We start from the raw sequence: 132,458 nt of genomic DNA on the forward strand, positions 1-132,458 counted from the left end.
GGAGAATCAATTTAAGGCTGTTTTTAAGAAAAGTGTCATTTGTAATTTGTAATGCAAAGTGTAATTTAACATAAACCAGAGGCTATTTGGTTTTCTAAATAGATCTTTACAAACCTTTTAGACAATATCATAGATTAAATTCTCCAGTGAGCACCTTTTTTTTTAAATCATTTTATTTAATTGAACAATTTTATATTTAGCAATTATAGTGAATTGTAAATAATAACCTAATATAAAAATTATATAATTAAATATTATTTAATTAAAAAACATTTTGGTGCAGACTCTTTAATTAATGCCTTTTATGTTTTAAAAACATAAAAGATAAAAAAGATATTTTATTAAAATAAAAAATAGTTTAGTTTGTTTTTACCTCCTTAATCAGCTGCGTCATGCAACAGTCTCGGGCCATATATATTTTTAACATCAACAATATCACTTCATGTGTTTCTTAGTCTAACATTACAGGAAAATATCATTTCTGCAATTTGAACAAGTAAAATAAACTGCGTGAAAAGGTTAATGTAACTTCTCAGGAGCAGGTTATTCTGTACATTCTGAAAAGTGGGTTAAATATTGGGGATTAGTGAAAGATTACCATTATGTTTAATGTAAATGAACATGGTTTAAGCATGTAAAACTTTGCTGATAAATGCTGCTTTTTCGTGTCTGTCTGTAGAGCGATGAAGATTGGGACAAGGTGAGGGAATCAAAAGAAGTGAAGGAGAAGATGAAGGAACACCAGGAAATGCTGGAGAGTATGAAGGTCTCCTATCTCAGCAACCTGGACAGAATCATGGGGAGAGAGCAAGAAGTGGTGAGAAATACAGAGTGGTGTTTACTGAGCTGTCTCTATCGCTATCTGAGATATAAATAATTACAGGCCAGAGTACAGCTAATAAATCTTTATTCAGCGTATTTCATGAATATTTTACAGCACAGAGTGCTTAACAACGGACCATGGAAATAACCATTTCAATTATTTCTTGTAAATTTATAAAATTAAATTTGATATTTTATTGCTGTATAATCCCATGAGATCAGCGTGTTTATTAGGGCATATACAACAATCATAGTCATGGATCAAAGTGTAGCCGGTTAAAAAGATTAAACTATTGAACTGGAAGAACCCAAATTTCTATAAAACACTGGTTTAACCTCCTGGAAACCGCTCTACCCTGGAAATAATCTAAATTTAATCTGTAGCAATAAATAATTTCAGGACATGTGGTCATGATTCTTACAGAACATTGAGAAATAGTTCCTTTCTACACCTCTCTTTGGATCAAATATTTATTCATCTAACTTGTTAGAAATCTTCATCCTTAATTCTCTCTATAGCAGGAAAAAAAGTGTTATTTAGAGTGTGTAGTGTAATGATATAAAATATCCTATGACACTTTTTGTAATAAAATAATATCTGTAAGAAAACATACGTAGGCTACACTTGTCACCAACCTTGAGACGGTACGGAAGCAGGAGCGGGAGGCGGGTGAACAGAGTAGGATCGGGAAGTTCAGGAAGCGTAGTCGTAGAGTCAGCAAGGGTCAAGCGATCGGGCGAACAATACAAATGGGGATATCCAGAAAGCGTAGTCGAGACAGGAAGCGAGGGTCGAGGATTATAAGAAACAACGAACTAGATCGGCTTGGTAACGCAGCAAACTAGGCTACTGAGCGTATACTTCGCGCCGCTTCTCGGTGGCTGTCTTCTCTAAGTACTAGTGTGTGATTGGTACCAGGTGTGTCTGATCAGAACTCCGGGGATGGGGAGCGCATGCGTGCCTGGGAAGTGAGTATTGCATCCTGGGAATTTGAGTTATGATCAGACCGAGCTGTGACAACACTAAGTAAAGAACGGCGCCGCTTCCTCGCTTCCGGCGCCGCAGAGAGTGGCAGCACGACATAGCAGCTACCTCTCCCCTTTCCTAGTTGTTAACCTTTTTTTATATTTTATATACTTTTATTTTTCTTTTTACTAACGCACTAACTTATACCTTATTTATTGGCACATTTTAGCCTTTTTCTTTTGTAAATTACTATTCTTGTGAAGGCTAATTTACCGAACTACGGTTAACTTTACAGGATAACGTTACACAATGAACACCACGACCACCAGTCAACGAAACACCGGAGTCTACTCACGTGAGGAGCTCTTGCAGTTCCGGGATCAACCTGTTGCATGTCCGAAGGGGATCCCGGTGGAGTTAAGGATTAGAAGGCGAGGATGTCGTGCTGGCGTGATGGTGAGGAATAAGAAGACGGGGAGTCGGTGGAGATACAAGCCCTGTCTTCCCACGGTCGTCATGGGGAACGTCCGCTCACTGACAAACAAGATGGATGAACTCTCGGCCCTGGTCAGCGGGCAGCGCGAGTATCGGGAGTGCAGCATGTTATGTCTGACTGAAACTTGGTTGAATGGGAAAACACCAGACTGCTCAGTGGAACTAGCTGGCTTCGAGCTTATATAATCCTTATAATCCTTATAATATTCTGCATTCCTTGTGTGTGTGGCTGCATAGGCCTCTATGTGTGTGTGTCTCTTAGTTGACCTTCTGCCTGCGTGCAGACGTACTCCACCTACGCTCTGAGGCCTGCCGCACTTAATCAAATACATGTATTGTTATCCCCCTGCACCTTGCTTATCTGTGTGTTGTGTCTTAGGTGGACATCCGTTCATACAGTCCACCAGCCCAGTGAATTCTCAATAAGATTACATATTACTCATACTAGGTCTCCCTCGTGTTTATTTCTTGTGTTTTTCATATACAACAAGGTGGTGACTGAGAGGAGGATGAGAAGGAAGCTGAAAACCATCATGGACGACCCCTCTCATCCTCTCTATGCTGAGCTGAGGCAGCTCAGGAGCTCCTTCAACCACAGACTCATCCAGCCCTGAGCCTCAAAGCGCTTTGGAGGCTCATTTGTGCCATCAGCCATCAGGCTCCACAACACCACAGCACCAAACTGACAGATTTAAGCCTGATTATATCTGAGACATTATTTGGTTGTAAATAATTGTTATTGATTATATAGTGTAAATAGTGTGTGAATACTTCTACAATACAGCATGTGTTCTGTTCTTTTATATTCCTTCGTGCTGCTATGTTGACCTAAATTTCCCCTACAGGGGATTAATAAAGTTATATCTTATCTTATCTTATCTTAACATTATTAGCATTTCATTTAAAATGTCATGGCGTCAAAACTTATAGCAGCGGTCATCAGTGCAGAATTTATTTCTGGTGTAAAATGGATAAATGTTTTAAAAGGTTACTTAAAGTGGACAAGTTTAATTACTTTCCTCACCAAAAAGCTGGAAAGGTAATGTTTATCTGTATAAACATACATCTATCTCTCTATCTATAAAGCTATTAAACAAATAAATAAATAAATATACAGCCATTATTAACTATTTCATCATCAATATTTAATTATTTTAATGTAGAATTAATTCCATTTGGGAAATTCACCCTGGGAGGTGGGTTTTTTCCAGGAAAATAAATGGTTCTTTAAGCTGGACGTGTGCATTTTGGACATGCGCAGGATTTAACCCACTGACCATGTAAGGCCGTAAAACTGGCTTGCCTGTCTTTGACCTATTCCCATATGGACGATATACCGGCTTGGTCATCTATGCCAAATACCCATAAGGCCGATATAGCGGCTTTACAGTGTAAACGTTATCCCCGTAAGGCTGGTATACCGGCATTACTCTGCTATGATTCCTTACTTATTTAATTATTATTTTTTGACCCGGAAGCTTGATGACGTCATGACGTCATTACGCCGTCATTACGATGAAGCTGATCCGAGCGTGAATGTTGTTGAAACTAAAAATGCCAAAAGCGAATAGCTAATCGTGTTCCAGCTAAAGTTACACCTACAGTGAACACAGGTACATCTAAAACAGTGAAAAAAAAGAAAACATACACAGTTTCACAAGTGAGAGCAAGGATTCTAGATAGTGACAGCAGTGAAAGTTCAGGCGATGTTGAAACCGAAACTGATAGTGAGAAGGCTAGACACTTCAAAAAGAAAAATCCTTCTGTTGAAAAGAAGAACAACCCCCACAAGGAATCAAAAACTGTTTTTCGTTGTCGGGAATGCGACCAATTTCTGTGCATTCATGAAAACAGTACCTGCTGGTCTGATTATCACCAGAAAGTTGACTTTTGGCACTAAAATGCATTTATTCAAAGGCATTGACCACGCTGATGCTCGTATGGTACTTCTAAATGAGTATAAGGATTTTAGCGAGTGTTTTTCGTAATTTCTCTAGTTAACAATTGTGCTCTAAGTGGAGTAAAAACACTGAAATGCTTCATTTTCAAAGTAATATTACACAAATACATTATTATGAGTTTTTTCAAGGCCTAAAAATGTTATAATTAAAATGTTGATTTTGGGCCAATTTTGGCCCGGGAACTCAGGGTTGGCATGCTGTTTCTATGGGGAATATAGCTTTGTGGGACATAATACTGTGGGAACTAAGGGGTAAGAGGGTTAAAGCTGTTTTTAAAGCATTTCACAGAGACTGATCCTGAACTGCAGGTTTCTGTCAGGTTCACTGCATCTTGTATGTATCCGTGGTTACAGAATTAGAATTGGAACCATGGAATCCTGAGCTGTTATTATTCTGAAATCCGGAATCGGAACATTCCGAGTTGAAAAGCTGATCGGCATCAACACAATCCACATTCAGATGAAAGCTGTACATTCAGTAGATCTGACCTGCATAGAAATACTGAACAGAACATGATTAAACAGAAAGAAGAGAAGGGAATGGAGAGGAAGGTGGACGCGATGTCCTGCAACATCGTCAATGAGCTGCGGTTAGAGAAGCAGCTCTGTGACATAGTCATCATGGTGGACGGCGCCGAGTTCCACGTGCACAAGATCATCCTGTGCGGCTGCAGCCCGTACTTCATGGCTCTCTTCACCAACGGCTGGTACCCTCCTGATAAGATCAGGTACAGCATCCCTAACGTTTCCGCCGAGATAATGGAGCTGATCGTGGAGTACGCGTATAACAGACGTGTTAACATCACGGAGAAAAACGTGTGTAAGCTGCTGATTGCTGCTGATTTTCTGTTGGTGAGCAGCCTGGTGAACGAGTGCTGCGCATTCCTGAAGACTCAGCTGTGTCCTGAGAACTGTGTTAACATCTGGCGTTTTGCTCACTCCCACTTCTGCGAGAAGTTGAAGCAGCAGGCCTTCCGGTTTATCTTGCACAACTTTGAGAAGATGGTGAGCCTCTCTGAGGAGTACCTAGACCTGACGGTTGAGCAGCTGAGCAAGATCATTGAGAAGGACGAACTGAACGTGAAACAGGAGAGCGTGGTGTTCGAGGCCGTCTTACAGTGGATCAAACATGCACCATGGAAACGGAAAGCGCACATAGGAGTGTTACTGCCCAAGGTGCGTCTGGGGCTACTGACGCACGATTACCTTATGAACAATGTGAGCAACAACGTTTTAGTGATGGACGACATGACATGTAAGCCGATCGTCACCAGCGTTCTGATGGGCATCGATGACCTCAACCCGAGCCTTTCTCTCAGCTCTGCTCTCACGAGATTCCGCCTGCCCAGCGCCATTCTGCTGGCCATCGGTGGCTGGGGCCGCAGGAATCAAACCAATGCCATAGAAGCGTATGATACGCGAGCAGCACGCTGGGTCAACGTCACGTGCAACTACGAGAGTCCACGAGCATATCACGGGACAGTGTACCTGAATGGCTTTGTGTACTGCATCGGAGGACTCGACACTGAGGATTACAGACAGGATTACTTCAGCAGTGTGAGAAGGTTTGACCCCATCACCAGAACCTGGGCTCAGGTGAGCCCCATGCACTCTCGCCGGTGTTACTTGAGCGTGTGTGGGCTGGATGGTCATATCTATGCGATGGGAGGATTTGATGGCATTGAATATCTGAACACGGTCGAGCGATATGAACCTGAGAATGATCGGTGGAGCATGATCGCGCCGATGCACAAACGAAGGAGCAACTCTAGCGCTACAGTACTGAACGGCAAAGTGTACGTATGCGGAGGGTTTGACGGGAACGAGTATTTATTCACGGGGGAGTATTATAGTCCTCAAATGGGAGTCTGGACCCTCATCCCCCCCATGATGATCAGAAGGAGTGGACTGGGTGTGGTCGCGTACGGAGGACAGGTTTATGCTGTCGGGGGATTTGGCGGTAATAATGAGCTAAGCGATGTAGAGGTGTATAATCCTCAGACCAACATGTGGAGAAAAGGTCCAGCCATGAACAACCAGCGCAGCAACTTCGGCATTGAGGTGCTGGATGATCTCCTGTTCGTTGCTGGAGGATTTAACAGTACTACCATCATGGATGAAGTGGAGTGTTATGATGAGCAGACTTCTGAATGGCATTCAGTCGAAAACATGGGGTATTCCCGCCGTGCTCTGAGCTGCTGTGTGCTGTCTGGTTTACCCAACATGGCCGAGTACGCCGCACCCCGAGACGATCCCTACGGAGTCCCTCAGAGCTCACGGAGCACCAGGGGGTACCTCACACCTCCTGCCAACGTCTGAGTACAAATAAACCTCTCCCTTCATCAGCATCCTTTTGTTCTCGAGAATCAAATTAAACATTCTGAAGCAGTCAAACTACTGAATTTGCCTTTTGTTTACTCTCTTATGCTGCAAGCCGTTGTATTGAAACTCGTAAAACCACAACGTCCCTCAGGACGACGTGCAATGGAACAGTTAACGTCCACCGTCATGAGTTCTCTCACACACACACACACACACACACACACACACACACACACACACACACACACCTGACATCACAACGACACGGCGGCGCTCACGTGCTCAACGCTAAACAGAATTCCCTTCACGTTTTTTTCTACGTGATGAAACTGGACTTTGTTGATTTATAACTTTTGTGTCGTAAGTTTAAGTTCGTAAAGCAATTCCACTGATTTTAGCCCAAATTCACTAACGTGATAAAATCACTGTAACGGATAATTTTTATGAGCAAAGATGAAGACACGGGACGAAGATTATACATCATTTCTCTCTGTACATCACAGAAATAATTCATGTAGATCTTATTAATATGTTTATCAAACTCAAATATGACCTTGCTCCGGGTATCCACCATTATTTCAGAGCCGAGTGGGAACGCCTTTAGATCAGAACGCCGGAAACTGGTTGTGTACTTTCAGAGCTCGAGTACAACGGAGTGCAGCATAAATACCAGCAGATCCACAGCGAGAGACTATCGGATAATACTGTAAACACACCAGGTTCAATTACACTACACTCAAACAAGAGAAAAAAACATGGATTAGGAAAAAAGGACATAAAATAATGACAAAGAGTAAAGGAAAAGGAGAGAGAGAGAATGATAGAGAATGAGAAAGAGAGAGATATGAATGAGAATTAAATCGAAATAATGAAAAGCAGAAATCAAGAGGGGAAAAAAGAAAAAAGTGAGAGACAAACACACTACACAAGGGACTGACAAAAAAAAGTTCGAAACAAAAAAAGAAGTAAAGAAATGTAAAAAATAATGAAAGAAAGAGCAAAAAAAGGAACAATAAAAATGATAAATATGAAAGAGAAAGAAATCGTGGTAGAGGAATAAAAAAGGTAGGACACAATTGATCAAGAGCAGCAGAAACCATGGAAAAGAAGAGGAAGAGAGACAGATAAAGAAAAAAGGAAAGAGACGAAGGAGAAAAGAGTGAGAGAGGGATGAAAGAAATGAAGAAAGAGATTAACGTGTCACCTTGAAGAAGTCGGTTTTGTCGGCAATGTGCTTTAACATCCCTGTGTGAGTGGCGGCCTGATCACCACTGCAACACAACCCTGGCTCGGGCTCATCGGTCGGGCGGAGTCGGCCACGCCCACCCGTTCTGCTGTCACCATGGTGACGGACTGAGTCAGACCCAGCAGGTCCATGAGGAGAGAGATGGTGACGGCGCGGATGCTGAAGTCCAGCTCAGAGAAAAAGGCGTTCATCAGAGACTCGAGCCACTGAGGAGGTGGAGTCACACGGCTGCTGTCTGACATCATCACCATCATCACCACACACGTCATTAATAATCATATTATTAATATTATCTATTATCATTGTTGATGTTGATATTCATTTATAAATAATTGTACACCATAATTAGTAATAATAAACAGCAAATAATAAATAAATCAGTATTATTTCATAAAAAGTGAATCCCGAATAATTATCAGAAAACTTTCAAATTAACAATAATATGCAAATCTGAGACTATGTTCTGTTTAATATGCGCTGGTTAAATAAAATCATTTTGGTTTATGACCTTTCTGCTCATCTCTGGAGGGAGATTTGAGGTTTCCCTCAGCGATGTACACAGGGAAACTGGAAGTGTGTTATGTAGTGGCAACCTCAGGGCTGCAGTGCTCAAAATGCAGTACCGCCTACAAACATGGCGGACGAGAACTACACTTCCCAGCCATGTCCACACTCAAGTATGCTGGAGTACTGAGTGCGAACACCTGTGATTCACCCTAAGTTATAAAAGGCCTTGTTAACGTCAGCGTGGCACAAAGTAAACGCTCAGTTATCGCAACTCAGCCGTTTGACCAAGCCTTTATATTCATTCTGGAATTTCCTGGTTTTCGGATATCTCTGCCTGTTTAATTTGCCTTGCCCTGTTTGTATTGTTTGCCTGATCGCCTGACTTCCACCTGTCTTCCTTGTTTACTCATCTGACGATTCTACACACGCTACCCTGTCCATCCACACTCGTCACCAATAGGTATTGTTACAGATTACTTCGCCAGCTATGGAGGCAGCAAACGCGCCAGAGTGGCAACACCACATCTTGGAGCAAGACCGCGCGATAGTTGAACAACAGGATCAAATATCGCTTTTGAGTGAGAGACTGGCGTGTTTAAGCGCTTCCGGGGTGCAAATCGCGATTCCCTCCGCCACTGACATACCTCCTCCGTCGTTTCCCCACGTGTATTCCCCACCAGCACCAGCGGCGCTCACTCTAGTTATGCCGATTGTGCACTATCCGCCACTGTCTACACCGGAGCAATATGATGGAGAGCTGGAGCGATGCAAGGGCTTCATGCTTCAGTGAATGCTGTTTTTTGAGAGCCACCCGGAGATGCCGGAGGCCCGAAAACTTACTCACTTCATGGAGTTACTCACCGGACACACCCTGGCATGGGCTATGGCGGAGTGGGAGCAAGGAGGCGGTGTTAGACCCTCTTTAGTGGATCTCCTTTCACGATTCCAACGCACTTTCGATCATTCCCCTGATGGCTGGGAGACCGGTCAGGAACTCCTGAAGATCACGCAGGGCTCACATGACGTGGTAGAATACGCTCTGAAGTTCCACACCATCGCTACAAGGAGCGGGTGTAATGAGCCAGCATTGAAGACCGCGTTCCATCAGGGGCTAAGCCAAGCTCACGCCCCGCCAAGCTCGCTGGTCCCTGTTCTACTCCAGGCTCCAGTTTATCCTGTCATATAGGCCAGGACCAATGAACATGAAGGCCAATGCTCTATCTTGAATCCACTCCCCTGAAAGTCGGGAGAACCACGAAGATCATATCTTGTCCCCTCCTGTATTGTTGGCACCATACAGTGGTCCCTAGATCAAGCCTTAGTTCGCTTCCCCAGGTCACGAGTCCCGACAGCATGTCCTCCAAGTAAACAATTCATACCGAGACGGTACTGTCTGGAACTCATCATTGGGCCCATACGATACTAGTGACGGGTCAGCCGGGAGCTCATCACACCAACTGCTGGCCGAGAAATATTGGTGGCCCCACATGCCTAGGGAGGTGCAGCGTGTCGTATCCTCATGCTCCACCTGTGCTCAGTCAAAAGTGTCACGTGCCCTACCAGCCGGAAAATTGGTACCTCTCCCTACACCTGTACGTCCATGGTCCCACCTGGCACTAGACTTCATAACGGACCTGCCGGAGTCACAAGGTAACACTGTGATACTGGTGGTCGTCGATCGGTTTTCGAAATCCCTGCGCCTAATTCCACTACCGGCCATTCCATCTGCCTTTGCCACAGCCGAACTACTTTTCCAACACGTGTTTAGATACTTTGGCATCCCGGAGGAGATTGTGAGTGACAGGGGTCCGCAATTCACGTCTGGCATCTGGGCCAGTTTCATGGAGAAGATAGGGGTCACCACCCCCAGGCCAACGGACTGGCAGAACGGGCCAATCAAGAAGTCATACGATTCCTCCGAACCTTTTGCGCCACCAGTCTGGAGGACTGGGGCCACTTCCTCCCGTGGGTGGAATACGCACAAAACTCTCTACGACATTCCGCCACCCAGCTCACCCCCTTTCAGTGTGTCTTGGGCTATCACCCGTCATTGTTTCCCTGGAACGCCTTCCCCACTGACTCACCACCGGTAGATGAGTGGTTCCGCCAGAGTGAACAGGTCTGGGAACGCGCCCATCAACAGTTGGTGCAGGCTTCCCGCACTGCCAAATAGAAGGTGGACTGGCGCTGGAGGAATCACCCCAACTATCAACCTGGGGACAGGGTGTGGCTATCCACAAGAGATCTAAAGTCGCCACTCCCATGCAGAAAACTTAAACCCAAGTATATTGGCCCCTTCCGGATCCTGAAGCAGATTAATGAAGTTACATACCACCTGGACCTATCCAAGCACAGCTACATCGCCCCGTCATTCCATGTCTCTCTCCTCAAGCCAGTAATACCGAGTCCCATGGCCACAGCGGTGCCAGATGACTCCCCACTGGAACCGCTGGAGATTGAAGGCCGCCCAACCTACTGCGTCCACGACATCCTGGACTCCAGACATAGGAGAGGAAGACTCGAAAATCTGGTGGACTGGGAGGGATATGCTCCAGAGTGAGCCCTTTTGGGGGGGCTCTGTTATGTCGTGGCGAACTCGCGGCTTCAGTGCTCAGTATGCAGTACCACCTACAAACATGGCGGACGAGAACTACACTTCCCAGAAAGAGTACTGAGTGTGAACACCTGTGATTCAAGTTATAAAAGGCCTTGTTAATGTCAGCGTGGCGTGAAGTCAACGCTCAGTTATCGCAACTCATCCATTTGACCAAGCCTTTATCTTCATTCTGGAATTTCTTGGTTTTCGGATATCTCTGCCTGTTTATTGTTTACGATTCCCTGCCTTGCTCTGTTTGGATTGTTTGCCTGATCGCCTGACTTGCGTCTGTCTTCCGTGTTTACTCATCTGACGATTCTACGCACGCTACCCTACCCGTCCGCGCTTGTCTCCAACAGGTCTCTTTACAAAGAGAGAGATGGAGAGAGAGATTGAGACTGAGAGTGAGAGAGATGGAGAGAGAGAGAGAGAGAGAGAGAGAGAGAGAGAGAGAGAGAGAGAGAGAGGGAGACGGAATACAATCCTTTATTTAGCAGAAGTCACATTATACACATTAAAGTCAGGGTGACTCAATATATAAATAAATAAATATTTAAAGGAGCATTAAAAAACATACATACTTAAATAAATAAATAAATAAATAAATAAATAAATAGAGCTGCAACAACTAATCGATAAAATGGATAATAATCAATTATGAAAATCACTGTAACGAATCTCATTATGGATTAGTCGGGCTGCGCGCAGTGTGGGGGAAATTCACTCATTACATTACTTCAGTTCTGAAAACATGCTTCAGAGAGTAAATACTAAAATTGTGTCCCAAATGAAAAACAATACACTTACACTGTGCATGAACTAGTCTAGTGTGTGGATTTTAGAAAGGTAATATCATCTCAAATGGAACACTAGCGGGTTTTTACTAACCGGAAGTATAAGCCACTTCCTAGCTGACGTCACTTGACATCCCACGCACGTAATGCGACACCGCTAGCTTTAGCCTCAGAGTCACCGACACTGACTTTCTTCAGTTTACTTTCTGTCAGCGTTACCTTTTATTCCCAACATGAAAATAATCATTAGTTGCAGCCCTAAAATAAATAAATAAGTCAACACATCAATGAACAGTTGTAATGAACATTATCAGTCTAATGCTGGTGCAAAACACTACAGAGCACAGAGCCTCCTCACAACACCACACTGCCTTGAACATCTCCAAGTCCCCCATACTCCTGTAAAAGTTAAATCAATCAGAATTTGTGATTTGATCAGCTTGGAGAGAACTTTTATGGCATCGCAGTCTGTGTTTTTTGCCACTTTTTTTCCCTGCTCAGGTAGATCGCCATTTTGGCCTGACCGAAGATCAAATTGATCAGCTGACATGTGAATCTGTTTTTTCTAACATACTTAAAAACAATGATAAAAATCTAAAAAGTAAAATCCACATAAAATGGCCTCAAGTTGTTTTTTAAAACCACAAGCAATGACTGCAACCTGGAGCAATGTATAAAAGCATGAAAAACAGTCTCTCTGTGAAAAAATGGACATTCATGTGTGACCTCGGGGTTTAAAATGGGGATAAAGGAATTCAGAGACAATTCCATGTAAAATCCTCCATTGGAGGTCAGCAATTTTTTTGGTTAACGGTGGTTTGTATAGTGCCCTCCACTCTGGTTTAATATCATCATTAAAACCCAGTACACTTCGCCATGGGGTGTCCATTCTCCCATTCAGTTTTTTCTTACTTAAAACTTTCACACAGGCTTTGTGCAGAAGCTTACCAGACACTGTCTCAATCTACATGTCACCTCTGAACTCCAGGAAGGGGCCCCCACACCCATCTAGGTCTGGAGTGATGCCCAGCTGGGGAAAAGGTTCTTCCTCTGTAGGACCAGTCTCGCTTGTTTTGTTGTTCATCAGCTGAGCATGCTCCTCTGACGTTAGGGTGGACCTCCAGTGATGTAGGAGCTTATTCACAACATGTAGGGACCGTAGTCCCAGGCGCGCTGCTAAGTCCTCTGCATGTGACAGGTCCGTCACTGTGATGTTCACCAGCAGCCGGAGTGTCACAATCCCTGAGGAGACCAGAACCCTGGATAGTGAAGGAATGGTCACACCAGAGATGTCCAATCACCCACCATGAACCAGGGGTTCCTCCAGCATTCAGTGTGGTGTTCTGCACCCCTTGCTTTGTTTTTTAAAAAGGTTCCATATTTTAAAAAGCCCACGATACAAAACTGGTAATCCAGCAACGTCTAGTGTTCTTGTGTTCATTAAAAGCAAAGTTCTGTCCAACCCCAGTCCTCCTACTGTGTGTAAAAGCATACAGGCTGGGTCCAGTGAGGAGTCTCTGGATGAACTGGAATCTAAATGTTACAGTTCTGCTGGCTACGTGGACAAGTCCCTAACCCCCCCTTCCTTGGACAGATGAAGGACACTTTGAGGGACAAAGTGTACTTTGACCCAGAAGAAGTCCACTAGCAGGGCCTGGATTTTTGAGAGCAGGTTTGGCATCCACACATGCCAGCTTGTGCCACAGGGTTGATGCTGCTAAGTTGTTGATGACTAGCGTTTGATCCCTGTAAGACATTTTTGGGAATAGCCACTTCCACCTGCTCAGTCTGCCCTTCACCTGTTAAACAACACCTTCCCAATTTTTATTTAAAAACTCAGTGCTGCCCAGATAAACACCCAGGTACTTAAAACCACCCTTTTTCCACACCAAACCAGCTGGTAATGTGTGCCCACCACCCCACTCTCCAACTAAAATGGCTTCGCTTTTGGCCCAGTTGACCTTTACAGATGATAAAATCTCAAAATCTTTTGAAACATCAATTAAAATATTCACATCAGTCTGTGCTCCCAGCATTACAACTAAGTCATCTGCATATGCTGAGAGACAGAGAGAAGCACTGGAGTGAGATATTTTAAAACCAGAAAGTTGATCTCTCAGTTTACATAAAAGAGGTTCAAATGCTAGGGTGTACAGCATGTCTTACAGAGAACAGCCTTGTCTAATACCTCTGTAGACTCTAAAAGGGGCACACAAACCACCATTAACCTTCAGTACACTCTCAATTTCACTCTACAAAGTCCTGATCATGGCTATGAAACTTGATTTGAAAACAAAGTTTTCCAGCACCTTCCACAAGTAGGAAGCCCAAGTTCAACCCGGTCAAAAGCCTTTTCCTGATCTAGAAAAATAAGATCAGTCTTTAATCTCAATAGCCTGGAGACGTCCACAATGTCACGAATTAAGTATACGTTATCAAATATAGACCTGCCAGGCACACAGTACCTCTGGTCATGGTGAGTGATTTGCTCCATTACCTTAGTCAGTCCTGAAGTTAATGCTTTTGAGAGCAGCTTGTAGTCAGTGCACAACAGTGAGACTGGGCGCCAGTTCTTCAAGTGCGTCAGGTCTCCCTTTTTCGGCAGGAGGGTCAGGACGGCTCTCCTGCAGCTCAAAATGCTTTAATTTGAGCTTTAGCCATATCCCACCACTGTTGTACAGAACTAAAAGCAACGTTCTCTGATTTAAAAACATTCCAGAAATAAATAAAATATTCTCTAAAATTAGTATCCTCGAAAAGTGCAGTGTTAAAATGCCTGTAAGCACACTTTGGTTTAATTTTTTTTTTTTTTTTTTTTTTTTTTTTTTAATGACGATACACTGCACCATGCTGTGATCAGAGAGGCCTACTGGAACAATAAAATTTTTTGTAAAAAGTGTCAGCTGATGTTTAAAACCATAAAAGCGATCCAGTCTTGCTAGGGAGAGGGTGTTATCTATAGAGTGGGCCCACGTGTACTGTCTCTGTTTTTTATTTAAAGTTGTCCATATGTCATTTAGTTCGTGAGCCTCCATCATCTCCCACAGGCACTTACGGGAGGCCACATGAGGTTCTGTATAGTTCCTGTCCAAGTTATCTGTTGTGCAGTTAAAATCCCCACCCAAAATTAAAATATTGGCAGTGTTGCAGTCAGCAATGACATTGTCTAGTTTATTTAAGAAACTCATTCTCTCCACTGCACTGGTGGGAGCATACACACAGGGAGCATACACACAAATAAAAACAAAAGTCTCATTCTCATAAAAGCTCTTACTTTTAAAAGCCTCCCATTTAAAACCTCATCTACTGTATAAGAACTAGGAATGAAATTTCGAGCAAACAGTAAGGCAACCCCACCACTAATTGATGTATTATGACTTACAATTGACAGCCCAGCCCACTCCTTCATCCAGTTAGTAGCACTGTTGACATTACTATGTGTTTCTTACAACATAGCTACATCAATACACTTCTGCTTTAATAGCTCATATAACTTTACATGCTTTTTGTGTTTCTAGAACTCAATTAATAGATCTTGTATGGTAGCACTACTTGTACTGTTCTCTGCTTGATATATCACTTTGTTTGTATTTTCTCATTTGTAAGTTGCTTTGGAAAAAAGCATCTGCTAAATGAATAAATGTAAAGTAAATGTATTAGAAGCAAATATTAGAAACAATTTCAGACAGTTGTAAAGGTGGCACAAGTTCAAACTTGAGTCTGATACGACAGTGTCTCTAAGAGAACAGCTATAGGGTGGTGTGTTAGAACTTATATCCTCAACTTTATGAATAAAATGATTTGCAATTTGGTCACACTGGACAGTAGAAGTCTCTAAAGAGCCACTTGAAGTAGGATTTAAAAATGCATTAAATGTGCTAAAGAGTACCTATGGCCTTTGTGCATTTTATGCAATTAAATCTGACATATATTTGAAATGTGCTTCTTTAACAGCGCTCTGATACTGCCTAAGACACTCCCTAAGAATTTCATATCTGTAGTCTATGTTTTTTTCCCTATACTCCTGTCTAAGGGCACCTTGGGTCTTTGAGACCTAAGGGAGGTGACTGAGTCCAAGGCAGCAATGCAGGTACTGTCAAGGGCGTAACCATGGTATGGAAATGGGGGGGGGGGGGGGGGGGGGGTCCAAGCCCCCCCTACCAACATCCAAAGTTTGGCACTGAAAATTTGCATATTTAGAACATAGTTTTAGGATTACAGTTACTGTTTGAATTCACGTGATTTCTGAGTGATAGAAGCTCCCACAGCATGGGGAAATTGTAGGGTGCTGTGGACGTCCTGTGGGCGTCTGTGATGTATTCTCTGCTCCATAACCTCCCATGAAACCCAGAGACCTGGAGTCTGATGGTAGTCAGTCATTAGCCTATATCTAGCTGTCAATGCCTTATTCAGTGAAATTTACTTAGCAGCTTAGTTGCTTTTTAGCATGATATGGCAGAGACTACTAATTTTGTTGACCTGATTTTGGAAAAGCCTTTGGATGCTCTTACTTATTAGGAGAGACTGGGATGAGGCCAGACCAACAACAACAACAAAACAAACAAACAAAAAAAAAACAGAACACAAACAGATATATAGATGTATAGTTTTCTAATGGACATGGCTTAAAAACTACCAGCCCCCACTGGTGGTAAGATATATAAGTTAAAATGATTAAAGAAAAGGAACCAGCAGGCTTGGGAAAGGGACCAGCAGGTATGGGTTCAGTCTCTTAGCACCCCTCAAGAACTTAAAATTTTTGTCGTCGATTAATGCTATAAAAAAAAAGGGTGAGTGACCCTCCAGCCAGAGTTTTCATTACTCGAAGGCCAGCTTTATTGCAAGCAGTTCTTAATTCCCAATGTCATAATTAGCAGGGGATAGTTGTGTGAGAAATATGTGACTGGAAACATCCTTTCCAGGTTTTCACACCTTTGTAAAATGACAGCTTCTACTTCTAGTAGACCACTCACAGAAACATCCACTTCCATTACAAAGGGATGTGTGGGGTCTAGTTGTCCCCAGTCCATCTTAATGTGTGCACACCCCTCTTTAATAGAGGAATTGGGGTGCCGCAATACTACTGAAGTGCCAAATGAAACAAAGGGAGAAACTTGCGAAGCTCGGAAAGTGCTGTAGCTCCTTGATACTAACAGGGTTGGACCACATATAAACCACTTCCACCCTGTGATCATCCTTTGTGTCCTTCTCAGGACTGATGAGGTAGCCAATTAAAGTCATACTTTAAACTGACATCTTTCACCTTTCTAAAAGAATCTATTCTCCTAAATTTGGAACTCCTTGCAAGCCCAGACCATTTTACACCAGAGCACAGCAGTGCCATCCTTCTTATGTTAATCAAAATGTCCTTTACACCGGACAATGGCAGCGTGCAGAGCACTGGTTAGTTTCTTATCACAGCATGTCCACATCATGTTTTATTCTTTACATAAAATACTCTTATGGAAAGTCCCACACATGACCTCTGAGTCATAACTGCTAAAATAGGCACCACAAAATACAGGAAGTGGAACTTTGACTAGTAATAACCTTAGTGATGCCTAGCTTGTTAAATTAAATAATTACTCTAATAACATTATTCTTCTAAAGGAATATATTGTTTGTGGTTATAAAAACGATTAAAATTTTAATATTTGCTTGGTTGCTTTTCCTAGCATTTCCTAATAGTTTGGTGCTCTACTGTTTGGCCCATTTACAATTAACAAAATGCTATGGGTATTACATTAACACATTTAACATATTTTGTACTTAAAAACTTTAAAAAGGTTTCTTAAACAGAACAATTTGTCTAATGTAAAAAGGCGACATACTAAAATTCTAATGCACTGAACATTCTACCCTTATTATTGAATGGCATGGATACAGAAGTGAAAAAAAAAGTTTATGTAAAAAAAAAATAAAATAAAAAACAAACCATATAGTTTTGGTGGTGTGTACACTAATTGTCATACCGTCGAGTTGCATAGTTGCAACTGAGGCAGGGTAAGTGGTTTGGTTATCCTATTAGTCTGCCGAACCCATATCCCAAGCAGAGCCAATAGGATAACCAAACCACTTACCCTGCCACAGTTGCAATTATGCAACTCGATGGTATGACAGTTAATGTACACACCACCAAAACTATATGAGAACTACTATTATTTAAGGACCCTTATTTTGGTAAGCAGATAGGTATGTTGGTGATTCCGAGTAACTCGCTCCCCTGGCATTTCCGGTTCCCACTTCCGTTCAGGTAAGTTCAGGCACGTTCAGGCTTTGTCACGGCGTAATGAGGTGATCACCTCAAGGCTAATTTGTTGTTTTTATAGTTTTAGAGCGGCGCTGGTGGCGCGTGCATTGAGGCCAATTGGCGCCGGAGATCGCGTAAAGTGATCGCAGTATTTAGCTGGTGGCTGAATGTGTATGTATGTTGAGCCCCGGTACCTGTGAGTAATCATACAACTTCGCATCTGGTGTTTGTTCAATCTAATGGTAAGTGCACCCCTCCCTTTTTCACATTGGGAATTGGTAGATTTAGGTTGATACTCTGATCTTTGTGTTAAGGTGAGAGTGGGAAGTTGAGCTTGTCTTCTTAAAGACAAACCCCTAGCCGAAGACGCTACATGTGACGCCGCTGCTTTATTGCTTCAATAATGGCTTTGTTTCAATAATTGTTTTGCTTTTACTTATTGTTTTGGATGTATGTCTGATTTGCTTTGTAACCACATATATTAAGAGTGAGTAGTCCGAGAATGGTAAAATTAGTGTTTCCTAGCCTCAAACCTGTTTCAGATTTGTTGTTCCACCTAACCACTTTACTACTGAGAGGGTGTATGTTAAGCCTTACTGTCTCCATGCTATAGTGGCCATAATTGTCATTTGTACTGTTTACCATAATTCTAGTTCTGCTTGGGTGTTGTCAACTGCCACTATTGCTTGTGGTGGTGTCAGTGGACTGGGTGTTATAGCAGTCATACCACAGTGTCTGTAATATTTGTCTTTCTGTGTCTTGTTGTTTAGTGTCTGTGTAATTTTGGGTTAACTGGTGTCTTCTTTCTCTCCAGGAGCCAGTGAGTCTTGGTGGGACAGGGGAGGCTAGCTGCATTTATACGGTGGTGTGCTTCACAGCGTGCTCAGTGTGCCAACACAACAACTTCCTTATGGTGTAGGTAGTATGTGATTTTTTGGTGTGATTTGCAGTGGGTTTGGATGATCTCCTGAGTTGTAGCTGGCCTGCCTTGTCCCTGCCAAGCCTGGGCCTGGAGAAGTTCTTAGTTATTAAAATACTTGCTGTGCTTCAGGGGAAAGTGATTTTATATTTTCATGTCAAGTTTTAAATGATGCTTAAGTGTCATAATAAAATACAAATTTTTATATTAGTACTCATGTCTCCCTCATGTTCCTTGCCCCGATTGGTGAAACTTCTGTGTGCCTTTTATTTGGGAGTGTTTCCCTGGTTCTCCCCCAGGGTGGCGCAGTTGGATTTACTGAATTTTTGATGACTGTTTTCCCTTCACATTGAAAATGCCACACAACAATATATTGGTTATGGTAGGTGTGAATATGGAAAAGATGTACTGTATGGGCAACCCTTTGTTTTGTTTTTCAGTTGTTTTCCAGAAAATAGAAAAGCAAATACATGGTGTGATCACTTATTAATGATTAGAAGCTTCTCTATTTTGAGCTCAACCAAAGAGATCACAGTCCTTTTCTACTGGCTCACAAGTCCAAGGTTCATGTATTCACAAATTAAAATTCACCTAGATAAAGCTGAAATGAAACTAATATACCTGCTACTAGGTGCCTGCAAAATTAAGGTGCCTTAGTAAGGTGTTGTGGACCATTAGCCACCAGAACTTTCTAAAACTACTGGAGGTATGAATACTCTGAATAATACCAAGTAATAAATAAATATAGGTACTGCATGTTGTTAAGAAATACAGTGTTTGTTATAAATGTTGCCATTTTAATGCTAAATGCATGACTAATAAACATCCTGTTGAATTCTGTCGTTATATGGAGTTGATATAACCACAAGCGTAACTTCCTTAGTCTAAGGAGAAAGTTACATGATGGCGGCAGCAATGCAGCTTGTCGTCTTTCTCTTCATGCTGGCTCCAATCACAGGTAAACTAATCTTCTAAAGTCTTTCTAACTGAAGAAGGTAAAGTATTTGATACAGTATACTATAACCTACACTGAGCTTTACATAGCAGACTGTGTTAAAAAAAACAAACAAAAAAAAAAAACAATAATATGATCCATTATGTGATGCACTGTTCAAAGTTAGTGTTTTAAAATGTTGAAAGTCATCTGGATGACTGAGATTTTTGATTATAGTCAATGTCAACTAATTACTACTTGTTGTTGTTTTTATGCTGTAATCCAATTTTCCACACCAAATTACACCATTACCACACAAAGTAATACCATTGCACACACCATACAGGGTATGAACTTGTTCCTTTCAGACAGAGTGGTATTGTTAGAAGTGTTGGAAAAGACAGATCTTTTGAGATCCCGTTGAGAATCAATTGATGGGTCATGACAGTCTATAAATGATTTTCAGTGTCTAAATCTGATCTGAGAGTCAATTTTCATTTCAAGTTATCATTAAGGGTTGTAGTGACTTTCTATTTGAAAGAGGCATTTAAAGAGGCTAGATATAAATTTATACATTCAAGATTGTGTAAGATTTTGTAGTAGTGTAAAATATGATTTAATAAATTGTGTTATTTACTTTCAAAAGAAACTTATCGGTTTACTCTGGTTCTTTCCGCAGAGGTTACACACACACACACACACACACACACAAAAAAAAAAACACACTTCCGTTTGTATTTAGTTTCACAATTCATTTTGGGTGGGGTGTTTGTGTTGTTTCTGTTCAGTGCAGTAGGGCAACTGTCCCCTGTATAGTTAATACTTTGATAATAGTTTGGGATAGATTTAGTACTGCAGAGGTATGAAAATATTAAAGATGTATGACTAATAACTCAAATGTACAGTATATTAACAATGAATAATATAAATACTCAAAATAACAATGCCTTTTACATACTAGCCAGATAGCTACACTATAAACATGGACAGAAAAGCAGATCAAAATTGATAAGATGAGGCATAATGTCCTCTTATTGACATGTTATGTTAAAATTAAAAAGTTTTAATCATTTCACTGGAACTGTAATAAAGGTAATTTATGGCAAAGTTATTAATATGGCAAGGTTGTATATTGGAAGATTGTGCCCTAAAATAATCATCATTTTATTTTGTATATCCTTATCACACCAAAAGTAATTCTTATTTATGCCACTGCCCGCCAGCAATGTGTTTCCGAATTGTTTTAGAGTGTAACATTTGACATAGCCAACAGGTGTTACAATTGTTCTGCAGGTTACACACATGCTTTCTCACAGTCTTGCAAATAGAAGTTGCAGGTGCTGAACAAATGCTTCTTGGCGTCATTACTATTTAGGCATACTATTTAATGTGCAGTTTGGTATACAGCCATACTGTAGATTCTTTGCTGAATGAAGCAAAAGAAAATTAAGCTCTTCTACAATTTCATCAACAGTATCTTTATGTTGTTTATGCTGAGACACGCTAAAATAGTGCAGTGCCAGTTCATTGCTTGTTTTACCTGTTGCCCGAATATTTATGTTGGTCATTTATAAAATATTGTAACATAAAATAAATATCACCAGTCACCCAGTTATACTGCAAAAATTTAAATATCAATGGGAATATACTTCAAACATATTTTCCTCATATGAATTCATAGGGGTGCCAATAATTTTGCACACTTATATTTACAAAGATTTATTGTATAAACCTGTGTTTTGTTTGCAATTCTTTGATATCCATGAGAGCAGAGTATTTTTGTGATTTTTTACAAAAGAACAAAAGGTTAAACAATAAAGACAATTTTTCACAGCCTTATTTGCTCATGTTTACCGAGGGTGCCAATATTAGTGGAGGGCACAGTATAATACATCAAATGGAAAAAAAAAATACTTTAACTCACAACAGAACTAAATATTTTATCTTTGATCTTTCCCCACAGTGTCGAAAGAATATTTGAAGTATTGGAAGTTGGTTAACAGTTTTGTTCAGCTGGATGTACAAAAAAATTATTATAAATTCGATGATGTCTTCTGGTTGTTTAATAAAAAAAAATAACATTGTGAAATACAGCAACGAGTCTGGAAAAATTAAAGATTACCCTGGTTATAATGGCAGAGTGGAGTTAGATAAGAAAACCCACAGTCTAATACTGATGAACCTGTAGAAGCATGATAGTGGACTCTATGATGCAGTAGCAGATCATAACATGAAAGCTACTTTTTCTAAGTACCAGTTATGTGTTAGGTAAGTCTTATAGTAAAAAAAAAAACATTAATGATACAATAATGTTATATGTTAATTATATATTTTTTATTAGCTGTTAAGCCTTTTTTGTAATTGTGATTTTATTGTGTAAATTTTGATTATTTAATTAGTGTCCCCACTTTAGTCATGTTTGAGGTCAGTAAACTTTGCCTATACTGAGATATATGCACTGAGATATATATATAAACTGTGTGCAAGTGTGTGCATTTACTAGCAGTACAGTAATACATGTGTATGTGTGTATCCCAGATCCAGTGGAGGATCCAGTTCTCAATGTCTCACTCAATCAAAGCAATGACACCTGTAATGTGACTCTCACCTGTAAAGCTCAGAATCTCTCAATCACCCATCTCTGCTACAATGATAATTGTGATATGAAGAACATAGAAACACGTGGAAACGGCTTCCTTTCCATCTCGTTGTACGTCAGTAACAGCTTCATCATTTGTAATCATAGCAACCCAGTCAGCTGGAAACATACAGAGAAGTTGGAAAAGGTGAAACACCTCTGCCCTTCTAAAGGTGTGAACATGCACACATTCACATCACCTTACATTTACCCACACATGCACATAAATCCCATTCTTATAGCATGTTATTCTTATTGGATCGGATTGTATATAAATTGCAGTATAATTAACAATTTCTTTTCCTAGAAGATGAAGAAACGCTCATGGATTCTGAGACAAATTGGACAGTCAAAATCATAATCATAATCAGTGTAGTATTGGTAGTATTGGTTTGTCTCACTGGCTTTGCCATTTTCAAGAAGAGGACACAAAGGACAACCTTTTTTAAAAAAATCATATTTATTGTAGTTAATGTGGGTAAATAGTGGGCAGCACTTTATTTAGGTGGTTCATTTTTTATTGCTTTGTTATGCACTAACTGTCAATTTTATTGTCAGTGAACTATCCCACTTATGTCACCTAAAAAGTACCCTTAGAGGTATCAAGTAGTATTATGATTGTTTTAATGACAAACAAACTAGTAATAACTGTTAATTTTCTATAAAAGCACAGCTCCGTAGTCCTGGCAGCTGGGAAAATCACATTTATATAGAATAAAAAAGATAACAGATAGTGTTTTTCTTTTAATAGTAGCAGCAAACATGCCATTGTAATTAAGAATGAAAAACATGTATTAATTGTTCTGACTGTTTATGTATGGAATAAAAAAGGATATGGGTAGAGGTGATGCAGTTACCTGTCTTGTAACGGTAGGTGAATTGGATGCAAGTGCAGATTTAAAGCTTAATGAAACAAACAAAACATATAACAAGTACTATGAACACATGGCAGAGATATAAGGACTAAAGAACATAACCATGAGCAATAACAAAAGACAAGAAATCATAACGTGACACAAAGATAAACGCAAGACAAACAGTGCTGTGCGGAATGTGACTTAAATACCAGTGCTAATTAACCAAAATGTGATGGGTATTATAGTCCAGTGCTAGTTCCAGCATATCCATGACATTACCACCCTGTATTTGATTATTTTCATATAACAGCACATCCCAAATTGTGTTATTTAACATATGTCAATGTAATTTTCCAGTAATTATTATTTATATTTTTAAGGTACTATATTCCTTATAATTCCTAATAATGCACATACGTATATAGGTGTGTGGTGTAGCCCACTAGAAAATGAGTATAAATAAATATTTTAAACCGAATTTAGAACAATATAGATTCATTAAAAATAAAGCAGAATGTAAACCACTATACTTTCAAATACGTTATTTGAACCAGTTAAAATGTTTCATGTAGATAATTTCGACCAATTTACATCATTCTACACGTAGATCCCGCCTTGATTGACAGGTGACAACGGGAGAGTTTTCTTTTTACTGCGCAGACGGCACACACAGCCAAACCGAGGAGAGAAAAGGAGACAGAAAAAAAAAAAAATATATATATATATATATATATATATATATATATATATATATATATATATATATATATATATATATATATATTTTTTTTTATCTTAGGCTTAACTTAGAGGGTGCACCCTAGGGTATTGTATCTGTATTATACATGTTTAATTTCACTCACTCTAGATTGTATATAAATCATTCTTTATTTACCTTGTCAGTTGTGTCATCACTGTTATTGTTTCAATCCACTACTTTCTACGTAACCTTTAGTCTTCTGATATCTGGTCTACAAATCATCTATATAGTACATATTTAATATACGCTACAGTAGCACATGTATATAGTTTAAGAAATTGTACATACTAATTAGGGGCCAAAGACTGAAGGTGCATAGGCACTCTATTGTTATTCTACCTTTTCTTATAACTCATCCCCTTCCATTTCTTCTTCTTTTTCTTCTGGCTAAGGTGTATATGGCAGCTCATAGAACCGTGTGGTAAATAGTCATGAAATTTGGCACACTGATTGGAGAGGGTCTAAGGAACATTCTGACCAAATTTGGGCAACGTGCTGCCAATGCTCTAGCACCACCATCACCACCATCAAATTTGGGCCTAATTTGGAAGTACTTTTATGGTCATTCCCTGGGTCGAGATGAGTTAAATGCACCCTATGACATAAATATTTTTTTTAAAATTCAATCTTCTCTAAATTTGACTCACATTTTCTTGAGACATGTATGAACAAAAGTATCAAAGGAATTTTGATATTCAAAACCATATGTAACATGCTGGCAAATGCTAAAAACCAGATGTGAGGGTGTATCTCACCAATGCATCTATGTAATATCATACCCTGAATGTATCCAAGAAGTTCCATGACTGCACTTCTGCACTGCAACTGTCTTCTTTTTCGTATAATTGCCTGGAACATGCTAAAGTGAACACAGACCAACATCTGAAATTCAAATGTACTTCCTGTCAACCATCTTGGATTTTGTCAAAAACGTTCTGTTTTTTTTTCTCTACTCCTGCTACAAATTATGTCCAATCAACACCAAATTTTGTATAGGGTTGCATCTCAAAAAATTTGAATATCATGGAAAAGTATTTTTTATTTTTTTTTCATAATTCAAAAAGTGGAACTTTCATATATTCTAGATTCATTACACATAAAGTGAAATATTTAAAGGTTTTTTGTTTTTTTTATCTTGATGATTATGGCTTACAGCTCATGGAAATCAAAAATCCAGTATCTCAAAATGTATTTATACTACAGAAATGTCGACCTTCTGAAAAGTATATTAATTTACATTTATTAATTTAGCAGACGTTTCTTATCCAAAGTAAAAATGTGTAAGGTTTTTTTTTTTTTTAAGGGGTTAGTTACATCTTCATGGAAGAAGTGGGTCTTTAGCTGTTTTTTGAAAATATTGACAGATTCTGCTGTCCAGATTGAGGTTGGAAGTTCATTCCATCACTGAGGTCTGAAGTTATAGTGAAGGATAGTCTGAAGGTTCTGGATAGGGACCTTGAGCCATGCTGAGTAGGCACTACTAAGCATCGGTCATTGATCTATCGCATATTGCATGAGGGAACGTAAGCCTTCAGGATAGTGCTGAGGTAGGAGGTTGCTGTTTCAGACAAGGTCTTGTACAAAAGCATCAAGGCCTTGAATTTGATATGGGCAGCTACAGGAAGCCAGTGGATGGAGATGAAAAGGGGTGTGACATGTGTTCTCTTGGGCTGGTTGAAGAGGAGGCATGCTGCTGCATAGTGAATCATTTGAAGGGGTTTGATGGAGCTGGCTGGGAGGCCCAAGAGTAGTGCTTTGCAGTAGTCCAGTTTTGATATGACAAGAACCCGGACTAGTAGCTTTGTAGCCTGTTCTGTGAGATAGGGTCTGATTTATGCACTCAATACTTGGTCGGGGCTCCATTTGCACAAATTACTGCATCAGTGTGGCATGGCATGGAGGCAATCAGGCTGTGGCACTGCTGAAACCAGGAAACCTGGAAACCCAGGTTGCTTTGATAGCGGCCTTCAGCTTGTCTGTATTGTTGGGTCTTGTGTCTCTCATAGATTCTCCATGGGGTTCAGGTCAGGCGAGTTGACTGACCAATCAAGCACAGTAATACCATGGTCAGCAAACCAGTTAGTAGTTTTGGCACTGTGGACAGGTGCCAAGTCCTGCAGGAAAAGGAAATCAGCATCTCCATAAAGCTTGTCAGCAGATGGAAGCATTAAGTTCTCTAAAATCTCCTGGTAGACAGCTGCATTGACTCGAGTTGAGAAAACACAGTGGGCCAACACCAGCAGATGACATGGCACCCCAAATCATCACTGACTGTGGAAACTTCACGCTGAACTTCAAGCAACTTGGATTCTGTGCCTCTCCACTCTTAATCCAGACTCTGGGACCTTGATTTCCTAATAAAATGCCAAATTTACTTTCATCTGAAAATTGATTATGGTTGTTTCTATTTGAACCAGGATGAGAGCTTAAAGACTCAGGAAACCTTTTCAGGTGTTCTGAGTTAATTAGCTGATTAGAGCTCTTCTCAGTTCGACATTTCTGTATTATAAATTCTTTAATCGAATATTTTGAGAAACTGTATTTTTGATTTCCATGAGCTGTAAGCCGTAATCATCTAAATTAAAACAAAAAAAAAAGCCTTGAAATATTTCACTTTATGTGTAATGAATCTAGAATATATGAAAGTTTCACTATTTTAATTAAATTACAGAAAAAAAATTAAACTTTTCCATGATATTCAATTTTTTTGAGACACACCTGTACATCATCTGCAGACCTACCTGGACAAAGGTTATCAGAAAAATGTTGATATTCCAAATGGTTTGCTCATAATGTGCCAACAAATCTGACAAAAATGCTTCCATCTAAGTGCCATATTTGTCCAATTGTCACCAAATTTGGCTCACATCATCTTGAGACCTGTTTAAACAACTGTCTATTGCCATTCTAGCTGTTCAATGTGCTACTATACAGACAACATATGACTGACAAGGTTTTATATCAAATAACATTTTCACAATTTTCAATAAAACAATTTTCAATAAAAAAAAAGACCGATATAAGTTTGGTGCAGATACTTGCACAAAGTGAGTAAAAAGGCCCAGACTTATAGGAAAAAAACATAAATACCTTAGATATTTTTAAATTGCAAGAAGGAAAACATTTTCAGGTCAAAGCAGTAGCAATCATGACCACAGGTCATTAGCAACAAACAACAGTCACAGCAGTGGTGGCAGCTGCAGCAGCAATGCCACCCTGCTGCACAACTTTCCTCCTACATTCAGAGGATTCCACCACTGTCCGTGGTCATAACATACACATCATGAATGAAACTACAAAACTACCCTTTGCCTAAATTCATGACTTTGCTTTCCTGTAATTGCTTAGTCAACAATTGTAGCATGTCTGTGAATGTGTCAAAGAGTCAAAGCACCGAATCTGGGTGCTTGGCCCCCGAAAATGCTGCTTGCAGCTTTAATTCCTTTTATAATCTTTTCCACCTAAAGATGTCACTTTTTATAAATAAAAATTGCTCTGCTCGCAACACTGTCTCATGCTTTTCCTGGTGATAAACTTAACTAGCCTTGCAAGCTGTTAATTAATAGTACATTAATAAATTATTGTGTGACAGTCACGCACACCCCATCCAGGGTGTCCCCACCTTGTGCCCCAAATGGTCAGTTTCACCTTGTCTACATAAACCACACTGCTGTAAAAAAATAAAAAATACAAGCATTAATAATAATAATAATAATAATAATAATAATAATAACTAGATTAGACAACATTGTTATCTCTCTTAGATATGTAGCTTCAAGAAACTAATGTCACCTGACAATCTTAACATAATCTTGTCCTTTACTAATAGTACACACATGTGTTTTATACATAATGTAAGTGAAATGTCATATTAGTGTTATAAATCTAAAGTACATTGTACTTTATTGGATTGGATTGTTATTTAGACACAGATATGTGTAGTTCATGAGGGATCAGTCAATGACTTTGATATCATCAGGTGTTGGGTGGTAAACTGAATTGTGTAATATTTCATATTGAATTTTGTTTGAAAATATAAACCATTTCATTTCCAAACCTCCTAGATTCTGGCAACACAGTCTATGAAGAACTTAAGGTGACCTTTTGATAATAGAAATCTCTTTTGCATATTAGTTACATATTATTGGTAAAAAGAACACAGTATATGGTTTATTTAACAGTTTGGTTAAACCATGTCTACAGGGGGACAAAAAAGCAGCATCAATCAAGATGTCACAGAACCTTGAAACTCCTGGTACTCTTTACTGTACTGTCAGGAAGCCAGCCCAGGCTCATAGTAATGATGTGAGCACTGTAAGCACTGAAAATCCTGGCAGCATGGTAAATGCCAGCAAATAAACATTCTTAGTTTAACAAAATTGTCATTTTCTATTAATCTTGTATAAAATATAAACATGTATTTATACAATGCTATTGAAATTGCTACCGTGCATTCCTCATGCATAATGATTTATAATTTATGGTTAACTAAGAAAGCGCTTAGTTAACCATAGTTGCAGATGGCGCTGTGGCTGCAACGTGCACAAAGATCCGGCGGGCACGCGCTTCCACGAGATTACATAATAAGGACTGTTTCCTATGGACACGTGCCTTTGTTTTGGTTTTGTTCTCTTCCTGTTCAGGTATTGGTTGATGTTCAAGGGTGTGTCATTATTGGTTCCAGCTGTCTGTACTCAAGCGTGATTATTTTTGTTATTTAAACCCCTTGTGTTGCTGTGCACTCTGCACAGTATTATATGAAGGTATAGGTGAATACTTTTACGTATGCCATGTCTGTGTTAGCTACCTTGAGGCTAAGCGGTCTTGCTCACGTGTTCTGTGCTAGTATTATGTTTCAAGCCTCGAATCTTGTTTATGCTCGTGACCGTGGTTCTCGTTTCACATTTAGACCTCGTTTCCTGTTTCATGCTTATTGAATTTGAAGACTTAAAGACTTGAACCTGCAATTGCTTCCGTACGAGTCTCGTTTCGTAACAAGTATGTTAATAATAATGCTGCAGAGAATATTTGTGATATGCTGCCATACTAGGATGGTGATGATTATTATAAAAAGTAGAAAGCAATTTCGTTCTAAATTTTTGCCAATCCATTATTTCAGTTAGTTGCTCAGGGGCATATCAATGACTCTCTGGCAGGCTCTGTTACAAATTGATGTGTCAGTCACTGAGCTTTAAGACTTCAGATGGAGCTGAACTGTTAAAATGGTTTTGTAGAATGCATCACCAAATGAAGAAAAACTAAATCAGTTCCTCTGGTAGCCATACATATCCATGTATTCATTCTTTATATCAGAGATGGTTTTCTTTAGTTCATGAACAATTCCTTTTGTCCTCTACATTTGCTTCTTTCCATCATTCTGGTTTAATTCAAAATTTCTACATCACAATTTTCATATTCTATGAACATTTTTACAGTATGGGGGATGTCCATGTGTGGCATTTTACTTTTTTTTTATCTCAAATCGAGTTTATTTCTGTTGTCAGCTGGAATATTTAAGAAATGATTTATTCCGGATTAGAGCAAAGAACTCTCTGTGCATCAATGCTTTGTTGTATCTTTTTAATGCATTGTTGATATGCACATAGATGCATGTGAAACAAGTACAGTATATGAGTGTGTTGTGCTGCCAGTGAATTTTTCCAGCAATTAAACATATAACCTGTTACTCACACTGTAATGATGAAATATTTGTAGTGCAACAACAATCAGGACAACTGCAGATAAGGTATACAGTAGCAAAACCAGGAGTGCCAGTAATTTTGTGGCCTCTTATCATACATCATATAATAGATTGCTTTTGTAATCTATCATGGCGCCCACCGTGGCTGACGTATTTGATTCGCTCTCCCGACACCAATGTAAACCAATGCATAAACTGTGTGTAAACTATGGGGTTAGAATTGTTTCATAATTCTAAATAAATAGATTACGAGCCACAAATATATGTTTGTTTCAGAAAAATTTATTAAATTCCCAAATAAATAAAATGAGATTTGCAAATAAAATTTTTTCTCACAAATATGTTTTTATGTCACAAACATGTCACAACTCTGCCATTGCATTCATTTGTGAATCATGTCCTGTGCATTTGTGGATTGCTGCACGCATGTGTGAGTTTTGAAACATTTCTAGCGTCAAGAGTGCACACAAATCCACAAATAGGTGGACTCCACCCACCGTCTACTCAAGCCAATTGGATAGCGGCCACATTGCACTGACCAATCGTAGCACGTTCTTGCTCCAATCAATTACATTTTGGTTTACAATCAGGGTGGGAACAGAGTAGGCAGCCAAGCGCGAATTATGAGAAACAGAAATGATTAATGAATTGCTTAGCTGGGTCTTCAGGCTATGCAGTCTGATAAGCCTAGTTCACACTACAGTATTTCAAGCTCGATTTGCAAGTCGCCGAGCTCACCGACAAAAACTCTTTGATCAGAGGCAATCAGCAGTCGATCATTTTGTCAACTTCTCAATGATGCATCGCAGAGGCATTGGCGACGGCAGACAGATATTTGGCATGCTAAATATTTGTAGCTGTTAGGCGACTCCACATACTGTGGTGTGGAAAGTTTCATCACTAGCAGTGACTGCAGTGACAAGCTACCGCCAATGAGAGAGCAAGGCATGGAGTCAGGTCACCGTAAGGAAGGGAAACCCGTGAAGCTGTACAAACATTTTTTACTCGACTCCAACTCTCTCTGTAGCACACACAATCCCTGCTGCCCACGTGTGCTAATCCATTCTTTCAGCCACTTTCATCACAAATCATCGTGCAAACAGCTTGCACCACGTGTTTCTGTCCTATGTTCATTTTCAGATAAACTCCTGTTTCACCCGTGGTTTTCGTGTCACATATCCATGTCACTTCTCATGTGTGTTTTCATGACAAAACATAGTTTGGACACCAAATAGAGTCATCAGGTGACAGAGTCATTGTCAGATCGTGTAGTGTGTGTGACCCCCTGTCAACCAGCAATCACGTAGTGTGAATATCACAACGACTTCATGACTCCCAGATTACAAGATAGAAAGTCATGTAGTGTGAACAGCACAGCGATCTGCTGACGTTGAAAGTCATGCAGTGTGAACTTAGCCTTAGTTCACCTCACCTCCCGATCCAAGTCGTTCTTTTGTCACGTCACATTTGTCACGTCTGTTCCCCGGAAACAGAAATGGTTAGTTCACCTCTTTCTCAGTCTTCGGGTTTGAGTCGTTCGTTCATCACATCACAGCTCCATAGGCTGAATGCAGTGTATCTGTGATGTGATCAACGAATGATTCAAGCCCAGAGACTTGAGAGGTGAACTAATTATTTCTGTTTCCTGTAAGGAACCTATGGTGATGTTGCAGTGCATACGTGGTCAACACAAAATGAACTAATCACTCTCTGAGACAACAAGTTGTTCCCAATTCATATTAAAGATTTGTTCGAAATTAATTAATTGTTCATGAATGACACATCACTAGTCATCAGCAGGCAAAAGACTGTACATCCAGATGCTGTGTTCACTGTGGCTGGTGATTTTAACCATTGTAACTTCAGGAATGCCCTCCCTATGTACCATCAAAACGTATGCTTTCCAACAAGGGAAAATAACATTCTTGACCAAGTGTAGAGCAAAGTGAAAGATGCATACAAGGCTTTGCCCTGGCCACACTTGGGACAGTTCACATTTCAGTGTTTCTCTATCCAGCCTACAGACAACTCCTTAAGCGAGCCTCTCCAGTAAGTAAAACTGTTAAAGTGTGGAATGAAGAATCAGGGTTAGTGCTTCAGGACTGTTTTGAGAGTACAAATTGGGATGTGTTTAAAATTGCTGCTCTGAGAGGGGATTCCACTTTGAACTTGGAGGAGTATGCTGCAGCTGTAACTGGTTCATCATTCCCACAAAATTCAGCAAGATCTAGCCCAATGATAAACCTTGCATCAACTGTGAGGTGCGGGCCATGCTACGCATGAGGAATATAAAAAGGCCAGATACAACCTACACAAATCAATCAGAGAGGCCAAGAGACATTACAGCCCGAGACTGGAGGGATATTACATTACTGCAGAGGCGCATGTGGCAAGGCACAATACAAAGTACCGGCAGAGGAGCCAGGGAGCTGTGATTATCCAGACTACACTCCCAGATGAGCTGAATGAGTTCTATGCTCGCTTTGAGGCCCGAAACATCAGCCAAGAGCATAGGATTCTGGACTTAGAGGGCACAATGGACATGCCACTCACCATGTCATCAGCGGAGGTGTGCATGGTTCTGAAGAGAACGACCCCACAGAAGGCAGCCGGACCAGATAACATCCCCGGGCAGGCACAAACAGGGTTTGCTCATTGGAGCTGGCTGATGTGTTCACACACATCTACAATCTGTTATTGATCCTAGGTGGAGGAGGAATGAGCAGCATACCCCAATTTACATTGGTGAGACAGAGGTGGAGAGGGTGAAAACCTTTAAATTCCTCGGAACCTACATCAGAGAGGATCTCACCTGGTCTACCAACACTCAGCAACTCCTGAGGAAATGCCAACAGCAACTGTACTTCTTAATAAGGCTGAGAAAATTTGGCATGGCAACCGGAATCCTCAGCAACTTTTACAGATGTTCAGTTGAAAGTGTGATCACCAGTTCAATCACAGTGTGGTATGGAACCTACACTGTTCAGGATATGAAAGCTCTCCAGCGTGTGATAAAAAACTGCGCAGTTTATTTGTGGAGTAGCCTTCCAATCACTTCAACATATTTACAGCACCAAGGTCATCAAGAGGGCTCACAGCATCATCAGGGACAATACACATCCAGAACACAACCTCTTGAAACTTCTGCCATCTGGGAGACGGTACAGAAGTGTGAAATCAAGTACAAAAAGATTCACAAACGGTTTTTATCCACAAGGCATTACACTTCTGAGTGTAATGGCTTGTACAATACAATACAATCCAATACATTAAACACTAACTACCTCACTGCCCATTACCCTGACTGTTGCCCTGATTGTTGCACAACATATATTTGCACATTTTGTACATATTTGCAGATTTTTTTTTGTATATTTAGCCTGTATATATTCACTATATTGCATATTTTTGTAAGGGAGGCTTGCAAAGTAAGAATTTCATTGTGTGGTCTAAACCGTGGTGTTTTTACTGTGCACATGACAATAAATCTCTTGAATCTTGAATTTGCTTTTCAACGCTTTTAATTCCATGGTATTAATGCACGGCTCACTTTTTGTTAGTGCAAGATGTTTATGTTGCAAGAAGCTTTGAAAATCTTGTTTATTTTGTTTTATAATTTATTCTGTTTATAAATAATTTGATAAACATGTTTTTTATACCATGCGTTTTATTATCAGAGAGCACATCTATACATTACTTAAGCCACATTTTTGCAGAAAGGGATCTTTAGTTTATTTCCTATTTCTATTCCACAGAGACTTCCTAGTTCTTTCTATTTTTATAGTGTTTCTTTTTTGTGACCTCTATATTATTTCCCCAAGAGAACGTACATACACACTATTTAATCATATACCATCAGGTGAAAAACAAAGGTTCGGCTAAGAAAAAAGTCTTAATTTTTAGTACATTGATTTTATAGTTTGATACTTAGAATTTTTTTTCTTCTGCAGTTTGTAAACCTTAAGTTTTGGTGTCATTTTTCTTTTGGTGTTAAAGAGGGCTAATTGTTGACATAAAGTGTGGCATTTGACTGGAAACCATGTTTTACTCCTCTGTGCACTTCCTTTTGTTAAGGAGCCATTCAGATTTATTTGAACGTTTGATTTCTTGTACAATCGTTTCAACAATGCAGTGAAATTTGCGAAAACATTCCATTATATGCCACAGTTGTACTCTAGAAATAAAATTGAAGGCTTTCTTTTGGTCCAAACCTACTATGAAATAATCTGTTTCTATCAACAGAGTGGCTAATAGAAGGGGTAAGAAGGGTAAAATAGTTGCTCATATTATTTACTGAATGTGAGTATATCTAGCACAAATAATGCTTCTGTCCATTTAGACAAAGTTTAATAACACAGAACATTACTCACTTATACATAAATCTGTGCCCGATAAAGTTCACTTTCATTTGCTCCAATTTGTCAACTACTTTTTGACTTAGTATTCCAAAATCACAAATATTTCAAAAATCACCATATTTAGGCTACCTAACCCCTGTAGAATCATAAACAAAAGATTATTATTGAATTCAGATTGCCAAACAGTATGTTTCACCCAGTCTATGTATGTGTGTATGTGTATATGTATGTATGTATGTATTATGTATTCATTTAATTTTATTATGTGTCATATGTGGATGTTCAAGTTTTATTTCCTTTGTCCTGAAAATCTTTAGGAAATGGACCCCAGTGAAGTGAACCCTGATGACAGCACCCTCTATGATACTCCAGATAAAGTATGATTAACAGAAACTTTCATATTTATTGAGTTATTGTAATTAGATTGTTTGGAGCTGTTTTTTTATTTTGTTAATTTTTTGCTATTTGTTTTTTTTTTTTAAACTGCAAACTGCAAACCATTAATGATGTGCTGACAATTTTATTATGTAAAATCTAAGTTTTGAAATATACAGTAATTACAGTTTTTTTGTTTGTTTTTTAATCTAGAATCAAGGAGCAAGAAGTAACTATAATGCAGTGGAATTCCCAATACCTTAAACCATTTATGCTACAGTGAACAAGGCTGGTAAAGTTATGTAAGAAGCCCAGCTGGATGGAAACACATTTTATGAGAAATTAAAACAAAAATGTATTACTACTTTATTGGCATTTTAAGTACTGTTTTACTTACCTGTGATCAAATTCAGACTTGTTCCATTAGATTTGGTTGGCATGAACACATCTTGTGCCTTTATGATTGAGTTGGAAAGCAGAGGAGCTTCACATGGAGAAAAGAAACTTTGCTAAAAGTTCAGTATGAAAACAAAAATGTCAGAATGCCACATGCCAAGTTTTTATTCATTTTAAAAAGAGCAACTGGTTTAATCAAGTTCTGTTTTGTTTCTGTACAAGAATCTGTGTATATCTATGGGATCTAGATTAGAAATACTAAAATGGACAATTTCTTTTCCTTTCACATGCCATATTACAAGCTATCCTGACATTTTAAAGCTATGCATTAAAAAACCAAATATGGTTATTTATAAGCATTTGTATAATTGAATGTACACAATATTCAATTTACTCCAAATGTAGTCAATCATCCTTTATTTATGTATAGTATCTGGCATTTGCTTCTTTAGTTCTTTAGTAGGCATTCACTGGAACTATGGGGCTAATGCAAGAACAAAGAGAAAAAGAGATTAACAATGTCATTTTAAATAAATATTATGATTTGGTGATGCATGCATTTAATATTTTACTGAAAATGAAAAACTAGTTAGCTACGTGAGCCACACAGCTTCAACACAAATCATCTAGAGACCATCTAGGCTAACTGAATACATTTCATTAGTCAAGATGTTAGTACCAGTTGACAAACAGTGCTCGGACATTTTTATTGTCTAAAAATTGTATGGGGGTACAGCTGTAATATTAAAAAAAAGAGTAAGGCTGTAGTTTAAGTACTTTCCTAGGAAAATTAGATAAGTTAACTAATTAACAACTATAAAATGCAAGAATAGCTCAAAAAATTACAAATAGTTTCATGTTACTGACACAGCATCACCTGCCAATGATGAAATGCAGTGCTCACAGCCACTGAAGAGAAAAATGTAAGCTGTTGTAAACAATACAAAAGTCTGTGCTGTTAAGAATAAAGGCAACAGTGATATCTCTTCTTTTGAAATACATCATTATCAATACATCAACTTAGTTGAATCACTAAATGTAACATTACACAGAAAAGAGGATGAACTAAATAAGAACACAACCTGAAAAGTATATTAGAATAAAAGCTAAAGGCTTTAGAAGACAATCTTTAGTAATTAATATTACCTAGGCATGGTCCCCACACTGTTACAAGAGATGTGTGTGTGTGTGAGTAAGACCTTAATTAGGCCTTTTTTAAGAGAAAGTGTAAGTGGAAATTCAGAACAAAACCCTGACTGATATAATCCCTAAGGTACCTTATACTGTAGGTAAGAACTGGTGATTGTACAGTGTTACCTGTACCTATTACTTTAGTAATTAGTATTACCCAGGCGTGGTTCCCACAGTGCACATTTTGGGTAACGGCCACCAGATAGTTACATTATGAAATACAATCCAACCTCTGGTCCTCACAAATCACATTTACCGAGATAAATACATACATACACAAGATTCACATAAACTCACCATCCACGTTAATAGGAACACTTGTATACTTGCTCATTTATTCAGTTGTCCATTCAGCCACTCATGTGGCAGCAACACAATACATAAAATCATGCAGATACAGTTCAAGATCTTCAGTTAATGTTCACATCAGACGTCAGAATCTGGAAAAAGTGTGATGTCCATGACGTTAAGCATGACATGGATGTTGGTACCAGTTGGGCTGGTCGGAGTATTACAGAAACTACTGATCTCCTGGGATTTTCACACACACACACAAGTATGTAGAGTTTACACAGAATCGTGTGAAAAACAAAGACAAAAAAACAGTTATGTAGGTGGAAAAGCCTTGTTGATAAGAGAGTTCAGAGGAAAATGGCCAGATTGGTTTGAGCTGCCAGGAAGGATATAGTACCTCAAATCACTTTTTACAACCATGATGAGCAGAAAAATATCTCAGTATGCACAAAACATCCTTCAGGTGGATGGGCTACAACAGTAGAAGACCAAATAAGGTTTCAATCCTGTCAGCCAATAAAAAGAATCTGAGGCTATCACAGACACAAGCTCATCCAAACTGGACCATATGTTTGTTTGTTTTTTTTGCACCATTCTGAGAAAACTATACAGACTGTTGTTTATGTAATATATTGTTGATGAGTAAATATCATAAAAAAATGAACGAAACTTTTTTTCCTTGCGTTTATTTAAATTTATTTTTTAAATTTAAAGTTTGAAATATAAAACCGGTGGCTTTTAGAGCTTATCTGGGTTTTCTTTTTTGTAATTTTGACAGGCTTTCTCCTGTCTGCCCTGAATAATTTAATTTAATTAATTTAATCGATTGAATTTTTTTCCTGGAAGCCACCACCATTACAGTTGTGTGGTTGTTTCTGACTGAATAATAAGGGATGCATAGTAGATTTGCCAGAAAAAAGCCATTTTTATGCCACTACCATAAATCTTCCTGCCAAACAACATAGAAACAACAAGAATTCTGGAATAATGTAATCTTCAATGATGAGTCAAAAATTGAGCTTTATGGTCACAAACATAAATGTTATGTTTGGAGAGGAGTCAACAAGTCATATGAAGAGAAATACTTAAGTGAAAACTACAGTGGCACAGGAAATTTGGTCAAAAGTGATGGCTGTTCCTCAGAACCTGTCACTATTTTCAAATAGCAGCTAAAGACCCACCTCTTCCATGAGCACTTAACTAACTCCTAAAATGCTAACCCCCACATTGTTTAAAAAAAATGAATAAATAAATAAATAAAAACGCTGGCTTTTACACCTCTACTCTGTGCACTTTGCTTCGCTAGAACTCAATTATAAATCTTGCATGGTAGCACTACTTGTATTGTTCTCCGCTTGATATATCGTTTTGCTTGTATTTCCTCATTTGTAAGTCGCTTTGGATAAAAGCATCTGCTAAATAAATAAATGTGAATGTAAATGGCTGGAGGAATTTACATTTACAGCATTTGGCAGATGTCCTCATCCAGAGCAACTTACAGAAGCAAGTCAAATGAATTGAAGAGGAATGCATCACATTATCAGAAAATCTTGGAGAAAATTTTCATATATCAGCCTGGAAGCTGCATCTGGTGCGCACATGGACTGTCCATCATGACAACGATCAGCTCGATCCTTCAGTAGCTGCAGAGGACGAAAGGATGATCCTCATTACTCCTCTCTTTATGTTGGCACTATGTCTTTTTCTTTCTTTCTTTACTACAGGCTCTTCTCCTCTCTTCTCTTATTGTTGTCTGTCTTGCTGCTTGTGTCTTGTCTACTGCCTGCTCTTAATGACTATTCTATAATTCTTTATGATTCTACCTAAATGTTTTCTGTTCAATTATATCATATATAATCTTCTGTTTATATTTATCATCAGAGAGTATCTCTGAGACTTGACTTGAGCAAAATGGTCAGTTCCCATGCTAGTGTTTATACTGTTGAGAATCTCTTTTTCAATTGACAAAACAGCCAAATGATTGAGTCATTACTCAGTGATTGAGAATGTTAAAATCATTCCGTCATCAACCGGCCATGCACAGAAGCTCCTCACCAGATTTCTAACCAGGGAGTCAGAAGAAGAGTCAGAAGAGTAGCCCAAGAGCCAAGGACCACTCAGAAAGAGCTCCAGAAACACTTGGAAGCAGCAGGTGCTACAAGTTTGCTACAACTAATATAGACAAGCCTATGAAATACTGGGAGAGTGTAGTCTGGTCAGACGAGAGCGAAATTGAACTTTTTGGCCTTCATACTACACACCATGTTTGGAGAAGAAATGGCACTGCACATCACCCTAAAAACATTACACCAACAGTGAAGTTTGGAGGTGAAAGCATCATGGTGTGGGGTTTTTTTTCATCGCGTGGTACTGGCAGACTTCATATAATTTAAGGAACGATGAATGGAGCCCTTTACCAGAAGATTCTTGAGAAGAATCTGCTGCCATCCACCAGTATGATGAAGATGAGACGTGGGTGGACCTTCTACCATGACAATGATCCAAAGCATACAGTAAAGGAAACTCTCAATTGGTTTCAGAGGGAAAAAAATCAAGGTGTTAGAATGGCCCAGTCAATCACCTGACTTGAATCCAATTGAACAAGGTCTAAAGACAATATATTTAGAAGAATGGGCCAAAATCACACCTGAATACTGCGGCCCATTAATTTCTTCATACAGGAAGCGTCTTGAAGCGGTCATTACAAACAAAGGCTTCTCTACTAAGTATTAAATAAATTTCAGTTAGCATGTTCAATACCTTTTTCCTGTGTCATTCCTCTTTATTACACATAACGTTATTTATGGACTTTAATTTTTGGAATTCTTTATATTTCCCGATTTCTTGAGTTAATACCAAAGTCTGGTGGAAATTTCATGTGAATAGCCTCATTGGAAATATATTTACTGAAAATGTTGACTGTTAAATGTAGAAACTGATATTTACTACTGACGCACTAAAGCAAAAGATAGAAATAACCATCTTATAAAAAAAACATTTGGGGTGAATTATCTAACATGCCTAAGACTTTTGGACAGTAGTGTATATTAAGACAAATAACCCAGTAATCAATCTGTGAAATAAAAGATCAGCTGAAGTCCCAAACACTGGACTATAATTTGCAATGGCTGCAATTATATTCTATTGGAAGCTTGTTGGAAAATTATATTAAATTGAAATAGAAAATATAGAAATGAAAAAGAAAGACCCTCCTTCACAATAAATGAAAAAAAACTTAGTGTCGAAAGGACCCGAGCAAAGTGAGCCTGCAGGGGTAGATAAGAAAATACATGCGTATGGAAAATAGACAAGCCCACTCACACGCACACAGAAAAAGAGTTTTGAAAACTTTGTGTAGTTTAAACACATAAAAGAATTACTTTTTAACAATCATGGGTTTTACATAAGATCTTGGGGGAAACAGTTTTTCTGTTCACTGTCCAGGGGATCTGGGTAGCTTGGAGTGTATTTAGAAGCAGAGGGTTATTGGGGGTTTGTGCACCATATGATATATGCATATTTTTTCTTTATGAAAGGAACAGTAAAGTATGCTTGGGAAAAAAATATTTATCTTTTTCTTCTTAGTGGGGGGTCCAGGGTTCTGCCTAGAAGAACCAGGGTAGATGGTTTTGGATCGTACATTTAGATGCAAGGATAACATTAAATGCCATTAAACAAATTAAACAAATGAAACATTTAAAGCACCTACCCAGAACACAGTAGAGGAAAAAAAAAGAGAGAGGCCATTGCATAGGAATAGATAAGGACCGCATGCACTCATGACGTCCGCGTGAAAGAGAAGGCAAATACATGACAGCTGCAGTAATGAAAAAAACTTGAGGCCGGTTAGAAAGACATAAAGTGAAAAATGTGTGCAGAATTGTGATAAGGGCACACCCTAATGTACATGGATGCTTTAATTGTATATAAGACATTGTAAACGATTGTATTTTGGTGCATGTTACACTTGGAGTGAAGTGTGTACCCCTGGGCACAGCTGGGTTCATTTTGCTGTCTTCCTGACTGCTGAATAAGCATGCTTCTTCTGAATCCACTCTCCGTGAGTTCTGCTAGGTTATTTCTCTAAAAATACAAGTCAGATTGCTTAATTAAGTTCATAGTTTAAGTTTGTGAGCTAGCAGGGCCAGTGCAGGCTGAAGAAGCCAAAAATTTCCTGCATTGAATTGGCGAGCCCCAGCCAGGAGGTTCAACGGGAAATCCGAACCCTGACGAGGGGACGAGCTCCGCCATCCAGACATTATCGGACTGATCAGTTCCGTGACTCTCTTAAAAGAACCTAGTAAATTAGAAATTTGAAAGTTAAAAAAAGTTAAGTTTTGCATTTTTCACATGATATAAAGACTGGAGTGAGATGAAGACATAAACGTTTGCAAACGTGTCCGTGTAAAACATATATTTGTAAATAGTAATGAAATTTGTGTGCACATCTATGTTTAATAACAGATTATTGCTTTCACTCGTGGTTATTGCCTTCTTTCCTTTTGAGGAAGGGAGAATTAGCTAATAAAAATATTTTGGGAAATCCCGCGGCTACCGCTGGATTAATATTAATTAATTCAGGACTGAACGTGCGGGTCACCGGTGTTATGAATATTGTGTTATGAATATTGTGCTTTGAGCTGTTACGACATGGCGAAATCGGCGCGGCAGCTCACAAAGTGTAGTGCCGCCCAGGGACGTGGCGGAGGAGGACTACACTTCCCAGTCATACCCGCGCTCGAGTTCGTCAGAGTTCTAATCACGAACACCTGCAAACACCTGAGGTTATATAAGGGCCTCCCTAGCATTAGCCGCTTGTCAAGTAACCGCTCAGCAGCCTCGTCTCTGTTTGTTTACCAAGCCGATTTCATTATAAGTGTTTTCCCTGGTGCTCGACTTCACGCTCGTCTCTCACTACGCTTTTGCCTACGTCCCTGATATACAGCTTACCTGCCCTGTCCTGATTCGATTCTCGTTTTGTGTTCAGTCACACGCCATCTCTCCGCTCGCCCGCGCTTGTCTCCGTCTACGCTTCGTAACACGAGCATTGTGTTTTGAGCATGGTGTTATGAACGTTGTGGTTTTTAATATTGTGTTTTGAGTATTGTGTTTTGAATATGGTGTTTTGAGTATGGTGTTGTGATGGTTTAATATTGGTTTTGAAGATATTAAAAGTATGGAATTAGTTCTTCCTGAGATATCGCCGTGGTGTGTAAAAGGGGCCAGGCGCAAGTTTGCTCTGGTCAGGAAAAGTTTGGGTTTAGGAAAAAAAGATACAGAAATGTTGGTCCAGCAAAAGTGTGTGTGGAATTGCATGAAAAAAGAGTGAATGTGTATGAATGTTACTGCAGTGTTGTACAAAGTGTGTAATTATCACCGTATAAAATCCATAGACCATGTTGTATGAATAATGTTGTATAAAAGCTGAAGGTTATGCTCTGCAAAATTCATAAATAATATTGTATAGATCTGTAGATGTATAAGTCTGTAGATAATATATCGTATAAATCTGTAAATAAAATTGCCTAGATCCACTGTGGTCAAACTAAGGTGGTAGGAACACTTATAGGCTTTGTTCAAACAAACAAACAAATAATTTAACAAAGTAAAATGAAAAACGAAGTGAAATAAATACATATATTTGGGATAAACAAACAAACAAAAACTCTCTCTCTCTCTCTCTCTCTCTCTCTCTCTCTCTCTCTATATATATATATATATATATATATGTGTGTGTGTGTGTGTGTATATGTATATATATGTATATATATATATATATATATATATATATATATATATATATATATATATATGTGTGTGTGTGTGTATATGTATTTATATATATATATATATATATATATATACATATATATATATATATATGTGTGTGTGTGTGTGTATATGTATATATATATATATATATATATATATATATATATATATATATATATATGTGTGTGTGTGTGTGTATATGTATGTATATATGTATATATATGTATGTGTGTGTGTATATGTATTTATATATATATATATATATATATATATATATATATATATATATATATATATATATATATATATATATGTGTGTGTGTGTATATTTAGTATATTTCATATATTTTGTAAAATCTTATTTTGACAGGTCTAGGTCAAAGGTCATCATGAATCATATTTATGTTGACAGGTCTTGACAGGAGTAGGTCATAGGTCATCACCAACCATCATTGATCTTGACAGGCATAGTTAAAGATATATATCGGTAGTAAACTTTAAATCAGGTTCTGGTGCATTCCCGCACACACACACACACACACACACACACACACACACACACACACACACACACAGAAATGTGTGTGTTTACTTAAAAAACTTTAAATCCGGTTCTGGTACGTTCCCACACACACACACACACACACACACACACACACACATACACACACACCCTGACCAATCAGAACAAAAGACATCTGTTTAAATATTTAGGCCATAGGTAATTGATTATTATCAGTAGTAAACTTTAAATCCGGTTCTGGGGCATTCCCGCAACACAAACACACACATTTTTTCACATACAATGTATTCATACATAGTATGGTCATGTACATTCCACACACACACAGACACACAAACAGACATGCATGCAGAAGATACCCCTGACCAATCAGAACAAAAGACACCTGTTTAATTATTTAGGCCATAGCTAATTGATTATTATCAGTTGTAAACTATAAATCCGGTTCCGGTGCATTCCTGCACACACACACACACACACACACACACACACACACACACACACACACGCATACGACCCTGTCTATAAAAGCACACACATATCCAACCAAAATTATGACACACACATACACACACACATACATAAGGCTGGTGAAAAAATAAGTAAATGATTAATAATGAATTTCTGTACACATCCAACCAAAAATATCACACAGACATTGCAAATCATTAGTCTTAAGGTTAAGGGTTGTTTAGATTTTTGCTTGGTTGGAATGAAAACCTCCACCCACACCGGCCCTTTCCGGATACTTTCTGTATCTGCATGTGAGTGTTTATGGAAACTAGCACTTAATGGCATATACTGTAGAAAGGTCATATATAACATGGAGAAATCTCATTGGGAATTAAGTCACTTTTCATGTTGCCTTTTATTCTTATCACAACCAGCCAGTTATATTGTTTCTAAGTTTAATCTATGTTTAGACTTTTTTTGATGCTGACGAAGCAAAAATCTAAAGAACCCTTAACCTTCAGACTAATTATTTGCAATGTCTGAACACAGTGCTTGAAAAGAAACATGTATAACAAACTTGAAAAGGTAGAAAGGGGTTCTATGAATTAGTTAATGGGTATCTATCTCTCTCTCTCTCTCTCTCTCTCTCTCTCTCTCTCTCTCTCTCTCTCTCTCTTTATATGGCTATTACAGTAGTGCTTAAACAGATACATAGCACATAAATATACATATAGACAGTTTTATTTTGTACACGCATGCCAACTTAATCTTCACTTAAAGTTCACTACATTCTTGTTACACCTGGAATGTCAGGTATCTCTTCCATGTTTGATCAGTTTTAAGTACAACATTCTTTTGTAAATGAACATCTGCTATGTTTTAAATACTTTTAAATATTCTTTTGATTTTTTCTAACAATTATTCTTACATGCAGTAGTCTTTTTACTATTGATTATCATAGCAACATAATGATGCGCATGCTGTGTCTCTTTATTTTTTTCCTTAGCAAATCACCATATCTTGTATCTTGTATGCTTTTGTCATTTTTTAATGCATTATCATTTATAATGAAATTACTTTATGTCTTGGCTAATATTAATCATTTTTGTTTATAATTGCTCCACATACAAAGGAAAAGGGCCAAAATCAAAATAATATATTTATATATAATTGATGTATCTAAATAGTTCAATTAAATTGGTCTGATACTGTGAAAGTGCTGCTCCAACTATAAGCTCTTTTCCAACTCACTTCAAAATAACATGAATAAAACTAACACTTTGTGAATCCCCTAAACATCTCTGAATAAAATGCTATTTGTGACAGGATTTGTCAGTGCCAGTGGTTAGAAACACTTTGGCATGCTTGTCATTCCAGACTCCTGGCCCAGACTTCTTTATTTCAATGTCTACAGTCTTGCAGGCGGATTAGGCTTTGTGTCATTGCCCTGTGCCTGTCAGCTGTCACAGAGTCTGAGTCCACAGTTAAAAGAGGTAATATAAGCAAACAATGCTGATATAAGAAAGAATAAGGGCTAGCCAGTTACTGCCCATTATGGTGGCATTATGATGCGTTATGGTTATCATTCATTCTTTAATCTTCACTAACTGCTTCCAGCTACAGGAACACTGTTCACTAAGTGAGAATACACCATGGATGGGATGCCAGTCCATCTCAGGGAACCATGCACACACATGTTCACACACTTATTCACACCCAGAGGCATTTCAGCATAGCCAATCCATCTACATGCATGTTTGTGGGAGGAGGAAACTGGATTATCCAAATGAAGCCCACATGGAGGCATGGGGAGAACATTTGAAACTCCTCACAGACATAAATACTATAAATTTAGTGTAAATGTTTATTCTAGGCATTCTAGGGCATGAAATTTAAATGCAAAAATCAAGGGCGCTCAAGTACCTTCTAATTTATCATGGAGACAAAAAGATGACTCATGACTGATGCACTGAATATATGCAAGTTATATACAGTGGATATAAAAAGTCTGCATACCCGTGTTAAAACTGCAGGTTTTTGTGATGTAAAAAAATTAAGACAACATTTTAGATCTTTTTCCACATTTAATGTGAGTTAACAAACAACCAAATAAAAACATTTTATGGGGCATGTGTGTGTACTCAGAATTAAACAATCACATTCAAACTCAGGGCCAAAAAGAATTATCATATACTTGTCATAAATGAAGTGATATTGATTAACCCCAAATAAAGATCAGCTGTTTCTGAAGGATTTTCTTGACATGTTTTTGGTTTCATCCTACTGCCGAAGTCAGCAATGAAATTGGTGAAGCTTACAACGATCTCATTGTTGAAAGGTATTGATCATAAGAGGGGTACAAATACATTAGATGTACTATGGAATACCATGAAGCCAACATCAACAAGAGAAAATGGCAAACCAAAGTGACATTACCAATAACAGGATGTTCCTTCCAAAAACTGGTGAAAGGAAAAAAAAAAACTTTTCAGGGAGGCTACCAAGAGGCCAAAAATACCAACATTACCAACATTGATGGAGCTGCAGGTATAGCAGGCTGGTACTGGCACTGGTCACTCTGTGTATGTGACATGTATTCTTCACATGTCTGTGCTATGGGTTAGGGTGGCTAGAGCAGAAGGCCTTTCTCTCTCACATACACAAAAATAAACAATCCAATCTTGCATAGATTTTGCTAACACATATATACAATCACCCCAAACCTTGTGGCAATATATGTTATGGTCTGATGAGAACAGGGAAGAACTTTGGGCATAATTCACAATTCTACTTTTCACCTAAAGAACATCATACTCATGGTGAAGCATGGTGTTGGCAGCATCATGCTAAGGGACTGCTTCTCTTCAGCTGGGATTGGAGCTGTAGTAAAGATGGAGGGAATCATGGATATATCCAATACCAATCTATTTTGGCACAAAGCCTGCAGGCCTCTGTTAGATAGCTGAAGATGGAGAAAATGTTCATCTTCAAGCATGATAACAACCCAAAGCACAAATATAAGTCAAGATAGAAATGTCTTTAAAAGAAGAAGGTCAACATTTTTGGAATGGCCCAGTCTGAGCCCAGATCTAAATCCTATTGAAAACCTGTAGAATGGCTTGAAGAGAGTTGTGCACAGGAGAGCCCCTGTATGAGCCACCACCGGAGAGCCCCCTCTACTTTGATAGATCTGGAAACTCTTTACAAGGAAAGTGAAATAAAATTGTCAAATCGAGATGTGGTACATTGGTAGACTCTTACCCAAAAAGACTGAGTGCTGCATTTAGATTTAAAACCAAAATGTGCATGGCCTAAACTGGTAGTTACCTTTGTTTATACCTGCCCATGACCTTTTCTAGTGAGTTTAGATAGATCTAGTTCTGTCTTTTTCCTCTGAGAGTTTCATTGTGTTCATTTCAGTGTAGTTCCAGGCAAGTTTTAAAGGTATTTCAGTGAATTGACACATCCTTTCTCAACCCATGCATCATCAGCCCTTTACAGGAAAACAAATCCTCTGCCACTTTTCTTTGTGCACAATAATGCATAGGCATTTAATTAAGGAAATACCCTTTCAAATTTAAACATAAATTTTGACATACCACCATGTTAAACTGCTAATATGTGAGTATAATGCCATTTGATGCAGTATTTGATTTTAATTAGGGGTGGGGAATTCACAGCAAAAAATTAATTAAGATTAAAATATTATATATATATATATATATATATATATATATATGTGAGTGGCAAAAGAATGTGAAACTCTGCATTCAGTATATTGTGTGACCCCCATGTTCAACAATAACTACAACTAAATGTTTCCAGGAACTGTTGATCAGTCCTCCACATCAGCTTGGAGGAATTTTAGCTGGGATGTTGGTGAGTTTCCTCACATGAACTGTTTGATTCAGGTCCTACCACAGCATTTCCATCAGATTAAGATCAGTACTTTGACTTGGCCATTAAAAAAGCCTTAACTTTATTCTTCTTTAACCATTCTTTGGTCGAACGACTTGGGTGCTTAGGGTCTTTGTCTTGCTGCATGACCCACTTCCTCTTGAGATTCAGATCATGGACAAATGTCCTGGCATTTTTCTTTAGAATTCAATAGTATAATTCAGAATTCATTCTTCCATCAATGATGGCAAGTCCTCCTGACCCAGATGCAGTAAAACAGGCCCAAACCATGATACTACCACCATCATGTTTCACAGATGGAATAAGATTCTTATGCTGGAATGCAGAGTTTTCCTTCCTCATAACATATTGCTTCTGATTTTCACCAAAATGTTGTTATTTTTGGTCTCATTCATTGACAAAACATTTTTCCAGTAGCCTTCTGGCTTTTCATGATTGCTAGCAAATTGCAGACAGCAATGTTCTTATTGGAGAGCAGTGGTTTTCTCCTTACAACCCTGCCATGCACACCATTGTTGTTCAGTGTTCTCCTGATGGTTGACTCATGAACATTAATATTAGTCAATGTGAGAGAGGCCTTTAGTTGCTGCAAAGTTACCCTGGGTTCTTTTGTGACCTCGTGGACTATTATACGTCTTGCTGTTCGAGTGATCTTTGTTGGTCAGTCACTCCTGATAAGGGCAAGAATGGTCTTGAATTTCTGCCATTTGTACACTGTCATGAAATCAGTAAGGGAACTCTGAACTACAGTTCCCAACAGCCACTGCTCCATTGTCACATGACCACCTACACCTGAATCACGTTCCAGGTAATTAGCACTCTTGTATATAATTATACAAAATAGTTATCGTCTCACTATACCTTTGTCTATGCTGCCGTATTTTGTCTTTGCCACAGTGTTTTGTTTCCCAGATGTAGAGTGTTTTGTACATTTGTTTGTTTGTTATTAAATGTTTAAGAATCTGCGTTTGCTTCCGTCTCCTGTACTTTGAAATGTGACAGAACGTGAAACCTATAACTCAGAAGCAGCAGATAATCATGAAATACCTGGGCTTCACTCTACCACCTATGTTCACGGAGAACTACGCTACGCTATGCCAGCAGGAGGAGGAGCACCAAGCTGTGCTACGTAAGCAGCAGGAGGACATGGAGGACTCCGGGTACAAGTGGGAGCCTGTTGACTGGGCTGGTGCCATCTCCCACCCTCCCTCCCCTATGTGGATCTGGTCCAGCGGACGGAGTCAGTGGAGAACTTGAGTCAGCCTCCCTGCTCGTCTGAGGACGCCACTCAGCCTTTCGGATCAGCCGAGGACATCGCTCAGTTGCCCTGGTTGGCTGAAGACGTTGCTCCGTGTCCCGACGTACCCAAGTGCTGCCCTCTATACGCTTTCCTATGCTTTCCTGCTCGGCTGAAGTTGTTGCTCTGCCTTCCTGCTTGGCTGAGGTTGTCGCGCTACCATCCAGCTTCCCCGAGGACGTCGCTCTGCTTTCTGCTCGGCTGAAGTTGTTGCTCTGCCTTCCTGCTCGGCTGAGGTCGTCACTCTGCCATCCTGCTTCGCTGAGGACGTCGCTCTGCCTCCATGTTCCGCTGAAGACATCTTTTCTCTTCTTTGCTGCACGCCGTATGTCGCTCCCCCTTCCTGCTCCACGGAGGACATAGTTTCCCCCTTATGCATCATGGAGAGCATAGTTCCTCCCTTTGGCCTCGCAAAGAACCTCGCTCCCCTCTCTGGCCTCACGGAGAACCTCGCTCCCCTCTATGGCCTACTGTCCAGCCCCGCTGAGGATGCCGTTCTGCTTACCTGTGCCGCTGAGGATGCCGCTCTGCTTACCGGTTCCACTGAGAACGTTGCGTTGCTTTCTTGCTCCGCTGAGGAGGTTCAGCTTTGGACATTTTGCCCAGGGGGCCAGGACCGCCAGAGAGAGGGAATGTATTTTGGGTGCTCCAGGAGAAGTGCACTTGGGGGAGGTTCTGTCAAGAAATCAGTAAGGGAACTCTGAACTTCAGTTCCCAACAGCCACTGCTTCATTGTCACATGACCACCTGATTCACATTCCTGGTAATTAGCACTCTTGTATATAGTCAGTTTGCAATGCACTCTTTGTCTCACGTTATCGTCTCACTATACCTTGTCTATGCTGCTGTATTTTGTCTTTGCCACAGTGTTTTTTTCCTAGCTGTAGAGTGTTTTGTATGTTTGTTTGTTACTAAATGTTTAAGAATCTTTGCTAGCTTCCATCTCCTGTACTTTGAAATGTGACATACACAATATATATATATATATATATATATATATATATATATATATATATATATATATATATATATATATATATATATATATAGTATCTCACAAAAGTGAGTACACCCCTCACATTTTTGTAAATATTTGATTATCTCTTTTCATGTGACAACTTTGAAGAAATGACACTTTGCTACAATGTAAAGTAGTGAGTGTACAGCTTGTGTAACTGTGTAAATTTGCTGTCCCCTCACACACAACCATTATAACTCAACACACAACCATTAATGTCTAAACCGTTGACAACAGACGTGAGTACAACCCTAAGTGAAAATGTCTAAATTGGGCCCATTTAGCCATTATCCCTCTCTGGTGTCATGTGACTTGTTAGCGTTACAAGGTCTCAGGTGTGAATGGGGAGCAGGTGTGGTAAATTTGGTGTCATCGCTCTCACACTCCCTCATACTGGTCACTGGAAGTTCAACATGGCACCTCATGGCAAAGAACTCTCTGAGGATCTGAAAAAAAGAATTGTTGATCTACATAAACATGGCCTAGGCTATAGGAAGATTGCTAAGACCCTGACACTGAGCTGCAGCACGGTGGCCAAGACCATACAGCAGTTTAACAGGACAGGTTCCACTCAGAACAGGCCTCGCCATGGTCGACCAAAGAAGTTGAGTGCACATGCTCAGCGTCATATCCAGAGGTTGTCTTTGGGAAATAGACGTATGAGTGCTGCCAGCATTGCTGCAGAGGTTGAAGGGGTGGGGGGTTAGCCTGTCAGTGTTCAGACCATACACCGCACACTGCATCAAATCGGTCTGCATGGCTGTTGTCCCAGAAGGAAGCCTCTTCTAAAGATGATGCACAAGAAAGCCTGAAGACAAGCAGACTAAGGACATGGATTACTGGATCCATGTCCTGTGGTCTGATGAGACCAAGATTAACTTATTTGGTTCAGATGGTGTCAAGCGTGTGTGGCTGCAACCAGGTGAGGAGTACAAAGACAAGTGTGTCATGCCTACAGTCAAGCATGGTGGTGGGAGTGTTATGGTCTGGGGCTGCATGAGTGCTGCCGGCACTGGGGATCTCCAGTTCATTGAGGGAACCATGAATGTTGTTACCCAGATGAGGATGGGTTCCCTTCTGAGTCGGGTTCCTCTCAAGGTTTCTTCCTCTTAAAACATCTTAGGGAGTTTTTCCTTGCCCCCGTCGCCACTCAGTGGCTTGCTCAGTTGGGATAAATTCACACCTTTAATATCTGTATACCATGTTGATATTTCTGTAAAGCTGCTTTGAGACAATGTCTATTGTAAAAAGCGCTATACAAATAAAATTGAATTGAATTGAATTGAATGCCAACATGTACTGTGGCATACTGAAGCAGAGCATGATCCCCTCCCTTTGAAGACTGGGCCGCAGGGCAGTATTCCAGCATGATAATGACTTTTGCCTTGCTAAAAAAGCTGAGGGTGAAGGTGATGGACTGGCCAAGTATGTCTCCAGACCTAAACCCTATTGAGCATCTGTGGGGCATCCTCAAATGGAAGGTGGAGGAGCACAAGGTCTCCAACATCCACCAGCTCCGTTATGTCGTCATGGAGGAGTGGAAGAGGACTCCAATGGCAACCTGTGAAGCTCTGGTGAACTTCATGCCCAAGAGGGTTAAGGCAGTGCTGGAAAAGAATGGTGGCCACTTAAAATATTGACACTTTGGGCCCAATTTGTACATTTTCACTTAGGAGTGTACTCACTTTTGTTGCCAGCGGTTTAGACATTAATGGCTGTGTGTTGAGTTATGTTGGAGGGACAGCAAATTTACACTGTTATACAAACTGTACACTCACTACTTTACATTGTAGCAAAGTGTCATTTCTTCAGTGTTGTCACATGAAAAGATATAATCAAATATTTACAAAAATGTGAGGGGTGTACTCAAAGGTCAAAAAGATACATATTCTCACTCTCTATATCTAGATCAAAGGTCATAATCATAAAAATATTTATAGTTATGTTAAATCGGGATCACATACATTCATGACACAAACGTTACCATACATGGTACGGCCATGTGTATTCCAGACACCCACACACGTTGCACACATGTTCTTTCTTTTCACATAGAATATGAAACTCTCTGAGGTAGGTCATAAAAATGTACATAGTTATGTTAAATCTGGATCACATACATTCGTGACACAAACGTTACCATACCTGGTACGGCCATGTGTATTCCACCCACACAAGTTGCACACACATGTTCTTTCTAACACTCTGAGGTAGGTCATAAAATATATATAGTTATGTTAAATCTGGATCACATACATTCCTGACACAAACGTTACCATATCTGGTACGGCCATATGTGTTCCACCCACACACGTTGCACACATGTTCTTTCTAACACCCTGTGGTAGGTCATAAAATATATATATAGTTATTTTAAATCGGGAATCGAGAGTTTTGTTTAAACTAGACGACACATTTTCCGGGCGATGTCTTGTAGGCCTATACACACTGTCCTACACATGTGTTTTCCCGGGGTGACAGTTCTGTAGATAGTGTAAATTTTACATTTATGAGCTCTGGTGACAGTGTCTGAAGTGTGTGTGTGTGTGTATGTGGGTGTGTGGTTGTGCGTGCGTGTGTGTGGGTGTGTTAGAGACAGAGAGAGAGTCATGTGTTTCTTGGGGGTTTGCTGACCAGAATGCTTACAGTGTGTTTATGTTAATGAATTAAGGGACGAGTCGTGTGTTTCAGGGTTTTACAATCCCTACCAATGTGTACATTTGTGGTTTAAGTGAATCTTTGTTTCTGAAATTACTTCTGTGGTAATTATCAGTTTGTGTAACTAATCTATCAGAAAATACTAGACCTGGTGACTGAATGTGGTAGATGTATTAGAATTTTGGACATGTTATGCATGTGTAACTCCCTATGTGTATGATCTATGTGTAATCCTTCTGTCAAGAAATGAACAGACTGAGGCTTATAAAATAATTGGACTATTTATTGGCTATGTTGTTGAGAAAAACATTGTGATGTATAAAACATTTCTACAGTCCTTCAAGGCTGTATGATGTCGTTGTTCTCTTTTACTGAAAGAAAGGTCAAAACCATTGGTGTTATTCGTTGTGGAGTCTGAAGTGACAATATGTCTGAAGAAAATGAAAATATGTATTACATATCCTACCTTCTAACCAGGTTATTTTAAGGGTGAAAAAAACTTTTTTAAAGACGGTGTTTTAAAAGAGTCGTGCATTTTGTTTAAACTATAAATAAGATTTCAGAAAATGGTTCGCCAACGAGGATACTTACACAGAACTATTGCTAAATACATAAGCTTTTGTCTATGCTTTGACATCCCATGTCCCAGCAGTACATTTATGACCTCTGATGACCATGTTGGTGTGCGGGGGTGGGTGTGTGAGAGAGACACACAGGTGTTCTTTTGGGGGTTTTGCTGACCGGAATTCTTATAAATGTGTTTGTTAACGAATTAAAGGGAGTCGTGTGTCTCAGTGTTAAAATAATGGTTAAGATGTCGTAGTTAAAACACAGAAGAAACTCTGCAACTATCTGTTACAATGTCTGCTCCGAGAAATCCTAATACCCTTAGATGATTGTTGTGTATTCACCAACAAGAGGACCTGTTGAAATGAGAGAGGACCTGACTTTTGCTCCAAAAAAAAACAAAACAAAAAAAAAACAAGAGGTTAGTTTGACAATTTATTAATGAAGGTAATATAAAGACGTTGTTGTTTAACCCTGAGCAGGGCGTCAACAACTCCAAAGATTGTGTCTTAAGTCCGAGGGTTTAGTTAGGAGGTAGAAAAAAATTTAAAGACGATGTTTTAAAAGAAACAAGTGTTTCATCCTTAATGGTAAAAAAGAAAAATGGTTGTACTCCAATATGAAATAAAATGGTGGAGACACACTGAGTACATTTCTGTTCCACAGTCTATAAGGATCCCAAATCTTCATGTAGTGTGGAAAAATATATGCACCCTCCGTGACTACGTTACTTAAGGTTTAAACATTTTTATTTTGTGATGGCAGCAAGACAAAACGGTTGTGCATTTGGTATCTGGTGATTTTAGAATTAAGCCTTAAGCCTTTCGTCAGGCAAAGATCATGATGGTATGGAAAGAGTATACAAGAGTAATTGGGGTGATCTAATGCTTAGGACTTGTACAGTACTTCAACTTGGGAACGTCCCACCATGGCGTTCAGAGAGGCATTATCTAAGGTACACGTATATATAATATAGATCAGATCACCAGTCTGTCTTTACCCAGTCCTGATCTGGGGGTTCGGGGGAAGGGGGGGGGGGGGGGGGGGGGGTAACAGTTCAGGCATATTTCCAACAGAACAGAATATTAGACATTTAGTGTAAACTAGTGTAAAAAAAAAAGAAAAAAGAAAAAACTCTGAAATATTTCAATGAAAATAGTGGTCTATATTTAATGCATTATATTAGAAATGATAGTACAGTCTTTGTTGATCAGTTACCAACTCATACTTTATAATAATTTGTTTAGGAGCATCTGAATCTGGCAAATAACTTTTATTGCATTTAGGCATACAAAAAAAGTTAATAAACAAATTAGGAAGAAATGACTTGTACACTGCTGCTGCGGATATTAAGTCAAACCATTTTGTTCAAACTTCAGCATGACCCATAGAGAAGCAGAAACTTATGGCACCTCATGAATACCATGTGAAGGATTAAGTTGACTCGTCACTTACAGTTACAAAGACATGTCCTTGTGCAGGATCACCTTATAATGCATTAAATATGGACCACTATTTTCACTGAAGGCATGTAAAACGCACGTTTCTTATAAAACGCAGTCTTTAAAACGTTTACTTCCTAAAGGGACCTATTTAAAAGGAATGTAAAAACTTTTTTTTTTTTTTCTTTTTTTTTTTTTTTTACATTTCTTCGGGTATATCAATGTTTTAGAGCAATTATTTCAGTAAATTTTTATTAAAAGTCATGCCATTTTCTCAAAAGTGCAATCAATAAAGTTTCATTTATTTCACAAACTTACATTCTGCTCATTTATGCTCACATTCAACCATCATGTATTTTCTAACAGCGGAGCTATACAAAACAACCCCCCACAATCTAAATTTAATGTGTGGTTGCAAGATAAAAATTCTAATTTATTGAATTAATTAAATATTTAAAGTTGTACACGTTATTTTGATGAGTTGTGTTGACATAATAATGTTGATAATTACATCAACTTAATATTGTGTGTAATTTCTGCATTAATTGATTTAAAACAAAATTTACGTTGTAGTACATTTACATTTATTAATTTAACAGAGTGTTAGAGGACCTGTAGACTGAACAAATACTAAGGACATTACAATGTGAGTATCATTTCACTTACAATTAAATTCGACTAAAGCAATGAATTTGGGGCATGTTCTCAATAGTGATGACCAATAGTGGACTCGTGTATAGGCTACACCTGCTAATGCATTTGATGGACTATTTTGCACTACTACACGTAGCTAATGCTAGTCATATTTAGCAGTGTAATTTGAATATCTACTCTTTAGTTTACCGTAGCAGTGGATAAGAATGAAAAAGTTTCATTTGACAAATCTGCTCATCTAGAGAGGGCTTTTCATTTGTGCTGTAGGAAAGATAAGCATGATTACATTTCTGCTTATTCATGTAAACCTCAACTACATTGTGTAATCTAATTTCATGTATTGATACATTTTTTATTTTATTTTTTAAAATCTTTTGTCATTCGCACACATAGCCTTCTAGCTCCACAGCCTTTGGACTGTGGATAGTTCTATGAGAGATAAAAGTAGTAGACACAGAGTGTTTATTTTTTGTCTATATTACGCATTTCATTCAGTGCTTTAACGTCTATAAATCCTGCAGAGATGTTACGTATGAGATTTGTAATGTAAATCACGCTGGATTTTACTTACTATTGTTATAAAACTTAAAGGCAGTCATTTTTCCTGGATTAAAAGACTGCATTCTACTGCAGACAATCTAAATGGAGAAATGTAATTTTAAAAATCCAAAATCGCAGCCAAAGCAAAGAAGAAAAGTATAAACGTCAGGCAATCAACCTCTTTGCTGATTTGTTTATCACATTATTCACTGTTTTTATGCCACTGGGACAGAAGAGAGCAGCAGATTGGTGTGGGTCACTTCTGGAGTTGTCAAAGACTGCAGAACGGAGTGTACTCACACTCTCTCTCTATCTCTCTGTATCTCTCTCGTGTGTGCATGGACTGAGTGAGTGGGCAGAGTCGGAGCGGTAGTGAGTGAGTGAGTGTGTGCGGAGCGTGGCCGAGGCCGCTGCTCCAAATCTCGTTTGTTCCCTTTTCTATCTTTTTCTCCTTCAGAAATACGATTTCCTTTGGTCTTTGTTTTCTGAGGGACTCTAAATTTACCCTTGTTTGTTTTGTGTGTGTGTGTGTGTGTGTGTGTGTGTGCGCGCGCGCGTTTGTTTGTGTTTGTGTGTGATTTTTCTCGCTGGCCTGGGCGGCAGCTTCCGTGGTTGAGAGCATGGCTGCCTCAGGTACGGGGAAATATTATTCCCTCACGCGGCGGCATCCTATAAAAGTGGGCCACTACTGCCAGCGTTAAGGAGGTTAGTCTGGCCGGTGAGGGAGATTGTTGGATACGACAACATTCTGTCTGCGGCCCGTATGAATAGTGCCGTCGTTTTGTTTTTGAAAACTGTGGATTTGGCCAACGAAATGGTAGACAATGGAGTTGTGCTTGATGGTTTGTTTACCTTAGTGCTTCCTTTGTCAACCCCGTCAAAAAAAGTCATCTTGTCTAATGTTCCGCCTTTTATGAAGGATGAGATTCTGTCACAAACGTTATCCTGCTATGGAAAACTGGTCTCGCAGATCAAGAAGATAGCGATAACAAGTAAAGCTGTCCTGGAACACCATTACATACATCAATTGGTAATGTTGAGCGACCCTTATCACGCAGGTGCAGTTCCGGCTACAAAATATATTTTGTCTTGTTTCACTCTTTAAAAATAACCTGACCTTATCTGTGTCGCATCCTGACTGGATTTTCGTCGAGAAAGGACAATTTCCAACACACCACCTCTACATTATGAGTAAATTTTATGTTTGTACCACATTTCTTTTTTTATAGTGCTTGCATGTACATTATCCTATAATAGTTTTTTCATGAAACAGAATAATTTCTATTTTTTACATACACACCAGGCCTGTGTGTGTGTGTGTGTGTGTGTGTGTGTGTGTGTCTCTTTGTGTGTGTGTGTCTCTTAGTTGACTTTCTGCCGGCGTGCAGACGTACCCCACCTACACTCTGAGGCCTGCCGCACTAATAAACTACATGTATTGTTATCCCCCTGCGCATTGCTTATCTGTGTGTTATGTCTTAGGTGAACATCTGTTCTTACAGTCCACCAGCCCAGTGAATTCTCAATAAGATTACATATTACTCATACTAGGTCTCCCTCATGTTTATTTCATGTATATTTTATATACACCACTTGTGTGCTCCTTTTAAAGTTTATAGGGGAATAAGACAAGGATGCCCACTGTCAGGCATGTTATATTCCCTAGCAATTGAACCTCTTTTAACAAAATTGTGAATTGAACTGCAAGGCATAGTAATTCCGAAATGTGAGAGTGTTTTTAAACTATCAGCATATGCAGATGATGTGGCAATACTTGTTGGTAGCCAGAGGGATTTTGATACGTTGTTGAAGATCTCTGACGATTTTAGAATGGTCTCTTCCGCCAAGGTTAACTGGGAAAAAAGCATGGCGTTTTTAAGCAGGAGATGGTTAAGCGGCGTACCAAGCCTCCCAGACCGTTTAGTGTGGTCTAGACATGGTTTTATGTATTTGGGGTTTTTTCTGGGAGATGAGGTGTTTATGGGGAAAAACATTGAAGGGACTGTTGAGAAGATCAAGGGTCGTCTGGGGAAATAGAATTTTTTAGTAAAAAAAGTGTCCTTTAGGGGACGTGTGCTTATAATCAACAACCTGGTAGCATCATCCCTCTGGCATAGGCTTGCATGCATAGATCCCCCAATACATGTTTTATCTAAAATCCAGTTGATTTTGGCTAATTTTTGGGGGGAAAGACTACACTGAGTCCCACAGAGTGTTCTGTTTCTGCCCAAGCATGAAGGAGGACATGGACTGGTACACTTGCAGAGCAGGACAGCAGCCTTTCGTTTACAGTTTGTGCAGAGGCTACTAAATGAACCTGTAAATGCAAATTGGAAGGCTGTAGCATGTGTTATTTTACGGACATTTGAGGGGCTGGATTTACATAAACCTCTTTTTTGGATGGACCTGAAGAAGATGGACCTCAGGAAACTTCCGTTTTTTTACCGCAATGTTTTAAAAGTGTGGGGACTTTTAACAGTGCAGAAAGTGCAATGCACAAGTTCTCTCCACTGGTTGCTGCAGGAGCCAATCATAAATGGTTCCATATTCGATGTGTCACAAAGAAAGCCGTTTCCTGTGCTTACAGAGGGTTTCCGCAGGGCTGGAGTCATCACTCTGAGAGACCTACTGAGCCTAGCAGGACCGGAGCTTGGGAATGCAGTGGCAGTGGCTGAACACATAAAGATGAGGTCAGTCCGTCTAGTCACACAGTTCCTTGTGGGATGGAGGTCTCTGTTAACTGAAGAGGTCCTGAAAATGCTGGAAGAATATTCCAAAGGTATAAGTAGTCCCAGTGACCAGGATTCATTTCCTGGTTTTAGTGTCTCATCAAATGTACATGAGTGTTTAGGTGGGTTTTTTTTAAATCTAAAAAACTACTTTTTGTGGGTCCCAAGTTACCATCTGGGAAGGAACTATACAAAGTTTGTGTGATGTCTCTAAATAAAACTTTTCTGGACAAAAGAGTGGACACACCTTGGCATTCTGTTATATTTAATGCATGGTGCAGTGGCTGTTAATTCTTTTATATGTGTTTTATATCCTGATGTGAGTCATGAATGTCCTTTCTGTGCCTTAAGAGAAACTGTTTTCCACATGTTTATGAAGTGTGAGAGATTGAAGCCTCTTTTTTATTGTTTTACAAAGATTGTTTGGCCATTTTAACGAGAGTTTTTCAATCAAAACTTTTATTTTTGGTTTTAAATACTCTCGGAAAAAAGTTTTAAGTGTCAGTTGATGAATTTTATCATTGGGCAGGCTAAGATGGCCATATGTTAGCAAGAGAAATAAAATTGAGTCAAATTCGGGGGACAGTATTTTATTGGTTTTTGTGATTCTGTTAAAATCAAGGATATCAATCGATTTTAAGTTCTACAAAGAGATGAAGGATCTTGTATCGTTTGAAAATATGTGGTGTCTGGAAGGTGCATTATGTGTGGCTGCAGAAGGTGAAATTTAATCAACTTTTAGAAGACTGTGTGACTACAGTTTGAAACTTGTTTTCTTTTTTTCTATACTCCCTGTGGGTTTTTCAGATGCAATTGGAAGTGGTATTTATTTTTAATGACCTATTTATTAATCTATTTATTTATTTATTTTTCTTTTTGTCATGAATTCCTCTTTAAGCAGCGCGCTGTGGAGCATGTGAGTGCGCGTGCACGAGCAGGTGCGCGAGCACCTGCTTTTCACTTGTTGACAATCGCGACATTTCGACACGTGCATTTGTTTATGTTTATGTTTCTGTTTTGTCTCCTCCCCGTTATGTCATTGGTTGTTGTTTCACGTGTGTCTGAATTGCCCTCAGCCGTCAGCTATTATGACGCTGATTGTTTGTATATATACCGCGTGCCTCCCAGCACACGGCGCGGAATATTAGATAAGAAACTTTGGCGTGGCGGTCATTGTCCCAGTCATTGTCCCAGTCATTGTCCCAGTCATTGTCCCAGTCATTGTCCCAGTCAGATTCGTCTGTTTAGTTCACGCTGGTTTTTCCGCTCCCAGTTCATAGTCATAGTTTATGTTTCGTATCTCGACCCTGTTTTCCGTGGCCACGACATAGTTTCCTGCCTTGCCCCGTTTATTCCTGTTTGCCGATCGCCTGACCTCTTGCATGTTTTGGATTACGTTTTGGGATCACGTTTTGGATTTACCTGCCTGTGTCTCTCTTATTTAATAAAACTGTCAAACTGCATTTGCATCCGTCCTATCTTCCTTACGTCACGAGATGTGACAGAATACTCTGCCTAACATGGATGCAGCAGGAAGACCGGGGAGACATCACGCTACAAGAACCATGGAAATAGCAAGACAGTACCTCATCGGGAAACGCTCGGATTACTGGCCGCATTTCTTGTCCGTGCAGCTCCCCCAAATTTACGCCGTCGAACTTCCGCCGGAGACAGTGAGATTGGGGAGCTACCCGCTGGAGTTCTTCTTCAGCTGCCGGGAATATTTCTGCAGTCTGGCATATCCCAAGCCTACTTAGAGACAGTGGATTGGGTTCTTGATGTTCAGGTTTTGCGGTCCGGCCCGTGACTGCTGTTCTGCTGAGGATGCCACTCCGTTTTTCTGTTCTGCTGAGGATGCCACTCCGTTTTCCTGCTCCGCCGAGGACGTCGCTCCGCTTTCCTGTTCTGCTGAGAACGTCGCTCTGCTTTCCTGTTCAGCCGAGGACACTGCTCTGCCTTCCTGCTCCACCGAGGATGTTCCTCTGCTATCCTGCTCTACTGAGAACATCGCTCCGCTTTCCTGTTCTGCTGGGAACTTCGCTCCACTTTTCTGTTCAGACAAGGACGTAACTCTGCTTTCCTGCTCTGCTGTGAATGTCGCTCTGCTTTTTTGTTGCGCTAAGACCGCTATGCGGTCTCCAGGTTCAGCTTGGGATTTTTGCTCAGGGGGCCGGGACCGCCAATGGAGGTGGATGTTTCATGGTGCCCTTGCGGGGGAATTCTGTCACGATTTCCCTTTAAGCAGCACGCTGTGGAGCATGTGAGCGCGCGTGCACGAGCAGATGCGTGAGAACCTGCTTTTCCCTTGCTCACAATTGTGACATTTCGACACGTGTATTTGTTTGTTTCTGTTTTGTCTCCTCCCCGTTCTGTCATTGGTTGTTTCACGTGTGTCTGAATTGCCCTCAGCCGTCAGCTATTACGACGCTGATTGTTTGTATATATACCGCGTGCCTCCCAGCACACGGCGCGGAATATTACATAAGAAACTTAGATAGGTATAGTAGAGTAGAACCTTAGTATTGATTCTTTACCACAGTTAGTCTCATTGTCCCGATCATAGTCATAGTTCTTGTCCATGTCATGTTTCATGTTTAGATTCGTCTGTTTAGTTCACGCTGGTTTTTCCGCTCCCAGTTCATAGTCATAGTTTGTTTCATGTTTTGTATCTCGACCCTGCTTTCCGTGACTACGACATAGTTTTCTGCCTTGCCCCGTTTATTCCTGTTTGCCGATCGCCTGACTTCTTGCATGTTTTGGATTACGTTTTTGGATCACGTTTTGGATTTACCTGCCTGTGTCTCTTATTTAATAAAACTGTCAAACTGCATTTGCATCCGTCCTATCTTCCTCACGAGATGTGACACTTTTAGGGCCATTTGAAATGACTCTGTGGGACCGAAAGAGGTCGTTGTAGTTTTAAAAGCATGTAAATAAAAGGTTTTTGAAATTCAAATTTTCTCTCTCTCTCTCAGTACGTTCATGTCTTGTGTGTGTTTTTTATTATTTTTTTTTTTATTTTTATTTTTTTAGCAGAAGGATATAAAGTGAACCCATTCGCATTGTCTACACGCGTTATATAACAGAAAAAAACTAAGTTTTCTCAAGTGTCAAATCTTAAAGCTAAGCCTAGCCCGAAAAATGTATTGACTGTTCTTATATTTTAATGTCTGAACAATTTTTCTACAGTATAGTTTTAGTTATTATTTACTGTGTCCAAAAGAAATATAATTACTTTAGCATCCTTCATCTAATCACATATTTGGTTAGGAGATGTTCCGTTTAGCGAGAGAGAGAGATAGTTTGTATATATTGTAACCGTAGTTTTGACAGGTATAGGTCAAAGGTCAAAAAGATACACATTCTAACTCTCTATATCTAGATCAAGGGTCATGATCATAAAAATATGAATAGTTATGTTAAATCTGGATCACATCCATTCGTGACCATACATGGTGCGGCCATGTGTGTTTTTCCGCCCCACACACGTTGCACACATGGTCCTTCTTTTCACATAGAATATGAAACTCTCTGTGGTAGGTCATAAAAATATATATAGTTATGTTAAATCTGGTTCACATCCAAATCGTGACCATACCTGGTACGGCCATGTGTTGTCCCCCCACCCCCCACCCCACACACACACAAGTTGCACACTCATGTTTTTTTTCTAACACTCTCTGTGGTAGGTCATAAAAATATGTATAGTCATGTTAAATCTGGATCACATCCATTCGTGACAGAAACGTTACCATACATGGTACGGCCATGTGTATCCCACATCCAAACAAAAATATGACGCACACAAACGCACTTTATTTTCACATTATTTAAAAGGAATTTAAGTGTTATATACTAAATTACCATAATTATGAGCACAAGTTGTTAAGTTGACAATCATTTTTAAAATTATGTTTCTCCATTTAGATTGTCTGCAGTAGAATGCAGTCTTTTAATCCAGGAAAAATGACTGCCTTTAAGTTTTATAACAATAGTAAGTAAAATCCAGCGTGATTTACATTACAAATCTCATACGTAACATCTCTGCAGGATTTATAGACGTTAAAGCACTGAATGAAATGAGCAATATAGACAAAAAATAAACACTCTGTGTCTACTACTTTTATCTCTCATAGAACTATCCACAGTCCAAAGGCTGTGGAGCTAGAAGGCTACGTGTGCGAATGACAAAAGATTTTAAAAAATAAAATAAAAAATGTATCAATACATGAAATTAGATTACACAATGTAGTTGAGGTTTACATGAATAAGCAGAAATGTAATCATGCTTATCTTTCCTATAGCACAATTGAAAAGCCCTCTCTAGATGAACAGATTTGTCAAATGAAACTTTTTCCTTCTTTTCCACTGCTACGGTAAACTAAAGAGTGGATATTCAAATTACACTGCTAAATATGACTAGCATTAGCTACGTGTACTAGTGCAAAATAGTACATCAAATGTATTAGCAGGTGTAGCCTATACACGAGTCCACTATTGGTCATATCACAACTGAGAACATGCCCCAAATTCATTGCTTTAGTAGAATTTAATGGTAAGTGAAATGATAATCACATTGTAATGTCCTTAGTATTTGTTCAGTCTACAGGTCCTCTAACACTCTGTTAAATGAATAAATGTAAATGTACTACAACGTAAATTTTGTTTTAAATCAATTAACGCAGAAATTACACACAATATTAAGTTGATGTAATTATCAACATTATTATGTCAACACCACTCATCAAAATAATGTGTACGACTTTAAATATTTAATTAATTCAATAAATTACAATTTTTATCTTGCAACCCCACATTAAATTTAGATTGTGGGGGTTTGTTTTGTATAGCTCTGCTGTTAGAAAATACATGATGGTTGAATGTGAACATAAATGAGCAGAATGTAAGCTTGTGAAATAAATTAAACTTTATTGATTGCACTTTTTGAGAAAATGGCATGACTTTGAATAAAAATTTACTGAAATAAATACTCTAAAACATTGATATACCCAAAGAAATGTAAAAAAGAAAAAAATAATAAAAATAAAAAAACTTTACATACCTTCTAAATAGGTCCCTTTAGGAGGTAAACGTTTTAAAGACGGTGTTTTATAAGAAACGCGCGTATTACATGCCTTCTAAACCTAACCCTTTAGGATGTAAAATGTTTAAAGTGCTGCTTAAAAGAATCGAGAGTTTTGTTTAAACTAGAAGACACATTTTCCCGGGAATGTCTTGTAGGCCTATACACAGTGTCCTACACATCTGAAGTGTGTGTGTATGTGGGTGTGGGGGGTGTGCGTGCGTGTGTGTGGGTGTGTTAGAGAGAGAGAGAGAGAGAGAGAGAGAGAGAGTCGAGTGTTTCCTGGGGGTTTGCTGACCAGACTGCTTACAGTGTGTTTATGTTAATGAATTAAGGTACGAGTCGTGTGTTTTAGGGTTTAACGATCCCTACCAATGTGTACATTTGTGGTTTAAGTGAATCTTTGTTTCTGAAATTACTTCTGTGGTAATTATCAGTTTGTGTAACTAATCTATCAGAAAATACTAGACCTGGTGACTGAATGTGGTAGATGTATTAGAATTTTGGACATGTTATGCATGTGTAACTCCCTATGTGTATGATCTATGTGTAATCCTTCTGTCAAGAAATGAACAGACTGAGGTTTGTGAAATAATTGAACTATTTATTGGCTACGTTGTTGAGAAAAACACTGTGATGTGTAAAACATTTCTACAGTCCTTCAAGGCTGTATGATGTCGTTGTTCTCTTTTACTGAAAGAAAGGTCAAAACCATCGGTGTTATGTCTGAAGAAAATGAAAATATGTATTACATATCCTACCTTCTAACCAGGTTATTTTAAGGGTGAAAAAACCTTTTTTAAAGACGGTGTTTTAAAAGAGTCGTGCATTTTGTTTAAACTATAAACAAGATTTCAGAAAATGGTACGCCAACGAGGATACTTACACAGAACTATCGCTAAATACATAAGCTTTTGTCTATGCTTTGACATCCCATGTCCCAGCAGTACATTTATGACCTCTGATGACCATGTGGGTGTGCGGGGGGTGGGTGTGAGAGAGAGAGAGACACACAGGTGTTCTTTCGGGGTTTTGCTGACCAGAATTCTTACAAATGTGTTTGTTAACGAATTAAAGGGAGTCGTGTGTCTCAGTGTTAAAATAATGGTTAAGACGTCGTAGTTAAAACACAGAAGAAACTCTGCAACTATCTGTTACTATGTCTGCTCCGAGAAATCCTAATACCCTTAGAAGATTGCTGTGTATTCACCAACAAGAGGACCTGTTGAAATGAGAGAGGACCTGACTTTTGCTCCAAAATTTTTTTTTTAAAAAGCAAGAGGTTAGATTGACAATTTATTAATGATGGTAATGTAAAGACGTTGTTGTTTAACCCTGAGCAGGGTGTCAACAGCTCCAAAGATCGTGTCTTAAGTCCGAGGGTTTAGTTAGGAGGCAGAAAAACATTTAAAGATGATGTTTTAAAAGAGTCGTGCATTTTGTTTAAACTATAAACAAGATTTCAGAAAATGGTCCGCCAACGAGGATACTTACACAGAACTATCGCTAAATATATAAGCTTTTGTCTATGCTTTGACATCCCATGTCCCAGCAGTACATTTATGACCTCTGGTGACCATGTGGGTGTGCGGGGGTGGGTGTGAGAGAGAGAGACACAGGTGTTCTTTCGGGGGTTTTGCTGACCAGAATTCTTACAAATGTGTTTGTTAACGAATTAAAGGGAGTCGTGTGTCTCAGTGTTAAAATAGTGGTTAAGACGTCGTAGTTAAAACACAGAAGAAACTCTGCAACTATCTGTTACTATGTCTGCTCCGAGAAATCCTAATACCCTTAGAAGATTGCTGTGTATTCACCAACAAGAGGACCTGTTGAAATGAGAGAGGACCTGACTTTTGCTCCAAATTTTTTTTTTTTTTTTTTTTTTTTTTTTTTAAAAACCAAGAGATTAGTTTGACAATTTATTAATGAAGGTAATGTAAAGACGTTGTTGTTTAACCCTGAGCAGGGCGTCAACAGCTCCAAAGATCGTGTCTTAAGTCCGAGGGTTTAGTTAGGAGGTAGAAAAACATTTAAAGACGATGTTTTAAAAGAAACAAGTGTTTCATCCTTAATGGTAAAAAAGAAAAATGGTTGTACTCCAATATGAAATAAAACGGTGGAGACACACTGAGTACACTTCTGTTCCACAGTCTATAAGGATCCCCAAACTTCATGTAGTGTGGAAAAATATATACACCCTCCGTGACTATGTTACTTAAGGTTTAAACATTTTTATTTTGTGATGGCAGCAAGACAAAACGGTTGTGCATTTGGTATGTGGTGATTTTAGAATTAGGCCCCAAATGTCAAATATGTTTTGTGTATGGCTTTGTCAGGCAAAGATCACGATGGTATGGAAAGAGTATACAAGAGTAATTGGGGTGATCTAATGCTTAGGACTTGTACAGTACTTCAGCTTGGGAACGTCCCACCATGGCGTTCAGAGAGGCGTTATCTATGGTACACGTATATATAATATAGATCAGATCACCAGTCTGTCTTTACCCACTCCTGATCTGGGGGTGGGTGGGATGGGGATAACAGTTCAGGCATATTTCCAACAGAACAGAATATTAGACATTTAGTGTAAACTAGTGAAAAAAAAAATAAAATCTCTGAAACATTTCAGTGAAAATAGTGGTCCATATTTAATGCATTATATTAGAAATGATAGTACAGTCTTTGTTGATCAGTTACCAACTCATACTTTATAATAATTTGTTTAGGAGCATCTGAATCTGGCAAATAACTTTTATTGCATTTAGGCATATAATAAAAGTTAATAAAAAAATTAGGAAGAAATGACTTGTACACTACTGCTGCGGTTATTAAGTCAAACCATTTTGTTCAAACTTCAGCATGACCCATAGAGAAGCAGAAACCTATGGCACCTTATGAATACCATGTGAAGGATTACGTTGACTCGTCCCTTACAGTTACAAAGACATGTCCTTGTGCAGGATCACCTTCGCACCAGCATCGGACCCCTCTTATCCCATTTCAACGTATAAGAAAAGGCAAAATGTAACATAAGATGTATTAGAATATATTTATAAAATATAACACATTATGAGGAAGAAACATAAAATATTATTTAACAAGGTCTGCCGTTCAGCCCTCTTAACTGTAAGAGCATCATCAGTATTGTACGGCAGTTGGGGAACAGTAGTTAGCTTTCAGATGTCAGATATAAAACAACTTTTTGAGTCACAGTGCCAAACTACTGGTATTATATTCGGATCCTTCTTTTTCAGCATGAAGGACCGGCATTTATTTAATAGACAGATGGTACAGCCATATACTTGGTCAGAGGATTTAGGAATTTCTTTGAGAAAGGTTCATTGTTTTTGTTCTTTTATCATAGCTTCAGTTTGTATACTTACTTTGGTTAGTGACTTAAACTGTTTTATTAGGTATGGACAGATTTCATTAACAGGGAACGATGATAGGTGAAGATTAAGTTGGTATGTGTGTACAAAATAAAACTGTCTATATGTATATTTGTCTGCTATGTATCTGTTTAAACACTGCTGTAATGGCGATATAAAGAGAGAGAGATACCCATTTACTAATTCATAGAACCCCTTTCCACCTTTTCAAGTTCGTTATACATTTTTCTTTTCAAGCATCGTGTTCAGACATTGCAAATCATCAGTCTGAAGGTTAAGGGTTACTTAGATTTTTGCTTCTTCAGCATCAAAAAAAAAAAAGTCTAAACATTAATCTTATTATTAAACTCAGAAACAATATAACTGTCTGGTTGTGATCATAATAAAAGGCAACGTGAAAGGTGACTTAATTCCCAATGAGATTTCTCTATGTTCTCTATGACCTTTCTACAGTATATGCCATTAAGTCCTAGTGTCAGCCATCATTACAGCACGGGAGAGGAAATCTCGTTCATCAGATGTGCGATGTACGTCTAGACAATCTGATAACAAACTACACACACAACATTTATGTTGAGAAAATTCAGATTGATCTTTGTTCCCAAATAACATTGGATCAGATCCATAGTTTACAGCAGCTGTCCCACACGTATTTAATCTGTATTACGAGTACTGAACAAGTTAGAGGAGGAGAAAATGTATATTTACTGTTCATTGGAACTTTATTGTTTATTTAGATCTGTCTTGATTCATTTTCATATTCAAATTTTTAAAAAATACATAACGTAACATAACATAACGTATGAATGTAGGAACATGGATTTTCACCATGCGACTCTTTTCAGAAAATGGTCTTTCTCTGTTTCTTATGCACACAGAACCTACTTTTCTTTTCATAAAATCATACACCAATTTACTATTCCTGTATAGGGTTTGAGTAAATATAGATAAACTCATTAATGTACTGTAGCTCTCAGAGTTACTACACTACCCCACTTGGTAATTCAGACCATAACCTCATCTCGTTAACAGTTCTTTCCTGCAGTTCAGTCTGTCCACAAGGAATAGGTACACTCAGTAATGATAGGGTTAGGCAATACATGTGCATCACTTTGTTTCAAAGGTGGTGGAGATAAAGACATGTTGTGGAAAGTAGTAATACAGATATCATAAGGAATGACCTGTTTGAGCTGAGTGAATGAAAATCAGTAAACTAAAACACTTTATTAGTGGTTAATTAACACACCCTATTGCATCCTATAAGAGATTAATCACATTCATAGACAACAAACGCAATACTACAACATGGATCTACACAAAATTACATGAACACACAACTATCTGTGATAGCCATAGTCAGGAGCTGGTAAGGAACACTTACTAGCACAGTAATCTTAATAAGTATTTAAATAGATATGATATTTAATAGATATTAGACTTTTTATGATGTAATAATAAAATGTATTTTTTAAAAATTTGAATATGAAAATGAATCAAGACAGATCTAAATAAACAATAAAGTTCCAATGAACAGCAAATCTACATTTTCTCCTCCTCTAACTTGTTCAGTACTCGTAATACAGATTAAATACGTGTGGGACAGCTGCTATAAACTATGGATCTGATCCAATGTTATTTGGGAACAAAGATCAATCTGAATTTTCTCAACATAAATGTTGTGTGTGTAGTTTGTTATCAGATTGTCTAGACGTACATCGCACATCTGATGAACGAGATTTCCTCTCCCGTGCTGTAATGATGGCTGGACACTAGGACTTAATGGCATATACTGTAGAAAGGTCATAGAGAACATAGAGAAATCTCATTGGGAATTAAGTCACCTTTCACGTTGCCTTTTATTATGATCACAACCAGACAGTTATATTGTTTCTGAGTTTAATAATAAGATTAATGTTTAGACTTTTTTTTTTTTGATGCTGAAGAAGCAAAAATCTAAGTAACCCTTAACCTTCAGACTGATGATTTGCAATGTCTGAACACGATGCTTGAAAAGAAAAATGTATAACGAACTTGAAAAGGTGGAAAGGGGTTCTATGAATTAGTAAATGGGTATCTCTCTCTCTTTATATCGCCATTACAGCAGTGTTTAAACAGATACATAGCAGACAAATATACATATAGACAGTTTTATTTTGTACACACATACCAACTTAATCTTCACCTATCATCGTTCCCTGTTAATGAAATCTGTCCATACCTAATAAAACAGTTTAAGTCACTAACCAAAGTAAGTATACAAACTGAAGCTATGATAAAAGAACAAAAACAATGAACCTTTCTCAAAGAAATTCCTAAATCCTCTGACCAAGTATATGGCTGTACCATCTGTCTATTAAATAAATGCCGGTCCTTCATGCTGAAAAAGAAGGATCCGAATATAATACCAGTAGTTTGGCACTGTGACTCAAAAAGTTGTTTTATATCTGACATCTGAAAGCTAACTACTGTTCCCCAACTGCCGTACAATACTGATGATGCTCTTACAGTTAAGAGGGCTGAACGGCAGACCTTGTTAAATAATATTTTATGTTTCTTCCTCATAATGTGTTATATTTTATAAATATATTCTAATACATCTTATGTTACATTTTGCCTTTTCTTATACGTTGAAATGGGATAAGAGGGGTCCGATGCTGGTGCGAAGGTGATCCTGCACAAGGACATGTCTTTGTAACTGTAAGGGACGAGTCAACGTAATCCTTCACATGGTATTCATAAGGTGCCATAGGTTTCTGCTTCTCTATGGGTCATGCTGAAGTTTGAACAAAATGGTTTGACTTAATATCCGCAGCAGTAGTGCACAAGTCATTTCTTCCTAATTTTTTTATTAACTTTTATTGTATGCCTAAATGCAATAAAAGTTATTTGCCAGATTCAGATGCTCCTAAACAAATTATTATAAAGTATGAGTTGGTAACTGATCAACAAAGACTGTACTATCATTTCTAATATAATGCATTAAATATGGACCACTATTTTCACTGAAATGTTTCAGAGATTTTATTTTTTTTTTCACTAGTTTACACTAAATGTCTAATATTCTGTTCTGTTGGAAATATACCTGAACTGTTATCCCCATCCCACCCACCCCCAGATCAGGAGTGGGTAAAGACAGACTGGTGATCTGATCTATATTATATATACGTGTACCATAGATAACGCCTCTCTGAACGCCATGGTGGGACGTTCCCGAGCTGAAGTACTGTACAAGTCCTAAGCATTAGATCACCCCAATTACTCTTGTATACTCTTTCCATACCATCGTGATCTTTGCCTGACGAAGCCATACACAAAACATATTTGACATTTGGGGCCTAATTCTAAAATCACCACATACCAAATGCACAACCGTTTTGTCTTGCTGCCATCACAAAATAAAAATGTTTAAACCTTAAGTAACGTAGTCACGGAGGGTGTATATATTTTTCCACACTACATGAAGTTTGGGGATCCTTATAGACTGTGGAACAGAAGTGTACTCAGTGTGTCTCCACCGTTTTATTTCATATTGGAGTACAACCATTTTTCTTTTTTACCATTAAGGATGAAACACTTGTTTCTTTTAAAACATCATCTTTAAATGTTTTTCTACCTCCTAACTAAACCCTCGGACTTTAGTTTAGTTTAGTTGTTGACGCCCTGCTCAGGGTTAAACAACAACGTCTTTATATTACCTTCATTAATAAATTGTCAAACTAACCTCTTGTTTTTTTTTTGCAACTATCTGTTACTATGTCTGCTCCGAGAAATCCTAATACCCTTAGAAGATTGCTGTGTATTCACCAACAAGAGGACCTGTTGAAATGAGAGAGGACCTGACTTTTGCTCCAAATTTTTTTTTTTTAAAAAGCAAGAGGTTAATACGCGCGTTTCTTATAAAACACCGTCTTTAAAACGTTTACCTCCTAAAGGGACCTATTTAGAAGGTATGTAAAGTTTTTTTTTTTTATTATTTTTTTCTTTTTTACATTTCTTTGGGTATATCAATGTTTTAGAGTATTTATTTCAGTAAATTTTTATTCAAAGTCATGCCATTTTCTCAAAAAGTGCAATCAATAAAGTTTAATTTATTTCACAAGCTTACATTCTGCTCATTTATGTTCACATTCAACCATCATGTATTTTCTAACAGCAGAGCTATACAAAACAAACCCCCACAATCTAAATTTAATGTGGGGTTGCAAGATAAAAATTGTAATTTATTGAATTAATTAAATATTTAAAGTCGTACACATTATTTTGATGAGTGGTGTTGACATAATAATGTTGATAATTACATCAACTTAATATTGTGTGTAATTTCTGCGTTAATTGATTTAAAACAAAATTTACGTTGTAGTACATTTACATTTATTCATTTAACAGAGTGTTAGAGGACCTGTAGACTGAACAAATACTAAGGACATTACAATGTGATTATCATTTCACTTACCATTAAATTCTACTAAAGCAATGAATTTGGGGCATGTTCTCAGTTGTGATATGACCAATAGTGGACTCGTGTATAGGCTACACCTGCTAATACATTTGATGTACTATTTTGCACTAGTACACGTAGCTAATGCTAGTCATATTTAGCAGTGTAATTTGAATATCCACTCTTTAGTTTACCGTAGCAGTGGAAAAGAAGGAAAAATCTGTTTTGACAAATCTGTTCATCTAGAGAGGGCTTTTCAATTGTGCTATAGGAAAGATAAGCATGATTACATTTCTGCTTATTCATGTAAACCTCAACTACATTGTGTAATCTAATTTCATGTATTGATACATTTTTTATTTTATTTTTTAAAATCTTTTGTCATTCGCACACATAGCCTTCTAGCTCCACAGCCTTTGGACTGTGGATAGTTCTATGAGAGATAAAAGTAGTAGACACAGAGTGTTTATTTTTTGTCTATATTACACATTTCATTCAGTGCTTTAACGTCTATAAATCCTGCAGAGATGTTACGTATGAGATTTGTAATGTAAATCACGCTGGATTTTACTTACTATTGTTATAAAACTTAAAGGCAGTCATTTTTCCTGGATTAAAAGACTGCATTCTACTGCAGACAATCTAAATGGAGAAATGTAATTTTAAAAATGATTGTCAACTTAACAACTTGTGTTCATAATTATGGTAATTTAGTACATAACACTTAAATTCCTTTTAAATAATGTGAAAATAAAGTGTGTTTGTGTGTGTCATATTTTTGTTTGGATGTGTAATACACATGGCCGTACCATGTATAGTAACATTTGTGTCAGGAATGGATGGGAACCCGATTTAACATAACTAGTAACGTTTGTGTCAGGAATGGATGTGATCCAGATTTAACATAACTATATATATTTTTATGACCTACCTCAGAGTGTTAGAAAGAACATGTGTGTGCAACTTGTGTGGGTGGAAAACATATGGCCGTACCAGGTATGGTAACGTTTGTGTCAGGAATGTATGTGATCCAGATTTAACATGACTATAAATATATTTTATGACCTACCACAGAGTGTTAGAAAGAACATGTGTGCAACGTGTGTGGGTGTCTGGAATACACATGGCCGTACCATGTATGGTAACGTTTGTGTCACGAATGTATGTGATCCCGATTTAACATAACTATAAATATTTTTATGATCATGACCTTTGATCTAGATATAGAGAGTGAGAATATGTATATTTTTGACCTTTGACCTATACCTGTCAAAACTAAGGTTACATTATATACAAACTATTTCTCTCTAGTGTAATATATATATATATATATATATATATATATATATATATATATATATATATATATATATATATATATATATATTAGTATTTTTATTTCTGAGAGAGTATGAGGGTATTTTAAATTGGCCTACCTGATTTAAGATTGTGAATGCAAGGTAAATATCTCCTTTCAGTGTATATGTAGGCCTACTATATATACATACTTACAAAGAAAACGTTCTTCAGTCTTTAGGACAGTTAAGAGTTCTTAGGTTCTTAAATAGTATCAACTGTAAACCCTCTCTAAATATGAAAACACACTCTGTTCTCTCAAAGCACAGGTTCCCAACCCTGGTCCTGGAATATGCCTGCCCTTCATATTTAGTGTTTCCCCTGGTTCCACACCCAACTCAACTAATCATCTAATTAACCTCACTTCCTGAGTCAAAGTGGGTGTGTTAGACAAACAAAAATACTAAAATGTGCAGAATCATATGGGCTAATTCATTTCACTTTACATATGACTAAACTACACAAGGGTGTAAATAAATCAGTTTGTGTACATTTTAAAACAAAACAATGTGATCTGTATTTTGTATGTAGGTCCACTTCGTCTACAGTAGTAAAATGGGGGGTTGTGTATGATTATATTAATTGACTGATTGACAAATAAAAGAAAACGCCTTTATGGCACAGGTTCCCAACCCTGGTCCTATCCTGCACATTATAATGTTTTCTCAATGATATGAATGCTGATTGATTAGTCGATCAATAAAAGCTGTTCATTAGCTCATTAATCGGGTCATGTGTTGGGAGCAAGAAAAAAACGTGCAGGACAAGGGGATATTTAGGGTTCTAGCATATTTTAAACGTTTTTAACGTTTAATATATAGTTTTAGTATATAAAAACAAAAATTTAAAAAGAAAAGGAAACTTGTCTTAGGGCGGAAATAAAATGCAAGTGAATTTTGAATGGTGAAATTCGGGTATATATATGCTACTCTGTTCGGTAAAGTCGTGCGGGCTGAAAGAACACGAGAATCGCCCACCTGTGGTAGGTGCTTCCGGTACCCACTTGAGCGGGCAGATCTGGCGCAGCCAGAAGGCTGTTTTCACCTCGCTGCAGGTGTGCGCGCGGGCGGCGGACGCCACTGCCAGGTTCCCGAGCAGGTTACGCCACTACCAGGTTCCTGTGTGTGTGGGGGGACACATGGCCGTACCAGGTATGGTCACGAATTGGATGTGAACCAGATTTAACATAACTATATATATTTTTATGACCTACCACAGAGAGTTTCATATTCTATGTGAAAAGAAGGACCATGTGTGCAACGTGTGTGGGGCGGAAAAACACACATGGCCGCACCATGTATGGTCACGAATGGATGTGATCCAGATTTAACATAACTATTCATATTTTTATGATCATGACCTTTGATCTAGATATAGAGAGTTAGAATGTGTATCTTTTTGACCTTTGACCTATACCTGTCAAAACTACGGTTACAATATATACAAACTATCTCTCTCTAGCGAGGTAATTCAGTAGACCTGCAAGTATACGGCGCAAAATGATTACAGTAGTATAATATTTGGGAATAGACTGAGATTAATCCCATATCTGATTAGATTCTTTGGTAATCTGATTAAATATTTCAACTGTAATAATTGTTGAATTCTACTTCCTTATGTTTGACTGCTAGGGCAGTTTCCTTTGCCAGCAATGGCCAATCCAGAAGCATTAAGGAAGGAGTTGAGATCAGTGCTTTCAGTAAAGACCTCCGTGGTCTCACTAGCGGTATAGACCGGTGGTGTAAGCTCTACTTAAATCTGGGCTGCCTACAATCCAAATATGAGTTCGAAATGCTGGTTCAAAAGGTGTGTGATGCTCCAGTGAATGCGAGTTGCATCTCCAGTACAGTGACACTGGCCATTAATGAAATAATTACCATGACAGCAGGTGTAATGAGTGCAGAAATCCTACAGTCATCACTCCAAGCAATGGGAACCAGAGCAGTAACCTAGTGCATTGGACTTTGGGCAGAGGTCACAGAGTTTGTTGACGAAGATTATAAAGCAAGATTGGCTGACTCAAACACCGTTGCTGGAGCCTGATAAAAACATTCTGCTCTGCCAACCACTAGTACCTGTACAGGTACTTGGTGCACAGACCCAGTAGGCATGAACTAGATATTGGAGGCAGTGGGCTAATTTTAGAAATGTCTGGAAACTATTCGTGCAAAGTTGGTTTTCAGAAACTGCAACAGTGTGTGGATGGATTTAAGCAGGATACAGCACAGGCCACTAAAACCGTTTCTTGCCTGTCACTTCTACAAAAAACAAAAACCAGGCAGTATAGATGGCACATAAGCCAGGTTTTTCAAATGAAGCAAGTGGAATCCACTGCATAACAGACATGACGCATGCGGTGAACAAACATGCTATACAAGTCTTTTTGAAGACAGAGCCAAATTGATTATGGTTGCTTCATGAAATTTCGATTGGGCTCACATCGTCCACATTGAGACTTTCTGGCTTGAGTGCTAGTGCTGGCATCTTAACTAGACATGAGGCACAGACACACACTGAATGGGGTGCCAGTCTATTGCAAAGCATCACACACACACTCATTGGGAATAAGTGCAGCCAAACCACCTACTGACACATTTTTGGGAGGAAGAAGCCAGAGAAAGCTCACATGGAATGGAGAGTACATGGACAGAAATTCTACAGTAACCTGAGCTCAGGATGAACCCAGAGACCCTAGAGCTCTGAGATGGCAATGCACACTGTGCCTCCTACTAATGCTTTAGCACAATTAAAACATTTTCATATACTGCTGGATAATCCTGACAGCTAATAAAACTTAAAACACAGTTTTTTCTATTTCAACTAAAATATAAATATTAAAAGATCATGTTGGATGAGAATTAGGTAAGAAATAAAACACATGGGAGACAGGTGTAAGTAACAAACAACTTTATTGTGAACGAGGATAAACTGGACTGGTAGGAGAGTAATCAGTTGTAGAGGGAGGCTGACGGTAAGGAGAGCAGTCAGGAGAAAAGTCGGGGCTGGCAGGAGTGTAGGGAGGAGAAAGGTCAGAGCCTGGGTCGGAATATGCCATGTCATCATCGCCATCAGGTTGATCGGATGAGTTGTCAGTAGAAGCAATGAGAGAGGAGTCAGTCTGCATGGAAGCATCCACATACACCTTAGCTAGACAGATTCTGGATCTCAGAGGTGGTGGAAACCCAGAGGTGTCCGGGGGAGCTCGTAGAACCTCAATTAAGAGAGCCAAATCCGCAGAAAGGTGTGCAAGTTAGTAACATGTATTCAGGTCAAAGCCCAGGTCCTCGAAGGAGGGAGAAAAAAGAGCTGTCGTTCTGCTGTAAAACCACAAAGAGAGGAACAATCAGCCCATTGTAGGAAGACAGAGTGAAACTAAAAATACTCTCAGGATTACATAGAAACTGTATGAAAATAAGGTCATTCATTGATCAACTCCAGCTGAAGAACAAGAGGGGCACACACACACACACACACACACACACACACACATACACACACACACACAGTCACTGAGGCATGCATTCACTGAGTCAAATTACACACACACACACACACACACACACACACACAGAGACATAGGAGCAAGGAGATACTGTGCCAAGACACACACACACACTCAGAATGACAGAGCTAAAAATATGAGGATACACTTGTAAAGCAGGAATGTATGTAGAACACCAGCATAAAATTTAACTCACCCATGGCTAAAAGAAGATACAGAACAACACAGCTAGGATCATCTCTCAATGAAAGTCAGTTCCAAAATGACATAGAAAAGCAGAAGTCAGTTTTTAAAAAATAAAAATAAAGCTGGGGCAAACATAATGGGTTTGGAAATGACCTGAAACTCGGTTATAAAGGTTATCAGATAGTAAAGAAAACACAGAATAAGCGTAACAGGAAAACACAAATTGGATTATGTAATGGGTTTGGAAACCACCCGAAACTCAGGTATGTTGGTATTGGGCTAAACCAGGGGCGGGAACTGAGAGTGAAGAAACTGTATAAAAAGGAAGCCTCATTTCTGGGGTTTTTAGATCACTCTTGGGACTTCTCCATGTGGATCTTGTGTAGTGGAACAATAAACTCGGACCCTTTTGCTTTTCCTCACTCACTGATTCCTTGTGTATTTTTTTCCCTTCACACTGCTATCTGATGTAAGTAACTGATTTTATGAAAAGTCTTTTAATAGTATTTGATTGATTGGTGAAAAATAGGAGTGACAATCATTTTCAGTGATTTTTTCTTACCACTTAAAAAAATCAATAATTAAAAAGATAATAATAATAACAGGCCTGAACAGTAGCCGAAACTCACTTGGCATCTGCCAAAAAATTTTTACATGCTCCAACGAACAAAAACACCTTATCTCTTTACACCTTATCTACAAAAAATAAGCTTACCATAAACTCAGGTTAACTATACACTACTTTCTATGCATCATGTGTCCAAGAGATGTTGAGAATGATTTTAATAACATATGTTGTATTCAACACATGTTTAATTCGCTGTATTACCTCACTTCACTTCTGTTTCTTGGTTGTGTTAGGAATGCATTTTTCATTTGCTGTTGAAAACCTGGATGTCATGGGCTCTTTTACTTTAAAGGTGTATATCAGGCATTTCTGATTTTTTTTAAAAAGATAAAAATATCAATAAACATCCAATGTCAACTTGTGTTATTAAACTCTCATTACATATCATTATGGTATACTCATAGACTTTACTTTTGAAATCGACTTTTATGACTATTAATTTTTAATTGCCAACTTAATTTAATTAATCTAAAAGGCAAGACCTATCATTCTGACAGAATGCAGAATACACACAAAATACAATATTTTAAATAGTCACACCTTCTTATATATTAAATGTTAGTCCCAAGCACTGAGAAAGTCCATGAAGGTGGAACAATATAATTATGATAAGCATGTTTGTTCTGTGTTGATGTTGTATTTAGAATTGCATATAACAGACTGGGGTGTGGTAGTCTAGTGAACTTATTTCACTTTAGTGCAGGGGTGTCAAACTCATTTTAGTTCAGGGGCCACATACAGCCTAATTAGATGTCAAGTGGGCCGGGCTGTTACGAAGCGTAGACGGAGACAAGCGCGGGCGAGCGGAGAGATGACGTGAGAAAGAATCCAGAACGAGAATCGAATCGGGACAGAACAGGCAAGCTATGTATCAGGGCGTAGGCAAACGCGTAGTGAGAGACGAGCGTTAAGTCGAGCACCAGGGAAAACACTTCTAAGGAAATCGGCTTGGTAAACAAACAGAGACGAGACTGCTGAGCAGTTACTTCGCTAGCGGCTAATGCTAGCGAGGCCCTTATATAACCTTAGGTGTCTGCAGGTGTTCGTAATTAGAACTCCGGCGAACTCGAGCGCGGGTATGACTGGGAAGTATAGTCCTCCTCCGCCATGTCCCTGGGCGGCACTACACTTTGAGCTGCCGCGCCGATTTCGCCGTGTCGTAACACGGGCCAGTAAAATCATAGCATAATTACCTATAAATAACAATAAGTCCACGTTTTCCCTTTGTTTTCATGCAAAGAAGTACAAGTACATTAGTAAAATCTTCATATTTAATGAAATATCTTTTTACAAAACATACCATGAACAACCTCAGATTTCTTAAGACAAACATATGCAATATGCTTCTGATTATCATTTACATGTGTGCATTACAACTGGGCACAGTGTTTGTACAAATGCAAAAAACTTTAAGTCACAGGTATTTGGAACTGAAAAATATAGTATTGCACTTTAAAATTTATGGCATTGCATGAACAATAGGATTCCACCAAACTAAACTGTTGTAGTGAAGCTGTTGACTAACATTAAATTGCATATTTTCTAACTATTACCCATTAATCTCTGTGAATAAATAGTAAGTGGTCCATTTTTCTTGGAAAAGACATTTTGCCTAAAGGGTGTAGGGGCGCGTAGAAAATAGGATAGACTACACCGTAATAACAAACAGCAGAAGGCGCATTGCTGCCATCTGCTGTTGGGTCTGAGTCCCAGATTTGAGCCACGTCTTCTACTCTGATTAAAACAGTAACATTACCCTAGCGGATAATTTAGGAATCGCATTTTATTAAAAAATTCTATTTCGTGTCTTTTATGCATTTTTTCACTTTCAAAATTCATCCTGCGGGCCGGATTGAATCCCCTAGCGGGCCGGTTTTGGCCCTACGTCTGACACCCTTGTTTTAGTGGCTCAAGTACATGCTGGTAACTTGAAATGGAAAACATTTTGTCATTTTATTCAGTGGAAGGCCTGGATTGGATGCAATTTTCATATCTGGTTCACATCAAAAGGTAAAAAGTGATTATACTTTATTATTATTATACCGTGCCTCATACTTTATTTATTTACAGTTTTATTTATGTAGACTGCAACCTTCAGCAGATATCGAATTCACTACAGGCAGGGTACAATAAGTGAAAGTGGAGTACAGTTAAGAAAAAAGAGATTTGGTTTCTGGGGGAAGTGATAAACACATCAAAGTTGGAAATGAGGCATCCTCTCATAACAATAGACTTTCATTGTAAGAGATTAAATTAATCTGTGAGTTGATGTACTCCAAATTAATCAACAAAGTGAAGCAGAAAGAGTAAATTCTCTAAAATGGGGCAGTAAAACTTGCAAGGATTTATTTTCTGGCCTTATGAATGAAAATCAAAACATATTACGAAACCCTTCAACTGGAAATGCCTGATAAAAGAACTTAATGTAGTGTATTCATAGAATATTAAAATATGTAGATGGTGAATTTGGATTTTTTGAAAAATCCTGTCACATTGAAAAATGTGATTCATTGATGTCATTAGTAAGTATGCTATAAATAAATATATAAATAAATAAATATAAATAAATACATTTATTTCTTTACCTTTATTTTACCAGGAAGTCCTATTAAGATAAAAAATCTCTTACAAGAGAGACCTGACCAAGGTAGCAGCTGTAGAAATTTCACACTTTATTATTTCAAGTAATATTGAAGCCATATAATACCATATAAAAAAAAAATTTAATTTAACAATCCAAGCAGCCCAGCCCAGCCAGTCTAATAATTGAAAATGTATAAGAATTCGCATCAGTCCAAACTTCATTCATGTAAAATTGTTCTTTTGCTAAGATATTCTTCTGTTTAACAGGGTAATTAAGTAACCCTGCATGCACACTACTGAGAAAACAAATGCAGATGGAGCAGTATGATAGTAAGTCTAATGTATGTGAATTTGATATCAACTAAGTTTTATTCTCTAAAGTTGTAATAATAATTGACTACAAGAAAATAATTTGCTGTTACATAGTTGATGACTGATAATCAATATTGGGCCATTTTAAATGGGGAAAGACAAGTCAAATCTGAGTTATTTAGTTTCATGCAATGACTAAATTTAATATTGAAAACCCTACCAAATGGGGGGGGGGGGGGGGACTGATTTGTCTTCTCTCTATATTTTCCTGCAGGGGAGATGTGTACTATAGAAGAAAGATCTGCACAATCAACTGACCACTTAAAAGTTACTATTGTGGCTCAGGGTGGAAATGTTTTTTCTCCAATTTTTCATAATGTTCAAGGAGCAGGGTGCATGACCCTCACACAAAGTGTTGGTGGTAAGGTTTACTATTTTATAGTTCGATTTAAATTACAGTTGTAAATTAAATTGGAAATTGTTGAATATATAGTGACATTTTACATGAGACATAATATATACAGAAATTGTGAATGATTGCTTTAATGAACCTTTGTGTAGGTGCAAACTTATCAGAATGTGAGGCCAGAGGTATGTTAACTTGCCATTTTTATGATAGTTTAGATATTGCAATTTATCTCTTAATCAACAATATCTCATAAAATTTGTTCATCATTTGTTCAGCAGTCCATATTCAGTTAATATAATCTTATTTGGTCATTTATCATTGTTTTTTGTTCCTAGATATGACCTCTGTGATGACAGAGTATAAGGAGTCAGTAGTGTCCATGTATGCATACACTCGGGAATATACCTCCTGTCCTGGTGAGCATGTGCTCCTAGCAGATCGTTATGTTGATCCACTGATCATTCAGAGACACAGAGTGAAGAAAGAGAGAGAAAAAGAAATGTGCTCCAAAGGAAAGGACTTTTTCAACCTCAGGACATATGATACCAACCAAAGCACTGGTATTGATGACTTATTTAGTCAAGAGGATGGTCCAAACAATGAATGTCCAAAAGCTGTCATTCTCCAAGGAAATTCTGGAAATGGAAAGTCTTTCATGGCACAAAAAATCATTCTGGATTGGGCCAAGGGAGATCTCTTTGCAGGGATCTTTGATGTAGTCTTTCACCTTAGATGCTCAGAGCTTAATGCTATTTCTGGGGACATAAGTCTGGTGGAACTTCTAAACTGCAGTGAAGAAATGACTCAGATCCTAAAAGATAAGGAAAAGAGAGTTCTTTTCCTGGTGGATGGGTTTGATGAGCTCAGACGTTCTCTGCCTGAAAAGGCATTGCCTATCAGAGTTGATATCCAGGCTAAACCTGCTGCCATCCTGAGCTCCCTTTTGAGGGGAATCATGTTAAAAGAGTCCTTCTTGCTGATCACTACGAGGTCAACATCTACAAAAAAATTAGGAAAACTGCTCAAGTGTCCACAACGCTTTACTGAGATTATTGGCTTTTCTGAGAAGGGAGTGCAAGAATATTTTCAAAAGTTCTTTGAGGACAAGGATCTTTCAAATCAAGTGCATGACCAAGTAAAGACAAATGAGGCTCTCTACACAGCTTGCTTCAGCCCTGTAATGTGCTGGCTTATCTGCAACGTCTTTAAGCAAAAGCACAACATGGGTACAAGAATGACAAGTGGATTGAAAAGTACCACCTCCATTTTCATTGATTTTGTATTTATCCTGCTTGAACATCATTGCCAAGATTTAAATCAAACTGAACAGTTTAACATGCTGAAGAACCTTGGCCAGCTTGCTGAAGAAGGAATGCTTAAAGGCAAAATCCTATTTGAAAGACAATTTGTTCCTGAGGTGATCTTAAATCTAGTTGGCCTCCCTTTCCTCTGCACTTTTCACCACAGAGAGGGAACTCATGTGAAGGAAATGTTTAGTTTTTTGCATCTTAGCTTTCAAGAGTTCTTTGCTGCACTCTTCTACGTCTTACTCGACAAGGCAGAGGCTGAGACAAAAATCAATCAACTGCTATCATCAGTTTCAGATCTGTTTAAAATGTCCAAAAATTCCCATTTGCTACCAGTCATCCAATGTCTTTTTGGACTCTCCAACAAGAAAGTGATCAACTTAATCAATGAAAAACATCAACACGTAGTATCTCGGAAAATTGGTTCCCTGCTGGAGAAATGGATGCACACATTTGTAAAAAATGATATGATGACACATTTCAGCAGTTTCACCCTTCACTGCTTGTATGAGGTCAATGACAAGAATGTTGTTATGAATATTATGAAAATTTGGGAAACAGGGAGGGCTGGGGTTAACATTTTGCTGAGTTCTTCACAGATGACAGACTACCGTGCAGCAGCATACTGTCTGCAGTTCTGTAGACGCATCAGAAGCCTGTATCTGTGTGCAAGTACAATGCAGACTCTAAAAATGATGGAAACAGCACTGAGCAAATGTTATGAACTACAGTTAGTATTAATATCACCAACAAATAGACTATATGTCAGGAGTAAAACATGATGAGGCATGCTGTAGGAAAATAATCAACGAACTAATCAACGATGACGTTAATTATTTTGCAATAACAGCATTTCCTCAAATGTTTACCTCTGTTATACCACAGCAAATTGACAACGATTACAGTTTGTAATTTGTTAAAGAACAACACATCTCAATGTTAACCATTTATAGTTATATTTAATGTTGCGGATTAAAAGATAGTTCCTGTTATCATTTAAGTTATAGACATTCCCTCACCAGCCATTTTCTTTCTTGAAGTTAATAATAATAATAATAAAAAAACCCAACCAAAGCAAAAAACCTCAAAGAAACAAGGCAGTCAGAAAACGTTGTTAAGCAACACCTTCTAACCAATCAGATCTGAGAATTCCAAAGCACTGTGAAATAAATAGAAATTTTATCCTGCAGCTACAATGATTTAGCTTCCAATTTACAATTTAATAAAAAGTTAAATAATGACTTTGCTGTGGTATGATTATATATATATATATATATATATATATATATATATATATATATATATATATATATATATATATATATATATATATATTTCTTTTAGGTCTGAAATATCAATTGCATCATTGAATCAGTGATAATTTTTTTCCCAGTTTAACAGTGAATTATGTGTCAGATGATGATGCAGTCTATCTGATCTCTGCTATGGGAAAAGGAAAACATCTTCAATGTCTGAGGTGATCATAATACAGTTTGGGGTAACACTTTCGAATGCTTACTTGGAACTATTGCTAAGCAGGGACAAATGAGTGCTATTATTACCTTACTTTTAACTACCAATAAAAACTGGTTAACTACTCAGTAAGTAATAATAAACAAATAATTGGGTTAATTCTATTTTAAACTATTAACTATTTAATAATTTCTTAGTCTTACAGATCTCCTACTATTAGCAAACTATACAGATTTCTATGTAAAATATCATCAGCAGTGATTGAGAAGGCACATCTGAAACACACTCATGGGTATAATGAATGTGAACACTGAGGATTATTTACTTTGTCATCCTTTCTCCTTCCCCCAATACCTTTGGAGGAGAAATTAAAAGTAGATAGACTAACCACACACTGTCCAACTGAAGTAAAAAATACATATAAAGGACAGATGAATTTCGTGTCTTTTGGTTCACAAAAAGTGTTACAACTCTTCTGTTTACCATGCATGATATTTGGAATGAAACTCATTCTTATTATGCCATAAATTAGACCATGTGATATAATGAATTGCTCAGTTCTAATAGTTTTAATGTTGAGCTGTTAAGGGATAATATATTTTAATGCTCCTATCTAATATCATGACCAGCCTTTAATGGTCTATATGATTTATTATTGTTAGCTCAGAGTAGTCTGAGGATTGTTATGTGTAATAGTCCTAAGAACAATAATATAACATGGTTACCCATTAACATTGACTGTGGTGTTATTGTTAATAAATGCTATTGGTAGTTAATAAAAGTATTACTAAAAGACCTGCTTAGGAAATGGTATTGTAAAGTTTATTTTATCCACAGCTCAGTAACAGAATGTAGACTATAAAAGCGTATATTTTCTGCCCTGGTTACACTTCAACACAGGTTAGAAGATGGTAGTCTGTCTGACCACAGTGTACAGATGATCATGAGCACTTTGCCCAAGCAAAGATCTGTTGTTGATGTTCATCTCACAGTGAAGGCCATTAATCACAACAACACTGAAATCCTCATGAACTTTCACAAATGTCTGAAGGCTTCAGGACAATTCAGGTAAAACTTGCAGAGCTCAAGTAAGCCAAAAGTAACTATCAAGAATATAGTGAAAAAATAAAAAAAATGCCACTTATTTTGTTATCATTCATAATTATCTAATCAATATAATGAATGAGCACCTATTCACCAATGATTTGGCTGACTAAAAAACTTATAGTACGTTTAGAATGTTGTATGCATAATAAAACCAGTGCCTGTCCATATTTACACAGCTTGAAGGTGGCTACTTTAAAGAACCAAGAGGAAAGCCTTTGCTCACATTTTGCAATACATAATTATAACTTGTGAGTCCATTTTTCTATGTTGTATTCATACAGCTTATATGAATATAAAAATTATTTAATTAAAATTATCATTTGAAATTCCTTTTTTATTTTTTGTGAATTTTTTTTCTTCATTCCAGGTACGAAATAACTATTAAGCACAATGTTGTGGAATCCTCTGTGAAATGTGGACTGGCTCTTGTGTACCTCTCAGTGGCCTTTGACTCAGTGATATCCCACAATGACATGAAACATCTCCTTCGGATATCATATAATCTTAAAGAAATGTAAGTGTATGCTGCCTTCTTCTGGTTGTGAAATGTATTTAAATAATAATAAAAAAAAATAATAATTTCTGTCAAAAACATGTTACTCCACATGAGGGATTCACATTGACTATTCTCATTGTTTGATTTTGATTTCATTTCATCATACAAACAGACTTAGTACCATGTTGTAACTATACATAACACAGATTCGACTGAATTAGAATACACCAACTACATTGCTTGTAGTAAAGAACTTGTCACTATATTTAAATCCTGCAAAAAATAATATTAAAAAATAATAACACTCCTTCTTGTTGATTAATGTTTTCAAGTCCTCAGTTTGAGGAGCATGTAGATGCACTTCTGTCTTTCCTCCATTCTATACCTGGTTTAACTACAGTGAAGCTGGATGCTAAAAATTTGAGTCTGAAAAGTGCTTCAAAGATCCTCACTTTCTCCCAAAACAGACCCAGTGTTGGACGTCATTCCATTCGGTAAATAGACAATGCAAAAATACACAAACTAGAAAACATGGATGATCCATAAATATCATATATAGGTTACATGGATTTCTACTTTCTACACCTGCTTCCAACACCATTTTTCTGACAAACTACAAATTCAAATACAATCTACATTTAAGCATTTTAAGACAATGCAGTATTACTAGACTGCTTTGTATTTCAAATTAAATGAACTTTTAAATCTTTGCAATCTTTGGCTATACACGAATGTGAAAATAAGTGGTAGCCACACTGAAAACTACATGTAAAACTAACCAGGAAATAAATAAATATAAAATACAGTTTTATTCTGTTTGCCTGAACAGTTTCCATTTGTTTTTGCATTGTTTGCTAGGTTTGATGTGGATAGTCTCAGAGGTATCAATGAGGAGGACATCTGCTCTCTGTCATTGTTCACAGATGATCTTGTGTAAGAAATGTTTTTTTTTTTTCTGAATACATTTTTGCTAAAAAAAAAAACTAACTAAACAAACCTTCACAGACATTCCCATAGTGCCCACAAAACCAAAAGAAAATCTTAGCAAGTTTATCTTAAATATAGGACACAGGTTTATATAATATTTACAATTATGAGATTATTATACAATAATATTAATATTATTGTCAAGCTTATTTCTAGACATATATAATATGTTTGAAATGTTCATTGTAATTGTTCTTTTTTCTAGAAACAAGCTATGCTTATTTTGCAATGTTCATTGTAATTATTAATTGCTTTTTCAGTTATGTGGATGGTGTGATACTACACCTGAAATTAAAAGTGCACAGTTCAAGGTATGATAAGATGGCGGGGGCTCGGTGGTGGTGGATGAGGAAGTCAGAAATATTATACACCATTATTAAAGTATAATTTGGACATGAATGTAAAAAACATGAATAAGTAAATTGTTAATTATTCAAGTTACATAGGGCATGGCAGAGTGTTGCTAGTTAGGAATGTGTGTGGAAAGTAGGATAGAGCTAGAATATGTCTACAAATATTTTTTCTTTAATAATGGCATTCACTTCTGTTAAAGATTTGTATGAAATTATTTTTGAATGGATTTGTTTCAGTCTTCAGGATGCATATGAAACTGAATTCAAAGCAATACTCCTGCAACTCTCACTGACATTTCCACCTATGGAGGGTGCCACTGTTAACTGGGAAGTTTTATTCAAAATGAGTAGCCACCTGATGAAATCAAATCAAAGGCATGTATGCGTTTGAATAATATTTATTATATATTTTGATGTTTTTCTTTTTATGCTTTTATGTAACTTGGAACTTGGAAAATCACAGTTAGGAATTTGTAATGGTCATTTTATTTGGAACTTATTTATTATTTTACTATTTGACATTTTATTTGGAAGCAGTTTAATTAATTTAATTAATTAAGTGCTAGAATATAAAGTGCTTTTTTTCTAAGCATATGCTTGCTTATAAGTAGTTTATTACATTTCTTAATATAAATGTATTTATTTTTTGCAGAACATGTTTCTCCTTGGACAAGCAAATGAGCACTATCTTTTCAGTTCTCCAATCTGTGCCATCTCTAACGGAGGTTAATTTACACTTGAGAAGCTTACCTGAGAATTGGGCAGCTGAAATGATTTATTTTCTCCAGGCCTGTTCTAGTCTACCATTCTTTGAGTATGATCATACTTTGTAACATCTGATATTTGTCTTACCCTATATGGCAGATTTTTATTATATATATTTATTGCAGATTGAGAGTGGGCAATGGAGGTGAAACTCTGGGAATGATCAGAGGAGAAGCCCTGAGGTTAGCATTGAGTTAAACACACACACACACACACACACACACACACACACACACATTGCTTCTAAACATACAAAACCTTAACATCACATACCATTTCTACTTTAAATATAAAAATACTACAAAACCTTGCTTCTTTAGAGCATATATAAGTTATTCATTATAGACAAGTTGTCTCCTACCATATGCATTCATATGAACTCATTTGATTTTTAGAACACTGACTCCCCCCCCCCCCCCCCCTCTCTGTCTCTCTCTCTCAGGTCTTCTGACAAAAATTCCATACTGTCTTTTGGATGCCGTCATTTGGATTATCATGACTATCACGGCTGGATGTATGTTTTAAATTGTGCTGACAAACATATTGTCACCGTAAAATAACATACAAATAGTTAATTTAATATTATTGTTTTTATACTAGCAAATTCAGCCTAATAATATTCTGAACTGATGACTAAATTAATAATTGTCCAAAATTCTTTCCTAAAAAACAGATCACCACCAGGTTATATGGCAGGTGATGTTCACAGTGTGCTGCCCTGTATCACCCTCACCATAACAAACAACACAGATTTCTTCAACAATTCTTGGACAACATTCTTCCATCATTATAATCAGCTTAAAGCAATGACTGAGCTGTGAGTGATATGGCATTTAGACCTTATCTAAATACAAACGCTAATGAAACAACAAATTAAAAAGAACATATTTGTCGCATGTGGTTAGCATCAATGTAATGTGCTTTATATTGATTTATACAGTCATACAGTTATACAGTTTTACAGTTGCTGTATATTGCAGATGTCCAGAGTATGATCAGTGCCTGGACGGATTGTTATCTGTCATGAACACTATTCCTGCTCTGAAAGAGGTAGAGCTGGCATTGAGATTTTTCACAGCTCATGTTGCTTCCAGCATTCTGCAGCTTTTTCAGACCTCTTCCAGTCTGTGTAAGATTGAGTGAGTGCGCAACCTTTCTGTAATAATACATAAAAGGTTCATTTGTTTCAATTTATACTGTAATCTATATAGCTTTTCTGGCTTGATTATATTGGATTGTATCATGTGTTTTCTGAGAAAAAATAATAAACTATACTGTTTGAAGGATAACTGTTTTCTTATCAATTTTATTATAGAATAAAAGTAATTTGTTTTGTTTTCTTTTGTTTTGTGTTTCTCTTAATTTGAGCTAGTGTTATGCTGTCAAGGCAAATAAGGAGAGATCGTGCTGATGAACAGAATGCCAGGGAAGATTGGAAAAGGTAGTAGCAATTTTTCTTTTTATTACATGGTGCATTCTGTATGATTCGCATAATATCTTGATAAAATTAAAAGTTTTTATTGAGTAATTCTTTAATATAGAATAAACTGCAGTGGCTGGATGTGTTACCCATTTCCACTCTAAAATGCTAATCTGAAACCCGTATTCATCATGTCAGTGTCACGACTTCCCCTTTAAGCAGCGTGCTGAAGAGCATGTGAATGCACGCTGCTGTGCAAGGTGCGTGAGCACCTGCTTTTTCGTTCTTGACATTCGTGACATTTGGACACGTGCATTTGTTATGTTTTGTTATGTCTCCTCCCTGTTCCGTCATTGGTTATTGTGTCACGTGTGTCCGAATTGCCCTCAGCCGTCAGCCATTACGAAGTTGATTATATATGTGTGTATATATGCCACGTGCCTCCCAGCACACAGCGCGAAATAGAGTCCCGCGCTATAGTTCATGGTTCTTGTTTTGTTCCTCGACCCTGTATTTCCGCGACCTTGATCCTTGCCTTGCCCCTTTATGCCTGTTTGCCGATCGCCTGACCTCTTGCATGTTTGTGGATTACGTTTTGGATCACGTTTTGGATTTGTCTGCCTGTCGCTCTCTTAAATAAACCTGTTTTTACTGCGTTTGCATCCTACCTTATCTCCGTTACGTCACGATACGTGCCAGTCAGACTATTTCTTCAAGTGCTCAACTTGATCTGAAAACATAAAGAAGACAGCAATGTTTAATTACTGCAATACTTTTCTTAAACATATGCTTACTAATTAGACTGAGACAGATTATATTGATGTGGGGCAGGTGGCAGAATACTTTCTATTTAAGGGCACTTGTCCTGATTGACAGTGCAAATTATTTTGGTTTCAACAAATGTCTAAATGGAACTTTGGCATTTCATAGTAAATTCTCCAAAGCTGGTGTATAGTATATCATATTTGAGACATAACAATGAATTATGTTTATAATTTTTTTTTTTTAAAGTTAATTCTAAGGTGATTTTGTTTAGGTAAGTGTGGAAAATTCAGTGTTCTGCATAATCAGTTTTGGATCTGTTTGCAACACATTGTGCAGGAACTATTCTAATTTACCTTAATATAAAAATAAATGAAACTTTTAGAGGTATGTCTTTGATTTCAAAGAGATTTGTATCTTTTTTTGTTAGTATCTTCACCTATGGATGCCAGTTTGTATGCTTAATTCACTATGCATCATTAACATTTAGGTTCCAAACAGCATCCAGAAATACTGTTTAAACACTGTCAGTCCCATATCTCTACACTGGCTCACATTCATGGTTTTATGTTATGCTGAAATGCCAAAAGTATGTGGCCACCATTCTACTTATTGGGTTTTGTTATTGTTTACCCACACCCACTGCTAAGGTACATAAAATCAGATATACAACCATTCACTGTTCATAGACAAACACCGAACTTAGAATGGGCCATACTAAAGTTCAGTGACATTTACCAAGAGTTATAAAAACATTTAGATTAAATGTAATCATGCAATCATCAATAGAAAAATGCAATCTCAAATATTTGAATGAATTGTTTGAGTGGCTTTGATGGTGCTATGCAATGCTTTCATGCAGTTTCCAGAGTGACGATGAAGGGGACAGTGTCTATTCAGATATTAGTGACTCAAACAGATCAGCAGAATTCAGGTATCAAAATGACTTGCTTTGGTATGTGAATCATGTATTATTTATTATTAATTAAATATTCTGAGATAATTTTCAGCTCCATTTAATTTAAATTGTGCATATATAGTGTATACAGTACATATTAATTACATTATTATTATTATTATTATTATTATTATTATTATTATTATTACTAATTTTATAATCATTGCAGTTCTGGGAGCTATGGCACAGATGTGGAGGATTATGGGGACACTGTTTACTTACCAAGACAGCTCAGGTTGGGACTTGTTTGTTTGTTTTTGTTTTTTTATATACAATTGCTACACTTTAATGTATTAACTATTGAACATGATCAATGTTTTGCTACAGACACAATGTTCTCTTCATTGTGGGCCAGTATACAGTAAATAATAAAAGCTACTTCAGAGTTCAGAAGTATTTTGTGAGAGAACTAATTTTTCCCAAAGTACAACAATTTTTCTCTTTACTTCATAGTTTGAATTCAGAAATAGAAAACAATGACTTGGATCTCTGCTCAGAGCTAAGAGTAAGGAAAAACGCCAGGAATGAATGCAAGTGAGGAGTTTTGTTTCTTGGAAATTCATGTACAATGCTATGTAATTGGAAAATAAATAAATGTTTTATTCATCTTTGGCTGGATTTCAGGTTGTCCTTGAGATGTGATGGCTCCAATCCTGATACAAAAGCAGTTTTTGCATACATTTCAGTTATTGTATCTGAATATTCAGGGGACACTGAAATCAAATGGGGAAGCTTCTTTCAGTCTTACTATGAGACTAAAGGGTTAACTGAGAGGTAAGGACACAATTTAGCTCAAGCTTATTATATATATCTTATATGTGCTGGGTACAAATTTAATGCAGTCTCTGTGATGTTATATAAATAACACACAAACAGAGCAAACCACCCAATATTTTTTGGAGTTGCATATATTTACCACCAGTTTACCACTGCTATCCAATTTATAATGAAAAGAATATGCTAACTGTCTTGCGAGACAACTACAGCGGTAAATGTTGCTGAGTACACAATATGTTGTTATGCATTTAGGATCACATACAGAGTTGGTGACTTAAGTTCAATAGTTACAGCAATATTTGCTTGTTACACATATTCAGTCATGTTAAGCAGATGCATAAGTCAGTTTTTTTTAGGTTCCCTGTCTGATTTTTCAAATTACTAGGGTGTATGGGGTGCCATTGTGTGTGTGTGTGTGTGTGTGTGTGTGTGTGTGTGTGTATTACATATTCTTTTTTTTATTATGTTTTTTTATTTGAAAAGTAAGTTTTTACTTTTCTGTAATACATTTATGTATTACTTATTGAAAACTGTTAGACATTTTAATTTTGAAACAATCATTCGGTCTCTGTAAGTTTGCTGGTTATATGCATGACTAATGCTATGTGAAAAAACAATATTTACTATTAACTAGAATTTTCCGAGCCAATTATGTCAACTACTGGACTCGATTCTTGTCTAACCTGACATTAAAAAGAAAAATAGGCTTAAGATCAAGGTCTGAATCTGTCATATCTGAAACATTCTTCTGTTGTAGGCAAACTCCACCCAGCATGCATAACTCTTGTTCTGAATAGTGCTTAAGTCTGTTTTCTGAATACCCATGTAAATGGCACACTTATATAGCACTTTTATCCAAAGTGCTTTACACTTTATCTCATTCACCCATTCACACACACACTCACATACCAATGGTAGCAGACTGCCATGCAAGGCACTAACTTGCCATTGGGAGCAACTTGGGGTTCAGCAGCAACTTGGGAGTTGTGTCCAAGGACACTTCGGCATGTAGAGTCCTGTGGGCATGTGGGTCATGGGTCATGTGGGCCAGGAATCGAACCGCCAACCCTACGATTAGTGGACAACCCGCTCTACCAACTGAGCCACAGCCACCCTATGTGCACAATTTCAGTACTAAATCTTCACTACATGAGCTTTATTCAGCTCTGTATACAGCCCAAATTACTATTGAAGTGAAAATGTGCTGGTTTATTTCACATCATAGAAACCCATACTTTGCTGAGAAAACAGATGCCTTGCTGTCTTTCCTGCATGTTGTACCTGGACTGGAGGAGGTGGAATTTGGCATACACAGTCTAACAGAGAGCTGGGCTCCTAGGATCCTCTTTCTCTGTCATGCAAACCCCAATATTCGTAGAATCCGGTAGGAAAAAACCCTGCACCTGTGCTCTACCTTTGTTTTATACACTCAAGTTACTGAGCTTGAGTTCAAATATGCTTTTGCAGTTACTGCTTCAGGCTTAGAATCCAGTTTTTTCTGATAATATGATTATAGACATATCTTAAGCAATATAGTAAAAAAAAAAAAAACAATTAAGAAATGTTTTATCTTATTATCTTTAAGCACATTATTTTTTTTAACAGTCTGCTGTTGGAAAATGCTCAGCAAAATGATCAGGACAGTGCCTGCTCATCTTTAACCATTAAAAGAAACTTCACAGACATGTAAATCATTTTAATTATTCTTTTCTTTCTGAGCATGACCCTTGACCTGCTAATTAACTATCAAATATATTGTGAGATAATTGGACAAAAATAAATATTTCATTCTACAATAATACTTGATATTTTACAAATCTTCACAGTAATAGGATGAGCATTATTGTTGTTGTGAGATGTTTGTGCTCATTATCTCCCTTTCTACGCGTGTCTGTATATGACCTGCAGTGATTAATATCTTTATAAAGTGATTTTTGTGACATGTATTTCACACTGGCTACTGCCGATTGGTTTATAAAGATCATTATCAAATTTAAATCATTCACTTAAATATAAACTGCTATATACATCACTATTCTGATACTGAATCTATGTATATTCTTGTGTAAACTCTTATCTTTTTTTAAGGGTTACTTTGAAAATCGATATGCTAAGCATCACCACTATACCATCCCTCATTCACCTCAAGTTACCATGTTCTGAGATCAGCAACCTCGATGGAGCTGGTCTTCTTTACAGACTGAAGTGCCTTGAGGGTTTAAATGATACGTAAGTATAATGTAGTAGTTTGCGTAAATATACAGTTATGTAGACAAACTTCATATTTTCAGATCTATACAAACAAATACATATTTAAAGTTTGTTTCTGTGTAAGACAATTTCATTTTTAGTGTTAAAACTATTTATTTATTTATTTATTTTTACTGTAGATCCCAAGAGTACAACATGCAATTAAATGAGCTGATCTCATTCCTCCGCTCTGTTCCTAACCTTCAGAAATTGAAATTGCACATTGAGAACCTAACTACAATCTGGGTTAAAAGGGTGCTTTCCTTGAAAACCTGCCACAGTCTTAGAAAGATCTTGTGAGAACAAGTACCATGGCTCTTTTCTCTTATCAACATCTAAACCTGAGTCACTCAGTTTGTGAGGCCTGACTCTTTCTTATTATTTTACAAAAGTTTGAAACAATCTGTATTTGTCTTTCAGTGTGACTACCTTATCAGATGACATGTTAATGGAGGAGGCAATCTCAGAACTTAAAAAAAATTGGACATGCCAGGAGTGTGTTGTGGTTATTACAGGGTTTGTTCCTTCTTTCTTTCATTTAACTATCTATTACATTCATAAAGTTAAAATAACATTTCACCATTAATATATTGTATGAATAAACATGCCAGAGTTTTTTTAAAAGTTATGATTAAAGACATTTAAGGTTTGTAAATATATAAATGTAATTAATGACAGTAATATAGATTAATGACCTTTCCTGTTTATTAATACAGACTGAGATGCAGCAACCCTACTGCAAAATGTTCAAAGCAAAACTGGCATCAAGAATGCAACAAAAATATGAAACTCTCATTCTGTGGAGGCCAGTATTCTGAGGAGCCCTTGATGTATGGACAGCGTGAGACAGACAGTGAGAGCGAAGAGTGTAAATATTACACATTTGAGTGTTATCCTGATGTAATAGAGGTAGATGAAGAGGAAGATGGAGATGTCTTCATAATTTGAACAGTATATGCTTTTATGAAACATAACAGAGGTAAAAATTAACATCTTGACGAAAAATGACCTCTAATGCACACTGCAGGCCAAATGGAAAAGTGACATTATGCAATTATCTCTTTCCCTCTCTCTATGTATGTACAATTCTGGAGTTGCTCTTGTTTGTGGGCTTTGGAAAATCACATTTTAAAATGTTAAGGATTATTTAATATAACACTGGGAAAAAAATCTATATAATAATACAAATAAGCAAATAAGGACCTAAATAAATACAAAAAAGACATGAAGTATGCAAATAAAAAATGTTATGGCATCTTCATTTTACATTTTAAAAATCACCACTGCCTCTGAAATAGTATAATTTCTATTACACTTTGATTATACTATACATTACATAACACTTTCTGTACTCTCCTTAACTTTACCTTGGTATTTTATAATATAAAAATCACTTTAAAATATATAGAACCTACTTAAATATTTGTCATTCTTTTTAAGTAAACTGATTGGTTAAAATGATTATTACCCGTGTATCTCTTCAGTCTTTCCACAGACATGATTGGTTTTTTTTGTTTGGTTGGTTTTTTTTACAATTTAAACAAACAAACAAACAAACAAACAAAAACAAAACTGAGCAGAAATTACTGGCTTGCCAAAAGGTGTTCTATTAAAATGTTTGTGCCAGGTTTTCTTCAGTTACAAAAACGTAGACTAGATTAAAACTTTGTCTTAACATTTTAATAAACTATATGACTACATTGATACATCAAATTATATGTTTACCTATGAGTAATTCTTTAATGTTAATAGAGGAAATGTGATTTAAGTTCATGATACAATTCAAACATATTAATGTCTCAAACATAATTTTCATTCCAATAAAAATATCTATTGGTTTTGAGAGAGAAAATAAAAGTTATCCATGTGTAATCCTGCAGTTTATTTTTTATTAGTGTTTAAAGTCGGCAATAGTTCTTTCCTCGCGTAATCATATTTTGATCATGAGTGATGAGGTTTCACTGACCAATCGTCACGTGCTTCCCTCTAGACCAATAAGGTGGCCGCTTTTTGAAAGGACATGTAAACATGAGTCCAAGATGTCTGCGCCCTTGTCATCAATATCCAGTCGCGAAGAAAAGGAAATTACGGCCAGACCTCCTTCAAAACCTCGTCAAAATGATTATAAACAATGCTATATTTATCTCATGCCATAAAGAAAGAAGAAACAAAGGATTTTACACGCACACGTTGGGGATACATTCAGAAACAGCGTCAAAGGGTGGCTTGGTTTGCATGGTGAGAATCGGAGAATAGCAGAAATATACAAACATTGTCTAGAAATCGAGTTTGGCAATGTTCCCGAAGACGCTGGGGTTCACTCCACTTGCTACAGGCGTTTCATTGACAAAAAGCGCTTGGATGCGGATGAGAAACGGGTCACACAGCGTCCTGAAGCTCAAGATGCTCACGAAGGTCAGTCTGTGTCATCGGGTAGTAGAACCTCAACAACTGAATGTCCGACAAAGAAACTTGGGTCCAGGACGGCTGCCAGTAGCTTGTGCAGCTTGTGCAGCTTGTGCTTCCTGCCTTGTGCATGCTTTGTTAGAAAATGGACAAGTACATTACTGTGGCAGGAAAATGCCAGAATCACCACCTTTCACAGGCAGAAACATTGTCAGCAGGTAGGTAAAAACAAAGTACACACACACACGTTTAAACTTTGAAGTTTTAGGCCATATGCTGGGTACCATGGCTAACTTTCAATTACGATTACATAATTTATCTTATATTTACTAAACAGTCAGATTTGCATTGTTTTGCAAACAGGTACAGCCAGAACACTCAATATTGTTGAACTGTGAACACAGTTTTTACTCATTGATTTTACTTAAAAATTTATTCCATTTTATCTATCTATTTATTTATTTATTTATTTACAGGCCAGTTGCTGAAAGCTACTGGGATGAAGGAAGACACTAGCATTTTTGTGCATATTCAAGACAAATACTGTGTGTCTTGAGGTGTGATACCACAAGTCCTGTTATAGACAGTACACCAGGTTCTTGACAAAGTCTACTGCAACAGTTACTGGGACCTCAAAAGAACAGTAAGTTATTATATTGCACATTATCAAATAATAATGAATAATTCCCTCAGATTATTGCACATTTCAAAAGTAAAGCATTGACCATCTACATAGTTTGTATATTGTCAGTTTGTCTGTAAACACTGTCTTGACCGCACAACTCTTGGCACAGTAATTCAATATGATAAAATGTGTATTGGTTCGTGAAAGTAGAAGAAACTAGAAATAATTTATTACCAATGGATTTTCTTTCTGAAAAATAAATAAATAAAAATCTTCTCAAATCACTTGGTCAAATGCTTTTGATTTGCTGCTGTTTATACTATATTTAAAATAGAAGCCATTGTGAAATAGTTATGGCACATAAAATATATATTTTCTGTTTTTTTATGTGTTTTCTTATCAGAAATGAGCCAACTACAAGATCTTTTGTGAGAGTATCATCCACCATAGAATAATTGTAAACTAAAAGGTGCTGACAATGATGCAGCTAAGAAGGATCTTTTTAAATCTTGTGATAAAGTAGGAAGATCTTGATGCTTCAAACTACAGGCAATTTAAATGCCATGAGTTTCTTTGGCAGCTTTGGAAAGATAATTTTTTTCGCACAAAAATGGAATTCATAGTAATGATCATAATCATATTTTATAACATGTAGAAGCTGATACACAGTGTATTTCAACTCAATTATTTTCCGTGTGAATATATCTTTATTTATACCAATGTGATCATTTTCACTCTATTTTTGTTGATAAATTGAAGAGGAGGTTGACCCGTGATTTTCCCCAGCTGGTGTTTCACTCCCCCAACAAGTGCAACATCTGTGAGATGGTTTTTGCTGAAACATTGTCTGCAGATAAGCTGATAGACAGGCTACCTCATGCATCAGCTACAGAAACAACAGGGTCAACTGAGGTAAGTAGCCAAAGTGTTGAAATTTTATGGACGGGATCACAATGGAAAAAGATTCTATCAGATGGAACAAACAAAGGGATACTGGCAGAATTCCTCTATGTTGTGTGGCGAGATGCTGATCTTACCGCTGTGGGCAAGGACTTAAGCTTGTACATAGCACATGGAAACCTGTGTCACTGTGTGACTGTAATGGAGGGTTTACAAACGTTCAGTGATGTTGAAGATCTGACATGTGATCATGAAGAATGTGACACCAGGGTGTTTTTACATTCACAACATGCTGCACTACCTTTGAACTACTTTGCAAATATGTGTGCCACCTGTATGGCCAGCCATCTGCCGAAAATGTGAACAATGCAAGATACAAAGCATTCTGCATGGCATCGTCAGCTTTGCCATGCAGAACTATCCATGCCCCCAACAAGTGACTGCTTGTACCAACACTGCTAAAGGGCAAACTACCAAGCAGCCATAATGAGGCTTTCTCTGAAAGGCATAATGTGTGCCCCTTCACCTGTTGGCAATGGATGCCACCTTGAGGATGGGGAGTTAACAGTGACCTGGATGACTAAAAATCCTGCCCCTGAAAGTGTGTTGCAGATAGTCCACTGCAGTTGCAAGCAAGGCAAATGTGAGAATGGAAGATGTTCCTGTATGGCTGCAAGACTGTCTGTGTCCGTGCCAAAATTGTGCAAATGTTTCCCAGGAAACAGAGGAAAGAGCTATATGGTATGATAGCTCTGATGATAGTGATAGGGATGATGCTGATGAGTAAAGACACATTGCGTAATATTTTAGGCTGATTTTGAGCTGTAATGAATCTATTGTAGAATTGTCCTTTTTTGGCATTATTCAGAATTAAGGGGGGGTGGGGTAGCATTTTGAGTCATTTCAGCCAACATAGGCCAAAGTGTGCTTCTTTTTCTTTCTTTCTGTGATTACACAGTGCCTACTGAAAATTCATATGTATAAAACATCACAAAGTTTTACTAAATTTACAATGTGTATGTTTAATTTTGCTTGGTGCTAATCAGTGAAGTTGAAGTGTATTTTCTACAAATTTGCCAGATTTCATGGTCTATGTTAACATTAATGCACCAGTACATGTCTCAAATGTTTGGTACATCTATAAATGTCATTTTGAGAGATATTTTGTGTTGCCAAAATGAATATTAAAAAAAGCTACAAGCAAAACCAGCAGCATAAGATTTTAGTTTTTTAAAATTCACAATTATATACCTATGGTAAATAGTGCACTTATATAGCGCTTTTATCCAAAGCGTGTTACACTGTGTCTCATTCACTCTCTCACACACACACACTCTAATGGTAGTAGAGCTGCCATGCAAGGCGCTAACTTGCCATCGGGAGCAACTTGGGGTTCAGTGTCTTGCCCAAGGACACTCCAGCATGTGGAGTCATTCAGGCCGGAAATCGAACCACCAACCCTACGATTAGTGGGCAACACGCTCTACCACCTGAGCCACATTTATGGATCATGACAAAAATACTGCGAGATATTTTGTGGACAACTTTATGTTAAAAGTCCATAAGGGTGGTGTCTATGCAAAAATGCATTAAAAAGTAGTGCCCAGGTGTGGGAACGAAAAGCACTTTTCTAGCCACTTTTTCGTAGTTCACCTTATGGCCTACTAGCTGCGCTGGGACTTACAATTTTATTGGATCCCTCTGCTGTTCGTCACTGACTGAGCTGAAATAATTAATAACCAACGGACTAAACTATTTTTAGGGAGCAGACAGGAGATATTTGGAAAACAGTCCTGGGTAACTGCATCACCTCTACCCATATCTTGTTTTATTCCTTACATAAACAGAACAATTAGAATATTTTTTATAAGTATTTAACATATTGTTATATGTTAAATAACAATGGCTTGTTTGCTGTTACTAGGCCTATTTATATTTAAAAAAAAAAAAAAAGGGTTATTCTGTATAAATGTGATTTGCCCAGCTGCCCCCATTAGTGAGCAGTGCTTTTGTAGAAAAGTAGCAGTTAATAACAGTTTCTGCCATTAAAAAAACAATAATATACTATATAATACTACTTGATACCACTAAGGGTACTTTTGAGGTGAAAGAGCTTAATTTGAGCTGGATCCTGATGGAATAGGATTGTTGGCTCAAATTTAGCCTATTACCCAAAAACATTTAAAATTCAACTTAGAAGCCAATACTCACATCTACCTCTGAGCCCAGTTGGAGATAGAAAAAAACACCAGCCGTGAGTGAGAAGAAGCAAGGGTCCAGCTTTATTGTTCCGTTCCACCACATGAGATCCACACCGATGAGAATTCTCAGAAGTAATCTGATACCCTGAGCTTAAGCTCCAGTATTTATACTGTACTTACACAGTAAATAACCCATATGTTTCAAGAAGACTATGATCTCACTACCAATCGGGATAAAAAGAGCTCATCTACCTTACTCTTATGTTCCAGAAAAGGGCTATTCCACTTACACATAGAATCAAAACCAGGGGTTTCAAATTACACATAAAATCAGAACCAAGGGATTTCTAATAACCCAGGAAGTCAAAACCACGGGATTTCAATAACCCAGAGACTCAAAACTAAGGGATTTCAGTAACCCAGAGAATCAAAACCAGAGGATTTCAGTAACCCAGAGAATCGAAACCAAGGGATTTGAATTACCCGTAAAATCAAAAGTGGAGAGAAAAAACAATCTAGAGTGACCTTGGTCTTACTGTTATCTCGCCGGGGGGGGGCCAGCTTGACTCAGCCACCCTTATAAATGGCTCCTCATGGTTCTTTCTTAAAATTAAGGCCTTCCTTGCGAGCCTGCATTTCTAGTTTATAATTTATTTTCATATTAGCTCTATATCTCTATTTTATATATAGTTATACTGCTTGAAAACACGGTTTACTGTACTTCCTACTTCATAATATCATTATATTGCCCTTCTACTGTCCCATATATCCTATTATTCTGTTTTTTATAGAGTATATATATTATTATTATAAGATATTACCCTTATAATATCTTAATATTCCTTTTTATTATTCTTATAAAGTTATTGTAGTATGTGTGTGAGAGAGAGAGTGTGTGTGTGTGTTATGTCTACTTGCCCGCCCTTGACTGTACGAGAGTGTGTGTGTGTGTGGTGTGTTAGCACTCCTCAGCTTGTATACTTCTTTTTGACTTTTTGACTAATAAACCATAGTGTATTACTCTTAAAGATCTAAGATCTTTAAAGTGTGAACCCAATTCAATATTCAATATCGGTCAATATCCGCCTCACACTGCTTCTGTGTGTCTTGGTGCCCGTCTTTTCTTCTTCTCCCCTTTACTGGATACTAGGTCTCCCTCATGTTTATTTTATGACATTTTTTATCCACAACAGGATCCAGCACCTCCCAATGATATCACATCTGCGTTCTGCAACCTTTTGATGTGGATCTGCCTGCTCTGCAGTTGGATGTTTAAAGTCTCACACGCTAATAGTAGCAAAACAAAGAGTTTTCATTTTTAATTCACCAAATGTAAAACAGAACCACAAAAAACTGCAATAAAAATGGTAATCTTATGGTGCTCACATTTTGCGTGTAGGCAATCATAGCCTCTTTCACCCAAGTAATCATTTCAAATTCAAAGAATTTATTGTCATAAAGCAAAGCTTATACACTCTTAAAACAGATGAGTTGAAAATAACACATTGTGTTAATTTAACACACCTGCGTGTCTAGTTAAGAACACATTTTGTGTTGCTTTTAACACAATCAGTTTGTTAGTATATTTAACATATTTGTGTTATTTCAACACATTATGTGTGGAAATATTTAACACATCATGTGCTCATTTTAACACACCTCTGTGTCTAGTTAAGGACAACATAATCAGTGTGTTAGTACATTTAACACATGCTGTGTGTATATTTCCAAACAAATGTGTAAAAATATAACACAGATGTCTTTATACTTTTTTCTCTACAATTATCATAAAATGCAATTTGTTTGTATGCTAAAATTCTACTGAAATGCTCACGAAATAAACAAACAATTGCATGAAATTCAGGTGACATTTATTAAAATGATTAAAACATTTAACAGATGTATAAGAATTGGTGTTGATGCATCTACTTATCTCCCTGCCATCTGGGAAGACAAGAGTCCCACTTCCTTCCATTTGAAAAGCTGTAAAAGAGCAAAAAGAGTTTTGGTTAGTTGTTTTCTACGAAATATGGACAAATGCCTTTGGGCTTCAACTGAGAAATTGCATTACAGAATCCCAAATTGTGTAACTTTAGAAATGTGACCTCCACTCCCCTAATGAACAAAACGGCATGGTAGATTCACCATGAAAATCTAGCTGACTTGAGAATATTTATTTTCCAGCCTTTAGCGCCTCACCACCAATTTATTTGCACAACCTAATTAAGTTAACCTACAGTATCTCACAAAAGTGAGTACACCCCTCACATTTTTGTAAATATTTGATTATATCTTTTAATGTGGCAACACTGAAGAAATGACACTTTGCTACAATGTAAAGTAGTGAGTGTACAGCTTGTGTAACGGTGTAAATTTGCTGTCCCCTCAAAATAACAACACACAGTCATTAATGTCTAAACCGCTGGCAACAAAAGTGAGTACACCCCTAAGTGAAAATCTCCAAATCGGGCCCAAAGTGTCAATATTTTGTGTGGCCACCATTATTTTCCAGCACTGCCTTAACCCTCTTGGGCATGGAGTTCACCAGAGCTTCACAGGTTGCCACTGGAGTCCTCTTCCACTCCTCCATGATGACATCACGGAGCTGTTAGAGACCTTGTGTTCCTCCACCTTTGAGGATGCCCCATAGATGCTCAATAGGGTTTAGGTCTGGAGACATCCTTGGCCAGTCCATCACCTTCACCCTCAGCTTCTTTAGCAAGGCAGTGGTTGTCTTGGAGGTGTGTTTGGGGTCATTATCATGCTGGAATACTGCATACTGATCATGCTCTGCTTCAGTATGTCACATTACATGTTGGCATTCATGGTTCCCTCAATGAACTGTAGGTCCCCAGTGCCGGCAGCACTAATGCAGCCCAAGACCATGACACTCCCACCACCATGCTTGACTTTAGGCAAGACACACTTGTGTTTGTACTCCTCAACTGGTTGCCGCCACACATGCTTGACACCATCTGAACCAAATAAGTTTATCTTGGTCAAATCAGACCACAGGAAATGGTTCCAGTAATCCATGTCCTTAGTCTGCTTGTCTTCAACAAACTGTTTCCAGGCTTTTTTGTGCATCATCTTTAGAAGAGGCTTCCTTCTGGGACGACAGCCATGCAGACCAATTTGATGCAGTGTGCGGTGTATGGTCTGAGCACTGACAGGCTGACCCCCACCCCTTCAACCTCTGCAGTAATGCTGACAGCACTCATACATGAGCACGTGCACTCAACTTCTTTGGTCAACCATGGCGAGGCCTGTTCTGAGTGGAACCTGTCCTGTTAAACCACTGTATGGTCTTGGCCACCATGCTGCAGCTCGGTGGCAGGGTCTTGGCAGTCTTCTTATAGCCTAGGCCATCTTTATGTAGAGCAGCAACTCTTTTTTTTTTTTTTTCTTTTTTCAAATCCTCAGATAATTCTTTGCCATGAGGTGCCATGTTGAACTTAAAGTGACCAGTATTAGGGAGTGTGAGAGCAATGACACCAAATTTAACACACATGCTCCCCATTCACACCTGAGACCTTGTAACACTAACAAGCCACATGACACCGGTGAGGGAAAATGGCTAATTGGGCCCAATTTGGACATTTTCACTTAGGGGTTTAGACTTTTTATATATATATATCCTTTTCTGTATGCACAAAAAGCACTGAATTAAACTACCGTCCTAAATTAATATTTAAAACTCCATTTCATTCCACCTTGTGGTTTCTGTTACTCACTGCCTTTAGGCATATTTTGTTTACTTTTGATCAGTGTTTTAATTAGACATTACAGAACTTACTCGCGCACCCACTCTGCATCACCGCGTCTGCATTGCGAGTGAGGAGCAAAACGCGGCCTCGGTACTAACAGACCACTTCCGTTATAATAAACAACAGAAGTTACACTTATACAGCATATGACAATAAACTGAAATTAAACTAAACCTTTTAATCAACTCGCGACAGCATCACTGTTGTGCTCATGCTACACAATCTCCGCTTTATAAAGTTTGATCTTCTCCGTGGTGTTTAATATAAAATACCCCCCTGCCTTAGAGGACTTGTAGGTCGCACACTTTCATAACGTACTAATGTAGTGAGTAAACACACCCCATGCCATGAGCAGACCAACTAATCAATAATGAGATTTGTTAACAACAATTTTCATAATCGATTATTATCAGTTTTATCGATTAGTTGTTGCAGCTCTAAACACATCACACTTTTTAACTGTGTAACATTATGGATCAGGTGTGAGGCTCAAGTGTTCAGGACAGAGGAGCTTGCACTTTTCGGTTTCTCGGTAACATGACAAAAATGCATCTTTCATCACATTAATTTCAAGCGGAAAAAAAGAGAGCCTGGTGAAGGAATGACTGTATAAAGCTTGTTACAACCCAGTCTAAGTTGGGATGCACAGATTAACCAGCTCACGACTCAAAGGAAAAGACCTCCAAGTAAGGGAAGCCAGGAATAACAGACACCAACAGGTTTCAACAAAAGTATTGGTATATTGTAAAACACACAAGTGTGTGTGTATATATATATATATATATATATATATATATATATATATATATATATATATACACACACACACACACATACACACACACAAACACACAACTGTACAGAGAACCAACACCAGGTGTAACTTCAGGGTGGGCCAAGGCCAAGATAATAAACAAAAATAATTCTTTGTTAGGTAGCTAGTTTACCTAAAAGGAAAATAACAAAGAAAATACAAGTATACTTCCCTAACTACCTAAGCCAAAAACAGAGACAAAAGGACCCCTCTCCCAAAAGAAATGGCAGCCACACCCCTACTGCCGGTTAATCGAGTGAAACATATATAAAGTGGTGAATATAATGCACATAAACAAATACAACCAAACTCACAGTCAGAACCAGGCAAGAGTCAAAACCAGAACACAGTACACAGTCAGAACACAGAATATTTATAGCTACAAGGGCAAGCAACACGAACCAAACACAATCCCCTAACACCAGATCACATGTAACCACCTCCAACATCCTCCATTCTCTCTTCCCTCTTCCTCTTTAAATATAGTCACCATTATTGTGATGTCATCCGGGGAGGTGGCTAGGGCAGGCTGGAAACTCTGGGAGGGAGTTCGGACCTGCACACAAAATATGGCACAGCACACAGAAAAAAAACTTCACATCCCAAAGATTAGCAGGTTGTAACAAGCTCCTATAATGTAATTAGTAACATGAATTTAACTTCCTTGTAGAAAAACCTACTGACTTTTAAAAAATGTTAAATAATCTTTTCCTAAGAGAAAACGTCACATCAATGAGGATGCACATTTTAAATTGGTATGTAGAATGTCCGCTGTACAAGTGTCTGTGAATGAGTTGTTACTATAGAAACAATAACACATGTAGAAGACACCTTTATATGTCACATATATGTTACAGTACAGCAAAATTCTTCTCTTCACATATCCCAGCTTTTCATGAAGTTGGGGTCAGAGCACAGGGTCAGCCATGATATGGTGCCCCTGGAGCAGAGCGATTAAAGGGCCTTGTTCAAGGGCCCAACAGTGGCATCTCAGCAGAGTTGGGGCTCAAACCCCCAACTTTTATCAGTACTTTTATCAGTAACACTAAAAGTCAGGGCCAAGTCGTGGAAGTCCATAAAGTCAATTAGTATTTTTTTTTTATAACAAAGATAAAGGTGTTTTCTCAAGTTCATAGCTTACTATAACAAAAGTTATTTTCCAATTTTGGAACACTGGCCACAACCATGTATATATTGTTATTATGGTGATTCCTGCAGTAATTACATTCCATGCATTTCGATCACAATTTGTCTTGTGAGCTATAAAACATTGAGGCAGCATTGCTCAAATATCATGCGATACCATAGTGGTGTCTCAGACCCTCAGACTGGATGGCAATGAAACTGACCATTCATTCAGGACCACTATAGTGTCCACGACAGTATAGTTGCAGATTTCTGAGTCACTTTCTCATGTGACGCTCATTTAAAAAAACGATCTAGCACTAACAAATATATGGTTAGATAGATGGATGTACTTTATTCATCCCAAAGGGGAAATTTGATCAAAATGTAGTCAAACACAGTCACTCGAGCTCAGGATTGAACCAAGGAGGGAAGAGCTCTAAAACAGTAACACTCACCCCACACCAGCTATTTGTTGTTATACCACCCATTGATTAAAGTAAAAATGGATGTGCTCATCCATGATGTACATAATGTATACCTAATCATGCATTTCGACAGCATGAGAAAAATAAGTTGTGATCTTTGAGAAAACAATATCTCTTCAGAGACACCAGAATACAGCTCAAATGAAGCCATGATCCCAAACTGTGGGCATTCATATTTTCAGCAGAAAGGTCTAGCTGAGGCTAAGGACCTAAATTACTTCCAGGCTACAACAGCCTAGCCCAGAGTTGCTTGAAAATATATCAAAATATACTATAATCTATATTTTTCATTATTATTTTTTTATATCATTACATATATTTATGTTCATTTTATATACAACCAAAGTTTCAAAAAAGTTGGTACGCTGTGTAAAATTGAAATAAAAACAGAATGCAATGATTTGCAAATCTCATAAACCCATATGTTTTTCACAATAGAACATAGAAAACATATCAAATGTTTAAACTGAGTAAATATACCATTTTAAGAAAAAATAAGGTAATTTTGAATTTCATGGCTGCAACATGTCTCAAAAAACTTGGGCAAGAGAACACTGGAAAAGTAAGTGTCCCAACTTTTTTAAGATGTGTTGCGGCCATGAAATTCAAAATTATTATTATTATTTATTTATTTATTAATGGTACATTTAGTCAGTTTACACATTAGATGTTTCTATGTTTTATTGTGAATAACATATGGGTTTATGAGATTTGTAGATCATTGCATTCGGTTTTTATTTATTTACATTTTACTCAGTGTCCCAACTTTTTTGGAACTGGGGTTTTATATTTTTTATATTTTAATGATTTGATTACATTAATTTATTAAATAACAAGAAACTAGATGAATTTACATTTCCAAATATTTTGAAAAAGAATTAATTATTTCCATAAGAGGGAGGCAAAGGAAAATTCAAATGCAGTTAGAAGTTTTATTAATGAAACTGGTAAACAAATCCAAAATGTCCATTCATGTTTGTATGCCATGGTGTCTTCTGTGAAATTAATTTTCTTACTGATTCTGTTGTTCACCTGACAATTACTCGTTATCATGGTGATTACAGCAATTTTAAAAATCATAGAACAATTAGTTTTTGGTTTATGAATGAATTAACACAAAAACACAGATCGTACATGGACCATAAAGTTTGGTGAAACACCATTACTTTTGAAAGTAAAGAGTATTTTATACAACAAAATTGGTTTAGGTTTACAAATTATTGCAATAAAAATAATAGGATTGGTTTTTATTAGTATTTTATGGTGTTTTGATATTTCATAAACTTTTGCTAGATGTAGTGCTATATAAAGCTTCCCAATTAGATATACCATTGTGACATCACAACAAAACACCTTTGGTAAAGTGATGGCTTTTTTACTGCACACATATTGTACCTTAAAAGACCAAGCTACAGTGAGCGAAAAAAGTTTTTGATCCCCTGCTGATTTTGTACGTTTGCCCACTGACAAAGAAATGATCATTCTATAATTTTAATGGTAGATTTATTTGAACAGTGACAGACAGAATAACAACAAGAAAATCCAGAAAAATGCATGTCAAAAATGTTATAAATTGATTTGCATTTTAATGAGGGAAATAAGTATTTGACCACTCTGTAAAACATGACTTAGTACTTGGTGGCAAAACCCTTGTTGGCAATCACAGAGGTCAGACGTTTCTTGTAGTTGGCCACCAGGTTTGCACACATCTCAGGAGGGATTTTGTCCCACTCCTCTTTGCAGATCTTCTCCAAGTCATTAAGGTTTCGAGGCTTACGTTTGGCAACTCGAACCTTCAGCTCCCTCCACAGATTTTCTATGGGATTAAGGTCTGGAGACTGGCTAGGCCACTCCAGGACCTTAATGTGCTTCTTCTTGAGCCACTCCTTTGTGGCCTTGGCCGTGTGTTTTGGGTCACTGTCATGCTGGAATACCCATCCACGACCCATTTTCAATGCCCTGGCTGAGGGAAGGAGGTTCTCACCCAAGATTTGACGGTACATGGCCCCGCCCATCGTCCCTTTGATGCAGTGAAGTTGTCCTGTCCCCTTAGCAGAAAAACACCCCCAAAGCATAATGTTTCCACCTCCATGTTTGACGGTGGGGATGGTGTTCTTGGGGTCATAGGCAGCATTCCTCCTCCTCCAAACACGGCAAGTTGAGTTGATGCCAAAGAGCTCCATTTTGGTCTCATCTGACCTCAACACTTTCACCCAGTTGTCCTCTGAATCATTCAGATGCTCATTGGCAAACTTCAGACGGGCATGTATATGTGCTTTCTTGAGCAGGGGGACCTTGCGGGCGATGCAGGATTTCAGTCCTTCACGGCGTAGTGTGTTACCAATTGTTTTCTTGGTGACTATGGTCCCAGCTGCCTTGAGATCATTGACAAGATCCTCCCGTGTAGTTCTGGGCTGATTCCTCACTGTTCTCATGATCATTGCAACTGCACGAGGTGAGATCTTGCATGGAGCCCCAGGCCGAGGGAGATTGACAGTTCTTTTGTGTTTCTTCCATTTGCGAATAATCGCACCAACTGTTGTCACCTTCTCACCAAGCTGCTTGGCAATGGTCTTGTAGCCCATTCCAGACTTGTGTAGACCTACAATCTTGTCCCTGACATCCTTGGAGAGCTCTTTGGTCTTGGCCATGGTGGAGAGTTTGGAATCTGATTGATTGATTGCTTCTGTGGACAGGTGTCTTTTATACAGGTAACAAGATGAGATTAAGAGCACTCCCTTTAAGAGTGTGCTCCTAATCTCAGCTCGTTACCTGTATAAAAGACACCTGGGAGCCAGAAATTTTTCTGATTGAGAGGGGTTCAAATACTTATTTCCCTCATTAAAATGCAAATCAATTTATAACATTTTTGACATGCGTTTTTCTGGATTTTCTTGTTGTTATTCTGTCTGTCACTGTTCAAATAAATCTACCATTAAAATTATAGACTGATCATTTCTTTGTCAGTGGGAAAATGTACAAAATCAGCAGGGGATCAAATACTTTTTTCCCTCACTGTACATAATTATAATTATAAAGATAATTTGGACAAAATGACAAATTAAACCAAGAAAAATAGTTAAATAATTAATATCAGTTAATTCTCTGAAATGAAGTGCTAGCTTGTGGCTAGCTGCTTACTTGCCAAAATGATGTTGGGCTAGCGTTAGTCTAAAGTTGTTATCATTAATTAATTCATTATTATTATTATTATTATTATTATTATTATTATTATTATTACTACCACTTAGCACAGTTCTCTTTCTCTTTTCCTCATCTTCTTGTTTCCTCTCTTTTATGGTATCCAGACAGGTAAGTTATTTTAATTTCGATGTAATATTTTATAAATATGATAAAATAGTTTTCATTTTAAAATAATATAATAATATATCATATAATATATTATATAATATAATTAACTATATTATTATCATCTTTAAAGAAAGGGAAGCTTATGCTGACTAAAGATATTTTGTCTGACTATTTTAGTAGTGCGGTTCTGCTTCTTTTGGGCATCTTTTACAATATGTTTTGTTGAAATTATGTTTTATCTTTCATTTCTGCACAGCTATAAACCAGGACAATAGGGTAGTGTTCCTGTAGCTCAGTACTATTCTGTAGATGTAAATGTTATTTTATTTTATTTGTAAGTTTGTTTGTGGCCATATGGCTAAGCCAGTGGTGTTACGGATGTTTTGTGAGACCCCAAAGGGCCATAATCAGAGGTTTTTAATAAAAAAAAAAAATAATAATTTAACATTTTCTATCGATTTACACCAATAACCTAGGCTCTGAAATTAGAACAGGATGTTTCTTGGATAAAGAAGAGCTAAAATAAACTGCAGCACTTTTATATGATTATTGAACTGTTATGAAGGTTTTTTTAATGCATTTTAAAGAAATTCATTCATCCTTTTTAATAAGCCTTTTTTTGTAATTGTGACTTTATTGTGTAAATTTTGATTGTTTAATTAAATAGTGTCCCCACTGTAGTCATGTTTGAGGTCAGTAAACTTTGCCTATACTGAGATATACACAAACTGTGTGCAAGTGTGTGCATTTACTAGCAGTACAGTAATACATGTGTATGTGTGTATCCCAGATCCAGTGGAGGATCCAGTTCTCAATGTCTCACTCCATCAAAGCAGTGGCACCTGTAATGTGACTCTCACCTGTGAAGCTCAGAGTCTCTCAATCATTTGTCAGCTATAATGATATAGGTGTCAGCTATAATGATAATTGTGATATGAAGAATGTAGAAACACGTGGAAACAGATTCCTTTCCATCTCATTGTACGTCAGTAACAGCTTCATCATTTGTAATCATAGCAACCCAGTCAGCTGGAAACATTATACATTGAAGATGGAAAAGGTGAAACATCTCTGCCCATCTAAAGGTGTGAGCATGCACACATCACCTTACATTTACCCACACATGCACATAAACCACATTCTTATACAGTAGCATGTTACTCTTATTGTATTGGACTGTATATAAATTGTAATATCATTAACAATTTCTTTTCCTAGAAGATAAAGAAAAGCTCATGGATTCTGAGACAAGTTGGACTGCCATAATCATGATCATAATCATAATCATAATCATAATCATCGTAGTATTAGTGGGTTGTGTCACACTCCTTTTCTAGAACAGGCAACGAACGACAACAGGTAACTACCTTTTTTATCATAATTATTGTAATTAATGTGGATGAATAGAGGGCAACACTTTATTTAGGTGGTTCATTTTTGATTGCTTTGGTATGCACTAACTGTCAATTTCATTATCAGTGAACTATCTCACTTATGTCACCTAAAAAGTACCCTTAGAGGTATCAAGTAGTATTATGATTGTTTTAATGACAAAAACCATTAATAACTGTTCATTTTCTATAAAAGCACAGCTCAGTAGTCCTGGCAGCTGGGAAAATCAGATTCGTATAGAATAAAAAAGATAGCATATATGTGTTTTTTTTTAATAGTAGCAGCAAACATGCCATTGTTATTAAGAATGAAAAACATGTATTAATTGTTCTGACTGTTTATGTATGGAATAAAAAAGGATATGGGTGGAGGTGATGCAGTTACCCGTCATGTAACTGTAGGCAAATTAGATGCAAGTGCAGATTTAAAGTTTAATGAATCAAACAATACATATAACAAGCACTATGAACACGTGGCAGAGATATAAGCACTAAAGAACAACCATGAGCAATAACAAAAGACAAGAAATCATAACATGACACAGAAAGACAAACGCAAGACAAACAGGGCTGTGCAGAATGTGACTTAAATACCAGTGCTAATGAACCAAAACGTGATGGGTATCACGTCCAGTGCTAGTTCCAGCATATCCATGACATTACCACCCTGTATTTGATTATTTTCACATAACAGCACATCCCAAATTGTGTTATTTCACATATTTCATTGTCCTTTTCCAATAATTATTATTTCTAATTTTAAGGTACTATATTCCTTATAATTCCTAATAATGCACATACGTATATAGGTGTGTAGCATATTATGTATATGGTTTAAGAAAGTGTACATACTAATTAGGGGCCAAGCACCAAAGGTGCATAGGCACCCTATTGTTATTCTATCTTTTTTATTACTTATCATCTTCCGTTTCTTCTTCTTCTGGCTACAGTGTATATGGCAGCTCATAGTGTGGTAAATAGTTATGAAATTTGGCACACTGATTGGGGAGGGTATAAGGAATATTCGGACCAAATTTGGACAAAGTGCTGCCAATGCTCTAGCACCACCATCGCCACCATCAAATTTGGGCCTAATTTGGAAGTACATTCATGGTCATTCCCTGGACTCCCTGGGTCAAGTTCAATGCACCTTATGACATAAATATTTACAATTTTGTTCAATCTTCACTAAATTTGACTCAAATTTTCTTGAGACCTGTATGAACAAAAGTATCAAAGGAATTTTATTATTCAAAACCATTTGTAACATGCTGGCATGATGGATTATCATACTCTGAATATATCCAAGAAGTTTCATGATTGCACTGTCTTCTTTTTCCTATAATTGCCTGGAACATGCTAAAGTGAACACAGACCAACATCTGAAATTCAAGTGTACTTCCTGTCAACCATCTTGGATTTTCCTCAACAATCTTGTTGTTTTTTTCGCTACTCCTTCTACAAATTATGTCCAATCAACACCAAATAGAGGTGCATCTCAAAAAAATTGAATATCATGGAAAAGTATTTTTTTTTTCATAATTCAATTCAAAAAGTGGAACTTTCATATATTCTAGATTCATTACACATAAAGTGACATATTTAAAGCATTTTTTCTGTTTTAATCTTGATGATTACGGCTTACAGCTCATGAAAATCAAAAAGCTGTTTTTTGAAGATAGTGACAGATTCTGTTGTCCGGATTGAGGTTGGAAGTTCATTCCACCACTGAGGGACAGATAGTCTGAAAGTTCTGGATAGGGACCTTGAGCCACGCTGAGTAGCCACTACTAAGCGTAGGTCATTGATCAATCGCAGATTGCATGAGGGAACATGAGCCTTCAGGAGAGTGTTGAGCCTGTTCCAGATAAGGTACGTGAGCATCAAGGCCTTGAATTTGATACGGGCGGCTACAGGATGCCAGTGGAAGGAGATGAAGAGAGGTGTGACATGGGTTCTCTTGGGCTGGTTGAAGAGGAGGCGTGCTGCTGCATTCTGAATCATCTGAAAGGGTTTGATGGAGCTGGCTGGGAGGCCCAAGAGTAGTGCATTGCAGTAGTCCAGTTTTGATATGACAAGAGCCTGGACTAGTAGCTGTGTAGCCTGTTCTGTGAGATAGGGTCTGATTTATGCACTCAATACTTGGTCGGGGCTCCTTTTGCACAAATTACTGCATTAATGAAGTGTGGCATGAAGGCAATTAATTAAATTACAGAAAAAAAAAACTTTTCCATGATATTCTAAATTTTTGAGATGCACCTGTACATCATCTGCAGACCAACCTGGACAAAGGTTATCAAAAGAATGTTGATATTCCAAATGGTTTGTCCGTAATGTGCCAACAAATCTGACAAAAATGCTTCCATCTAAGTGCCATTTTTGCTACTCCTCCTCCAAATGTTGTCCAATCATCACCAAATTTGGCTCACATCATCTTGAGACCTGTCTAAACAACTGTTTACTTCCATTCTAGCCATTCAATGTACCATTATACAGACAGCATATGACTGACAGGGTTTTATATCAAACAACATTTTTATTGAGCAATTTTCAATAAAAATAAACAATACGACAGATATATGTTTGGTGCAGATACTTGCACAAAGTAAGTAAAAAGGCTCAGAGTAATAAGAAAGAAGCATAAATACCTTAGATATTTTTAAAATGCAAGAAGAAAAACATTTTCAGGTCAAAGCAGTGGCAATCATGACCACAGGTCATAGTAGCAACAGACATCCGTCACAGCAGTGGTGGCAGCTGCAGAAGCAATACCACCCTGCTGCACACCTTTCCTCCTACATTCAGAGAATTCCGCCACTGTCCATGGTCATGACATACACATCATGAATGAAACAACAAAACTACCCGTTGCCTAAATTCATGACTTTGCTTTCCTGTGATTGCTTAGGCAACAATTGTAGCATGTCTGTGAATGTGTCAAAGAGTCAAAGCACCGAATCTGGGTGCTTGGCCCCTGGATCTGCTGCTTGCAGATTTAATTCCCTTTTATAATCTTTTTCCACCTAAAGATAAGATGTGACTTTTTGCACATAAATAAAATTGCTCTGCTCGCAATGCTGCTTCATGCTTTTCCGGGTGATGAACTTAACTAGCCCTGTAAGCTGTTAATTAATAGCACATTAATAAATTATTACGTGACAGTCATGAAACTACAAAAGCTGTCAAGAATTTTAGGAATCTTCATTAAATTGAGACCAAATTCACATTTAATTAATCACATGATATTTATAGACCTTGATGAGCAAAATAATGTTTTAGTAAATAATGTTTTTTAAGTTTGCATGTTTGCCTCACATCTCTGGGATTGGGGGATTGATTCCCGCCTCCGCCCTCTGTGCGCAGAGCTTGCAGGTTCTTCCCATGCTTCGGGGGTTTCCTCCCCTAATCCAAAGACATTGCATTGTAGGCTGATTGGCATCTCTAAATTGTCTACAGTGTGTGAATGGGTGTGTGTGACTGTGCCCTGCGATGGATTGGCACCCCATCCAGGGTGTCCCCTACCTTGTGCCCCAAATCTCCGGGGATAGGCTCCAGGCTCCCCTGTGATCCTGTGTTTGATAAGCGGTACAGAAAATGGAAGAATTGCTGGATGGATTTAGTGTAATTCATGTTGCAATATTGTGTAAAAATTTTAAGTATAAATTTTAATACATTTGTAATTATTGTGATCAACTACTGTATAGAGTATATTGTTTGATTCCCTAATTACTATATAGTCAGTTCTGTATACAGCAATGTAACACATGTGCTACATCCCTCATTACTTAAAGTTTTTACCAAATCGTAATTTCTGGATAGCTACACAAAGAAAAGTACATATGAGTAATGCAGGTAATTAATTAACTTGTAACAATTTGCACATTTGTATATAAGAATTCTACAACCTTTAGTTATTTAATTACCAATTCCCTTTAGTTTAAGTCCCATAGTGCTGAAGGTGAATTAGCATATAATCAGGTCCTTTAAATTTGTGGTTGAATTCATGCAAACTTCAATCAACTTGGAATATTATACATTTCATTTTTTCAGATAGTTTTTAATAAGTGAATTAGTAACAAAGTATTATTTAAGAAAGTAATATTTTATTAGTCTTGAAATATGCTATAAATAAATATGAATTTAGGCTAAATATTCTTGTCTATTTTACTGTAATATCTATTTGCATATTTCCATCAGAAAGAAAGATTTACTTCATATTATTGCTTCAGATAAAATAGAGTACAGCAACATGCAATAAATAGACACCGTCAGTTTCACCTTGTCTACATAAACCACACTGGTTTAAAATAAACAAACAAACAAACAAATAAATAAATAATTTAGACAACATTGTGTTATCTCTCTTAATTATGTAGCTTCAAGAAACTAATCTGTCACCTGACAATTTTAATATGTCCTTTACTAATAGTACACACATGCTTTTTTTACATAATGTAAATGAAAGGTCATAATTTATTAGTGTTATAAATCTAAAGTACATTGGACTTTATTGGATTGTTATTTAGACACAGATATGTGTAGATCATGAGGGATAAGTTTGAGATCACCAGGTGTTGGATGGTAAACTGAATTGTGTCTATTTCATCTTGAATTTTTTTGAAAATATAAACCATTTCATTTCCAAACCTCCTAGATTCTGGCAACACGGTCTATGAAGAATTTAAGGTGACCTTTAGATAATAGAAATCTCTTTTGCATATTATTTACTTATTATTGGGAAAAAAGAACACAGTATATGGTATATGTATATGGACACAAAAGCAGAGTCACTCAAGATGTCAGAGAACCTTGAAACACCTGGTACAGTTTCCTGTACTGTCTGGAAGCCAGCCCAGGCTTATAGTAATGATGAGAACACTGTAAGCACTGCAAATCCTGGCAGCAAGGTAAATGCCAGCAAATAAACATTCTTAGTTTTACAAGTTGGTCATTTTCTATTAATATTGTATAAAATATAAACATGTATTTATACAATGCTGTTGACATTGCTACCATGCATTCTTCATGCATAATGATTCATAATTTATGGTTAACTAAGAAAGTACGTTAATAATAATGCTGCAGATAATATTTCTGATATGCTGCCATACTAGGATGGTGATTACTATTGTAGAAAGCAATTTGGTTCTATATTTTTGCCAATCCATTAATCTGTTAGTTGCTCAAGGGCATATCAAGTGATTCTCTGGCAGGCTCTGTTACAAATTGATGTGTCAGTCACTGAGCTATAAGACTTCAGATGGAGTTGAACTGTTAAAATGCTTTTGTAGAATGCATCACCAAATGAAGAAAAACTAAATCAGTTCCTCTGGTAGCCATACATAGACATGTATTCATTATTTATATGTGAGATGATTTTCTTTAGTTCATGAACAATTCCTTTTGTCCTCTACATTTGCTTCTTTCTATCATTCTGGTTTAATTCAACATTTCTACATCCTAATTTTCATATTCTATGAACATTTTTACAGTATGGGGGATATCCATTTGTGGCATTTTACTTTTTTTATCTCAAATCGAGTTTATATCCGTTGTCAGCAGGAATATTTAAGAAATAATTTATTCTGGATTAGAACAGAGAACTCTCTGTGCATCAATGCTTTGTTGCATCCTTTTAATGCATTGTTGATATGCACATAGATGCATGTGAAACAAGTACAGTATATGAGTGTGTTGTGCTGTCAGTGAATTTTTAAAGCAATTATATATAATTGATATATATATAAATAAATCTATAACCTGTTACCAACACTGTAATGCTGAAATATTTGTAGTGCAACCACAATCGGACAACTGCAGATAAGGTATACAGTAGCAAAATCAGGGATGCCAGTAGTTTTGTGGCCTCTTATCGCACATCATATAATAGATTGCTTTTGTACTCTATTATGGCACCCACCGTGGCTGACGTATTTGCTTTGCTCTCCAGATACCAATGTAAACCAATGCATAAACTGTGCGTAAACTATGGGATTAGAATTGTTTCATAATTCCAAATAATTAGAATATGATCCACAAATAAATGTAGTGAGATTCACAAAAATTAAACAAATTCAGAAATAAATAGAATGAGATCCACAAATATATGTTCGTTTCAGAAAAATTAATAAAATTCCCAAATAAGTAAAATGAGATTTGCAAATAAAATATTTTTTTACAAATAAGTTTTTATGTCACAAACACAACTCTGCCTTGCATTCATTTGTGAATCGCGTCCTGTGCATTTGTGGATTACTGCATGCATGTGTGAGTTTTGAAACGTTTCTAGCATCAAGTGCACACAAATCCACAAATAGGTGGACTCCGCCCACCGTCTACTCAAGCCAGTCGGGTTAACGGCTACATTGCACTGACCAATCGTAGCACGTTCTTGTTCCAACCAATCACGTTTTGTTTTACAATCAAGGTGGGAACAGAGTCGGCAGCCAAGCGCGAATTATGAGAAACAGAAATGATTAATGAATTGCTTAGCCGGGTCTTCAGGCTATGCAGTCTGTTAAGCCTAGATCACACTACAGTATTTTAAGCCTGAGTTGCAAGTCGCCGAGCTCGCCGACAAAAACCCTTTGATCAGAGGCAATCGGCAGATGATCGTGGTGTGAACTACTCAATGATGCATCGCCGAGGCATTAAGTGATGGCAGACAGATTTGGCATGCTAAATATCTGGAGCTGTTGGGCAACTCCACATCCTGTGGTGTGGAAAGTTTCATGACTGGCAGCGACTGAAGTGACAAGCTACCGCAAACGAGAGAGCAAGTCATGGAGTGAAGTCACCGTGAGGAATGGAAACCCGCGAAACCTATGGCAGAAGCATAAGGGGAGAAGCTGTACAAACATTTTTTACTCAACTCCAACTCGCTCTGTAGCACACACAATCCCTGCTGCTCACTTGTGCCGATCCATTCTTTCACCCACTTTCAGCACAATCATCGCGCAAACAGCTTGCACCACGTGTTTCTGTCCTATGTTCATTTTCAGATAAACAACTCTTGCTTTGCCCGTGGTTTTCGCGTCATACATCCGTGTCACTTATCGCGTGTGTTTTCGTGACAAAATGTAGTTTGGAAATCAGATAGAGTCATCAAGTGACAGAGTCATTGTCAGATCGTGTAGTGTGTGACCCCCCTGTCGCCCGCAATCACGTAGTGTGAACATCACAACGACTTCATGACTCCCAGATGACAAGACAGCAAGTCATGTAGTGTGAACAGCACAGCGATCTGCCGACGTTGAAAGTCATGCAGCGTGAACTTAGCCTTAGTTCACCTCACCTCCTGATCCAAGTCGTTCTTTATTTTGTCACGTCACATTTGTCACATCTGTTCCCCGGAAACAGAAATGATTAGTTCACCTCTCGAGTCTTCGGGTTCGAGTCGTTCGTTCATCCCGTGACCGCCCCAAAGGCAATACACCATGCAGTACCGGAAACAGAAATGGTTAGTTCACCTCTCGAGTCTTCAGGTTCAAGTCGTTCATTCATCATTTCACAGCTCCATAGGCTGAATGCAGTGGTGCTGTGATGTGATGAACGAACGATTCAAGCCGGAAGACTCAAGAGGTGAACTTATCATTTCTGTTTCCTGTACAGAACCTATGGGGATGTTGCAGCGCATGCACGGTAAGCACAAAATTAATGAATCACTCTCTGAGACAAGTTGTTGTTCCCAATTCATATTAAGGATTTGTTCAAAATGAACTAATCGTTCATGAACGACACGTCACTAGTCATCAGCAGGCAGGAGACTGTACATCCAGATGCTGTGTTCATTGTGGCTGGTGATTTTAACCATTGTAACCTCAGGAATGTCCTCCTTATGTACCATCAAAACGTACACAGTGTATATGTAGGCCTACTGTATATACATACTTACAAAGAAAACATTCTTCAGTCCTTAGGACAGTTAAAGTTCTTAGATTCTTAAAAAGTTTCAACTGTAAACCCTCTAAATATAAAAACACACTCTGTTCTCTCAAAGCACAGGTTCCCAACCCTGGTCCTGCAATATGCCTGCCCTTCATATTTAGTGTTTCCCCTGGTTCCACACCCAAATCAACTAATCATCTAATTAACCTCCCATCCTGAGTTGAAGTGAGTGTGTTGGACAAACAAAAATACTAAAATGTGCAGAATCATATGGGCTAATTCATTTCACATTACATGTGACTAAACTACACAAGGGTGTAAATAAATCAGGTTGTGTACATTTTAAAACAAAACAATGTGATCTGTATTTTGTATGTAGGTCCACATATGCATTTATATGACCCACTTCGTCTACAGTAGTAAAATGGGGGGTTGTGTTTGATTATATTAATTGACTGACTGACTAATAAGAGAAAACACCTTTACGGCACAGGTTCCCAACCCTGGTCCTGTCCTGCACATTTTAATGTTTTCTCAATTATATGAATATTGATTGATTAGTCGATCAATAAAAGCTGTTCATTAGCTCATTATTCGGCTCATGTGTTGGTAGCAAGAAAAAAACATGCAGGACAAGGGGATATTTAGAGTTCTAGCATATATGTTAAACATTTTTAACGTTTAATATATAGTTTTAGTATATAAAAACAAGAAGTTAAAAAGAAAATGAAACTTGTCTTAGGGAAATAAAATGCAAGTGAATTTTAAATCATAAACGTCAGGCGATCAACCTCTTCGCTGATTTGTTTATCACATTATTCACTGTTTTTATGCCACTGGGACAGAAGAGAGCAGCAGATTGGTGTGGGTCACTTCTTAGTTGTCAGAGTCTGCAGAACGGAGTAGTCTCTCTCTCTCTCTCTCTCTCTCTCTCTCTCTCTCTCTCTCTCTCGGTGCGTTCATGTCTTGTCTTTTCTATTTTCCTTTTTTAGCAGAAGGATATAAAGTGAACCCATACGAATGGTGTACATGCGTTATATAAAGGAAAAATCAAAGTTTTCTCAAGTGTCAATTCTTAAAGCTCAGCCTAGCCCGAAAAAAAATGTATTGACTGTTATCTGTAATCTTATATTTGAATGTCTAAGCAAATTTTTCTACAGTATAGTTTTAGTTATTAGTTACTGTGTCCAAAAGAAATATAAAACCCGATGTAACAGTTGCATTGAACACTTTATCATCACTGAGAGCAAGGCTACGCTTTGATAAAAACTGGTATTTTGCCCTCTCTTCTGGAAAAACCTAGAAAGTAGACACGCTCTGTTGAAAGGCAGGGGTTCTCTAACTTTTCACAGTTAGGGACCACTGTAAAATAAATTTCACTGACCCCTCCAAACATAATCTAACTATTCAGATATAAGGCTCATTATGGAAATGTGTGCAATAATATTTTGGTTATTCGGAGAAGCTTGCAAATTTTCTAAATTGCCTCAGATTTTCCACAGATTTCGGTCAAGACGCGTCACATGATGTCATGTGACATCATCACAATGTGACCATCACATTCATCCGAAGGTCTCTTCGATTCACATGCGTAGGACATGAGTGCAGCTAAAAATCTCATTTACCAACAAATATCATTGCAAAAGACAACGCAAAACATTTTTTTTTGCAATTGCAAGTTCACTAATTCAAGTAGTTTCCCACAAAAAACTCTGCAAACTGCATCACAAATTTTGGAGAAAAAAAAAGCGACAGAAAAATCAAGCATTTATAGCCGCAACAGTCACAAAAACTCAGCAAAATCCTGTAAATATCTGTAAAAAAGAAAAGAAAAAAAATAAAGAAAAAAATGGATTGCATCAAAAATGGTTGCATCATGGAGACGGGAGATTTTTTTTCCGGCAGAGAGCTTCTCTGCGAGGGGACCAGCTGTGAAGCTGCTCCTGTTGCGCTGTCAAAAAGAAAAAGAAAAAAGGAGATAGATTAGAAAGGGCTTATCTAAAAGTTGGATATCGGAAATAAGAGACAGATTTAGAAATAGAAGTGTGGACTGAACGTTATCGAGTCATATGATAGTGGGTGTATCCTAACACGGATGCAACGGAGGGAAAAAAGGAAAAGCTTCTTAAAACTGGAGTTTTTTTGCTCTTCAGGAAATTTTGTGATTGAAATAAAGTTCTCTTGGTTGTTTTTTCCCCTCTTCCCCTTTTTTTTTCTTTCCTTTGTCTTTTCCCTTTCTCTTACCCTGAGTCGGATGCTGCTCACATTCTGCTGAATATTGGATGATCTCCAAGGAGAATCCTGAATTTAAACTGTCCCTGCCTTAAGCTAAAAAGTGTCAACGCCGTGCAGGAACTGGTGAGAAATACCCATATAAGGACTGAACCTTGAGGATCAGAAAATCAAGCAAAGAACAAAGGAGAGTTGAAAAGAGGTATTCTAATTAGTTATTAATCAAGGTATTGTAAACAATAAATTTAATTTAATGTGATTATCACCTTCTGGAAATGCATTGTATTTTTTCCTTCCTTTTCTTTTCCTTTCTGGTTGTACTCCCCAGATGTCTTAAGGCACGTGGCTTGCTGAATCTGTGGCTGAACATGTTCCTAAGCCACCTCAACTTAGCTTAGAGGGGATGAGAAGGACTGTCCATGATAGCTTTCAGCTTCCCTCTCATCCTCTTCTTAGTTACTGTCTCCACACTGTCCAGCTCCATCCCCACCACACAGCTGGCCTTCCTCATCAGCTTGCCCAGTTTGTTGGCACTAGAAGTCCAACAAGTCATGGTTGGCCATAATATCTACGGGCTGCAGCCAATGGGAACGCTTCTCTGTCAGCGTGCATCCTCACAGGACCAATCATACCACCTCAGGTAAGTTATCACAGCAACAGTTCCTTTAAAAGGTACAATATTTGCAATCAAGGTCTTTTTTTTTTTTTTTTTTAACTTAAAACAGAGGGGGAAGTGTTGTAATAAATCATATCAGCAAACATTAGTACATTTCTAAATATTTTTATTGATTAATCAGTAGTTACATCCTAAACTAGTGTGGAATGTATGCAAGGTGTCACGATTCCCCCTTGAAGCAGCGTGCTCGAAGCGCGAATGCGCGAGCACCTGCTTTTCAGCTGTTGACCGTAGGGACATCGGGACACGTGGGTTTTGTTTATGTCTGTCATGTCTCCTCCCTGTTCCGTCATTGGCTGGGAAGTCACGTGTGTCCGGATTACCCTCAGCTGTTAGCAGTTGCGAGGGTAATCATGTCCGCATATATACCGCGCGCTTCCCAGCACACAACGCGGAAGATTAAGTAAGTAGTAAGTAATACGAAGTGTATGTTTGGCGATAGTCATAGTCATAGTCATAGTCATAGTCATAGTCATAGTCATAGTCATAGTCATAGTCATAGTCATAGTCATAGTCATAGTCATAGTCAGTTCGTGCTGGATATCCGCTTCCAGTTAATCGTCATAGTTTGTTTCTTGTTTTGGTTATCGACCTAGATTCCTGCCTAGTCCCGTGTATACCTGTTTGCCAATCGCCTGACCTCTTGCCTGTTTATGAATTACGTCTTGGATCACGTTTTGGATTTGTCTGCCTGTCTGTCTTCTAAATAAACACTGTTCATCCTGCGCTTGCATCCGCCTTATCTCTGCTCCGTCACGATTTGTGACAGAATCTTCCGCCGAAACATGGATGCAGCAGGAGAACGGAGGAGACGCGGAACCCGGAAGTCGACGCCAACCGTCCCCGCTATGGACTCCGTCCACTTCCCACAATAGACATTTATGGAGCTTCCGGACCCATTTGACGGATTTTTCGGTGCCCCAGAGTATTTCCTGGTAGACTGTCAATACTACTTCGCCAGTCTGTTAGACTAGACCCGAAGCCAGAGGAGAAGCAATGGCTCCGATTTATGTGGTCCCGGTTCTTTGGACCGGCCCGTCAATGGGTTCAGCTCAAACTGGAGAAGCACTGTAGGAACCTGGATGGTGTAGAACAGTTTGTGGGGGAATTCATATTGCGATTCGGGAGTCCGGAGGCGAAGGAGGAGCTAGAACAACTTCTCAGGGGTGTAAGTCTGGAAGGCGAACCTGCCCTGCCGTTTACCCACTACTACAGGCAATGTCATACAGAGCTCAACCCTGAGATCCAAGCCAAGCCTCCAGTCAGGAAAGTCCAAGTCCCAGTCAAGTCTCACGTCCCTGATGTCCAAGTCCCAGTCAAGTCTCACGTCCCTGATGTCCAAGTCCCAGTCAAGTCTCACGTCCCTGATGTCCAAGTCCCAGTCAAGTCTCACGTCCCTGATGTCCAAGTCCCAGTCAAGTCTCACGTCCCTGAGATCCAAGTCAAGTCTCACGTCCCTGAGATCCAAGTCAAGTCTCACGTCCCTGAGATCCAAGTCAAGTCTCACGTCCCTGAGATCCAAGTCAAGTCTCACGTCCCTGAGATCCAGGTCAAGTCTCACGTCCCTGAGCGCCAGGTCAAGTCTCACGTCCCTGAGCGCCAGGTCAAGTCTCACGTCCCTGAGCGCCAGGTCAAGTCTCACGTCCCTGAGCGCCAGGTCAAGTCTCACGTCCCTGAGCGCCAGGTCAAGTCTCACGTCCCTGAGCGCCAGGTCAAGTCTCACGTCCCTGAGCGCCAGGTCAAGTCTCACGTCCCTGAGCGCCAGGTCAAGTCTCACGTCCCTGAGCGCCAGGTCAAGTCTCACGTCCCTGAGCGCCAGGTCAAGTCTCACGTCCCTGAGCGCCAGGTCAAGTCTCACGTCCCTGAGCGCCAGGTCAAGCCTCCAGTCCCTGAGCGCCAGGTCAAGCCTCCAGTCCCTGAGCGCCAGGTCCAGCCTCCAGTCCCTGAGCGCCAGGTCCAGCCTCCAGTCCCTGAGCTCCAGGTCCAGCCTCCAGTCCCTGAGCTCCAGGTCCAGCCTCCAGTCCCTGAGCTCCAGGTCCAGCCTCCAGTCCCTGAGCTCCAGGTCCAGCCTCCAGTCCCTGAGCTCCAGGTCCAGCCTCCAGTCCCTGAGCTCCAGGTCCAGCCTCCAGTCCCTGAGCTCCAGGTCCAGCCTCCAGTCCCTGAGCTCCAGGTCCAGCCTCCAGTCCCTGAGCTCCAGGTCCAGCCTCCAGTCCCTGAGCTCCAGGTCCAGCCTCCAGTCCCTGAGCTCCAGGTCCAGCCTCCAGTCCCTGAGCTCCAGGTCCAGCCTCCAGTCCCTGAGCTCCAGGTCCAGCCTCCAGTCCCTGAGCTCCAGGTCCAGCCTCCAGTCCCTGAGCTCCAGGTCCAGCCTCCAGTCCCTGAGCTCCAGGTCCAGCCTCCAGTCCCTGAGCTCCAGGTCCAGCCTCCAGTCCCTGAGCTCCAGGTCCAGCCTCCAGTCCCTGAGCTCCAGGTCCAGCCTCCAGTCCCTGAGCTCCCGTTCAAGGCTGCTGACACGCACAGCCAGGCCCTGCTCACGCCACAGGCTGCTGACACGCGCAGCCAAGCCCTGCTCACGCCACAGGCTGCTGACACGCGCAGCCAAGCTCTGCTCACGCCACAGGCTGCTGACACGCGCAGCCAAGCTCTGCTCACGCCACAGGCTGCTGACACGCGCAGCCAAGCTCTGCTCACGCCACAGCCCGCCTGTTCAGCTGAGGACGCCGCTCAGCCTCCCTGTTCAGCTGTGGACATCGCTCAGCCTCCCTGTCCAGCTGAGGTCGTCGCTCAGCTTTCATGCTCCGCTGAGGATTTCGCTCAGCCCGCCTGCCCGGCTGTGGACGTCGCTCTGCCTTCATGCTCCGCCGAGGACTTTGCTCAGCCTGCCTGCCCGGCTGTGGATGTCGCTCCGCTTCCCTACGCCGCCAAGAACACCGTGCAGTTTCCTGGCTCTGCCTGGGACATTCAGTCCAGGGGGCCGGGTCCGCCAATTAAATGGGATGACTCATGGCACTCCGGGAGGAGTGCCTTTAGGGGGGGGTTCTGTCACGATTCCCCCTTGAAGCAGCGTGCTCGAAGCGCGAATGCGCGAGCACCTGCTTTTCGGCTGTTGACCGTAGGGACATCGGAACACGTGGGTTTTGTTTATGTCTGTCATGTCTCCTCCCTGTTCCGTCATTGGCTGGGAAGTCACGTGTGTCCGGATTACCCTCAGCTGTTAGCAGTTGCGAGGGTAATCATGTCCGCATATATACCGCGCGCTTCCCAGCACACAACGCGGAAGATTAAGTAAGTAGTAAGTAATACGAAGTGTATGTTTGGCGTTAGTCATAGTCATAGTCATAGTCATAGTCAGTGCTGGATATCCGCTTCCAGTTAATCGTCATAGTTTGTTTCTTGTTTTGGTTATCGACCTAGATTCCTGCCTAGCCCCGTGTATACCTGTTTGCCAATCGCCTGACCTCTTGCCTGTTTATGAATTACGTCTTGGATCACGTTTTGGATTTGTCTGCCTGTCTGTCTTCTAAATAAACACTGTTCATCCTGCGCTTGCATCCGCCTTATCTCTGCCCCGTCACGATTTGTGACACAAGGAGAAAATTAAATTAGAAAATTAATTAACATGAAGCAGAGGTGGCCTGAACACAACCCCAAAGCATCCACAAAGCAAAGATTTTAAGTTATTAAGCTTTAAAATCTATAATATTATTTTTCAGATCTTATGATAATTCATAATATACAACCATTGATTCAATTATAATAAGATTATTTCTTGATTAAAAAGTAATGAGCATATCAGACTTTACACATATTATATGGTGAATGAGATAACCTACAGTATCAGCACTTATCACTGGCTTTTTGCTTCACAAACACATTTCCATCACTCATCAATTTCTAGCTCAGTTTGGTATCATTTGCCATGCTGTGCCCTATGATTTTTTTTCAATCTACAACAAAAAGAACACAAATAAATTGGATAGCATATAATCAAAGATCAAAGGTCAAAGCTAGGATGCAAAATGTATGACATCAAAGTTATGCTGATGTACAAGTAGGTTGTAGAATGATACAAAGGACTGAAGTTGACAACCTTGGGTTCATTGAACTGGTTTGAACTTGAATTGAACTTTACATTACTTTAGAGGGAAACACTTTTATACTTGGCATCATTTGGAAATTTTCAGAGGAAGTATACAGGTTTCTGTTCTAAATAATAATGTACTGGTACTACAGAAACAAATCTTAGAAAGGCAATTTTTAGTCAGATGTTTCAATAAAATGATCAGAATTTTTTGTGTCCCTGATTGCTTTGGGATTCCATTTCTATAACATAGTCATTTGTACCATAGTACGGTGTTTCCCAACCTTTTTTCAATCACGGCACCCTTTGAAAATGTTCAAAAATTTGTGACACCCTACACAAACGCTAATTCTAGACAGTATTAAGCCTGGTTTATATTCAATGCGTCCGCAATAGCACGAGGGAGCTTGTGGCAAAAATGACGTCATTGCAGAGTGGGCAGTCATTTCTTGTGGCGGGTGTGTGTGTGTGTGTGTGTGTGTGTGTGTGTGTGTTTTTTTACTGTGGCCTTATTGTTTACTGTAGCTTGTACCTCAGTTTGACCCAGTAGACAATTAAAATTAGCATATGGTGCACTTGACTGTTCAGCAATAACTGTGCGTGTATGTGTGTGTTCGTTACCTATTTCTATGTTTGAATAATGTTTGCATAATATATTTTATTTTTGTCACTTTTTGTCAAAGACGACAGACTAGTTAGTAATAGCTATATGCAGTAGGTAAATGCACTGCTCAGTCCAAATGTTTTAAACTAACCACATCCCTTCACACCTCAGTGCTGCATGGTGTTAATAGCTTGCTGCACAAAAAATAGCACTGTTTTTCCATTTGTACTGAGCAAATAAAACCTGTGCTTCAGCTGATTGCAGATACCCAGGCTATATCAAATATGGCTTTTTAAGCTTTTCTGAAACTGTTACAGAACAAAATTCTTAAAGTCACAGTTATGTCAGTAATGTCTTTATAGTCTAAAGTTATATCTAAATGTATATAAATACACAATTAGTAATAATTATACAAAAGGTGACCATCATTGTATATTTTAATGTGTGGAAGATTAGGTTGGGGATAGATTGCAATTGAAAATACAATTGTAATAGTAGGTAAACAAAGAAGAAATATAAAAAGAAATTAACTTATAATTAAACATTTAAAATAAGTAGCACAAAATATTTTCATGAAACAGACAAGATATAGAGATGCCTGCAAGACAACATAAAGTGGAAGTAATACAGAACAAATGCAAAATATGAACTCCAAGCAGAAATTCAAGAAATGTAAGCAGAAAGTCAAGATAAAAAAAGCCAGACTACTGCAAAACCAAACGTGCAAAACCCACAAACTGAACTGAAGGTCATAAACAAACATGAGATGAATTTTGATAGTCTCAGTAACTAAGGCAAAAATGCATACAGGTAATTAAGGAATATATTCACTGTCTGAACTTAGATGAGTTACAAGTGTGTGTAATCATGCAAATGTATATGGTGGATGGTGTGGAGGATATACTTGACTGGTACCCAGCTCCTGTCCTAAAGTCAATAACCTTCCCAGTCTACAAGGTATTGAAGTTGTTTAGTTTAGTTTAGTTTGTGTATTTATAAAGCACATTTAAAAACAACAGAATTTGAAAACTAAGTGCTGTACAAGTAGTATAAAACAGAATTAAAACAAGTGTTTAAAAGTATCAAATACCAAATTACAATTCTACACCCTCAATAAAAAATAAAGAATAAAAGTGGGTTTTCAGAGAAATTTTGAAAATGGCAAAAGAAGGAGAAGATCTAATAGGTAAAGGGAGACTATTCCAGAGCCTGGAAGCAGCTACTGAGAAAGCCCGGTCACCTACAGTTTTAAAATGTGATCGAGGGACTGAAAGGAGTAGTTGACTGGATGATCAAAGAGATCTTGCAGCAGTAAACGAGGTAAGGAGATCGCATATGTACTGGGCAGCAAGTTCATGCAAAGCTTTAAAAACTAACAGCAGAAAAAATCAATGCAGAAATTGACTGGCAACCAATATAAAGAGGTGAGGACAGGAGTAATGTGCTCACGGTTTCTGGTGCCAGTCAATAATCTAGCCGCCGCATTTTGTACAACTTTTCAAGCACTCTAGAGCAGTTTTAGGCAATCCGAAGTAGAGAGAATTACAGTAGTCTAATCTTGACGTTATAAAGCATGAATAACTGCTTACAGATCCTTCTTAGAGAGCATTTTTTTGAGTTTAGCAATAGATCTCAGCTGAAAAAAGCTGCTTTTGACAACAGCACTGATCTGCTTATCAAAACACAACGTAGGATCTAGAATGGTACCAAGATTAACACAGTCATGTACATAGGACCTAAATGATAAGAGCAGTAGTTGAAACTGGTGGGCCAAAAATGATTATTTCCGTTTTATCACTATTTAGTTGTTAAAAAATAAATAAATAAAATAAATTATGTCCATCCAACATTTAATGTAATAAAGACATTCAAATAGATTTGACAGAGAACAGCTGTTGTTTGAATTTACACGAAAATAAAGCTGTATGTATTCAGCATTACAGTGATATGATAAGTTGTGTTTCTGAATGATGTGACCAAGGGGAAGCAAATATATAGAGCAAACAAAAGAGGTCCCAAAATGGAACCCTGAGGAACACCGATACAGATATGGGCATGAGATGAGGAACAATTTCCTACATTTACAGAAAAAGTTCTCCCCTTAAGGTGAGATGCAAACCACTTCAATACAGGTCCCTAAAACCCAGCCACATGATTAAGTCTCTTTAACAGTATGTCATGGTCTACTGTATCAAAGGCTGCACTTAATTCCAGCAGGATTAAAATACAGCAGGAACCAGAATCAAGAGAGTGTAAAATGTCATTGGTAACCTTTAACAAAGAAAATATAGTACTATGTATTTCCCTAAAACCAGACTGAAATGTATCAAAAATGTTAAAAGTACTCATGAAAGAAGAGATCTGAGAATAAACAACTTTTTTCAAGACTTTTGAAATAAAAGATAGTTTGGAGATGGGTCTGTAATTATTCCGATCATATTGGTCAAGATGATGCCTCTTTAACAATGGCTGGACTACAGCATGTTAAAACGCAACTGGCACAACTCCATTCTCCAGGGAGTTATTAATAATAGCAGTAACAACCGGACTTAAAACTGGAAAGGCCTTTTTAAAAATGTGTGAAGGCAAAACATCTAAAGGACAGTTTCTGGACTTATGACCTAACCAATTACCAAACACTTCTTTCCTCTTTTTCCAATAGCATCTCCACTGCTAAAGCCACATACTACCAAGAAAAGATTGGCAGCTTTCCCAATACACATACACTCTTCAAAACCTTTTCTTCTCTTCTCTGTCCCCTTCCTCCCCCTTCCCCTACCGCTCTCACTGCAGATGATTTTGCCACTTTCTTTTCCAACAAGGTTACATCAATCAGGAACCAGTTCTCAACCCCAGACATGCATAGACCGGCTCCTCCTCCATGTAACTCCCAACTGGCTTCCTTCTCTCCCCTCTCAGAGACTGATGTCTCAAAACTCCTGCTATCTAGCCATCCCACAACCTGTCCTCTTGACCCTATCCCTTCTCACCTTCTTCAGTCCATCTCTCCCACACTATTACCTGCACTCACACACATCTTTAACACATCCCTCTCTACTGGCATATACCCTACCTCATTTATGCAGGCCGGGTTACCCCACAGTTTAAAAAACGGTCACTTAACCCTGCTGCAGTTGACAACTACAAACCTGTTCCCCTCCTCCCTTTTCTTTCCAAACCCCTTGAAAGAGCAATCACTCCACGGAGACTGCTCTGCTTGCTCTAGCAAGAGAAACCTCTAGATCATCTTTCCTCATCCAAGTCGACCTCTCTGCTGCTTTCGACACTATGAATCTTCAGATACTCCTGTCAACTCTCTCCATCCTAGGCATCACCGGAACAGCTCTGCCCTGGGTGGAAGCATATATCTCAGACAGATCCTTCCTTATTGTGGAGGGGAGGTATTTCTGAAACTCAGCAACTCACAACTGGGGTTTCTCAGGGGTCAGTTCTGGGTCCACTGCTCATTTCTATTTACACTACATCTCTGGGGCAGGTGATTGAGTCTCATGGCTTGTCATACCATTGCTATACTGATGACACCCAGCTCTATTTGTCCTTCCAGACGATCCATCTGTCTCTACACGAATCTCTGCTTGCTTGTCGGACATCTTGGTCTGGATGAAGGAACACCATCTTAAGCTCAACCTGGCAAAATCTGAGCTTCTCACCATCCCAGCCTGTCCCTCAATCAACCACAACCTCATTGTACAGCTCGGCTCAACCACACTCAAGCCAACCAGGACAGCCAGGAACCTTGGGGTGATTCTTGATGACAGCTTGACCTTTACAGACCACATTTCAACAACTGCACTGTCCTGTAGGTTCATTCTATACAACATCAAGGAAATCAGACCCTGTCTCACCGAACAGGCCACACAGCTACTAGTCCAGGCTCTTGTCATCTCAAAACTGGACTATTGCAATGCACTACTCTCGGGCCTCAAGCCAGCTCCATCAAACCTCTTCAGATTATTCAGAATGCAGCAGCACACCTCGTATACAACCAGCCCAAAAGAACCCATGTGACACCCCTCTTCATCTCCCTCCACTAAGGCCTGTAGCTGCCAGTATCAAATTCAAGGCCTTGATGCTCACGTACAAGACCTTGTCTGGTACAGCACCCCCATACCTCAACACTCTCCTTGAGGCTTAAGTTCCCTCACGCAATCTGCGATCAATCAATGACCAACGCTTACTAGTGCCTACTCAGCGTGGCTCAAGGCCCCTTTCCAGAACCTTCGCACTATCTGTCCCTCAGTGGTGGAATGAACTTCCAACCTCAATGCGAACTGCAGAATTTGTCAGTATCTTCAAGAAACAGCTAAAGACCCACCTCTTCTGTGAACATGTAACCAAAAATAAATAAATAAATAAAATAAATAAAATTAAAAACCTTACTCTGGCACTTTGCTTCTTCTAGAACTCAATTAATAGATCTTGTATGGTAGCAGTACTTGTATTGTTCTCTGCTTGATATATCGCTTTGCTTGTATTTTCTCATTTGTAAGTCGTTTTGGATAAAAGCGTCTGCTAAATGAATACATGTAAATGTATTAGAAACAAATATTAGAAGCAATATCAGAGAGTTCAGAGAATACAGTTCTTTATGGAAAACAGCACACATTGTTATAGTTGTCTACACATAACTATACGGTTGTTTAGGTATATACATTAATGAAAGCCCAAACTAAATTAACTGAAATATAAACAGCAGTAGCATTTCAATTGTTGGCCTGCATTCTGAACTAAAATGTATACCACATGAATGAGTATACATGGTAAATGAGAAAAGTGCATGATGGGCCACAAGTATGACATGAAGTGCATTCACACTTATTAACAGTTAATGAGCTGACTGACACTGAATTGATTCCACAAGGGAGGTATATGCTGGTGTGTATGCACTTAGGTTCACTCTTATGCAATCATTTAAATGTGCATCTGTCAGTTTCTTTCTGAATTTAGATTTGATTACATTCATATCAGAAAACGCTGCTTCACAAAGGTATGTAGATGCAAATAAAGCAGATGCTTTGAGGGCAGCTTGGTGAATGTTCTTGTAGTTTTCTGGGTCTACCAGACTCCAGAAATGTTGTGAATGTTGCTGAGATTTCAGCTGGATATGATTTTGGAGATGTATAACCTCCATCTCCATCTCCATCTCTACAGCATTGACATTGAACAGTTCATTTCATCAAGAAACAATCTGAAATATCTCTGTTGTTTGGACTTTGCTCGAATCGAGTTGATAAGCCAAACAACCGGTTTCATGACATGATCAAAACCCATAACCTTACTGCAGATCGCCTGCTGATAAATGATGCAGTGATAGTTCAGAAATTTAGGAAAGTCTGGGTCGGCCTTGCAATGTGCAATAAATCCAGAGTGGCACCCCATCACGGCTGGAGCTCCGTCTGTTGTCATAGACACCAGCTTTTCAAGGGGCATGTTTTTTTCCATGCAGTAGTTCTTCAAAACGTTGTAGATGTCGACTCCTCTGGTCATGCTTTTCAGAGGAAGTAATGTAAAAAACTCCTCTTTGGTGGAAAAATCATCAAAAACCATTCGCACGAAAACAGCCAACCGGGCTGTATCACTGAAGTTCAAGTCATCACACTGAAATGAAAACCATTTACACCTTTGTATGTCCTGTTCTAACTCTCCCATCGCATCTGAAGAAAGCAAGGAAACTCTCCTTGCCACTGTGTTGGCACTGAGCTGGACATCAGCGATATCGGACATAATTTATGTCTTGCTTTTGTAGTCCCTGAACAAAGTTTCAGCCACCGCAATCATGGCTTCTTCTGTTTTGTCAAGATGGGTGCCACTTTAAATGATGCCTCTGTTACAGCATTTCCTCTCTTAATCAGTTCGGTGAATAAAGATTATTTTTGTAATGTATCGCTGCTTCACCTTTTCAGTTCGTAGCCCGCTGCCCACAGGAAAGTCTCATGTAAAGTTACCATGAGCTTGACTGAAATGGCGCTCAACATTGCATCTTTTACCGACAGCAACGCTAACGCCGCAAATTAGGCACACACATCTTTGGCTTACATTGGTGAAGGAAAATTCACTCTCCCATTACTCATGGAAATAGTATGTTTTCTTCCTTTTGTTTGGTGGAACACTGTCTTTACTCATCCTGAAGCAAACTAAATTTTCTATCTAATACTATAATATAAAATGAGCATGATGACGTGCTTGATTGAAACATTGGCGTGACGGTCGATGTGGCAAATAAATACTACATTTTCAGTGGAGAGGGTGGGTTAGGAAGTGGTATAGCCCACTCTGATTGGCTGAAATGGGAAAGAGTTTCCAGAATGTCTTTGCAAGCTACCTACAATCAGGCCACGAGCTACTGGTAGCTCGCGAGCGACATGTTGGAAACCCCTGGTCTTGAGGAATATGTTCCTTCAGGGCAGAAGAATCACCAGGGCTGAGATAGGTCTCCATCACAAATAGAAAGTCCAGAGCACGAGTGGTGAAGAAGTCATTTAATATAAATGATTTGTTGGACAAAGCCCTAGCATTTATTAAAGCAAATTTAACAGGGAGGTCCATAATCCGCACTGGGTCTGACGTGGTGTATATTTTTGAATATTCCAGTAAAGTTGCTGAGATTACCTCCCCTCTTTCCAGAACTTGATCTAATGCGAGAATGCAAAAAAGGAGACCAGATGGGCAATATTTGATTATCAGCAAAGGTATCAGGGAGTCTGGAAGTACGAAGTTTGCGTCACGCTATTAACATAACGTGGGCGACATGCAATTCCCAGTGCAACACAGCTTTTGTAAACTCCGGCCGTCAGGCGCACTGATGAGTTCCAATGATAAAGCTCTGCAGATGAGTACAGATAAACCATTATAGAAAAGATAATTGAGAAAAACAGCAGTAGTTGACATGCCATGCATAGTGAAAAGAAAACTGTCCAAGAGCAGAAAACATGCTCAATGATAACTAGTGCATCTCGCTGGCTTGTCTACAAGACCAAGTTGAAAACGTGTTAGCCTGAATACCTCAGAACCACCCAGAAACCACTGTGTAGGAAAAGAGCAAACTGGTAACGAATGCCCCAGACCTTTTAAAACACAAAGGAGAGTAGCAAGCAATAAACCAGAGAGAAAGTGGAGACTTACCCATGGGTCTATATGCGACAATCTGAGGGTAACTAGAGTAAAGAAAGCTTGCGGTAGGCCAGTGAACAACAGGAGAAAAGCTTACAAAAAATAAAAAGTCCATATGAAACATGAACTATATAATCCAGGGTGTAGATTCACAATGTTGACAGTATAATCCTGAAAGACAAACACATATTGACAGCAAAAAACCTTAGAGCAGAGGCAGACAAACATGCCAGCATTCACTCAATTCAACAGGTGTGAGTTATCTACTTCTTCTCCTCAAATCAAGGAATTTTGAGATGGCAAATAGAAGGGAATGCACATAGGTAA

The 132,458-nt window shown here is 38.3% G+C and overlaps 3 protein-coding genes and 1 long non-coding RNA gene across 14 annotated transcripts in view; all 4 read left to right on the forward strand.

Moving 5' to 3' along the window:
* The window catches only part of LOC108280175 (uncharacterized), a 4,454-nt gene extending 1,297 nt beyond the window's left edge, over window positions 1-3,157 (forward strand). For both annotated transcript variants that reach the window (XR_006984261.2, XR_001815709.3), the window contains 2 exons: window positions 680-817; window positions 2,085-3,157. This is a non-coding gene — a long non-coding RNA (uncharacterized LOC108280175). The remainder of the gene's footprint in view (window positions 1-679; window positions 818-2,084) is intronic.
* A 1,489-nt stretch (window positions 3,158-4,646) lies between these two features.
* LOC108280174 (kelch-like protein 10) lies at window positions 4,647-6,670 on the forward strand. Its single transcript, XM_047162652.2, has one exon. It carries the CDS (start codon window positions 4,758-4,760, stop codon window positions 6,561-6,563), a length of 1,806 nt encoding a protein of 601 aa, XP_047018608.1. The 5' UTR covers window positions 4,647-4,757; the 3' UTR covers window positions 6,564-6,670.
* A 33,659-nt stretch (window positions 6,671-40,329) lies between these two features.
* Window positions 40,330-95,809, forward strand: LOC108280423 (uncharacterized). Of its 10 annotated transcripts, XR_008393097.1 has the most exons (31): window positions 76,249-76,376; window positions 78,497-78,545; window positions 79,386-79,448; window positions 79,705-79,851; window positions 79,992-80,021; window positions 80,175-81,876; window positions 82,540-82,623; window positions 83,520-83,687; window positions 83,903-83,974; window positions 84,094-84,240; window positions 84,555-84,716; window positions 85,081-85,155; window positions 85,470-85,520; window positions 85,800-85,937; window positions 86,215-86,376; window positions 86,453-86,509; window positions 86,770-86,841; window positions 87,001-87,144; window positions 87,308-87,466; window positions 87,700-87,768; window positions 89,372-89,443; window positions 89,637-89,702; window positions 89,921-90,001; window positions 90,092-90,241; window positions 91,470-91,628; window positions 91,850-91,930; window positions 92,333-92,473; window positions 92,635-92,790; window positions 92,915-93,010; window positions 93,211-95,118; window positions 95,377-95,809. XR_008393097.1 is itself a non-coding variant. In XM_053673845.1 (30 exons), the coding sequence occupies exons 3-30, from the start codon at window positions 79,427-79,429 to the stop codon at window positions 93,440-93,442; spliced, it is 4,695 nt and encodes a 1,564-aa protein (XP_053529820.1). In that variant the 5' UTR covers window positions 40,330-40,442; window positions 78,497-78,545; window positions 79,386-79,426; the 3' UTR covers window positions 93,443-95,809. The 10 variants fall into 10 exon arrangements, 7 of the variants coding, with proteins under 7 accessions (XP_053529820.1, XP_053529821.1, XP_017350869.2 ...); XM_053673845.1 differs by lacking the exon at window positions 76,249-76,376 and adding an exon at window positions 40,330-40,442 and having other exon boundaries at window positions 93,211-95,809; XM_017495376.3 differs by having other exon boundaries at window positions 93,211-95,809.
* Window positions 95,810-119,988: 24,179 nt separating this feature from the next.
* On the forward strand, window positions 119,989-124,606 carry LOC108261550 (uncharacterized). The gene is made up of 4 exons (XM_053673849.1): window positions 119,989-120,282; window positions 121,088-121,627; window positions 121,868-123,600; window positions 123,730-124,606. Exons 2-4 carry the CDS (start codon window positions 121,328-121,330, stop codon window positions 123,770-123,772), a joined length of 2,076 nt encoding a protein of 691 aa, XP_053529824.1. The 5' UTR covers window positions 119,989-120,282; window positions 121,088-121,327; the 3' UTR covers window positions 123,773-124,606.
* The last annotated feature ends 7,852 nt before the right edge of the window (window positions 124,607-132,458 follow it).

Source organism: Ictalurus punctatus, chromosome 20, assembly GCF_001660625.3.
Source record: "Ictalurus punctatus breed USDA103 chromosome 20, Coco_2.0, whole genome shotgun sequence".
In the NCBI taxonomy this organism is placed as follows: domain Eukaryota; kingdom Metazoa; phylum Chordata; class Actinopteri; order Siluriformes; family Ictaluridae; genus Ictalurus; species Ictalurus punctatus.

What these genes read in the sequence shown, in the direction of transcription:
- LOC108280174 (XM_047162652.2), top strand. Translation starts at nt 4,758, where the DNA reads ATGATTAAACAGAAAGAAGAGAAGGGAATGGAGAGGAAGGTGGACGCG.
- LOC108280423 (XM_053673845.1), top strand. Translation starts at nt 79,427, where the DNA reads ATGCAGATGGAGCAGTATGATA. An exon ending in GCAGATGGAGCAGTATGATA is followed by an intron (nt 79,449 to 79,704) that starts GTAAGTCTAATG and finishes ATTTTCCTGCAG; the next exon opens with GGGAGATGTGTACTATAGAA. An exon ending in AGCAAATGTTATGAACTACA is followed by an intron (nt 81,877 to 82,539) that starts GTTAGTATTAAT and finishes TTTTTTTCCCAG; the next exon opens with TTTAACAGTGAATTATGTGT.
- LOC108261550 (XM_053673849.1), top strand. Translation starts at nt 121,328, where the DNA reads ATGTGGTCCCGGTTCTTTGGACCGGCCCGTCAATGGGTTCAGCTCAAA. An exon ending in CTCACGTCCCTGATGTCCAA is followed by an intron (nt 121,628 to 121,867) that starts GTCCCAGTCAAG and finishes CCTGAGATCCAG; the next exon opens with GTCAAGTCTCACGTCCCTGA. An exon ending in CACACAACGCGGAAGATTAA is followed by an intron (nt 123,601 to 123,729) that starts GTAAGTAGTAAG and finishes TTATCGACCTAG; the next exon opens with ATTCCTGCCTAGCCCCGTGT.